The sequence below is a fragment of the Aquarana catesbeiana genome, linkage group LG05, assembly GCF_042186555.1.
Source record: "Aquarana catesbeiana isolate 2022-GZ linkage group LG05, ASM4218655v1, whole genome shotgun sequence".
NCBI lineage: Eukaryota > Metazoa > Chordata > Amphibia > Anura > Ranidae > Aquarana > Aquarana catesbeiana.
Window position 1 is genome coordinate 640746449 of NC_133328.1, and position 130686 is coordinate 640877134.

General features: G+C 47.0%; 3 protein-coding genes and 1 long non-coding RNA gene across 5 annotated transcripts; all 4 read left to right on the plus strand.

The window, feature by feature from the left end:
- Nucleotides 1-5786: 5786 nt before the first annotated feature.
- LOC141145610 (E3 ubiquitin-protein ligase TRIM39-like) lies at nucleotides 5787-34237 on the plus strand. 2 transcript variants are annotated; one of them, XM_073632436.1, is made up of 2 exons: nucleotides 5787-5946; nucleotides 32329-34237. In XM_073632436.1, exon 2 carries the CDS (start codon nucleotides 32435-32437, stop codon nucleotides 34019-34021), a length of 1587 nt encoding a protein of 528 aa, XP_073488537.1. In that variant the 5' UTR covers nucleotides 5787-5946; nucleotides 32329-32434; the 3' UTR covers nucleotides 34022-34237. The 2 variants fall into 2 exon arrangements, with proteins under 2 accessions (XP_073488537.1, XP_073488538.1); XM_073632437.1 differs by lacking the exon at nucleotides 32329-34237 and adding an exon at nucleotides 18956-26176 and having other exon boundaries at nucleotides 5813-5946.
- Nucleotides 34238-55968: 21731 nt separating this feature from the next.
- LOC141145609 (E3 ubiquitin-protein ligase TRIM39-like) lies at nucleotides 55969-58852 on the plus strand. Its single transcript, XM_073632435.1, has one exon. It carries the CDS (start codon nucleotides 56051-56053, stop codon nucleotides 57650-57652), a length of 1602 nt encoding a protein of 533 aa, XP_073488536.1. The 5' UTR covers nucleotides 55969-56050; the 3' UTR covers nucleotides 57653-58852.
- Nucleotides 58853-81302: 22450 nt separating this feature from the next.
- On the plus strand, nucleotides 81303-86609 carry LOC141145611 (E3 ubiquitin/ISG15 ligase TRIM25-like). The gene has a single exon (XM_073632439.1). The coding sequence runs from the start codon at nucleotides 81383-81385 to the stop codon at nucleotides 82967-82969; it is 1587 nt and encodes a 528-aa protein (XP_073488540.1). The 5' UTR covers nucleotides 81303-81382; the 3' UTR covers nucleotides 82970-86609.
- A 12235-nt stretch (nucleotides 86610-98844) lies between these two features.
- On the plus strand, nucleotides 98845-121457 carry LOC141145614 (uncharacterized). Its single transcript, XR_012244579.1, has 4 exons — nucleotides 98845-98889; nucleotides 101797-101924; nucleotides 120804-120990; nucleotides 121078-121457. It is a non-coding gene; the product is annotated as an uncharacterized lncRNA (long non-coding RNA).
- The last annotated feature ends 9229 nt before the right edge of the window (nucleotides 121458-130686 follow it).

The window sequence follows — 130686 nt, forward strand, 5'->3', positions numbered from 1 at the left end:
CTATACAAGATGGAGGCTGGTGACCCTCATACTGGGTGCTGGGCCCTATACAAGATGGAGGCTGGTGACCCTTATACTGGGTGCTGGGTCCTATATAAGATGGAGGCTGGTGACCCTCATACAGGGTGCTGGGCCCTATACAAGATGGAGGCTGGTGACCCTCATACTGGGTGCTGGGCCCTATACAAGATGGAGGCTGGTGACCCTCATACTGGGTGCTGGGCCCTATACAAGATGGAGGATGGTGACTTCCATACAGGGTGCTGGGTCCTATACAAGATGGAGGCTGGTGACCCTTATACTGGGTGCTGGGCCCTATACAAGATGGAGGCTGGTGACCCTCATACTGGGTGCTGGGCCCTATACAAGATGGAGGCTGGTGACCCTCATACTGGGTGCTGGGCCCTATACAAGATGGAGGCTGGTGACCCTTATACTGGGTGCTGGGTCCTATATAAGATGGAGGCTGGTGACCCTCATACAGGGTGCTGGGCCCTATACAAGATGGAGGCTGGTGACCCTCATACTGGGTGCTGGGCCCTATACAAGATGGAGGCTGGTGACCCTCATACTGGGTGCTGGGCCCTATACAAGATGGAGGATGGTGACTTCCATACAGGGTGCTGGGTCCTATACAAGATGGAGGCTGGTGACCCTTATACTGGGTGCTGGGCCCTATACAAGATGGAGGCTGGTGACCCTTATACTGGGTGCTGGGTGCTATATAAGATGGAGGCTGGTGACCCTCATACAGGGTGCAGGGCCCTATACAAGCTGGAGGCTGGTGACCCTCATACAGGGTGCTGGGCCCTATACAAGATGGAGGATGGTGACCCCGTTGATCTTGTAAAGCTCTACACAGACCATTGGTGCTATTTAAATCCAGAATAATATTAATGGTGCTCAGCCCCATAGAAGATGGAGCCTGGTGACCTCATAGACGGTGCCGGTCCTCATACGCTCTGCAAGCTTCAATGCAAAACTGTAGTAATTGCATGTTGATCATGAGATCGATGTGGCTGCATTTTTTTGTAAAAGGTGGACTGTCCCTTTAAAGCTGTTTTATACCCAACGGCAAACATTTAATATATTGCAGCTTACCGATTCTTAGGTGTGATGGCTGCATTTGTTTTATTTTTAGGCTTTCTTTCTTCTATTTACATCTGGTGATCCGGGCCAGTAAGTCTGTTGTTCTTCAAAAGCTCTTCAGCAGAATGTATCAGTTTACATGGATGAGACAAACCATTTACCACTGACTGGTGTACTTACAATCTTCAGCTTTTATTTATTTATGTAAAACCTTTATCCCAAAAGAAGAAAAAAATGGTTTGCTGTAACGGATTATAAAGAGTCACTGGCTTAAATTTGTTAGTGTATTTAAATCTGATAGTCCATCTAACACTACCCCCCCCCCAGACTGACAATGCTGCTGTCCAAAGGTGCCTCCTGTGCTCCTTCATCCAGAGTTGGGGCGCTCTTATACAGGAGGTGTGTTACTGGCCAGATCACCAGGCGAAAACAGAGGGGGAAAAAATCCTAAAAGAAAGAAAACGAATGCAGACGCCACATCTAAGGATTGGTAAGCGATATTCCAATAGCTCAAAACTCAGTGCTCAGGCTGAACGTACAGACTTCAAGGGAAAGCTGGTAAATATCAGCAAGTCATTGTCCTTTATTATACAAAGTAGAATACAGCCATGACATTCCAACGCGTTTCGGCTCTTCAGGCCTTAGTCACGTCTTAGTCCTTTTGCCGCCTGAGCCATACATTACATGGACCTGGGGGGGGGGGGCTGCGGCCCCCGGGAGTGTGTGTATAGAAGACAACATGACTTCTGACTGTCAGATGAAAGCAGTCCAGGGGGGCATCCAGAGTCTTTTTAGACCCCGGATATCTCTTTAAAGAGAACCTGTCATTAAAATATCATCACGTAGGAGACTTTTTGTCCCCTATGTGATGAAAAAAAAATGATGTAAAAATTGTGTTTTGTAAAAAAAAAAATAAAGTTACACCCAAGCATATAAAATCCCCCTCCCCCCCCCAAGAATGTTTTTAAGCCCCCCCCCCCACTCCCACCACATATACGCACATACAAACGTAAACACACGTGTTGGGGGCGCCTGCTGGATGAAAACGTTGACTGCGATACTCATGTTACACATTTCCGCGCACGCCAGAGTGAGAGCGATACTTCTAAGACCAGACCTCCACTGTATGTCTAAACTGATGACCTATAGGGGGCTTTTAAAGTTGAGCCAATAATATTTTAGATTCCACTTTCCCAGTCATTGGGTGCTGCTCTTAGAAATTTTTTATATATTCCAAGCGCTCGTTAGGCCCCCCCCCCCATTGTTTACAGAGCTCAGTAGAGAAAGATGAAATTTACACATATACTATAAAGAAGACTTACTGTAATCCAACCTGTGTGAGGCCTAGTCGGCTATGCAATACATTGCCCTGTGTTTTTTAACAGTTGATACACATCCTTTTCAGTTTTGCATATATTTGCTTTTATGATAAGGGTCAGGATGAAAAAAAAATGTATTAAAAAAGTTTTCCTTATTTAGTCAGTTACATGAAATATTGTATATTAATATTTTTGATTCACCTTTCCCAGTCAGCAGGTGGTGCTCTTAGCTGCTTTTAATATATTCCAGGATCTCTCTACGGCCTCCATTGTTTACAGACCTCCGTAGTGCAAGATGAAATTTACACACATACCACAAAGAATCAATCCAGGAATGGTTCCTCAGACTGTTACTGTAATCCAGGGGTCTCCAAACTATCTAAACAATGGCCTGCTTTTTTATTGTCCTTCAGACTTTAGAGGGGGCAGACTGTGGCCAGCAGGAGTGGAAATTTTCCCGGGCATCAGTGGGAATAAACATCACCACGTTCGGTATTAGGGGGAGGAATAGTGCCCCACCGTTGGTATCAGTGGGTGGAATAGTTTCCCATTGTTGGTGTTAGTGGGAGAATTGGTGCCCCATTGTTAGTTGGTAGAATAGTGTCTCGTATCAGTGAGAGGAATAGTGCCCTGGGAATAGTGCCCTGAGAACCAGATAAAGGCACGTAAAGGGCCGTATCTGGTCCCTGGGCTGCAGTTTGGAGACCACTGTGTAATCCAACCAAGTGCTCTCTAGGGCCTCCATTGTTTACAGACCTCAGTAGTGCAAGATGAAATTTACCGACATACCTTAACACCTTCCCACCGCCGCCTCCCAGCCCTTTTAACAAGTTATAAATGCCCGGATGAGAAGGCAGGCATTCAAATCATGTGACCGGTGTGATCGCCTGTCACATGATGGGAAAACTCATGATCGCAAATACGCATCAGGAGCTTTTTTTGGTACCCGCTGGTTACTGTGCTGGGAGCGCGCTCTCAGCACAGTGATGTGTTTATACAGTGTGCCGACTAACAAATACAATGACCAGTATTCTACTTAATGCTCGAAGTTCACAAAAAATGCTGTAGTGCCACCAGGGAGACCATTTGTTTCCACAATCAGGGGAATCTGAACATTTTTAGATGGCACTCTGTGGCCTCTGCTGTGCCGACTTCCCTCATTCATTTTGGACAGAGGTGAAGTCTTTAGGAAATTAGATGGATTTGTGGTAGAGAAACATTACAGGCCAATATTTCAGGACCTCTCCATACTCTAGGTGCGGCTGGACCAGAGTCTTGTAAAATATATTTCTGTCCATGTTGTGTGATCTAGTTGTTTCCCTGGAGGATTTGGGCTAATTCTAGTGCCCATATTTATTGTGTTGTAACTGAACCATACCAGGCCACATGTCTTCAACCCCCCCCCCCTTGGCAAAACACTTAGCCCCCGGGTTGAAGAAGACAAGTGCCTCTTCCCCACAACTCTGACTGGTGGTTGTGCGTATCTGAGGGCAGAGGGGCTTATTGGAATTACAAGCACCTATTAAAAATAGGGGGTTCCCATGTACCGCCACCCCTTATGTGAATGAGTAAGGGGGGGGCTGAGGACAGTAATGGGGCACTGTGAGGCGTGGGAGCTGAGGACAACAATGGGGAGCTGGGGGGGCTGAGGACAGCAATGGGGAGCTAAGGACAGTAATGGGGTGCTGGGGAGCGGGGGGGGGGCTGAGGACAGTAATGGGACGCTGTGAGAGGGGAGCTGAGGACAGCAATGGGTAGCTGGGGGGGGGGGGGGCTGAGGGGTGCTGTGAGGGGGGAGCTGAGGACAGTAATGGGGCACTGTGAGGCGTGGGAGCTGAGGACAACAATGGGGAGCTGGGGGGGCTGAGGACAGCAATGGGGAGCTAAGGACAGTAATGGGGTGCTGGGGAGCGGGGGGGGGGGGCTGAGGACAGTAATGGGACGCTGTGAGGACTGTGAGGAGCTGAGGACAGCAATGGGTAGCTGGGGGGGGGGAGCTGAGGACAGTAATGGGGTGCTGTGGGGGGACGGGGGGATCTGAGGGCACGACCGCCTGCATTACATTAAATACTTTTTATTAAATCCACATAGACCAGTGAATACTCACATTTCGAACAAAAGATAACAAGCTGAACAGCTCTCCCCCAGCTGGAACACAATAACGGTATGTCCTTGAAACAAATAGTTGGCCACTGACACGTTTCGGGGGTTATACCCCTTTCCTCAGAGCTCGGGCATGACCCCTGAAACGCGTCAGTGGTCCAACCATTTGATTTCAGGACATACCGTTATTGTGTTCCAGCTGGGGGAGAGCTGTTCGGCTTGTTATCTTTTGTTCGCAATGTGAGTCTTCATTGGTCTATGTGGATTCAATAAAATGTATTTAAGGTGATGTACGAGGCGGTCGTGCCCTCCTGTGTGTTCCCGGTTGGAGGAGGGCTGAACACTTGAGGGGCATTTCAAAAAGAAGTTTGATGGAAGATTTCCCCTGGGTCTAGCGCTATAAGTGTTTTTGGACTTGTGGGGAGCTGAGGACCGTAATGGGGCACTGTGGGGCTGAGGACAGTTATGGGATGCTCTGAGGGGGAGCTGAGGACAGTAATGGGGCACTGTGAGGGGGGCTGAGGACAGTAATGGGGCACTGTGAGGGGGGCTGAGGACAGTAATGGGGCACTGTGAGGGGGGCTGAGGACAGTAATGGGGCACTGTGAGGGGGGCTGAGGACAGTAATGGGGCACTGTGAGGGGGGAGCTGAGGACAGTAATGGGGCACTGTGAGGGGGGCTGAGGACAGTAATGGGGCACTGTGAGGGGGGAGCTGAGGACAGTAATGGGGCACTGTGAAGGGGGGCTGAGGACAGTTATGGAGCACTGTGGTGGGGAGGGCTAAGGACATTAATAGTACAGGAAGTGGGTGTCACTGAGGACAATAATGGGGGGAGATCCTCGATGATGCGGTAGCCTGCTCAGTGCTCTACTGGGAAGGGGTGACACCATGTTTTACTGCACCGGGTGACACCAACCCTTCTACTAATGGGATGATTTCCATTCCATGGCTCTGATGACTTGAAGTGAGAACTTTTCTATTTTTGGGATATGGGATGGAATGAGACATGTGAATATCTTCTGATGTAGGAAGATTTTACTGAACTGATCAGAAGGAAAAGGATCTTGTTTCTCTGTCAGATATCTGTGTGGGGTTGAAGAGAGGATTCATGTATACAGACTGAGGGGAGTGAAGATCACTAAGGTCTAGGGAACATTGTGTTTTCTATTGTGATTAGGTTACAGCAGAGGCTCCTGGGAGGAATTGGAGGCCAGGAAGCAGCAAGAGGTGAGAACGAGGCCTGGAACTCAGAAATAGACTGGAGGACACTGAGAGGTGAGAACGAGGCCTGGAGCGCAGAAATAGACTGGAGGACGCTGAGAGGTGAGAACGAGGCCTGGAACGCGGAAGTCTGGGGCTCCAACATGCTGGGACTGTACTGAAGTGCCTGCAGACAAGACTGACATTCTAATCCAGCCAGTCTACAGAACTGGTAAGAGATCTGGAGATATGTACACAATATTGTATATTATTGAGCCAGTGGCTATGGAGGAAAAGATTTCTGTGCATGAAATAGCAAATGTAACCTGAAATGGTGAGAAATCTAAAGATAAGAAGCTGAAATGGTTCATTTCTAGAGTTTTCTAATGTTGTTCTACATTCAATAGGATTGATTGACTAGAAGGGAGTTATTAGAATATTCCGTGTAGCTCTGTCAGGAGACTAATACAGCTAATGCTCATTCCCGTGCAGGTAATGCACTGTGCACATGTACCAACACACAAACAAGCTAACATCCAGTGTGCGCTGACACCGAGGGGACACACATCCACCGCCAGCGCACACACATCCACGTGCATTGGCACCAAGCTGCCTATTTAAATCGGTAGTAAACCGCTGAAAAAAGAAAACCAAAAAAAAAAAAAAACCCTGCAAGACAATAACATAATGTGCTAGTATGCATTGCATACCAGCACATTATGAAATGCTTACCTTAGAACGAGGCCCCCGCAGCGCGCCCCGGTCACCGCTGAGGGAGCTGACATGTTCCCTCTGCATTTCTTCCGGGGGTTCGCTGGCTCCGGCGCTGTGAGTGGCCGGAGCCGCAATGACGTTGTGCGTTCCGGCAAGGAGCTCTGAATTTCCGGCATCATCCGCCGGACATCAACAGCTGCATGCAGGGGGAATATCTCCAGGTTTAGGAGATATCAATTTTTACCTACAGGTAAGCCTTATTATAGGCCTTATTTATATGACCGAGCGGGCAATACAACCGATTTAAACCATTTCTAGAACAAGCCTATTTTTGACACTTGTTTACAAGTTAAAATCGGTATTTTCTTGGCAGAAAATTACTTAGAACCCCCAAACATATATTTATTTATATATATATATATATATATATATATATATATATATATATTATATTATAGCAAAGACTCTGGAGAATAAAATGACAGTCATTGCAATATTTTATGTCACACGGTATTTGCGCAGCGGTCTTTCAAACGCAATTTTTTTGGGGAAAAAATACACTTCACTGAACTAAAAAAAAAAAAAAAATTAAACAGTAAAATTAGCCCCAATTTTTTTGATTATTGTAAAAAATAATGTTACGTTGCGTAAATGGATACCTAACATGATACAGTGTAAAACTGCGCACACCTGTGGAACTGCGATAAACTACGGTACTGAAAAATCTCCATAGGCGAAGCTTTAAAAAATGTTACTGGTTACCTGTTTAGCATTACAGAGGAGGTCTTTTGCTAGAATTATTGCTCTCGCTCTGACGATCGCGGCGATACCTCACATGTGTGATTTGAACACCGTTTACATTTGCGGGCGCGACTTATGAATGCTTTTTCTTTGGTGCACAAGGACACTGGGCCTGGGGTGCTTTAAAAAAAAAAAAAAAAAAAAAAAAATTCTTCATTTTTTTCTTTTTTTTTTTTTTTTTACACTGTCACTTAAAAAAAAAAAAAAATTATCGTTTTATCTCTGGAGTAAATACCCTTTTTAATACATGAAAATATTCTTCTAACTTTGCTTGCTACAGCTTGACATTGCATGCTATTGTTCAGTCTGTCTTCTACTAGGACCTGCAGGTCTTTTTCTATCCAGAGGTTCTCCCTCAGAGGTTCTCCCTCCAGAGGTTCTCCCTCAGAAGTTCTCCCTCAGTTCTCCCCCCCGAGGTTCTCCCTCAGAGGTTCCCCCTCAGTTCTCCCCCCCTCAGTTCTCCCTCAGAGGTTCCCCCTCAGATGTTCTGCCCCCCCGAGGTTCTCCCTCAGAAGTTCTCCCTCAGAGGTTCCCCCTCAGTTCTCCCCCCCGAGGTTCTCCCTCAGAGGTTCCCCCTCAGTTCTCCCCCCCCGAGGTTCTCCCTCAGAGGTTCCCCCTCAGATGTTCTCCCCCCCCGGAGGTTCTCCCTCAGAAGTTCTCCCCCCCGAGGTTCTCCCTCAGAGGTTCCCCCTCAGATGTTCTGCCCCCCCGAGGTTCTCCCTCAGAAGTTCTCCCTCAGAGGTTCCCCCTCAGTTCTCCCCCCCCGAGGTTCTCCCTCAGAGGTTCCCCCTCAGTTCTCCCCCCCGAGGTTCTCCCTCAGAGGTTCCCCCTCAGATGTTCTCCCCCCCCGAGGTTCTCCCTCAGAAGTTCTCCCTCAGAGGTTCCCCCTCAGTTCTCCCCCCCGAGGTTCTCCCTCAGAGGTTCCCCCTCAGTTCTCCCCCCCCGAGGTTCTCCCTCAGAGGTTCCCCCTCAGATGTTCTCCCCCCCCCGAGGTTCTCCCTCAGAAGTTCTCCCTCAGTTCTCCCCCCCGAGGTTCTCCCTCAGAGGTTCCCCCTCAGAAGTTCTCCCTCAGAAGTTCTCCCCCCGAGGTTCTCCCCCTAGTGAGTAAATTGCATTTACATTTTTAACCCCCAAGTGGATTACTTTACATTTTTCAATATTAAACCTTATTTGCCATGCAGTTAGTTGCCCACCCCAATAATTTATTGAGGTCTTCCTGTGAAGTTTCTATATTCTGCTGTGATGTTATTGTCCTACTTATTTTTGTGTCATCAGCGAACAACACTGAGCTTGAGCTATTTATACCAACCTCTATATCATTTCTAAATAAATTAAACAGAATTGGTCCCAAGACAGAGCCTTGGGGTCCCCCATTTACTACTCCAGACTATTCTGAGCACACCTTATCTATCACCACCCTTTGGACTGGCCCCTGTAGCCAGTTTTCTATCCAAGAACAAACCCCATGGGCTACAGGTCTACAGACCTCAGTTTGTAGATTAAGCATTTGTGGGGGACAGTATCGAATGCTTTTGCAAAATCCAAATACGCCACATCCACCGGCTTTCCTTTATCTAGATGACAGCTCACTTCCTCGTGGAATGTTAACAGATTGGTTTGGCAAGAACGACCCTTCAGAAACCCATGCTGATTACTGTTTGATGATACTGTTTTCATCAGAAAATTCTTGGATGTGTATCTTTACTTGTTCAGGCTGCTGAACATTGCTTAACCGCTTGCCGACCAGCCGCCGCAGTTGCACTGCGGCAACGTGGCTCAGCTGCGCGAATCGCCGTTATGTTACGTCGCTTCCTTTTTTGGCCACTAGGGGCGTGCGCTCGCCCACGGAGCCAATGCGAGTGCCCATCGGTCGCTCAGGGCACACCGAAAACCGGGATCTGTGTGTGTAAACACACAGTTCCCGGTTCTCTGAGGGGAGAAGAGACAGCTCATCTCCCCTTCACAGTCCCCTCCCCCTTTCAGTTAGAACGCACAGTCAGGGAACACATTTAACCCCTTGATCGCCCCCTAGTGGTTAAGCCCTTCCCTGCCAGTAACATTTTTACAGTAATCAATGCATTTTTATAGCACTGATCGCTGTATAAATGCCAATGGTCCCAAAAATGTATCAAAATTGTCCGATGTATCCGCCATAATGTCGCAGTCCTGATAAAAATCGCAGATCGCCACCACTGCTAGTAAAAAAATAATAATAATAAAAATTCCATAAAACTATCCCCTATTTTGAAGACGCTATAACTTTTGTGCAAACCAATCAATATACACTTATTGTGATTTCTTTTTTTGCCAAAAATATGTGGAAGAATACATATCAGCCTAAACTGAGGAAAAAAATAGTTTTTTATATATATTTTTGGGGGATATTTATTTTAGCAAAAAGTAAAAAATATTGCTTTTTTTTTTTTTTCAAAATTGTCGCTCTTTTTTTTTGTTTAACGCAAAAAATAAAAACCACAGAGGTGATCAAATACCACCAAAAGAAAGCTCTATTTGTGGGAAAAAAAAGGACGTCAATTTTGTTTGGGTGCAACGTCGCACGACCGTGCAATTGTCAGTTGAAGCGACGCAGTGCCGAATCGCAAAAAGTGCTCTGGTCAGGAAGGGAGTAAAACCTTCCGAGGCTGAAGTGGTTAAGAAACGCAACTGTTAAAAAAAAAAAAAAAATCTTGGATATGGTCCCTTATCATCCCCTCAAATTGTTTACATACTATTGATGTTAGACTGACAGGCCAGTAGTTTCCATGAATATATTTCTACCCTTTTTTTTTTTTTAATATTAGTGCCAGGTGTTTTTTTTCGCCTGCTACCATTCCTGTCAGTATGCTGTCAATAAAGATTAGGAATAGTGGTCTGGCTATAACCTGACTGAGTTCTTTGAGGACTCTCGGGTGTAAGCCATCTGGTCCCGGTGGTTTCTTTGCGTTAAGCTTTTCTAGTCTTTTTTTTGGACACTGGCTTCTGTAAGCCACAAGAGTACATTCTGTGATGTGTTACTAACAATACACTCTTGATGGTTATACCCCGCCTTTTCCTGTGTAAAAACTAGGAGAAGTAAACATTTAATACAGTTGCCTTCTCCTTGTCATCTGTAACCAGCTTCCCTTCATCAACCATTATGGGGCCAACGTGCTCTGACCTTGCTTTCGTACTGTTAATATATTTTAAAAATTTCTTGTTTTTTTTTTTTTTTTTTTTTTTATTAACTCTCCTCTGCTATGTGTCTCTCATAGTCTTTTTTTAGCCACCCTGATTGCGTTCTTACACTTCTTGTTGCATTCCTTGTAGTGTTGACATGCTGACATTGACCCCTTCACTTTATACTTTTTAAAGGCCGTTGTTCTTTTTTTAAGATGTCTTTTAAGTAACGGTTTTGCTACCCAGGTTTGAACTTCTGTTCTTCTATATTTATTGTACTCGGTGATACCTTTTTATTTAATATGTTCCTAAAGCATTCCCATTTTTTTTCCTACGTGTTCATTGTTTCTAGGATTTGGCCGCACTTAATATCTTGTAGTATTGAGCGCAGTTTAGAAAAGTTGGCTCTTTTTCTTCTTGTACTACCCTCGCGCCTCCTTTTTCCTATGATTTAATGCTGAATGTACTTATCCTGTGATCGCTGGTTCCCAAGTTGTCCCGTATTTCCACATCTGCCACCAGATCTGAGTTATTTGTAATTAATAGATCTAGCAATGCTTTCTTTCTAGTTGGGGAATCCACCAATTGGGACATGAAGTTATCCTGTATGACATTTTTTTGGGACATGACGGGCTTTTAATGAGTGAGCAGTTTCTTCTGTCTAGTCAATATCTGGATAGTTGAAGCCCCCCCCATCATGATGACATTGCCTTGCCTCGCCCCCGTTTCTTACTGTGATAAGAGATCTCACTCCTCTTCTTCCTTCGGGTTGGGGGGGTCTGTAACATACCCCCCTTATTTATTTCCCACTTGTTTCTTGCCCCTTTTTAAAAGAGGTCTCAAGTCTATTATAGGAGAAAACTGCTATGTCCGTTTTTTGAAGGAGTAGCTCCCTGTGAGCCTGGCAAAGCTTAATAAAATTTTGTGTGGTGAGAGCCACAGTTTGCCACCTTTCCACAAGCTGTCTTGAGCACTTATGGGCATGTAGGGTTATTGTCCACTCTTATTCTCTTTATCGCTGAGATATATTCCCCCTGACTGACATGTTAAAGGCATCCCGTTCTGTCTTGGGTCAACAGTATGTGGTCATGTGTTTTTTATTTATCTGTTCCTCTAAAGCAGGGGTCTCCAAACTATAGCCCTCCAGTTGTTGAGGAACTACAATTCCCATCATGCCTAGTCATGTCTGTGAATGTCAGAGTTTTACAATGCCTCATGGGACGTGTAGTTTGGAGATCCCTGCTCTAAAGTGTCATTTTGGATTCGCCAAGACTGTAGTTACCTGCATGAAGGTAAAAAACCTAATGTGTGCAGCAGCCCCCCTAATACTTACCCGAACCCCAGCTTGATCCAGAGAAGTGCATGAGAGCAGCGTCTCTCCCGGGTCTCTTCCTTCTCATTCGCTGAGACAGCAGCCAGTGAGCTAATGAGGAGAGAGCGGGGGGGGGGTGGGGCCCGAGCCAAGCTCTGTCTGTGAATGGACACACAGAGCAGCTGCTCAGAAGCGAGCCTGCATGGGTGACCCCATAGCAAGCTGCTTGTAGCACTGGGCAGGAGGGAGGGTCCAGGAGCGCCAGCGGGGACCTGGAAAGAGGAGGATCAGGGCTGCCTTTAATATCACTTTAAATCAGGGGTCTCCAAATTTTTTAAACAATAGTAGCAAGAATAATACCCCATCATTGGTGTCAGTAGGAAGAATAGTGCCCCATCACTGGTGTCAGTAGGAAGAATAGTACCCCATCATTGGTAGTGAGTGGTATAGAAGCCCATCGTTGGTATCAGTGGAAGGAATAGTACCCCGTCATGGGTGTCAGTAGGAAAATAGTACCCCATCGTAGGTACCAGTAGGAAGAATAGTACCCCATCATAGGTACCAGTAGGAAGAATAGTACCCCTTCATGGCTACCAGTAGGAAGAATAGTACCCCATCATTGGTGTTAGTAGGAAGAATAGTACCCCATCATTGGTGTTAGTAGGAAGAATAGTACCCCATCATGGGTACCAGTAGGAAGAATAGTACCCCATCATGGGTACCAGTAGGAAGAATAGTACCCCATCATGGGTACCAGTAGGAAGAATAGTACCCCTTCATGGCTACCAGTAGGAAGAATAGTACCCCATCATGGGTACCAGTAGGAAGAATAGTACCCCATCATGGGTACCAGTAGGAAGAATAGTACCCCATCATGGCTACCAGTAGGAAGAATAGTACCCCATTATGGCTGTCAGTAGGAAGAATAGTACCCCATCATGGGTACCAGTAGGAAGAATAGTACCCCTTCATGGCTACCAGTAGGAAGAATAGTACCCCATCATGGCTACCAGTAGGAAGAATAGTACCCCTTCATGGCTACCAGTAGGAAGAATAGTACCCCTTCATGGCTACCAGGAGGAAGAATAGTACCCCATCGTGGCTGTCAGTAGGATGAATAGTACCCCATCATGAGTGTCAGTAGGAAGAATAGTACCCCATCATGGGTACCAGTAGGAAGAATAGTACCCCATCATGGGTACCAGTAGGAAGAATAGTACCCCATCATGGGTACCAGTAGGAAGAATAGTACCCCATCATGGGTACCAGTAGGAAGAATAGTACCCCATCATGGGTACCAGTAGGAAGAATAGTACCCCATCATGGGTACAAGTAGGAAGAATAGTACCCCATCATTGGTATCATTAGGAAGAATAGTACTCCATAGTTGGTATCATTAGGAAGAATAGTACCCCATCGTGGGTAGCAGTAGGAAGAATAGTACTCCATAGTTGGTGTCAGTGGGAGGAATATTGTCTTATATCAGTGGGAGGACCAGTGCCCCAAGGGCCAGATAAAAGCAAGCAAAGGGCCATATCTGGCCCTGGGCCGCAGTTTGGAGACCACTGAGGTAGACGGTAGAATCTTGTGGTCATATGAAGATCTTCAAATTACAAAAGTAGTGAAGACGACTAAATTTTGTTCTGGCTATTATTTATTTTTTCAGAATTACTTTCTTAAAAAAACCAAACAGCGATATATCTTTCGCACACACCGTACGGCGGCACAGTGCAGACATTTTGGCCACAGCTGTCACCTTGTTGAGATGCCGATCGAGCGAATGCTGTAGATTAAGGAATATATTTAGAGAGCTGCATTGTAAAACTGTTATGGCTGCTTACAAATCATCTTCTATCGCCATATACATCAGTTTAATACATTTCAGAGGCCGTTTCTCCAGACGCTTCTTCTCAATGGACTCTCGTGGCTCTTCTAGATGACGTGGCAATAACATCGACTGGATGGATGAGATGGAGATTATAAAGCCTCACGTTTTGATTACTAGACGAGAGTCATATGATATTATAGATTTAGGACCTTTTTTTTTTTTTTTTTTTTTTTTTTTTTCGCTTTATCCAAATAAAAAAATAAATTTGACTGGAGTCCAGTTTTCAACTTGATGCCCAGCCAGGGATTCCATTCTCCACTATATAATTCAGGGGTCTCCAAACTTTCAAAACAAAGGGCCTATTTACGGCCCTTCAGACTTTAGGGGGGCCGGATATTGGTCAGTGGGAGCAGAACGTGCCCTGGCATCGGTGGGAGTAAACAATGCCATAGGCTTGATGGCCAGAGAGAGTAAAATCATTACATCATTGGTGTTAGTAGAAGGAATAGTGTCCCATCATTGGTGTCAGTGGGAGGAATAGTGTCCCATCATTAGTGTCAGTGGGAGGAATAGTGTCCCATCATTAGTGTCAGTGGGAGGAATAGTGTCCCATCATTGGTGTCAGTGGGAGGAATAGTGTCCCATCATTGGTGTCAGTGGGAAGAATAGTGTCCCATCATTGGTGTCAGTGGGAGGAATAGTGTCCCATCATTGGTGTCAGTGGGAGGAATAGTGTCCCATCATTGGTGTCAGTGGGAAGAATAGAGCCCCATCATTGGTGTCAGTGGGAAGAATAGTGTCCCATCATTGGTGTCAGTGGAAGAACTAGTGCTCCGTCATTGGTGTCAGTGGGAGGAATAGTGCCCCATCATTGGTGTCAGTGGAAAGCATAGTGCCCCATGATTGGTTTTAGTGGGAGGAATAGTGTCCCATCGTTGGGGTCAGTGGGAGGAATAGTGCCCCATCATTGGTGTCAGTGGGAGGAATAGTGCCCCATCAGGGGGTGTGCCCCTAACGACTATGTGCAATGCCGATTTCCCCCTACCTTTGTTGCCCCCCCACCCCACCTTCCTGCTGGCTTCCCTCCTCTCCTCTCCCCCCTGGCTGTTGTGGGGGATGTTTCAGGATGGAGAGCAGGGGAAGGGGCTAGTAAATATGTCATTTCTTGGCCCCTTCCTTTTCTAAATGAACACACTTGCTCACTGTTCCCTCATAGTTTCATGAAAAGACCCTACCCCCGCTTTACGGGATTTTATTTTTTTATCATTGGTATATGCTCCCCCCAGGGTATTACCCAGCTTCTCATGTCTTTTCTGACAGTTTGCCTATTAGCCCTAAAATGGCAAGAAATTGAACAGAGTTTGTCCCCATAGACTGCAATGGGATGCGCATCCAAGTTTGGGTTTAGCCAGATTGTTCACTGAACACTTGGTGAATCGAACCCACTCCTAGAATAACAAGAAAAACACAGAGGGTGCACAGGTCTACATTATCCTCAATAAATCTTTAATATTTAAAAACAGTAAACATCATACTCACAATTGGACGCAAGTATCCCAACTTTTCATTAATCAACGGCAGCTTTAAGATCCACGATACATCGTGTCACACAGCAGATAAAATTCATCACTCAGTACAGTTGGCTGACGTGTTTCGAGGACTTTCCTCTTCCTCAGAGCCCTTCCTCAGGTTGACTCTGAGAAAGAGGCAAGTCCTCAAAACACGTCAATCTGCTCTACTGCCAAATTTTACAGTGCCTTGAAAAAGTATTCACACCCCCTTGAAATTTTCCACATTTTGTCATGTTACAACCAAAAACGTAAATATATTTTATTGGGATTTTATGTGATAGACCAACACAAAGTGGCACATAATTGTGAAGTAGAAGGAAAATGATAAATGGTTTTCAATTTTTTTTTTACAAATAAATATCTGAAAAGTATGGCGTGCATTTGTATTCAGCCCCCTTTATTCTGATACCCCTAACTAAAATCTAGAGGAACCAATTGCCTTCAGAAGTCACCTAATTAGTAAATATAGTCCACCTGTGTGTAATTTAATCTCAGTATAAATACAGCTGTTCTGTGAAGCCCTCAAAGGTTTGTTAGAAAACTTTGGTAAACAAACATCATCATGAAGGCCAAGGAACACACCAGACAGGTCAGGGATAAAGTTGTGGAGAAGTATAAAGCAGGGTTAGGTTATAAAAAAAAAAATCTCCCAAGCTTTGAACATCTCACGGAGCTCTGTTCAATCCATCATCGGAAAATGGAAAGAGCATGGGACAACTACAAACCTACCAAGACATGGCCATCCACCTAAACTGACCGGCCGGGCAAGGAGAACATTCATCAGAGAAGAGCCAAGAGGTCCATGGTAACTCTGGAGGAGCTGCAGAGATCCACAGCTCAGGTGGGAGAATCTGTCCACAGGACAACTATTAGTCGTGTTCTCCACAAATCTGCCCTTTATGGAAGAGTGACAAGAAGAAAGACATTGGTGAAAGAAAGTCATAAGAAGTCCTGTTTGCAGTTTGTGAGAAGCCATGTGGAGGACACAGCAAACATGTGGAAGAAGGTGATCTGGTCAGATGAGACCAAAATTCAACTTTTTGGCCTGAAAACAAAACGCTATGTGTGGTGGAAAACTAACACGGAACATCACCCTGAACACACCATCCCCACCGTGAAACATGGTGGTGGCAGCATCATGTGGTGGGGATGCTTTTCTTCAGCAGGGACAGGGAAGCTGGTCAGAGTTGATGGGAAGATGGATGGAGCCAAATAGAGGGCAATCTTAGAAGAAAACCTGTTAGAGTCTGCAAAAGACTTGAGACTGGGGCGGAGGTTCACCTTCCAGCAGGACAACAACCCGAAACATCCAGCCAGAGCTACAATGGAATGGTTTAGATCAAAGCATATTCATGTGTTAGAATGGCCCAGTCACGGTCCAGACCTAAATCCAAAAAATTGCTGTTAACAGACGATCTCTATTTAATCTGACAGAGCTTGAGCTATTCTGCAAAGAAGACGAATGGGCAGAAATGTCCTCTCTAGATGTGCAAAGCTGGTAGAGACATCCCCAAAAAGACTGTAATTGCTGTGAAAGGGGCTTCTACAAAGTATTGACTCCGGGGGGCGACATACAAATGCCCCCCCCCCCCACACTTTTCATATATTTATTTGTATCATTTATCATTTTCCTTCCACTTCACAATTATGAGCCACTTTGTGTTGGTCTATCACATAAAATCCCAATAAAATACATTTATTTTTGGTTGTAACCTGACAAAATGTGGAAAATTTCAAGAGGTCTGAATACTTTTTCGGAGTAGTGTATATGCTGTGTGACACGATGTATTGTGGATCTTAAAGCTGCGATCTATTTATGAAGAACTGTGATACTTGCGTACAATTGTGAGTATGATACTTAGGCTGCTTTCACACTGAGGCGCTTTACAGGCGCTATAGCGCTTAAAATAGCACCTGCATAGCGCCTGTAAAGAGCCTCTCCTCTCATTCCAGTGTGAAAGGCCGAGTGCCTTCACACTGGAGCGGTGCGCTGGCAGGATGCCAAAAAAGTCCTGCAAGCCGCATCTTTGAGGCGCTGTAGGAGCCGCATATACACCGCTTCTACAGCGCCCCTGCTCATTGAAATCAATAGGCAACGCCGCCTAAGTGCCGGCAAATCGCCGCCGCAGCACCACTTTGCAGGCGCTTTTAACCCTTTTTCAGCCGTTAGCGGGGGTTAAAAGCGCCCAGCTAGCGGCTGAAAAGGGCCGATGCCCCCAACGCGCCAGTGTGAAAGTAGGCTTACTGTTTTTACCTATTAAAGACTTATTGAGAACAATGCACTAGGCCTGTGCAGCCTCTGTGTTATTTTTATTTTTTTTTGTTATTTCAGTGTGTTCTGACTTCCCGTGTCTTTTTGAGGGCAGCAAGGCAAGGCATATCCAGACAAGCCAATATGAGAATATACACCATATTGCCAAAAGTATTGGGACACCTGCCTTTACACACACACATGAACTTTAATGGCATCCCAGTCTTAGTCCGTAGGGTTCAATATTGAGTTGGCCCACCCTTTACAGCTATAACAGCTTCATCTCTTCTGGGAAGGCCGTCCACAAGGTTTAGGAGTGTGTCTATGGGAATGTTTGACCATTCTTCCAGAAGAGCATTTGTGAGGTCAGGCACTGATGTTGGATAAGAAGGCCTGGCTCGCAGTCTCCGCTCTAATTCAGCACTTTCGCCTAGCAGTAAGAAGGGTCGCTGGTTCGAATCCCAACCACAGCACTACCTGCCTGGAGTTTGCATGTTCTACCTGTGCCTGGGTGGGTTTCCTCCGGGTACTCCGGTTTCCTCCCACACTCCAAAGACATGCTGGTAGGTTAATTGGATCCTGTCTAAATTGTCCCTAGTATGTATGAATGCGGGTTAGGGACCTTAGATTGTAAGCTCCTTGAGGGTAGGGATTGATGTGAATGTACAATGTATATGTAAAGCGCTGCGTAAATTGACAGTGCTATATAAGTAACTGAAATAAATAAATAAATCCCAAAGGTGTTCTATCGGTTTGAGGGCAGCACTCTCAGGAAAGTCAAGTTCCTCCACCCCAAACTCACTCATCCATGTCTTTATGGACCTTGCTTTGTGCACTGGTGCGCAGTCATGTTGGAACAGGAAGGGGCCATCCCCAAACTGTTCCCACAACGTTGGGAGCATAAAATTGTCCAAAATGTCTTGGTATGCTGACACCTTAAGAGTTCCCTTCACTGGAACTAAGGGGCCAATCCCAACCCCTGAAAAACAACCCCCCACCATAATCCCCCCTCCACCAAATGATTTGGAGCAGTGCACAAGGTCCATAAAGACATGAATGAGCCCGTTTGGGGTGGAGGAACTTGAATGGCCTGCACAAAGTCCTGACCTCAACCCAAAAGAACACCTTTGGGATGAATTTGACTACAAGCCAGGCCTTCTTGTCCAACATCAGTGCCTGATCTCACAAATGCTCTTCTGGAAGAATGGTCAAACATTCCCATAGACACACTCCTAAACCTTGTGGACAGCCTACCCAGAAGACTTAAAGCTGTATTAAGTTCAAAGGGTGGGCCAACTCAGTATTGAAACCTACGGACTAAGACTGGGATGCCATTAAAGTTCATGTGCGTGTAAAGGCGGGCGTCCCAATACTTTCGGCAATATAGTGTAGGTGGCTACCTCTCTTTGGGCCCACTTCCAAGCGTAGGAGATGTATTTTTTGCTATTTACTGTCACTATATGATATGTCAAAGCTTATCCTGTACTTGGCCCTGTCTGTTAATATTTGAAACAACATCTCATGTTTTGTAATCTGTTCTGATGAGTTTATGCTGTCAAGCTGTCCTTCAATTTATAGACATTTGCTTTATCCATGTACTTCCTACAGATTAAAGCTGCAAGACCAGCTTGAGCAGAGAAAACGTGAGACACCCTTTGGATTCTCCGTGCCTGAAACTTTCAGTTTTTTATTTTCACTGCTGTCGTCAGCCATGGCATCTGATAGTCTGAGAAAGGAGTTAGACTGTTCCATCTGTCTGAACATTTATACAGATCCCGTAAACCTGAGGTGTGGACACAACTTCTGCCAGATTTGCATTGCTCACGTGTTGGATACACAGGAGGGGTCTGGACGTTTTTTCTGTCCTGACTGCAGAGAAGAGTTTAGGGATCGGCCTGCACTACAGAGGAACATAACACTGCGAAACATAGTGGAGACTTTCCGGTCTACTCATCTAGATCAGGAGGAGACTGGAATCTTCTGTACTTACTGTATTCACTCTCCTGTACCTGCTATTAAATCCTGTCTACATTGTGAAGCTTCTCTGTGTGATAATCACCTAAGAGTCCACAGCAAGTCACCAGAACATGTCCTAACTGATCCCACCACTTCCATGGAGAACAGAAAATGTTCCATCCATAAGAAGATCTTGGAGTATTATTGTACTGAGGACTCTGCCTGTATCTGTGTGTCCTGCAGGCTGGATGGAGAACACCGGGGACACAAGGTGGAGACTCTGGATGAGGCCTCTGAGAAGAAGAAACAGAAACTGAGCAATGTTCTTCAGAAACTGATCACAGAGAAAGAGGAGACAGAGAAGAGACTCCAAAATCTGCAGGAACGCCGACAAAAATCAAAAGAAAACGTTGACTGTGAAAGAAAGAGACTCTCTACCCTCTTCAGAGACCTCAGGAGAGAGCTGGAAGACCTGGAGAAGAGTGTCCTGAGGGAAATCTACAAGCAAGAAAAACAACTCTCACTTTCATTGTCTGATTTGATCCATCAGCTGGAAATAAAGAAGGAGGAACTGTCCAGAAAGATGGGTGACATTAGGGAGCTGTGTAACATGACTGACCCACTGACTGTCCTACAGGAATCGGACACAGGGGACTTGTGTGATACTGAGGTGGGATCTACGGAGGAAAGAGAGAGACATGGTAGACTCCTCCATGATGGAGGGGATCTGGATGTGGCTATGATCTCACACACATTACACACAGGATTATCTGATATGGTAAAATCGGTAAATGTATGCTTCAATATACAAGAAACTTCAGACATATTACTGGATGTGAACACAGCTCATAATTATCTAAAGATATCAGATGACATGAAAACTGTATCCAGATCAGATATAAAGCAGAATCTTCCAGAAACATCAGAAAGATTTCAGACGTACAATCAAGTATTAAGCAGCAGGAGATTTTCCTCCGGGAGACACTATTGGGAAGTGGATGTCGGTCAATCAGAGCGATGGGTAGTTGGAATGTGTTATCCTAGTATAGAGCGGACAGGAGAGCAATCGGCAATTGAATTTAATAGCAAGACTTGGAGTTTTCGCAATTTAAATAATCGGTGTTCAGCGATTCATAATAGGGCAGTAACCTTGTTACCCGACAATATCTCCAGTAATAGAGTCAGGATCTATCTGGATTATGAGGCCGGACGGCTGTCCTTTTATGAGATGTGTCACCCGATCAGACACCTCCACACCTTCACCACCACCTTCACTGAGCCCCTCCATGCTGTGTTGGGTCTAGGAATAGGTTGTCTAACACTTTTGTAAACAGAGGTCATTGATGCCTAGATGCTCAGGCCAATTTGAACAGCATCAGTATGAGTCAAGTAACAGATAATCTGTCCATAGATGGATCGAAATTTGGCCAGTTCAGCAGAGACCAAACAAATTATGATCCATATGTGTCTATGCCCATTCAACTTTGATGAACCATCTTGTTGGAAAATTAATTCTTGATCAGTCAACTGCAGCCAATCGGCTACAGTTGCTGATCATTATATTCTGATAGTGGGGAGGATCCCTCCATCCACCTCGCTTGTGTGGATGGAGAAATCTTCTTCTTTTTTTTTTTTTTTTTTTTTTTTTTCATGCAGTCTGTGGGCTGATCAAAAACAGACAGACATCCATAGGTAGCTTAACTCTGACTTGTATGCATACCTAAATAATGTTTATATATTTTTAAGAATATATAAGGCATTAATTTACTAGTAAACTGTTCTTAAAAATATCCCTGTAGGCTCACAAACATAAAGAAAATATTGTTAACATTTGCATCTATTTTTTTAGTTGATATACTTTTTTTCTTAATAATGCAAATGTATCTAACAGTTACACTCTTAAAAAAAAATAGCGGTGAAGACACCACTGCAGTCTAAAGGTGGCGCTGTTGTTCATTTGCTGGCTGATGTCTGTCATTTCTGTCAATGAAACCTCCCACCTGCCTTTGATCTGATGGTTAGTGAGGACCCCAGCTGTGACAGCTGGGATTCAAATTAGGCATCCGAGCACAGTGTTGGTTGTTGGCTTTTAAAAGGGGAACATTGGTAAAGTGGGTGTAAAGGCAGAAGGTTTCTTTTACCTTACTGCATTCTTACATAATTTTTTCCCATTTTGTATAGTGATGTTAACAATCTATTCAAGTAACTTTTTGTTTTATGTTCTTGTTTTTTAACTGGCAGTTGTACATATTATTTTGTAATTAGGCCGCAATAGTTCACAGACTGTCCATACCGAAGTGTATGTCAATGAAGGTATGGTATAAAATAGGACTGAGGTTCATATAATAAAGATGGACCCAAGAGCCTCATGTATAAATTTGTTCCAAGAATGACCCATCTGCTTTTAACATACCAACTGTAGTAGGCATGGGCCTAGCAATAGGGGTCGCAGGGGTCGCAGCTGTGACCTCCACCCATGTTCCAGGGGGCCCATGTGGCCTCCCAATGGCATATTATCCATGGGTGCAAAGTGTGCAGTGCACCCATTGATGAGACAAGCCTGAGGCTTGCAGCAGTGCCTATCACTGCCCGGTCTCTGCCTCCTGTCACAGACAATCCTGGGTGACTTGCTTCTCAGTCACACAGAGATCTCTTGCTAGAACTTCAGGCGGGTGTCTGGGGGCAGGAACTGCATCTCTGGAGGGGGCGGGGTGCTGATGTCATGCCACCAGAGCCCCGGGAAGGAAAGGAAAATCTGCCATCCCTGCGACAGACTGAATTGATGGACTTGTGCAGACTGGGGGGGGTCGGTGGGAGTATCTTGGCGCTCGGTGGAAAATCTCATTTAAAGTTGATCCCTTGACCACTACCAAGAAAAAATGCCTGAGAGCTCCAACATATAAAGCAATCGTATGAGTGCAAATATGCAGGGAGAAGCTTGTAGATGTCAGTAAATGGACCAACTGTCAGTTTAATAGAAGCAGGAAGACGTCCGTCAGTAAAATACATGATGACATCTTACAGTAGGAGACCTAACAGGCCCCGTGATGTTCTCTCTGAGACGGTTTATGATCTCATTGATGTTGAATTTCAGATATCCTCTTTTCATTATTGATGCCCTTTCATAAAAAAGAGCATGTTAATGCATCTCGGTGATGGTCTATATATCTGTATAAATTCACCAATAAAAATATTGGAAGAGATTGTTGTGATGTGATGGTTGATACTCTGTGACAGTTGATGGCTGTACAGGTTGAGGGATGGTAAGAAGGGTCCAAGGGAAATATGCCCCTTATGTAGGGATGCGTTCCCTAACCCCTTTTTTTAATGATCTCTTGGTGAATACTAGTTCCAGCGACTTCCTATATTGCATTACCTGCCAGTCACTCTGTTGAGAGAGCTCCAGAGTCCTTTGATGAAGGTGGATTCAGGGGGTTCTCTGTCTTGTCAGATGAACAAACCATAGTGATCTTGCCATCAATGCTCTGAACCAGGTTCAGACAAGATACCTGAGCTCTGTATTGGAAAGGTTCTTAAGAAGTCCTCCCCTCTAGAGGGGGAAGCTAGGGTGTGTGTGTTTGCAGGCTGTGTGCCTGGATTGAGGTTCCAAGGTAAATGCCATGGCCATGGGTCAGGCTCGGAGACCAGTAGCTATAGCAGTAGAGGGGTTCTCACCGACCAGCAGGATAGGTACACGAGCAGGTCACCCTGGTGGATGATGCAAGCTCACCCAAGGCTTGGGGTCTAAGCACTAACTGGTCTTCACCAGAGCTCCTGGTGGTAGAGATGGGTGTTGCTGTGTGCCAGGTCATGATTCTTAGGATTACCACCCCAGGAGGTGAGCAAGTCGGAGGCTGGTAGCAGATGTAGCAGGTAGGGATCAAGCAGAAGAGTAGTCAGTAAGCATGCCAAAGCTCGATAACAAATGGTTACAGGTTGGGATCAAATGGAAGTGTAGTCAAGGAACAAGCCAACGATCAGTATTAAGTGGTAGTAAAGATATGGACAGCAGCAGGAGTGAAAAGGAGCAAGATATTGGCTGGAGTGAGCACAACAATCTGGCAAACCGAAGTGCAGAGATCAGGAAGTTCATAGGGAGGAGAAAAGAGTTCAAGGTTCATCAGAGACAAGGAAAGATTGTCCAAGGAATCAGACAGGTAGCTGCCCAGCATCTTAGGTGGCACAGCAAAGTGCTACAGCCCGACACTACAGAGGTCACAGGTTCAGATCTGGACCCTGATAGTGAAGGCCAAGGCTCAGCCTTAGAAGGCGTGAATCTCTGCCTGAAGGCCATGTGGGCCTTAACCATCCTATGATAGTGACAATGAACTTGAGCTACATGTTTTGTGGCTGTTGTTCTCCAGTGGAGGCAGAGGCTCCTGAATGCCAAGACCCACCCAGTGTCTAATAACCTAACAATCTTTTGGAAGCATTAAGGCCCCTTTAGGTTGCAACCCAAAAGATTCACAAACTGTGTGATAAGGAATACCTACAAACCTCTGCTCCTAATGAAACGTTTTGAAAGTTTACTTAGAAGAAAAAAGTATCAAAGTAAGATTAGGTGCTGTGAACATTCCGATAAGTCAAGTGTTAAACTAGAAGCTGATGTCTTCAGCAAGGGGAGATTTTTAGACCCCAGTCTTGGATATTTGTCATGTAGGATGTTCTAAAACATCTTCCATATTAACTCATTAAGATTTTGCACAAAACACACATTACAAATTACAAGAAATGTCTCTCTGTTTTTATGGAACACCTTATTATCATCCATAACCTGAAATGCCTTGGAGTACAATACCAGGAGACTGAGGTCTGTGCACAACATGACCTTCCAAAGACATTCTAACACACATTCTAGCAGGAAAGACTGTTCTATAAAGAATCCTAACATATGCATATAAGCACTTAATATTGTCATTTAGCCTTTAATAAAACATATATAAAAAATATTTTTATCCATATCATCTGAAAAGGGTGCCCCCTTTCTCCCACTTAGCTGAGACACAGCATCCAATGTTGCATGGGTGCTATGGCATGAATGGATGTAATGGCTACAAAGTGAGGGTTCCCCACAAACAGTGATACATATATATAAATGAGAACCTGAGAGGTGGAGAGTATGTGTGTAAGCAGGTGCAGTTAGCTAGTCTGCCACTATGTGACTCTGTTCCAGAATAGTGTATGGTTACAGAAGATAGTGTCATCAGGTGATGGGCCCCTTTTAGTTAGATTCCTCCTGTAGTGGTGTAATGGATGAAGCAAGGCCCAGTTATAAGCTAGGTTGGGAGGAGCCCTAGTGCAGTTGGGGCATAGGAACCAGAGACCCCACCATCAGTTGGTTGTAGCTGATGGAGGCCCTGGACAGGGCTGGGGGCCAGGGAGAGATAGACCTGCACCCAGGAGAGCCAGCTGTAGACTTCCTTAACCCTTATGAAGGTGGGGCTAGGGTGGGTTGCAGAAGGCCTTTTAGCCCAGACAAAAAGTTCCCTACAGTAAGGCTATCCCCTGGAGGCTCCCAGGAGAGGTGTAGCATACACTTGGTTTTATCATTAGTGTCTGTGCCGTGCACTATATTGAAGAGCTAATCTGCCCTGTGAATGTGGGATTGGGTGCGGGGGTTCACTTTCTGCGGAGTGGGCACTTGGCTGTCACCTGGCCTCTTTCCCCTATGCGGCGAATGTGGGGCTTGTTTCTGCTTCAATGCTGGCGGTTTTGGCATTGGCCCAATGCTTTCCCGACAGAAGTAGGGTATCAGCCCTGGTTGGGCTGCATGGTGTTGGCCGCTCCGCCAGATGCTGTGATCAGCACCTGCGGCGATGAACGGCACCAGCTGTGCTGGATGGAGCCTTTGTTGTGCTCACCGGCGTGGTCTACATGGATCACATGGTCAGGCGGTAGGGGGTATTTAAGGGGTGGTCTACCTCTCATTTTCAGAAGCACTTTGAGGAGCGTATGCTGTATTTTTGAAGGTAAGAGCAAGCCTAGGTCGCTATTTGGAATATGGGGTATAGTTGCTATGTATGTTGTATTATAGTAGTGGGTCTTATTGTGTGCTTTGTTGCAGGTGGATAGTATGGAGGGAAAGATGTATCACTTAGACCCCTTCTTTTGTTTGACCTCCTTGACATAGACCTTCTTCTATATTTCTTTTCCCCATATTGTTACTTTGGACATAGTGCTCATTGATGCTTGAGTATCTATTTTCTGGGGTTCGATACCCAGTCTCTTGCATTTGTCATATATTTCCTCTTAACTCCCCCTTTTTTTTATCTTTGAGGAGTTATTCGGTACCATTTGAGAGCTTTACCCTTCCCTGTCTTGTCCCATGTATGGAATCCCTTTTTTGGGCTCCTGTGCATACATGTAAGTATGTTTTATGCATTGCTACGGTGGCTATGTTTGTTTAGGGACTTTCAATTTAGATAAAGTGGGGTTCATTTTTTTATTTAGGCTACAATATGTGATTTGGGAGAGGATTGTTCACCTCATGGGTGCCTCAGTGCCCATCCCCGAGACTGTTCCTGTAAACGTGTCTACTTTCCTGGGCAAGGTGAACGCTCCATTAGTTGCATGACATATGAACGCGTGATGTTTACTTCCTATCCTATATGATTGTAATTGATATTTTTGTATTCATATAGTGAACCCTGTGTTATTTTGCTGTGTGTGCTGAGGAAGCGAAAGCGAAACACGTCGATATACAGAATACAAGGGACTTGCTCAAATGTTCACGATTTGAAAGTATCATGCTCCAACCCTATGTATTAATATCTTTGCTGTATGATTTATGTATACGTGTTTTTAATTTTGGCACAAACTTCATGTGCTTTGTTGTAAACCATTTGTATCAATAAAATGTTATGATTTTATGAACTTGGTGTCTCATCTGCTAAAGTCTGATACACTTTTTCCTTTGTACCCACCTTTTACATGTCACAGCTAATCAGGCCCATTTAAAATATAATTAATATCAGGAACTCTCTTTTCGAATACCAAGTTCCCACAAAAAAATAAAAAAACAAAAAAAAGGAGAGTTGAGTAAAAAAGTGTATAATTTCCTCCTAGAACTGTAGAAGCTCTTCCAAGCAAATCTTTAATATACAAGAATAGAATCTGCTAGTGATGACCTCTACTATTAAACATTCTAGTAGCCTGGTTATCATACTGACTGTACTGCTTTAATACTTTCTAAGTCAAGTACTTTGTAGAACCAGTATGATAATTAGAAGTTCTGGCTTATTTCGCTACAGGGATGAGTGAATCTGCCCAGGTTCAATTCCCAAGGCAGTCGTCAGAATCCTGCTTGAAATCTGCAAAACCTGAACTTTGCGTCAAACCCCATCGAAAGGTTACTTTTTGACACTAAATTCTGTCCATTTTCCAGACTAATAGGCAAGCTATTCTCATAAAAGGGCATGGGACTGGACACTGCAATGGAACTTAACAAAGCAAAAAAAGTTTTAAAAAAAACTGCACAGCAAGGAGATGGCCCTTTTTAATGTGACATTGAAGTAACTTTGAAAAAACATGGATTCTTTACATTACATTAAATGAATTCACCTGTGCTCTGTTATTAACGACTTGATGCCCGCGATATAGCCGAAAGACGGCTACAGTGTGGGCTTAGATTGCTGGGAGGGCGTTCGTGGGCGTCGTCCTGTGCTCGCGCTGACCGTGTGCCCCCTACGGTGCGCGGACAGCACGCTTTATGATCACCGAGTCCCAAGATCAGGGTAAAGGGCTGATCCCGGCCCTTTACCATGTGATCAGCTGTCAGCCAGTGCAAAATTTTGTCAGTAGTTTTATTTTATTTTTTTACAATTTTATATTTTTTATAATTATTTTTCAATTATATTTTTTAATAGTGGGTAGCACTCTCGCCTAGCAGTAAAGAAGGGTCGCTGGTTCGAATCCCAGACACGGCACTACCTGCCTGGAGTTTGCATGCTCTCCCTGTGCCTGCGTGGGTTTCCTCTGGGTACTCCAGTTTCCTCCCACACTCCAAAGACATGCTGGGAGGTTAATTGGATCCTGTCTAAATTGGCCCTTGTATATGAATGTGAGTTAGGGACCTTAGATTGTAAGCTCCTTAAGGGTAGGGACTGATGTGAATGTACAATGTATATGTAAAGCGCTGCGTAAATTGATGGCGCTATATAAGTACCTGAAATAAATAATAAAAAAAAAAATAGATCGATATATATATATATATATATATATATATATATATATTTTAATCAGCCTTGTCGATGGTTTTTGGTGAGATATCAGGGGTCTAAACAGACCCCTGACATCTCCCCTTTGCGACAGAGAAAGGGACTGAGGACACAGATTCCCCACTCCCTTTCTCTGCAGCCTCAGCATTGAAGATGAATGGACAGGAGAAAGTGGCTCCCATCCATTCATAAACTGAAGCAGAGTAACACACAGAGTTACTCTGCTCAGTTATTACAGGACATAGAGAGCATTCGGTAGCGATCGCTCTTAATGTCCAATTCAGACAAGGAAGGGGACGGTAAATGACATATTTACCGGGCCCCTTCCTCCGCTCTCCATCCTGACATTCCCCCAGCAGCCGGCAGGAGAGGAGGGAGGCGGCTGCGGGGGGATGAGGGGGGCGGAGGAGGAGGACACAGCGGGCCAAGGAGAATGGGGGAGCGGAGGAGGAGGAGAATGGGGGAGCGGAGAAGGAGGAGAATGAGGTAGCGAAGGAGAATGGGGTAGCGGAGAAGTGGGAGAATGGGGTAGCGGAGAAGTGGGAGAATGGGGTAGCGGAGAAGGGGGAGAATGGGGTAGTGGGGAAGGAGGAGAATGGGGTAGTGGGGAAGGAGGAGAATGGGGTAACGGAGAAGGGGGAGAATGGGGTAGTGGGGAAGGAGGAGAATGGGGTAACGGAGAAGGGGGAGAATGGGGTAGTGGGGAAGGAGGAGAATGGGGTAGTGGGGAAGGAGGAGAATGGGGTAGCGGAGAAGGAGGAGAATGGGGTAGCAGAGAAGGAGGAGAATGGGGTAACGGAGAAGGAGGAGAATGGGGGAGCGGAGGAGGACGACACAGTGGGCTGGGAGAGAACAAGGGGAGCTGAGGAGGAGGAGGACATAGAGAACAGCCCGGGAGGTTTGGTGCGGCGGGAGGAACAGCTGTAAGCACTGATAGCCGCATGAGGGAGAGGAGGAGAAGCGGCTGTCATGCAGGGAAATCTGTGCTTACAGCTGTCCCTCCCACTGCACCGATCATCCCCAGCTGTGAACAATCATCCATGTGTGCAGGGTGGGTCACAGTGCCCCCCCCCTCAGGGGCCCGTGTGCAGTGAACACCCTGCACCCATGGAGGATGTCCACTGGCACCATCAAATACTATAGCAGCGCTCCTGTCAGTCCATAATCTGACCGGCATTCATATAGTTGGATCATATGAGAAACAGATGAATGACAGTTGGTGATTAAAGACGAGATAGCAGATGGTGGTCCTAGTGATTAATGAAAAAGCATGCACCATACACCAAGATCCACAACACGTGCATCACACTCCCCTAGGGGTTCACACTCGCCAGATATCGGTATATCTCAAGCCTTGAAATACTCCATATGGCTGTCATCCAAATAGCAGGTATGGCCAGAGCTGCGTGTCACTTCCACAGGTGGTCAGACATAGAAGAAAAACTCCACATAGTGTGATCCTATTTACCTTTTATTGCAGTCTTAAACCTCCTTTTAAACAGCACTTCCAAACAATAAGCATCAACAAGCAAATGTAGTAGGTAAGCGTTATCACCAGCCCGTTGGAATGAGGTTCAACCAAACATTATAGGGGTAACAAGCGCTGATCAGTCCCGGTTGTCTCTCTCTGGCGGTGATACGCCAGCGTCACTTCTGATCGCTTCAAGGTCACGCTCTGACGTGTTTCGTCATTACGACTTCGTCTGAGGGCGTGGATGGGTAATTAAATTAATTAATTAAATACTACCAAAAGAAAGCTCTATTAGTGTGAAAAAAAAATAAATAAAAATGTAATATGGGTACAGTGTAGCATTACCGCGCAATTGTCATTCAAAGTGTGACAGTGCTGAAAGCTGAAAATTGGCCTGGGCAGGAAAGGGGTATAAGCGCCCAGTAAGCAAGTGGTTAAAAAAATGTGCAATACTACTCTATAACAAAATGCAATAAAATATAGCAAAAATAAATCCTATCATCTATACATCAATATCAAATAAACATGAATAAATATAAAAATAAATCGAAAGTGTTAGCAGAATCAAATATGTGACATAAAAAACGTAAACATTAAATAACATACAGTATGATCACTAACACATGATGGTTAGGCCAAAATATAAGAGGAGAGAGAAAAGGCAGATTTCATTTTGAAATCGCAATAGAGTGTATTATTTGAGAGACAATAGCCACAAATATTGTTCAGTGGCTGGACAGAAAGTAATTAGCTTGGTTAGGCTGCAATATAAAAGGGAGAATCTATTCCAAAATTGTGCTGAAATAAACATCACAGGGTAGTACAGGGACAGGCTAATCATGGAGCGCATAACGCACCACGCTGGCTGATGGGTGTGGCCAAAATTGAAACAACAGTGGGAGAGGCTGAAAGGTGTAGGGTTAATAAGACCTGAACTTACTCTGCTTTGAGTCAAAAGTGTACACAGAGTGCAAGGGTCTGGAGTGCATAACACAAAAAATTCAGGGGTCTGGAAGCAAAGTGCACAGACTGCAGGTGACAGGAATAAGTAAGGCACAAAAGATAGAGGTCAGGCGTAAGTGATGTACAGAGAGCCGAGGTCAGCAGTGAGTAGTTCACATAAATCTCCACAGAAAAACATCCCAGCCCCTCCCCTCCCCCCTTTCCACCATCACCACCATAAGCATCACCCCAGCAAAAAAGATCTCCCCCTTCCAAACAAAAATTTTCCAGCAGCACAAACTTTCCACCCAGCACAAGCTTTCCTTCTACAAGCAAAACAACCCCCCCGATACATCCCCTCAGCATAAACGCCTCCTCCCAAATGAGAATCCAGCAACATCAAAACCCTACAGCCATCAACTCACTCATTTGCCTTTTTTGAGCTGAAGTGCTCAAGTGTGCAACTGGTGTAGACGCAGAGACGGCCTGTTCATACGTGGCGCAGGGGGGTCCACCCCCCTAATCTACATATAGGGCACCAGACGCATGGATTTCATCAGTTTTTTTTTTTTTTTTTTTTGAAGCACATGATTAAAGCCTGAGGCTCACATTGGCTGAAAGGGTGGGCTCGGGGCGCAGAGCACTGCTCCATGAGCCCACCCAGTTGTGTGACAATAGCAAATTAATATTTGCTATTGTCTTCCTGATTCTCCTCCCTGCCAATCAGGAAGCGGGTCCTATTCTGAGACCCGATTGGCCAGGGAGTCTTAGTTTGCTGCCCCCACTAAATATTTAGCAACATCCGATACTGTGTAGATGGACAGGCTGGCTGGAACCAGGTGAGTGGGTATGGTCGCAGGTCTATCAGGCAGAAATGTATGGCACCCTGGTCCCCTGGTCATGGGATTGCAGTGGCCTGTCTTTGTGGGCAAGTCCCATCAAATGGATCAGGATGACTGCAGCCCTCTGCGGCTTCTGCCAATAGACAAAATTTACCCTTGCTGCTGTTCTGCCTCTCCCTCAGAACTTGTCTCCTCTCCAATTAGTGGCACTCATAGACAGTCTGCCACCTTCTCATCCCTTCCCTCATTGCTAGAGCCCAAATGAAAGTAAGCTCCAGACCTGCCTATTGCTGCTCCCTGCCTGATGTCCCCTTCCTCTATAGTCCTGGCAACATCTTCCTCATTCTCAATATCTGAAATGAGGAATACTTGCATATGACCAAGAGTATCCTCCTACAGCAACTAAGTTATTGTGTAATTAATAAAATCTCACTTTTTCCTCATTGCCAGTTTGTGGAGCTATGGTGGAATCAGCAGAAGAGAAGGAAGAAGAGGGCACATTAACAGCAGTGGAAAACAACTGGCTGCTCTGCACCTAGGAGGAGGAGGAAGAAGAGGAAGGCTTTACTACCTCCTCGTGCAGAACCTCTGCCTCTTCCTTTCAGCCTTCCTAACATCTGTAATTAAGGAGATTGACTAAACATAATGGCAGCTGAACTTTGAATACGGGAAGAGAGGTTAGGGTAACCAAAAATATGTAGCCCACCACACTGCAATCCACAGTGATTTAGCACAATACAACACAAAGGGTTTGCCTCAAACTCACGGTAACTGCAAATCTGAAACTCATCCCTACATACCTGTTTCAGATTGATGAAGTCTGAGGCCAGGCGGTGAGTTTTGCAAAAACTTTTTCTCCCAAAAATACAACACAGAAAGAAAAGGCATAAAAAGAGCAAAATTCTGGTAAAAAAAATGTATTCAAGTATGTATTATCTGAACTATCTATTGCTCTCAGCCTCCTCCAAATCTCCACGTTTCTTTTTTCTTTTTTTCTTTTTTTATTTGCTGCAGTGATCTTACCTGTTAAATGGTGGCTTTGTTCGTTCTGCATGGTTCCACTGTATGTAGGGACATCATCATTGGGCATCGTCTCGTGCTCGCTCCTGAGGTGGACTATGGACTTTGGTATTCATAGTGTGCATAGAGCAGTGCACATTACAGCAACCAATGTGTACTGCTCGTTTCACACAAACAGAAATGAGGGGGGGGGGGAGAAGGTTCAGGGGTCATGTCGGACATTACATTGAGGCAGAAAAACACAGTAAGTAATGATTTAATGTAAAATGAATTACAGGGCCAATAAGTAGTGAATGTGTATGCATTATTTTTGGAGAATAAGGATATGGTTTAGGATCAACAAAGACAAATTTCTAGCCACAATGCATTTTGTATCTCAACATTGTAGTTTCTCTGGAGTTCTCTGTTAGAAAATGTGAAATGAAGCTCACAAATCACTACAATCTATAATAAATAGAATAATAACAACAGTCTAATGTATTGATAGAATCCTTCAATTTATACACATTTTATTTATCCATGTACTTCCTACAGATAAAAGCTGCGGGACCAGCTCAGCCCCATCTTGTGCCGGGAAATCTGAGACAACCCCTGGATTCTCCGTGACTTTCACTTTCGTTTCTCTCTTCAGCTTTCAGCGATGGCGTCTGCTGATCTGAGACAGGAGCTGGACTGTTCCATCTGTCTGAACATTTACACAGATCCTGTAAACCTGAGATGTGGGCACAACTTCTGCCGGGTCTGTATTGATTGTGTGTTGGATACACAGGAGAGATCTGGAGGTTATTCCTGTCCTGAGTGCAGAGAAGAGTTCCAGGATCGGCCTTTACTGCACAGGAACATAACACTGCGTAACATCGTGGAGACTTTCCGGTCTACTCAGCCAGATCAGAAGGAGACTGGAATCTTCTGTACCTACTGTATTCACTCTCCTGTACCTGCTGTTAAATCCTGTCTGATGTGTGAAGCTTCTTTATGTAATGATCACCTGAGAGTCCACAGCAAGTCACCAGAACATGTTCTGATGGAGCCCACCACTGTCATGGAGAACAGAAAATGCTCCATCCATAAGAAGATCCTGGAATATTACTGCACTGAGGACTCTGCCTGTATCTGTGTGTCCTGCAGGCTGGATGGAGATCACCAGGGACACAAGGTGGAGACTCTGGATGAGGCCTTCCAAAAGCTGAAACAGAAAATGAGAAATGTTCTGCAAAAGCTGATCACAAATAAAGAGGAAACTGAGAAAAGAGTCCAGAGTCTGCAGGAACACAAGAGGAAAGTAGTAGAAAAGGCAGCTGGCATTACAGAGGAGGTCTTGGCCCTGTTTGGAGACTTTAGAAGACAGCTGGAAGACCTGGAGAACAAGGTTCTGAGTGAGATCTACAGGCAGGAAGAGCGGCTCTCCCTCTCATTGTCTGATCTGATCCATCAGCTGGAAATAAAGAAGAAGGATCTGTCCAGGAAGATGGAGGACATTGAGGAGCTGTGTAACATGACTGACCCACTGACTGTCCTACAGGAATCAGACACAGGGGACTTGTGTGATACTGAGGAGGTAGATAATGAGGACATAGAGAGGCATGATAGACTCCTCCATGATGGAGAGGATCTGGATGTGGCTGGGATCTCAAACACATTACACACAGGGTTATCTGATATGATAAAAGGGGTAAATGTATCCTTCTATATACAGGAAGACATATTACTGGATGTGAACACAGCTCATAATAATCTACATATATCAGATGATATGAAAACTGTATCCAGGTCAGATATAAAGCAGAATCGTCCAGAAACACCGGAGAGATTTCGGGATTATTTTCAGGTATTAAGCAGTCAGAGGTTCTCCTCAGGACAACATTTATGGGAAGTGGATATCAGTCTATCAAAGCGCTGGGCAGTTGGCATGTGTTATCCCAGTATAGAGAGGAAAGGAGACCAGTCTGTTATTGAATTCAATAACAAGACTTGGAGTTTCCGCAACATAAATGATCAATGTTCAGCAATGCATAACAAAAAAGAGACCCGATTAGATGATAAAATCTCCAGTAACAGAGTCAGGATCTATGTGGATTATGAGGCCGGCCAGCTGTCCTTTTATGATCTGTGTGACCCGATCCGACACCTCCACACCTTCACCACCACCTTCACTGAGCCCCTCCATGCTGCATTAGCTGTAGGGGAAGGTTGTATAAAAATATATGGGGGGAATAAGGAGATGTAGGAAACACTCCTATTGCAGGACATCTGATCAGAGTCTATGACTTTAGAAACCTAGATCATTGTTAAAGTGGTTGTTAACCCACAGGCAGGGGCGGACTGACCATTTGGGCGCTCGGGCAGTGCCCGAGGGCCCCATGCCACTAAGGGGCCCCATCAGGGTTGCCAGCCTCAATAAAACCAGGGACAGTATGTAAAAATCTGTGTTTTTTTTTAAAAATTCCAAGATTATAGCTGCCCCGCCTCTCCAGTACCTTTTCAGTGTGTGTATGTGTATTCTGGGTGTGTATACTGTGTGTGTATATTGTGTGTGTGTGTGTGTATATTGTGTGTCTGTGTGTGTATACTGTATGTGTGTGTATACTGTGTGTGTGTATATTGTGTGTCTGTGTGTGTATACTGTATGTGTGTGTATACTGTGTGTGTGTATATTGTGTGTCTGTGTGTGTATACTGTATGTGTGTGTGTGTATACTGTGTGGCCCCATAATCTATTGCCTGGTGGCCCCATATGCAGGGGGCGGACAAGGAGGAGAGCACAGAGGAGAGACAGGGGACACAGCAGATGACGGAAGCGCGTAAACTGACCACGGTGTCAGGGATCAGCAGCCATGAGATACCTTGGTCAGTTTACAAAGGGGAGGGCAGAAACTGACAGGATCAGCCAAGTATTTCAGGTGATAGAAGGGGCCAAATGACACAGTGTAAGCACTGTGCTGCATAACATGCTTTAAAGGAACAGGATCTTTATTTTGTATTTTTAGGTTAACAAACATTTTAACCTACTACTATGATACAGTAAGCGGTATCAGGTTATTTAGCCAAATCAGCCAGTTATTTCAGTTATCCAGTAAATGTGATGGATTGGGTCAAATGAGACAATTTTTTTTTTTTTAAATAGAACAGTTGTCAATAAATTTGTATAACGTGATAAACTAAATATAATTACAAATGAGGGCTATATAGTGGATATTGTTATATTCAGATACAAATGTGACTTCCTGCAGAAGAGTGGTGCCAAATGTAACTTGGAAGGCTCCTTTAACCTAAAATGACAAAGACCAATAACTTTACAGCAAACTTGTATAAACTTTTAACTTGCAGTGTGGTATTAATAACAGCATGCTCAAGGAGCTTCTTCTTTTTGGCCCGATTCCAGACATCGCATTTGTTACACAGCGCACTACTGTTCACATCACATGCGATGTCTGTGCGATGCGATTTCAGCCATACAGACAGTATGGCTGATATCGCACCGCATTCGGTCCAACACGCACAGGACCCTTTTTTTTTTTTTTGTTCGGACCAGAATCAGATTGCATGAATGTTCACACCTGTGCAATCCGATTCATGTCCGAACTGTCAGTTCGCAGTGCGATATGCAAGCTGAACTGGGGGTGTCGTTACCAAGGTATTGACACTCCCCAGCAGTTTGCATATGGCAGTGTGAACTGCCATGCGAGTCGGTGCGATGCGGGAACCCGCAGTGGATTCGCAGGGTTCTCGCATCGCACCAGTGTGAACCGGGCCTTAAAATGAATTTTAGTGGTAGCATATGAAATGGGTAACATTTGTTCTGGTCTTCAATGCATAGGAGGCTTGTATGATACACAATATGGATGGAAACTGTACACAAAATGTATGGATTGTAAACTGTACAGGTGTAAAAAAAAATGCTTACCAAAAAGCAATACACTCTTTAATACAAAGAAAAAATAAGCGTCTGGACTCTGTGCTGTTTATTATTGGATTCGTCTGTAGATTACTAAATCATATATTGCAAGCAGTGGCGGAACTACCAGGTTCACAAAGGTCACACTTACGACCCTGGAGTTCCGCCACTGTGTGGGACCCCAAGAGCCTGGACTGCAACTCCAGGGCTCTGAGCTGCAGGTGTCTCTCACAGCTCAGAGCTAGTGCTGAGAGTTCCCCCCTCCCCCTGCACGGACAGGAGAGGAGAGAGATGATCAGCTTCTCCTCCTCCCGTCCTCTCCTACGTTGTCTGCACCACCCAAACTCACCGGCAGTGCTATGCCTCAGAGAAGGGGAAGTGTGGGTGGGAAGTTTGAAGCCCAGCATTCCAAAGAGAAAAGGTGCTGACAGATGCTCACCATTCCATCCACTGTGAAGTGTCCCCCCTTCCTCCCTCCCCTCTCTCTCCTGCCTCCCAGTGAGTACTAATGTAAGAGTTATTTCAGGTGTAAGGGGTGCTCTGTGGACTCTGATGTAAGAGGGGCTCTGGTGAGCAGAGACCCCCTTACATCGGAGTCCCCCTTTACACCAGAGTCCACAGCGTTCTCTCTCACATCAGAGCTCCCCTTAAAATGAGGGTTCCCCTTTACATTCCAGAGTCCACAGAGATCCCCCTTACAATGTAATTGGAAGTTCTGAGGACTCTTATGTAAGGGGGTCTCTTCAGACTCTGATGTAAGAGGGGGGGGGTTTCAAACTCTGATGTAAGGGGTGCTCTGCTGACTCTGATTTAAGAGGCCTCTGTGGACTCTGATGTAAGGGGTTCTCTGCAGACTCTAAAAACCCTAGTTTTTTTTTAATAGTTTAGGACGCCGGATGTGTTACACACCCAACAAAAACTTCATCTAATTAATCAAAGCTGGGACTTATGCCGCGTACACATGAGCGGACTTTTCGACCGGACTGGTCCAACGGACAATTCGACCGCGTGTGGGCTTCATCGGACCTGCAGCTGACTCTTTCGGTCGAAAATCTGACGGACTTTAGATTTGGAACCAGTTTCAAATCTTTCCGACGGACTCGAGTCCGGTCGAAAAGTCAGCTCGTCTGTATGCTAGTCCGACGGACTAAAACCAACGCTAGGGCAGCTATTGGCTACTGGCTATCAACTTCCTTATTTTAGTCCGGTCGTACGTCATCACGTACAAATCCGTCGGACTTTGGTGTGATCGTGTGTAGGCAAGTCCGTTCGTTGGGAAAATCTGTTGGAAGTCCGTCGGACCAGTCCGGTCAAAAAGTCCGCTCGCGTGTACGCGGCATTAGACTCCTTTCACACAGGCGTTCCATCTGTCCATTTTTCATCCATCCATTGACGGATGAAAAGCGGACATCGATACATCCCTATGGAAAAACCGATGTAAACAGATAATCATCTATTTACATCTGCTTCCATCATCATCAGTTTTTTTGGAACAGATCAAAGCCCTATTTTTCTTCCATTAAAAAACAGAATGGACAAAAAATGGATGTAAATGGACAAACGATCCGTTTCGCATCTGTTTTTTGCATTGGTAGTGGATGTAAAAAACAACTGATGTACAGCTGATATACAACTGAAAAGAACCTGATGAGAAACTGATCATTTATTTCTTTGAAAAACGTGACTGAACTGATGAAACAAACGGAACACTCATGTGAAAGGACCCTGTGTACAGAAAGCTGTTTGATGTGTTCAGACATTAAATAGAGAGATACAAAGTAACATTGTTTATACAGGAGATACAGAACATAGTTCATTCCTTTGATCTGCAGATGAAAGAACAGAATAATACAAAAGTAACTTTGTATCTTTCTATTTAGCATCTGAATGCTGTTTTTAAAAGAGAAGTATAGCCAAGGCTATTTTGGCCATACTTCTCCTATGCATCACAGAAGTGCAGTTCGTTTTGCAGTCCTGTGACCTGTTGCCAACAGTGGGCTAAAGCCTGCTGTCCGCTGACATCACTCAGCAGGCCCAGGCTTGGGGAAAGAACCTGACTTTACAGTCGGGACCCACCCAGATGCCTGGACCGGCAGCTGGCGCAGCCTCTCAGCATGCCGCTGGGAGACTGAACCAGCCCCTCTCGCCACTCCACAGCCCAGCGCTCCAGTGAGCGCTGGAGGGGCAGAACAGAGAGCTGGTGACTAACAGTCACTGCTCTCTGCTCAGAGCTGAGCGATCAGAGTTGTTTGATTGCTCAGTTCTCAGGGTAGAGCAAGCAGGGGACAGCTGAGATTGATGCTGCAGCCACCTAGGTGAGTATGATTTATTTATTTTTCTGAATTCCCACACTTCTCCTTTAATAAACATTGTCAGAATGCTTTTTGACAGCAAAGTATTGGCTTCAGAAGATTGCTGTGGTTGAAATTATCAATTTATATGTTCTAAGATGCAGTTGCAGCAGGTGCTCAATTTTTTGACCTGGCCCCCTCACTCCCCCCGACCCCTGTCGCTCAAACGATCCCCAGCTCGCTCGCCCACCCACCTGCCAGCCCCGCACTTACCCCATCCAGCCGTGGCTTCGGTGGCTCCCCCCTGCATCTTCTCCTGAGTCCCAGTGGTCTCAGGATCCTCTTCCTGATTGGCCGGGAGGAGAAGCAGGAAGACATTAGCAAATATTAATTTGCTAATGTCACACAAGTGGGTGGGCTTGGGGAGCAGTGCTCTATTTCCCGAGCCCACCCTTTTTGGGCAGAAAGTCCAACAACAAATGTTCAATGAAGCATACAAACGGTCGGACTTTCCGCCAACAAGCTCACATCCATTTGTTGTCGGAAAATCCGATCGTGTGTACGGGGCATTAGATAGCTAGGTGTCATCCATCCATCTGGCGGCCGCTCATAAGGGGCACAGGGGCGAGGCCCCCCTAATCCTTTATGACCGGCCACTAACCTCCATGCAAGGCACCAGACGCATGGATTTTAATGGGGTATTTTTTTTAAAGGGTAAGTTCACTTTTACAAACTCTTTAAGGTGACCTTACACAGGTCCCCCTCCTCACCCCCCGGTCCCGCTGACCTGGACCACCGCAATCTCAAGTTCCAAGCCCCGGTATATCGGCGTCAGGAGCCCGGGGCTTAGAAATCCTCTCTCCATCCTCGCGTCTTCTGCATAGCTGACAGGACGGGCTATGGGGCTGCTGATTGGTTGACGCCGCCCATGTGACGGCACTGACCAATAAGAGTGCTTGATGGGTGATGTTGTGAACATTCAGCTCAGGAGGATTTCTAAGCCCTGGACACCTGGCGTGGATATACGCGCGGGATTAGAATCGGAGATATCCGCGGTCCAGGTTAGCGGGACCGGGGGGGGGGTGAGGAGGGGGACCTGTGTAAGTTCACCTTAAAGAGTTTTCTGTAAAGGTGAACTTACCCTTTAAAAAAAAACCCCATTGAAATCCATGCACCTGGTGCCTTGCATGGAGGTTCCGACAACAAATGTTGGATGTGAGCTTGTTGGCGGAAAGTCCAACCGTGTGTACGCTCCATCGAACACTTTTTGTTGGACTTTCCACCAACAAATGTTGGCTAGCAGGTTCTCAAATTTTCCACCAACAAATGTTTGCTGTCGGACTTTCCGATCGTGTGTACACAAGTCCGTCGGACAAAAGTCCATGCATGCTCGGAATCAAGTACGAGCCGGAGATATCACGTACGTCTTGTACGTCACTACGTTCGTAAGTGTTGGCCAACATTTGTGTGACCATGTGTATGCAAGACAACTTGGAGCCAACAACCTTCGAAAAAAAAATCCACAGGTTTTGTTGTCGGAAAGTCCGATCGTGTGTACGGGGCTTTTAAGTTTCATCCCTGTTTCTGGTAGACTTTATTGGGATGATAATAGTCATTAAAACAGACTTGTTACTTCCAGCAGTTCCTCCAGAGAACAATTCTTCAATACCAGAAAATGTCCCAGCTGGAGGTGTAAATAGCTTTCTAACACAAGGAATATAGAAACGGGGTGCGTGGAAAAGGGAACAGTCTTCACAAAAACCTATAGGAAACAATGTGCCGGCAACTCGCTCCTTACTGGCTTCGAGCTCTCATCCTACACATACAGTTCAGGCTTTGCCAGTGGGAAAATTCGTGAGGGCGAGGAGGAATTGTTCCTCACAAGAAGATTTCAAACGGAAGTGTAACGTTGTTTGGGATGGGTTACGTAAGCGGGGCTACAGAAGAGATCTGATAAATAGAGGCAGGAGTTTGGCGGAAGAGTAAAATCGTGATATTTTGATCGGTAATTTTTCTGCCTCTAAAGAAGGAAAACAGTCTCGTTATAGAGCGCGAGTAGTCCATTTTGTGACCACCTATTCTACGCAGTATAATCAAGTTGTAAAAATTATTAAACATTAGCTCTTATAGGTTGGACTTGATAGACTTGTGTCTTTTTTCAACCTCACCTACTATGTAACTATGTAACTATGTAACCTCCCCGTTCTTTATGAAGATAAGATGCTTTATGACATCTTGCAACAGGGGTGCAATTTTTCTAGTAGAAAAGCCCCCACTTTAGGTGCCATGTTGTCTCCTTCCCATTTTTGTCCTCACAACCCTCACTCCTCTACAGTGGTGGCTGGTGGTATATTTATTTTTTGAGGGGGGGGCGGCACACAATCCACCTGCCGCCACCCCCCACCTGTCAGTCGGGTCACAGGCACCCCCCGCGGACGGGCGGTCACCAGCCCCACACTTACCCCATATAGGTAGCAGGCAGCACTTCCTCCGAACATCTCCTGGTGCTTCACGGCAGCTTCCCCTGGGTCTCCTCCCCGGCGGCCAATAGGATCGCTTCTCCTCTTGGACAATCGGATGACAGGTCTCAGAACCCGCTTCCTGATTGGCCGGGAGGAGAATCAGGAAGACAATAACGAAAATTCATTTGCTTCTGTCACACAACTGGGTAGGCTCTGCCTCGAGCCCACCCTTTTTTTGAAGCCTATTAAAACCTCTTCCCCTGCGTCTCCTCCCTCCTTCTGGCCGGCCAATAGGATCGCTTCTCCTCTTGGACAATCAGATGACAGGTCTCAGAACCCGCTTCCTGATTGGCTGGGAGGAGAATCAGGAAGACAATAACGAATATTTATTTGCTATTGTCACACAACTGGGTAGGCTCTGCCCCGTGCCCACCCTTTTTTTGAAGCCTATTAAAACCTCTGGCTCTAATCACGTGCTTCTAAAAAAAAAATTGACCCCATTATAATTAATGCGTCCATGTAGATTAGGGGGCCGGACACATGGATTAGGGGGTGGCGCCCCTGTGCCCTGCATTACGGGCTGCCACTGCTCATCTAGCTCATGGCTGGGGGCAGTGGGATCTTACCCGTGTGGTTTCATTACGTGTAAGCAATGTAAAAAGAAAGTAAAAGTGTTACCTCCTCCTCCACAGGATAATCCTATTCATTTAAAAGTTACACAAACTGCAGTACTAAGATGGTTGTTTACATAATTGAGTGTAGCAGTTGTCAAATGCAGTATGTTGGGTGTTGGGTGTACCATCCATAATGTACGAATAATGCCCCGTACACACGATCGGACTTTCCGACAACAAAACTGTGGAATTTTGTTCGAAGGTTGTTGGCTCCAACTTGTCTTGCATACACACGGTCACACAAATGTTGGCCAACAATTAGGAACGTGGTGACGTACAAGACGTACAACGAACCGAGAAAAAGGAAGTTCAGTAGCCAGTGTGGCTCCTTCTGCTTGGTTCCGAGCATGCGTGAACTTTTGTGCTTCGGACTTGTGTACACACGATCGGAAATTCCGGCAACAAAGTTTTGTTGGCGGAAAATTTGAAAACCTGCTAGCCAACATTTGTTGGCGGAAAGTCCGCTAACAAATGTTCGATGGAGCGTACACACGGTCGGACTTTCAGCCAACAAGGTCACATCCAACATTTGTTGTCTGAAAATCCGATCGTGTGTACGGGGCATTAGAATATCAGAACATTACAATAATACACTCAATATTAATGCAAAAAACATTTCTAATGTGTCTAAGCATTTTAGAACAGTGCAAGGCGGTAACCTTGATTCCTTTTCTTTCTTCGGTTTAGAACAGGTTAAAAGATCTATCAGAGGGGGTGACACACACCACATTTTGCTCCAACGTGAAGTATGGTGGAATGAATAGTTCCAAGTGGAATGAATAGCAGAATGGACAAACCTTTTTTTTAAATCATTTATTTATGTTTACATTTACAGTGCTTTGAAAAAGTATTCACACCCCTTGGAATTTTCCACATTTTGTCATGTTACAACGAAAAACATAAATGTATTTTATTGGGATTTTATGTGATAGACCAACACAAAGTGGTACATAATTGTGAAGTGGAAGAAAAATTATAAATGATTTTCAACTTTTTTTTTAGAAATAAATATTTGAAAAGTGTGGGGTACATTTGTATTCACCCCCCCTTAACTCTGATACCTCTAACTAAAATCTAGTGCAACCAATTGCCTTCAGAAATCCTAATTAATAAATAGAGTCCACCTGTGTGTAATTTAATCTCAGTATAAATACAGCTGTTCTGTGAAGCCCTCAGAGGTTTGTTAAAGAACCTTAGTGAACAATCCGCATAATGAAGGCCAAGGAACACACCAGACAGGTCAGGGATAAGGTTGTGGAGAAGTATAAAGCAGGGTTAGATTATAAACAATCTCCCAAGCTTTGAACATCTCACAGAGCTCTGTTTAATCCATCATCGGAAAATGGAAAGAGTATGGCACAACTGCAAACCTACCAAGACATGGCCGTCCACCTAAACTTACCAACCGGGCAAGGAGAGCATTCATCAGAGAAGAGCCAAGAGGTCCATGGTAACTCTGGAGGAGCTGCAGAGATCCACAGCTCAGGTGGGAGAATCTGTCCACAGGACAACTATTAGTCGTGTTCTCCACAAATCTGCCCTTTATGGAAGAGTGACAAGAAGAAAGACATTGGTGAAAGAAAGTCATAAGAAGTCCTGTTTGTAGTTTGTGAGAAGCCATGTGGAGGACACAGCAAACATGTGGAAGAAGGTGCTCTGGTCAGATGAGACCAAAATTTAACTTTTTGGCCTAAAAGCAAAACTCTATGTGTGGGGGAAAACTAACACTGCACATCACCCTGAACACACCATCCCCACCGTGAAACATGGTGGTGGCAGCATCGTGTTGTGGGGATGCTTTTCTTCAGCAGGGACAGGGAAGCTGGTCAGAGTTGATGGGAAGATGGATGGAGACAAATACAGGGCAATCTTAGAAGAAAACCTGTTAGAGTCTGCAAAAGACTTGAGACTGGGGCGGAGGTTCACCTTCCAGCAGGACAACGACCTGAAACATCCAGCCAGAGCTACAATGGAATGGTTTAGATCAAAGCATATTCATGTGTTAGAATGGTCCAGTCACAGTCCAGACCTAAATCCAATTGAGAATCTGTGGCAAAAATGCTGTTCACAGACACTCTCCATCCAATCTGACAGAGCTTGAGATATTTTGCAAAGAAGAATGGGCAGAAATGTCCCTCTCTAGATGTGCAAAGCTGGTAGAGACATCCCCAAAAAGACTTGCAGCTGTAATTGCAGTGAAAGGGGGTTCTACAAAGTATTGACTCCGGGGGGCGCCATACAAATGCCCCCCCCACACTTTTCACATATTTATTTGTAAAAAATTTTGAAAACCATTGATCATTTTCCTTCCACTTCACAATTATGTGCCACTTTGTGTTGGTCTATCACAATAAAATACATTTACGTTTTTGGTTGTAACATGACAAAATGTGAAAAATTTTAAGGGGTATGAATACTTTTTCAAGGCACTGTGTATATGGTTAAGCCCCCGTTCACACCTATGCGAATTAGATGCGGCTTACACCGCGTCCAATTCGCAGGACATTTTAAAATACATTCATTTGAATGTATTTGGTTCACATATGTGCGTTGCATTCGCACTGCGCATTGCACAAAAAACGTGTGCGTTTTCTGGGCATTGCGGCGCGAATTACAAGCCTATTATCTTTTATGGGAACGCATCTGATTCGCAGATGCATTCCGTTCTGAACATGAATTCTCTACTTCTCCTCACTACACCTCCCCCCCTCCCTCTCCCTGCTCATTGATCCGCAGCTAGAACGCAGATGAACCTCTGAACAACAGATTTTTATCTTCACAGTGAAACCTGAGCTTCAATTCGCACCGCACATGTGTGAACCCAGGCTCAATGTTCGTAAGCTTTCACAGTGTATATACTCCTCTCCACTCTGGCCTTATCACCCCCAGATGTTTTTAATTGACTTGAAATAAGATTGTACTGCCCCTAATTGCTAGGAGATGAATGTTTCTCTATAGGTCTAATTTTATTTAAATGTTGTATGCTATGAGGAAAGCTATGGCCAAAACGCGTTAGCATTTCAAAATGTTGTTATTGCTGTAAAGTGCTGGAATAAAGTTTTGCAAAGGAGAAGCATTCGTGTTGCTGGCTTTTTGATCTTATAGATTACAAGGTAAGGCAAGGAGCAATTCTTACATTCATCTTCTAAGTGGCCATTTAGTGTAACTAAGAATATGGAATGGGGAAAGAGTCACTGGCAAACTACTGTATATGGGACATAAACTAATAGTTATTATTATCAGTGGCGTTGCTATGGGGGTGCGGGGGGTTTGGACTGCACACGGGTGACACCTGCCAGAGGGGTGACACCAAGTCCGCATGTCCTAACAAGCAGGGTGTACTGGCAGGCAATGCTCCGCTCAGGGCCAGCCCCAGCCCCAGCATTAGGCACCTGCTATTTAGTCTCACATTCCCCACCAACGTCCACGGCTGGCCCCCTCTCTCCTGCCCAAAAAATGCCGCTCAGTCTATTGTCCTCAGTCTATTGTCCTCCCCAGCCCTGGGACCCCTTTGAGTCACCTCCATTCTCCCCTTTGCACAGAGCCCTCCGGTGCAAACTTCTGCTGGTCAAACAAACTTCCAGCACACTGGTGCAGCCTATGAGAGCCGGCTCCACTGAGGACACCACAGGCTTGTCTCCCAACCTTGCCCCATTTATGGACGCAGAGATCTCCCTCAGAAGAGCTCGTGGAGTGGAGATGCGGCCTCCCATGCTGATCATCCTCTCTGTACTGCTGCTGGAGGGAGCCAAAGTGACCATAAACAACAAGTGCTTGGAGGGCAGCTCCTCACCAACTACAACAGCCAGACCATGCTGGCCACAATCTGGTACCACATTTCATCAACCTGACCCTGCACCACGGTCACGCTGAGTGAGACCACCCCATCTCCCCTGGGGACAGGGACCACCCCATCTCCTCTGGGGACAGGGACCACCCCATCTCCCCTAGGGACAGGGACAACCCCATCTCCCCTGGGGACAGGGACCATCCCATCTCCTCTGGGGACAGGGACCACCCCATCTCCCCTAGGGACAGGGACAACCCCATCTCCTCTGGGGACGAGGACCACCCCATCTCCTCTGGGGACAGGGACCACCCCATCTCCTCTGGGGACAGGGACCACCCCATCTCCCCTGGGGACAGGGACCACCCCATCTCTTCTGGGGACAGGGACCACCCCATCTCCTCTCGGGACAAGGACCACCCCATTTCCCCTAGGGACAGGGAGTACCCCATCTCCCCTGAGGACAGGTACCACCCCATCTCCTCTGGGGACAGGGACCACCCCATCTCCCCTAGGGACAGGGAGTACCCCATCTCCCCTGGGGACAGGGACCACCCCATCTCCCCTGAGGACAGGTACCACCCCATCTCCTCTGGGGACAGGGACCACCCCATCTCCCCTAGGGACAGGGAGTACCCCATCTCCCCTAGGGACAGGGAGTACCCCATCTCCCCTGGGGACAGGGACCACCCCATCTCCCCTGGGGACAGGGACCACCTCATCTCCCCTGGGGACAGGGACCACCCCATTTCCCCTAGGGACAGGGAGTACCCCATCTCCCCTGGGGACAGGGACCACCTCATCTCCCCTGGGGACAGGGACCACCCCATTTCCCCTAGGGACAGGGAGTACCCCATCTCCCCTGGGGACAGGGACCACCCCATCTCCTCTGGGGACAGGGACCACCCCATCTCCCCTAGGGACAGGGAGTACCCCATCTCCCCTGGGGACAGAGACCACCCCATCTCCTCTGGGGACAGGGACCACCCCATCTCCCCTAGGGACAGGGAGTACCCCATCTTCCCTGGGGACAGGGACCACCCCATCTCCTCTGGGGACAGGAACCACCCCATTTCCCCTGGGGACAGGGACCACCCCATCTCCTCTGGGGACAGGGACCACCCCATCTCCTCTGGGGACAGGGACCACCCCATCTCCTCTGGGGACAGGGACCACCCCATCTCCTCTGGGGACAGGGACCACCCCATCTCCCCTGGGGACAGGGACAACCCCATCTCCCCTGGGGACAGGGACCATCCCATCTCCTCTGGGGACAGGGACCACCCCATCTCCCCTAGGGACAGGGACAACCCCATCTCCTCTGGGGACGAGGACCACCCCATCTCCTCTGGGGACAGGGACCACCCCATCTCCTCTGGGGACAGGGACCACCCCATCTCCCCTGGGGACAGGGACCACCCCATCTCTTCTGGGGACAGGGACCACCCCATCTCCTCTCGGGACAAGGACCACCCCATTTCCCCTAGGGACAGGGAGTACCCCATCTCCCCTGAGGACAGGTACCACCCCATCTCCTCTGGGGACAGGGACCACCCCATCTCCCCTAGGGACAGGGAGTACCCCATCTCCCCTAGGGACAGGGAGTACCCCATCTCCCCTGGGGACAGGGACCACCCCATCTCCCCTGGGGACAGGGACCACCTCATCTCCCCTGGGGACAGGGACCACCCCATTTCCCCTAGGGACAGGGAGTACCCCATCTCCCCTGGGGACAGGGACCACCCCATCTCCTCTGGGGACAGGGACCACCCCATCTCCCCTAGGGACAGGGAGTACCCCATCTCCCCTGGGGACAGAGACCACCCCATCTCCTCTGGGGACAGGGACCACCCCATCTCCCCTAGGGACAGGGAGTACCCCATCTTCCCTGGGGACAGGGACCACCCCATCTCCTCTGGGGACAGGAACCACCCCATTTCCCCTGGGGACAGGGACCACCCCATCTCCTCTGGGGACAGGGACCACCCCATCTCCTCTGGGGACAGGGACCACCCCATCTCCTCTGGGGACAGGGACCACCCCATCTCCTCTGGGGACAAGGACCACCCCATCTCCTCTGGGGACTGGGACCACCCCATCTCCTCTGGAGACAAGGACCACCCCATCTCCTCTGGGGACAGGGACCACCCCATCTCCCCTAGGGACAGGGATAACCCCATCTCCTCTGGGGACGAGGACCACCCCATCTCCTCTGGGGACAGGGACCACCCCATCTCCTCTGGGGACAGGGACCACCCCATCTCCCCTGGGTACAGGGACCACCCCATCTCTTCTGGGGACAGGGACCACCCCATCTCCTCTCGGGACAAGGACCACCCCATCTCCCCTGGGGACAGGGACACCCCATCTCCTCTGGGGACAGGGACCACCCCATCTCCTCTGGGGACAGGGACCACCCCATCTCCTCTGGGGACAAGGACCACCCCATCTCCTCTGGGGACAGGGACCACCCCATCTCCTCTGGAGACAAGGACCACCCCATCTCCTCTGGGGACAGGGACCACCCCACCTCCTCTGGGAACAAGGACCACCCCACATCCTCTGGGGTCAAGGACCACCCCACCTCCTCTGGGGACAGGGACCACCCCACATCCTCTGGGGTCAAGGACCACCCCACCTTCTCTGGGGACGGGGACCACCCCATTTCCCCTAGGGACAGGGAGTACCCCATCTCCCCTGGGGACAGGGACCACCCCATCTCCTCTGAGGACAGGGACCACCCCATCTCCTCTGGGGACAGGGACCACCCCATCTCCTCTGGGGACAAGGACCACCCATCTTCCCTGGGGACAAGGACCATCCAACCTCCTCTGGGGACAGGGACCACCCCATCTTCCCCATTCACCATCCCATACCCCACCTCATTTCCCCTGGGGACAAGGACCACCCATCTCCCCTGGGGACAGGTACCACCTCATGTCTCCTGGGAACATGGACCACCCCATCTCCCCTGGTGACAGGGACCACCCTTTCTCCGCTGGGACAGGGACCAACCCATTTCCCCTGGGGACAGGGACCATATGTACACTGATATCCGACCGCAATGGTGTCACCCCCATCCATGACAGTGCACGGATCAGTGCGCCAGCACCAACTGCATCATTTACAGGTGCCGGTTTGAGGTGCACACCATGACCATGCGCTGCTGGCCCAAAACTAGCCTGCCCAGTGCCCTGCAGGACAGGGACCACCCCATCTACCCTATCCCATACCCCACCTCCTCTCCCCTGGGGACAGGGACCACCCCATCTCCCCTGGGGACACGGACCACCCCATCTGTCCTCGGGACATTGACTACCCCATCTCCTCTGGGGACATGGACTACCCCATCTCTTCTGGGGACAGGGACTACCCCATCTCCTCTGGGGACAGGGACCACCCCATATTCCCCATTCACTATCCCATACCCCACCTCATGTCCCCTGGGGACACAGGGACCAACTCATTACCCCTGGGGACAGGGACCCCATATACACTGATATCCGACTACAATGGTGTCACCCCCATCCATGACAGTGCACGGATCAGTGAGCCAGCACCGACTGCATCTTTACAGGGGCCTGTTTGGGGTGCACACCATGATCATGCGCTGCTGGCCCAAAACTAGCCTGCCCAGCGCTGTGCAATGCACTGTGGCAGGATAGACAAGAGAAAGCTTGATGCTCTATCCTGCCCAGTGTCTACTGTCTGTCCTGCTGTCACTCCGCATTGGCAGGAAAGAGCACTGTGGCAGGTTAGGAGGGGAAGCTTATTTAATAAGGGGGGTGACACCATGTTTTACCACACTAGGTGACGCCAACCCTAGTGACATCACTGATTATTATACAGGATTTATATGGTTGAGGCAAATACTTGTGGTTACCTTGGAAAGAAATACAATCTCTCACTTGTTAGGGGACCAGTGGCAGAGGATAGCCAATGTAGCTGAGGACAGAGACCCCCCCACAGACTCCACACAGGTACAGCTTCAGAACCAACAGTAAGGCAGTTCAGGTGCTTGTAAACAATGTTATCCCAATTGAATAGTTGTACTGTTGTGTCCGTCCAGACAATATTGACCACTGGGACTTAGGCTAATAACACTACACAACACTAGCATCCATGAACAGGGCCAGGGAGCCCCATTGGGCATATTTTGTGTCAGGGAAGGAGACACTTCTTTGGAGACAGGAGCTGGAGAATGAAAAGAGTGAGAGAGAGACCTTGGGTCTTTCAACATGTGCTCTGCAACATGACATTGGAGAAGAAACCTCCTCAGCCCAATATAATAGGATTTTTAAAACAGTTTACCTGTAAAATCCTTTTCATTGAAGTACATCACGGGACACAGAGCCATAGTAGTTCCTATGTGGGTTATAGGCCACCTTCAGGTGATGGACACTGGCACACCCTAAGACAAAAAGTCCTCTCCCTATATAACCCCTCCCACTACTGGGAGCACCTCAGTTTTGTAGCAAAGCAATACACGTGTATACCAAAGAAGGGAGGGACCTCTGTGTCCCGTGATGTAAAGGATTTTACAGGTAAGCTGTTTTAAAAACCCTATTTTCTTATCGTACATCACGGGACACAGAGCCATAGTAGTTACTATGTTGGATGTCCCATAGCAATGCCAACTGAAGGGAGGCAGACACAACAAAAGTAGGGCACTAAGAGACTACACAGGACTTATACTGCTGCCTGCAGTACACTGCGCCCAAAGGCGATATCCTCGTGACCTTTAACATCTACTTGATAGAATCTGGAAAATGTATGGACTGAAGACCAAGTTGTGGCCTTGCAGATCTGAGCCATGGAGGCACTGCCCAAGAAGCACTAACAGCCCTGGTGGAGTGCGCTTTAATATGAAAAGGAGGAATTTTCATTTTTAAACCATAAGCTTGAACAATCACAAGAATCACCTCCTTCCCTTCCTGCTTGATCCTGCGAAGAAGGCGCGGAAACAGCAGAACAGGAGGGAACGCATAGATCAGTGAAAACTGATCCCACGGAAAAACCAAGGCATCTGTTCTGCATGCCATCGGATCCCTTGTCCCTGACACAAAGTTGTCGATCTTGTTGTTGAACCTGGACACAAACAGATCCACGTCCGGAATTCCCATCTTTGACATATTAACAGAAAGATGTCGGGGTAAAGAGACCATTCCCCCGGGAACAACTATTGGCGACTCAAATATCACTGCTGACAGACAAGGAACGTTGTCTTCTGCCTGAGATAGGATATGATTCACCTCTCTTTGGGCAGCACGACTTCTCGTGCCCCCTTGGTAATTGATATAGGCCACTGCTGTGGCATTGTCGGATTGGATCCTGACAGGACAATTCCGCAGTCTGAGAGTCCAGGCCTTCAGGGCCAGGTTTACTGCCCGAATCTCTAGAATATTGATGGCCAAGGTCATTTCTGATTTCCCTTGGACAGACGCTTCTTCTAGGACTGCTCCCCAGCCCAGAAGGCTGGCATCTGTTGTTACCACCTTCCAGGTAACTGGTAGAAAGGATTTTCCTTTTTGAAGATTGTTGGATATCAACCACCAATTGAGGCTCTGACGCACTTTGGAGGATAAATGCATTGGGAAGTCCAGAGCTTGGACCTTCTTATTCCAAGTTGACAGGATACTGTTTTGCAGCAGTCTTGAATGAAAATGCACATAAGGAACGGCCTCGAAAGAAGCCACCATCTTTCCCAACAATTTCATGCAAAGTCAAATAGGATTCTTCTTTGTTTTGACCAACTGAATCAGTTCCCTTATGGAACTGATCCTTTCCTGGGGCAAAAACACCTTCTTCTGAGCTGTATCTATGATCAGCCCCAAGTACTGCAATCTCCTTGATGGTTTTAAAGAGAATCCAACCTAGGTATTCCAGGTGGCTGACTGCGGTGACCAAACTTTGGTTTAAGCGGGCTACCGACTGATCTATCAAGAGTAGATCGTCCAAGTAGGCTAGTATTGTTATACCTTGAGCCCTTAATGTGGCTAAAGGAGGAGCCAGGACCTTTGTAAACACTCAAGGTGCAATATCTAGACTGAAGGACAGAGCTACGAACTGAAAATGAATATTTTCTACCTCAAAGCATAAATATTTCTACTGAGCGGGGGAAAATCGGCACATGGAGATAAGCATCCTTGATGTCGATTGACGTCAGAAGTTCTCCACCTTGTAGGATGGAGACTACTGATCAGATTGAGTCCATGTGAAAAGAGCGGATATTCAAAAACCGGTTTAGATCTTTGAGATCTAAAATGGGTCTGACATCCCCGTTTGCTTTTGGTACCGTGAAAAGGTTTGAATAAAACCCTAATCTTCACTCTTCCAAGGGGACCACCAATATCACTCTTTGAGACAAGAGATGATCCAAAGCTAGAAAGAGAGACTTCTTTTTTACTGGATCTCTGGGAACGTTTGATCTGAGAAATCGAGGAGACAGGAATTCTCGGAACTCTATTGAGGAAGCCACCCATCTGTCTCGACATTGTTCCTGCCAGACCCTTGAAAACTGCTGAAGTCTTCACCCCACTCGAGCGAGCGGGGGCGCCCCTTCATAAGGAGGTTTTTGTATTTTGTTTTGTGGGTTTCCTCCCCCAGGGCCTCTTTTGACCCTGGGACCGACCCTGAGTTTTACCTCTTGAACCTGACGGTGGTGGCCGTCCTGAATGCCTGGAGGCTGATGCACCTGGCACTGGAAAAGAAGCTTGTCTAAAAGAACTTCTTAACCGGTAAAAGGGAACTTTTCCCATTAGAAATTCTTTGAATGTATTTAACTAGACAGATTGTCTCCAAATAACTGTGAAATGGGAAACTGGCCAAGAGCTTTTTGCATGGCGCTTCGGCTGACCAATTTTTCAACGATAAGATTCTACGCACATGTACCAGCCCTAGCATAAGCCGTGAGGATCTTTCATAGCGTCTACTTTAAAGCACAATGCCTCTGATACCCCGGCCAAATCTTGGGCCTGCTGATCAGGAATAACCTTGAGTACCTCTATAAACTGGTCCTTTAAGGACTGAGATACCCGATCGCTGCCAGCGCAGGCTGAACCACTGAACCTGCGAGCGAAATATAGTTTTTAAAAAGGAATTCCATCTTCCTATCTGTTGGATCCTTCAGCATTTGAGCATTGTCTACCGGACAAGTCAGGTTTTTGTTCACAGAGGATATAGCAGTGTCAATTGCTGGAATCCCCCATTTCCTATTAAACTTTTCCTCCATAGGATAAAGTGTTGAAAACTTTTTTGGAGGAAAAAACTGTTTATCTGGGTGCTCCCACTCAGAATACATAAGCTTTTTTAGCCAAGAATGGATAGTAAAAGCATGAACAGTTTGGGGAGGCTTTAGTGCACCCAAACCAGAAGTGGGCTCATCGACTGACTCCACTACTGGCAACAAAAATGTGGAGTGGACCAATTCAGTGAGAGACTGTACCAACAATCTTTCTTGCAAACCTGATATGTATGTGTATACTGTGTGTGTGTGTGTATGTGTATGTGTATACTGTGTGTGTGTGTGTTTGTATGTATGGGGGGGGGAGTCAGTTGCTCGGCCTGTGTATTAGAATAATTTAATTTGTTATGGTCGGGTGTCACCCGGCGGAAAAAGGGGGGGTATTCATCATTTGGTCCCCCACCTCTCCAGCTCCTCACCCACACGCGTCCACCCATGCAGCCCACACCCTGTCAAATTTAGCCGGACATTGCCTGCTCTCGTAGGTGAGTTTGTACACAGGCGATTACCAAATCAACTGCCTTTTGCCAGGATTTCAGTGTGGGGGGTTCGGTTGACGCCCAGTGGATCATTATCTCCCTCCTGGCATAGAATAGTGAGAAAGTAACGCAGAGTTTAGCAAATCTGTCTCCCTCAACCTCTCCCAAGTAGCTCAGCAGGAGCACCATTGGTTCCCTTGGTACCGGAGTCCCCAGCAGTTCACTCAGTTTCCCTGCTACGTGTTCCCAGTAGGTTTGGATTTTAGGGCAGGCCCACACCATATGCCAGAATGTGCCTACATCTGTTTTGCATCTGGGGCATGAAGGGTCTAAGTTCGGGTATATGTTGGCCATCCTATGTGGGGTGTAGTACGCCCTGTGGATAGACTTCAACTGTATAAATCTGTCCTTGGCCGCTATCATAGAAAAAAAGGTTGATATACAGTCCTCCCATTCGTCTTCACCCAGGTCCGGGATGTCCTCCCTCCATTTGTCGAATGTGTGTGTGTGTGTGGGTCTGATGTCATAGGCCACTGTCAGGTACAGATAAAGGGTAGAAAGGGGTTTTCCCATTACACTGGAAATGAGCAGGCGCTCGATGGAATCAGACTCGAGTGTCAGCACCTCCGGGAACTGGGCCTTCATGGCGTGTCTCAGTTACCAGAACCTAAATTCAGAGGTGTTGGGAAGAGAATATGTGCGCCTCAGTTCCGTGAAAGGCATAAGTTTCCCGTCTTTTATAACGTGCTTCAAGGTGGTTGCCTCAGCAAGTTTAGTGTGACTTGTGAACCTGACAGATGGAACTGCCTGTCAAATGTGCCCAATTCAGGTCAATGGAATCACACCGCAACTGCCAGCCAAATGCTTGGCTCATGGTTCCAGCATGTGAACCTAGCCTAACTCCTGAAAAAGAACGATCATTCCAGTTGACTGCAGCTCCCCAAAATAATCTGATTCCTAAAGAGTGACTCCTGTCTACATTTCAATGCCAACACAGCAAAAATATATCAGCAACATTGTTGCCATTTCAAAATGTGCTTTGCTACACTGGTATCTTTTTTTTTTTTACTACAACTACAGACGAGATCCTTGTATTTGGTTGTTATAATTCATTTATTTTTATTTTTTTCATTTTTGATTCTTCAGAGACATTCATACAAATGTGTCACTTTACAGATAAGTACAACTTTGCAAACTTTGTTCCAACAAGTCCCTATACTGGTCACAATACAGTAAAACCTTGGATTGAGAGTAACTTGGTCTAATAGTGTTTTGCAAGACAAGCACATTTTTTTTTATAAATGTCTTGATAAACGAGCAATGTCTTTATATACAAGTAGCATCATGTCACAACTGGGTATAAAAGAGAACAGAGGCACCTCTAAGTGTAGCAATATGGTTACATTTAATGAAGGTACAGCATTTAGCAACTCACAATATAGATGTGCCTGTTTTAATCATCAAAGTATGCAGGCATTCGGGGTAAAGCTTTCCACATAGACTGTCCTCCTCACCACCATCAACATCATCCCTTCTACGCTGCGCTCAAGCCTCACTTTCAGATCGCTCTACTGCAGGGTAGTCTTCCCGGTCATGATTGCAGACTGACAGCGGTGAGAGCCGGCGGTGCAGAGGATGATCTATGTGGACAGCTTTACCCCAGATGCACACAGCATATGCATACTACAAATTACACCCTAAAATACATTCCACTACTTCCCCTGGCTATGGCGATACCACATGCGTGAGACTTTTACACAGCCTGGCCACATACAGAGGCCCAACATGCAGAGAGCACCATCAGGCGTTCTAGGGACTCAAATTACACATATCATTTCTAGACTACCTCTTACACTTTTGAAGGCCCTGGAGCACCAGGACAATGAAAACGCCCCAAAAATGATCCCATTTTGTAAAGCAAACACCCCAATGTATAATCTATGAGGCATAATGAGTCTTTCGAACATGTCATTTTTTTCCACAAGTTTTTGGAAAATGTGGAAAGTAAATGAAAAGCATTTTTTTTTACACAAAGTTGTCCATGTATAAGATATTTCTAACACATAGTATGTACATAGCAAAACTTACACCCAAAAATACATTCTGCTACTCCTCCTGAGTATGGGGATACCACATGTGTGAGACTTTTACACAGCCTGACCACATACAGAGGCCCAACATGTAGGGAGCACCATCAGGTGTTCTAGGAGCATAAATTACACATCTAATTTGATTACCTCTTACACTTTTGTGAGACACTGATGGGCATTGTAGTGGCACTGATGGGCACTATAGTGGCACGGATGAGAACTGATGTGGCATGTATGAGTACTGATGTGGCATGAATGTGGCACGGATAAGTACTGATGTGGCATGAATGTTGCACTGATGAGCATTTATGTGGCTTGAACGTGGCACAGATGAGCACTGATGTGGCACGGATGAGCACTGATGTGGCATGGATGAGTACTGATGTGGCATGAATGTGGCACGGATAAGTACTGATGTGGCATGAATGTGGCACGGATGAGCACTCATCTGGCTTGAACGTGGCACAGATGAGCACTGATGTGGCACGGATGAGCACTGACGTGGCATGGATGAGCACTGATTTGGCATGGATGAGCATGAATGAGCCATGGATGAACATGGATGAGCCATCAATGGGCACGGATGAGCCATGGATGGGCACAGATGAGCCATGGATGGGCACAGATAAGCCATTTATAAGCTTGGATGGGCACAGATGTGCATGGATGGGGATGGATGAGCATGGCTGGGTATGGATGATCATGGATGGGCATGGCTGGTCATGGATGGGCATGGATGAACATGGCTGAGCATGGATGAGCATAGATGGAGCATGTTTGAGTCATGGATGGGCAGAAATATCCAGCCTACAGCGCTGCTGCACCTGGCTCCTTCCTCTCCTCGCGCACTGTACCGATCGGTGCGAGGAGAGGGGAGGAGCTGAACCGGACATGCTCCGATCTGTTGACAACTGATCGCTCTGTCATTGGACGGAGCAATCACGTGGTAAAGGGCTGCTGTCATCTGGAGGACCCGATAGTCACGGACATTCCCGGGGCGCGATTCTGGGAGGACGTCCTGGGATATGAGCGCCTCCCAGAGTAATACGATGTCGCTCTAGCCGTCATTCGGTTATGGTCCGGTCGGCAAATGGTTAATGGACACAGGTCATGTGACTGCTATGATAAATGTTTCCCTTTGTATACAAATGGTAGTTTTAAAGAGCTAAGACTCCTTGCAAATTTCTGCATGTTTAGTAATTGTAGTCTGCCCCTTTAATGTGAGTAATGATGACAGCTGCAAGACTCGCACAGCCCCTCCCTGCACATAACGATATGAAATGCCCTTCAGTTCTTGAAGACTTTTCACTTTCATTCCTCTCGTCTGCTGTCAGCGATGGCGTCTGCTGATCTGAGACAGGAGCTGGACTGTTCCATCTGTCTGAGCATTTATACAGATCCTGTAAACCTGAGATGTGGTCACAGCTACTGCCGGGTCTGTATTGATCGTGTGTTGGATACACAGGAAGGGTCTGGAGATTATTCCTGTCCTCAGTGCAGAGAAGAGTTCCAGGACCGGCCTGTACTGCAGAGGAACATAACACTGCGTAAAATAGTAGAGGCTTTCCGGTCTACCCAGCCAGACCAGAGGAAGACTGGGATATTCTGTACTTACTGTATTCACTTTCCTGTATCTGCTGTTAAATCCTGTCTGCTGTGTGAAGCTTCTCTATGTATTGATCACCTGAGCGTCCACAGCGAGTCACCAGAACATGTCCTAACTGATCCCACCACTTCCATGGAGAACAGAAAAGGCACCTTTCATAGGGATCTTCCTAAATATTACTGCACTGCAGAGCCCGCCTGTATCTGTGAGTCCTGCCAACTGGATAGAGAACATCAGGGACACAAGGGAAAGACTTTGGACGAAGCTTCTGAGAACAAAAAACAAAAACTCAAAAACATTCTGCAGAAACTGATTGCTAAAAGAAAGAAGATTGAGCAAAGAGCCCAGAGTCTTCAGGAATGTAGGAAAAAGCTGGAGGAAAAATCGGCTGGTGAAAGAGAGAGAGTCACTGCCCTGTTCATAAAACTCAGGAGACATCTGGAAGACCTGGAGAAGAGAGTCCTGAGGGAGATCTCAAGTCAGGAAGACTGGCTCTTATATCCATTGTCTGATCTGATCCATCAGCTGGAAATGAAGAAGGAGGATCTGTCCAGGAAGATGGAGGACATTGAGGAGCTGTGTAACATGACTGACCCACTGACTGTCCTACAGGAATCAGACACAGGGGACTTGTGTGATACTGAGGAGGGAGATGATGAGGACAGAGAGAGACATGATAGACTCCTCCATGATGGAGGGGATCTGGATGTGGCTAGACTCTCACACACATTACACACAGGCTTATCTGATATGATAAAAGGGGTAAATGTATTCTTCAATATACGGGAAGCTTCAGACATATTACTGGATGTGAACACAGCTAGTAATTGTCTTCAGATATCAGATGACCTGAAAACGGCATCAAGGTCAAATATGAAGAAAAAACACCCAGAAACACCGGAGAGATTTCAGGATTATTCTCAGGTTTTAAGCAGCAGGAGGTTTTCCTCGGGGAGACATTACTGGGAGGTGGATGTAGGAGAATCTGAGTGTTGGATGGTTGGGATGTGTTATCCCAGTATAGAGAGGAGAGGAGAGCAGTCACATATCGGAAATAATAAGAAGTCCTGGTGTGTGGACAGGTTTAACAATCAGAGTTTCGGGACACACAACAGAAAAGAGATTCAGTTAGCTGGCAATCTCCTCAGTAACAGAGTCAGGATCTATGTGGATTATGAGGCCGGGCAGCTCTCCTTTTATGATCTATGTGACCCGATCCGACACCTCCACACCTTCACCACCACCTTCACTGAGCCCCTCCATGCTATATTAGGTGTCGGAAAAGGTTGTATAACTATATGTGGAGGGGGCCGGAGGAATGAAAGATTATAACATTGCAGACATTCCGCCCAGATTACGTTGACATCACAGATATTAAAATCTGGTTCATTTTTTAGCCAATGGGATGATAATACAGTTACCATATTTTTAAATCAGAGGGTCCCTAGATCCCTACACTAAATCGTGAAATTGCAAAATCCAAGAATACAAGACGTCCCATCATTCAGCGCGTCGGGACCCTTCGGGGTAAGACCGCGCAATATCAAGATACCTCTCAACTCAACTCAACTTAATGGAATATCTCAGCACAGGAGAGTATACTTTATGATCTTCCCCTGCCCTATAATAGGAGCAAGATTTTTCAAGGGTTCAATTAGCATTAGGGGTTAGGTTAGTTAGCAGACATGCGCAATTCGTTTGGTTCCTAATTTGTTTTTCGTCAGAATTGGGCATATTCGTTAATTCGGATGTATCCAAATCAACGGAAAACCGTTTAACAAATTTTTATGAAAACAAATTTTCGAAAATTCACAAGAACGAAAACTCAAAATTTGAAAATTCGAAAATTCAAAAGAACAAAAGTCGGATGATAAAAACGAAAAACTGAAAATTTGTAAAGAACAAAAAATCCAAAAATAAGAACAAAAATCAGAAAATTCGAAAGAACGAAAATCCGAAAATTCAAAAATCCAAAAGAACAAAAAACATCTGGATAATTTCTATTATAAATAAATTATTACGTTTATTAACCATTATTATAGTCTTTTTATTATTATTATTATTATTATTTAATACTATTACTACTACTACTAATAATAATAATAATAATGATAATAAAAACTATAATAATAGTTATAAACTATTAAATTATAGGTATTGGAATTTCCTTTCAAATTTGGCTGCCTGTTAGTGAACGAAACATATACAACTTCATCCGAATTTAAAGATTTTTCTAAAATATCGAATACCGCATCTACAGTGGGGAAAATAATTATTTGATCCCCTGCAGATTTTGTAAGTTTGCCCACTTACAAAGAAATGAAGGGTCTATAATTTTTAATATGGGTGTATTGTAACTGATAGAGATAGAATATCAACCAAAAATTCAGAAAGAACACGACACAAATGCTATGAATTAATTTGCAGTTCAGTGAGATAGAAAAAGTATTTGATCCCCAAGCAAAACATGACTTAGTACTTGGTAGTGGAGAAATCCTTGTTGGCAAGCACAGAGGTCAGACGTTTCTTGTAGTTGGTGATCAGGTTTGCACACATCTCAGGAGGGATTTTGGTCCACTCTTCTTTACAGATCTTCTCTAAATCCTTAAGGTTTCTTAGCTGTCGCTTGGCAATTCAAACTTTCAGATCCCTCTCTATATTTTCTATAGGGTTAAGGTCTGGAGACTGGCTAGACCACTCCATGACCTTAATATGCTTTTTCTTGAGCCACTCCTTTGTTGCCTTGGCGATATGTTTTGGGTCATTGTCATGCTGGAAGACCCATCCATGACCCATCTTCAGTGTTCTGGCTGAGGGAAGAAGGTTCTCATCCAAGATTTTGCAATACACGGCCCCGTCCATTGGCCCCTCAATGCGGCAAATTTGGTGTGTACCTTCAGCAGTGAAACAACCCCAAAGCATCATGTTTCCACCTCCGTGCTTGACTGTAGGGGGATGGTGTTCTTAGGATCATAGTCAGCATTTTTCTTCCTCCAAACACAGCGAGTCCCTCTCCTCAAGAAGGCACATGTACAGTTATGCCAATGAACATCTAAATGATTCAGAGAAGGATTGGGAGAAAGTGCTGTGGTCAGATGAGACCAAAATTGAGCTCTTCGGCATTAACTTGACTCACTGTGTTTGGAGGAAGAAAAATGCTGACTATGATCCTAAGAACACCATCCCTACAGTCAAGCACAGAGGTGGAAACATGATGCTTTGGGGCTGTTTTTCTGTTAAAGATACAGGCCGACTTTGCCGCATTGAGGGGCAATGGATGGGGCCATGTATTGTAAAATCTTGCATGAGAACCTTTTTCGCTCAGCCAGAACATGGAAGATGGGTCATGGATGGGTCTTCCAGCATGACAATGACCCAAAACATACCGCCAAGGGAACAAAGGAGAAGCTCAAGAAGAAGCACATTAAGGTCATGGAGTGGCCTAGTCAGTCTCCAGACCATAATCTTTTAGAAAATTTATGGAGGGAGCTGAAACTTCGAGTTTCTAAGAGACAGTCAAGAAACCTTAAGGATTTAGAGAAGATCTGTAAAGAAGAGTGGACCAAAATCCCTCCTGAGATGTGTGCAAACCTGGTCACCAACTACAAGAAACGTCTGACCTCTGTGCTGCCAACAAGGGTTTCTCCACCAAGTTTGTGTCATGTGTTTTTTCTGGATTTTTGGTTGACATAATGTCTTTACCATTTAAAATACACCTATGATAAAAATGATGGACCCTTCATTTCTTTGTAAAGGGCAAACTTACAAAATCTGCAGGGGACCAAATTATTATTTTCCCCCCACTGTATATGAATGGAACGTACCGAATTCAAATTTTTTTCCGAATTTATGAATTACCAAAATAACGAATACCGCATCTATACGAATGGAACGTACCGAATTAGACTTTTTCCATATTTACGAATTACCGAAATAACGAATACTGCATCTATATAAATGGAATGTACCGAATTAGAATTTTTCCGAATTTACAAATTTATTCGAAATAACGAATTTCGATCATAATGAATGATCCAAAGAACTAACAAAAAAACCCAAATAAATTGGAAACAAAAAAAAAAAAAACGTTTTTTTCGGCAGTGCACGTCTATTACTTAGGACTAGGGTTAATATTTTATATAATTAGGGGAGTCAATAGCACCAGGTACCCAAGGCACCATGCCCATTTCTTCCGCAGGGTGGCCAGACCTGATGCTGCCATTTATTTTTTCTATTCCCTGCAGCTCACTCCACTGACCTCAGATACAGCAGCCGCAGTTCAAAGCCAAGGGAGGCTTTTAATTGGCTCTGACGAGTTATGCGGCACAGCCCAGAATAAACCTGAGAGGAAGGATATCCCCTGGCTTTTTGCTGAGCAGTATCTGAGGTCTGTTAGTTGGACTGGGGAAATGGAGGGGAACTTTTGGGGAGGAGCACCTTGTTAGGGGAGCTGTGATTCATCTGTGGGGATCTTTTAGGGAGAAGGATATGTTGGGGGCATATTATTGCTGGGGGGATGATTCTGCTGAGAAGGGATCTGGTGAGGAGGAGATCTCTGCTAAGGTGGTGATTCTGCTGTAGGTGGAGTCTTATAAGGAGCAGCTCTTTGCTGTGGGTGGGGGCATTTTGTACTCTAGGTGGGTTCTTGTGGGGGCGGAGCTATTTGCTAGACAATGATCCAGCTGTTGGAGGGGTCCTGTAGGGAGGAACTATTTGCTGGGGATGATTCTGCTGTAGCGCGGTTCTTGTGGGTAAGAGCTCTTTGCTCAGGGGGACGGGTGATTCAACTGTGGGGAGCTCTTTTGGAAAGAAGCTTTTCTGCGGTAGTGGGGTCTTATGGGGTGGAGCTCTTTGTTGGAGGTGATTCTACTGTGGGGGGACAGGGGGGTTCTTGTGGGGAGGAGCTCTTTGTTGGGAGGTGATTCTACTGGGGGGGGGGCAGGGGGGTTATTGTGGGGAGGAGCTCTTTGTTAGGAGTTGATTTTACTGTGGGGGGGTTCTTGTGGGGAGGAGCTCATTGTTGGGAGGTGATTCTACTGTGGGGGGACAGGGGGGTTTTGTGGGGAGGAGCTCTTTGTTGGGAGGCGATTCTACTGTGGGGGGACAGGGGGGTTCTTGTGGGGAGGAGCTCTTTGTTGGGAGGTGATTATACTGTGGGGGGACAGGGGGGTTCTTGTGGGGAGGAGCTCTTTGTTGGGAGGTGATTATACAGTGGGGGGACAGGGGGGTTCTTGTGGGGAGGAGCTCTTTGTTGGGAGGTGATTCTACTGTGGGGGGGGGTCTTGTGGGGAGGAGATCTTTGTTGGGAGGTGATTCTACTGTGGGGGGGGGGAGCTTGTGGCTGGGGGTGATTCTGCAGTGGTGTAATTTCTGCTGGGGGATATTTTCCTTTGGGGGGTGCTTTTCCAGGTGGGAGCTTAAAGGAAGGGGAGCCTGCATTACAGAGGGTAGGATTTATGTTAGGGGTTTTCTTTCAAAGGGGATATATGCTGGAGATTATTTCATGTGGGGACTTTGCTGGGGAGGTTTGGTCGGAGGTAAGAGGGGTTCTGGAGGGGAGATTTTTGCAAGTAATATGGAACAAACGCTTTCAATACAGCCAACCTCTGCATTCTGTAGGCTGGGAGTGCACATGTTAGGAGTGTACAATATACAGCATATCATACAGAGTTCAGAGGTCAGAAATAAGTAATGACTCCTGATTACCATACACTGAACACTATACTGTATGGTATACAACCCTTATTGTATTTTTACATATTTATAGTGTAGCACCCTCCTAGATAGGTGCTTAGTTAGATTTAGTGCTGGCTCACTATGTTCAGTGGAGCAGGGTGGGTTTTTGATTATTAAATTTAGCTGCCTCACTGCAACCAGTGTGCCTGTGATTGTTGTGTCAGCTAAATTTAGTTTTGCTCACTGTAGTCGGTGCAGCTGATTAATTAAGTCAGTGCAGTGTTCTCAGCTGCTGTTAGTCTGTTTACTGCCTCTGCTTTTTCAGAGAGCTGGAGAGGTCTCTGGAACATAGGTGTGGAGCTATGCAGATGGCAGCATGAATATTTATACAGCCCTGGACAATTCCAGGGAGCAGAGCTCTGATGGCATGTTGGGTAACCGTATATATTTTCTGAGCACACCGAGCTCCGGGTCCTTTCCTGGAGAGAATCAGTCCAGCCTGGAGGGCTTGTTGCCCTCCAGGGCAATGCTGCCATGTGCTTGCTGTTTGTGGGGTCTCAGGCGGGCGACCTGAGGGCCTGGAAGCTGAGCTGCTGAGATCTGACTGAGGGGCTGTCTGCTGAAGATCTAGTTTGGTATCACTGTTGAAAAGTGTCACATGGAAGGAGGCAACCAGATTCCCTGGACATTGTGTCAGTACAGACTGCTGAGAGATCTTAGGGGCATTTAGACTGCTGCTACCCCTCTTGTGCTAGAGAGTCACACTCTGTACAATAGAGTGACTTCTGCACTCTGTATACTAGGCTATACATTTATACTCCTGGCCACCACACTCTGTATACTAGGCTATACATTTATACTCCTGGCCACCGCACTCTGTATACTAGGCTATACATTTATACTCCTGGCCACTGCACTCTGTATACTAGGCTATACATTTATACTCCTGGCCACCGCACTCTGTATACTAGGCTATACATTTATACTCCTGGCCCCCGCACTCTGTATACTAGGCTATACATTTATACTCCTGGCCACCGCACTCTGTATACTAGGCTATACATTTATACTCCTGGCCACCGCACTCTGTATACTAGGCTATACATTTATACTCCTGGCCACCGCACTCTGTATACTAGGCTATACATTTATACTCCTGGCCACCGCACTCTGTATACTAGGCTATACATTTATACTCCTGGCCACCGCACTCTGTATACTAGGCTATACATTTATACTCCTGGCCACCGCACTCTGTATACTAGGCCGTACGTTATTACTCCTGACCACCGCACTCTGTAAACTGAGCTGTACATTACATACTCTTGACCCCCGCACTATATACACTATGTTGTACATTACATTATGTGTTTGTGAGCCCTGAGCTGTTGTGTTATATTGTAATTACATTCTCGGCTAAAGTGGTCATTGTGTTAACAGTTGGTGGTTGCTATGCAGTCCCCGACTATTTTGAGGAAGTTCTTCTTAACCACTTGCCTACCGGGCACTTTCACCCCCTTCCTGCCCAGGCCAAATTTCAGCTTTGAGCGCTCTCACACTTTTGAATGACAATTGCGCGGTCATGCGACACTGTACCCATATAAACCCATTTTATCATTTTTTTTCACACAAATAGAGCTTTCTTTTAGTGATATTTATTCACCACTGGGTTTTTTTTTTTTTTTTGCTAAACAAATGAAAAAAACCCTGAAAATTAACTACTTTTCATCAAAGAAGCTTAATTACCTGTTCTTATTCTCATTGTATTAATGCACATGTTATTAAAGTACGGATTTTATTGTACCTTGTAAAACACAATAAAATTTTTGAAAAAGAAAAAAAGACTGAAAATAAAAAAAAAAAAAAAAAAAAAAAACATTTTTCATAGTTTGTTATAAAATTTTGCAAACAGGTAATTTTTGTGTCACTGGTGTGAGCTGATGAGGCTGCATTGATGGACACTGATGAGGCGGCACTGATGGGCACAGATAGGTAACAGAAATGGGCACTGATGAAGTGGCGATGGTGGGCACTGATGAGGAGGCACTGATGAGTCTACACTGATAGTCGGCACTGATAGGTGGCACTGATGGGCACTGATAGGTGGCACTGATGGGCACTGATAGGCACAAGTAGGTGGCACTGATGGGCACTGATAGGCAGCACTGACATGTGACACTGATGAGGAGGCACTGATGGGCACTGATAGGCGGCACTGATGGGAACTGATTGGTAGCACTGGTGGGCACTGTTGGGACTGTGCAGATAATCAGTGTAGATGTCCCTTTAACACAAGCCATTTATTGGCTCTCCTCTCCTCACCCTGTCAGAATATCCTGTTGAGAATATATTCTTTTACTCCACGCCCACCGTTCGCTGCAACATGCTATGCCTGCCACCTCATTCTTCTGTCCACAGTGCCTTCCACAATCCTGGCAACATCTCTGCAAACAATGCAGTTTACCAGCCCTTAACTGTGACGGTTGTATTACTTTTCTTTCTTAAGGAGTTTTCCCCTTCCTTTTTGGCTGTTGATCCTTCCAGTAATGTATTTCCCGTCCTAGGGTGACATCTCTAACTTACTTTACTGTATTTGTGGAGAAATAGTGTTACGACTCTAAACCAGGAAGTGTTGAGACCACAGAACACCTCCCCCTTTCCTCTTCTCCATAACATATGGGGGGGGGGGTTCTATAGTTTACAGAGGTAACCTGGGCAAAGATGATAACATAGCAGGCTATACAGGACAGCACTGGATTTGCGGCAGATGTAATAAAACATGTCCAATGGCATAGTTAACAGACCAAAGTGAGAAAATAAAAGAAGTCAATTGTTAGGGTTTATATGCAGCGGGTAAAATAAGTATTGAACACATCACCATTTTTCTAGGTAATATATTTCTAAAGGTGCTATTGATATGAAATTGTCACCACATGTCAGTAACAACCCGTGCAATCCAAGACACCAGCTGAAATCTATCAGTAATTAGAAAGCAATCCCGCACCTTGTCAGTGCAAATGAATATCAGCTGGTTCAGTCTCAACTGATGCCCTATAAAACGGTGTCTCATTACCAAGGTGTCATCTCATGATGGGCAAAAGCAAAGAGCTCTCTCAAGACCTTCACAACCTTATTGTTGCAAAACATACTGATGGCATTGGTTGCAGAAGGATTTCCACACCTCTGAATAATCCAGTGAGCACTGTTGGGGCCATAATCCGGAAGTGGAAAGAACTTAATTTCACCATAAACCGGCCACAACCAGATGCTCCTCGCAAGATTTCTGACTGAGGAATGAAAAGAATTATCAGAAGAGTTGTCCAAGAGCCAAGGGCCACTTGTGGAGAGCTTCAGAAAGACCTGGAATTAGCAGGTACAATGGTTTTAAAGAAAACCATAAGTAATGCACTCACCCGCCATGGCCTGTATGCACGCTCACCACGCAAGACTTCATTGCTGAAGAAAAAGCATGCTGAAACTCGTTTAAAGTTTGCGTCACAACATTTAGGCCCCTTTCACAGTTGTACGACTTGTCCTGCGACTTGGGACTGCAAAGTCGCAGGACAAGTCGTTCCCCATGATTTCCAATGACAACCATTCATATTAGTACGACTTCAAGTCGTGCTGACTTCAAAGTAGTCCCTGCACTACTTTGGTCTGACTTTGATCCTACTTCAGCCCATTGAATATCATTGATATCAAAGTCAGATCACCGTCATAACTGATCTGAATTTGCCATGCGACTTGTTCTCTGATGATCTTGAAGGGGAACTCCACGCCAAATTTAAAAAAAAAAAACGGCATGGGTTCCCCCTCCAAGAGCATACCAGGCCCTTCACTCTGGTATGGATTTGAAGGGGAACCCCCACGCCGAAAATACGATATGGGGGTCGCCCCCAAAACCCATACCAGACCCTTATCTGAGCACACAGCCCGGCAGGTCAGGAAAGGGGGTGGGGACGAGCGAGCGGCCCCCTCCCTCCTGAACCATACCAGGCCGCATGCCCTCAAAATGGGGGCGGTGGGTGCTTTGGGGCGGGGCATCATGCCCCTGGATGACGTCACTCGGTGACCCTGCCCCATTCCAATATAAGTAGTGGCACACCGCGCACCCAGCATTAGAGCGGGAGAGAGCGTTGAGTCAACATCGGAAGAAGAACAGAGGGAGAAGACAGCGGAGAAGACCCAGCAAATGAGGGAGAAGACAGCGGAGAAGACCCGGCAAATGAGGGAGAAGACAGCGGAGAAGACCTGGCAAAAGAGCGAGAAGATAGCGGAGAAGACCCGGCAAAAGAGCGAGAAGATAGCGGAGAAGACCCGTCAAAAGAGCGAGAAGACAGTGGAGAAGACCCGGCAAAAGAGCGAGAAGACAGTGGAAAAGACCCGGCAAAAGAGCGAGAAGATAGCGGAGAAGACTCGGCAAAAGAGCGAGAAGATAGCGGAGAAGACCCGGCAAAAGAGCGAGAAGATAGTGGAGAAGACCTGGCAAAAGAGCGAGAAGATAGCGGAGAAGACCCGGCAAAAGAGCGAGAAGACAGTGGAGAAGACCCGGCAGAGGCAGAAGACGTCGCCAGAAGAGGAGAAGAGCCGGAGAGGGGAGAAGAAGTCGGAAGAGTCGCGTTTTGAGTCGTGTTTTATTTTTGACACTTTTTTTTAGGTGAATGGGTAGGGGTACAATGTACAAAGATGAGATGCTGAGATCTGGGGGCCCCATTGGAAATTCTCGATTGGTTTCAAAGAAAGATAATAAAGCTGCTAGAATGGCCCAGCCAATCACCTGACTTTAATCCAATAGAAGATTAATGGAAAGAACTAAAGATCCGAGTTCATGGAAGAGGCACACAGAACTTTCAAGATTTGAAGACTGTGTGGAAGAATGGGGCCAAAATTATACCTGAGCAACGCATGCGACTCGTTTCTCCATTCTGCGTCTTGGAGCCGTCATTACCAACAAATACATTTCAGTTGGTGTGTTCAATACTTTTTCCCTGTGTCATTCCATTTTATTACACAGAACTTCATTTCTTAACTTATTTGTTTTGGTGTCTTTGTATGTATGGATTGTACGGGTTGTTACCGACATGTGGAGAAAATTTCATGTCAATATCACCTTTAGAAATAGAATTACCTAGAAAATGTAATTCTTATTTTACCCGCTGTATATACTTTACCTCTTGCTATTCACATAACGCACGTAACACGTATGCGTCCGAGGGCGGCAGAGCTTTCTGTGATGAAAGAGTGCATACTGCATCAGTGGTGCCCTGTCCATTAGGGGAGCACCGTTTTTTTTTTTTAGCACCTAATTAGAGTCAGAGGCTCTAATAGGCTTCAAAAAAAGGGTAGGCTCAGGGCGCAAGCACTGCACCCTGAGCCCACCTAGTTGTGTGAGAATAGCGAATGAATATTCGCTATTCTCACACTGATTCTCCTCCCAGCAAATCAGACCCGTTTCCCGATTGACCGTAAGGAGAAGCGATCTTATTGGCCAAGGGGGAGGAGGGAGGAGACACACAGCCGGGGGAAAAACAGGGGAAGGCCGACCGACCCACCAGCCACCACAGTCAGACTCCGGGGATGGCTCACCATCCAGCATCCAGCTCGGACAGGGAAGGGGGGAGGAGGGGAGATCGGAGTCACCCGGGCAGGACATCTGCCTTCTAAGATGACGGGGGGAGTGTTCCCGGTGTTACCCGCATTCTTGTCTTTCTCCCGCCAAGGGGGGGTGACGTTGGTTTGTCACCGCCCCCCCCCCGAATTATCGAGCACCAGCCGCCACTGTACTGCATGCTCCCAGCAGTGACCGAGCTCTCAGTCTCTCCTAATGATAAAGAGTTGGCGGGACTGGCTCCTGATCATGTGACCACTGACAGCCAATCACAGTGGTCACATGATTGGCCAGTTCTTACCACCCGAAGGCTTAAAGACCCTGATAAATGGATGCCAGGAAGGGTCTTAAATATATTGTTTGAGAGCATTGTATAAAGCGATAGATCCTCTCGGCCAATCAGGAAGTGAGTCTGAGACCTGTTTCCCAGCACCCATAGCCACCCCCCCAGTCCGTTGGTCAGTTCCCAACCTGGCACTTACCCCATCTATGGTGCGGGCGACGGGTGGCAGCTTCCCCTTGCTTCTCCTCCCCGGCATTGCGGCGTCTCCTCCTAGGCCAATTGGAATGCTTCTCCTGCATTAAGGGGAAAAACCTTAAGGGCCCTTTCACACTGGGGTGGTTTGCAGGCACTAATGCGCTAATAATAGCAACTGCAAACCGACCCAAAAGTGCTGGGGGCTTTCACACTGGAGTGGTGCGCTAGCAGGACGGGAAAAACAGTCCTGCTAGCAGCATCTTCGGAGCGGTGAAGGAGCGGAGTATATACCGCTCCTTCACCGCTTCTGCCCATTGAAATCAATGGGACACCGCGGCTATACCGCCGGCAAAGCGCCTCTGCAGAGGCGCTTTGCGGTGGTTTTTAACCCTTTCTCGGCCGCTAGCGGGGGTAAAACCGCCCCGCTAGCGGGCGAATACCGACGGTAAAGCGCCACTTACAATAGCGGCACTTTGCCGCCGACGCCGCCCCCGCCCCAGTGTGAAAGGGCCCTAAGAGTTTACAACCACTTTAAGAAAGGTATGGACTTTAGAGAGAGAGATATCATTTTGCCCCTGTACAAATCATGAGAAGAAATTTAATCTCCAAATATAGAAAGGTTTCTTCACAGTAAGAGCTGTGAAAATGTGAAATAGACTCCCTCCAGAGGTGGTTCTGGCCAGCTTATTAGCTTGCTTTAAGAAAGGCCTGGATTCTTTCCTAAACGTACATAACATAACTGGGTGCTAACTAGGGTTGTCCCGATACCGATACTAGTATCGGTATCAGGACTGATACCGAGCATTTGTGCGAGTAAGTATACTCCCAAAAATGCTCCCGATGCCTAATCCGATACCTAGGAATGTGGCGGCGTTGGTCGCAACCGGAAGTCAGCAGGCGGAGAGGGCAGAGCGGAGAGCAAGGCAACAGGCTGGCAGCAGTGGAACTAGGAGTAAGCTGCCCGGGGCAGGGGTGCAGGGCGCAGCCGCATATTCTGTCAAAATCGGTGACCGGAGCCGTCACATTCAGTAGAGGAAGTGACGTCCTGTGTCTCCGTCGGCGCCTGAGGTTAAACATCACGACGCCCATCTTGGTACACCCTGCACTCGGCCGCAGAAAGCCAGCAGCGGACATCTTATTACACCCAGACCATATAGTTCGGGCTGGATGTAACAAGGTATCCGCTGCTGCGCGCTGCGACCGAGTGCAGGGTGTACCAAGATGGGCGTCGCAGCATATAGTATATACTATACGATAAATTACATGAATGATAAGAAGGAAGGATTTTGCAATGCAATATAGCTTGCAAAATCCTTCCTTTCCTCTTATCATTCATGTCATTTATTGTGCCAGGCCAGCAATTGCCAATCAGTGCTCCATTTCAGTGCCCATCAGTGCCCCTAAGTTCCACCTATCAGTGCCCATAAGTGCCGCCTATCGGTGCCAGCCATCAGTCGGTGCCACCTATCAGTGCTCATCAATCAGTGCCACCTATCAGTGCTATTTCACATGACATTAAAAAAAAGTATCGGTACTTGTACTCGGTCTTAAAAAATATAGAATTGTGTGATCCCCCCCCCCCCCCCCCTTTTTCCTCCTTCCCACTTCAGTTAAACCAGATGGACTTATGTCTTTTTTCAACCTGACTAACTATGTCACTTTATATTAAAGTCACTATGTCCGACATCAGGCACCGCAGAAGGAAAAATTTGCTGTTGGAAGGTAGGTCCTTCCAACTTCCCAACAAATCTATGCACATTGTTAAACTTTACATGTCTTGAAAAACCAGAAGGACTGTGACGGACTACTGTCCTCAACAGGTCACAGGGACTATCTACAGTACGTCACAAAAGTGAATACACCCCTCACATTTTTGTAAATATTTTCTTCTATCTTTTCATGTGACAACACTGAAGAAATGACACTTTGCTACAATGTAAAGTAGTGAGTGTACAGCTTGTATAACAGTGTAAATTTACTGTCCCCTCAAAATAACTCAACACACAGCCATTAATGTCTAAACCGCTGGCAACAAAAGTGAGTACACCCCTAAGTGAAAATGTCCAGATGGGGCCCAATTAGCCACTTTCCCTCCCCGGTGACATGTGACTCGTTAGTGTTACAAGGTCTCAGGTGTGAATGGGGAGCAGGTGAGTTAAATTTGGTGTTATCGCTCTCACTCTCTCATACTGGTCACTGGAAGTTCAACATGGTACTTCATGGAAGAGAACTTTCTGAGGATCTGAAAAAAAGAATTGTTGCTCTACATAAAGATGGCCTAGGCTATAAGAAGATTGCCAAGACCCTGAAACTGAGCTGCAGCACGGTTGGCTAAGACCATACAGCGATATAACAGGACAGGTTCCACTCAGAACAGACCTCGCCATGGTCCACCAAAGAAGTTGAGGTCACGTGCTCAGCGTCATATCCAGAGGTTGTCTTTGGGAAATAGACATATGAGTGCTGCCAGCATTGCTGCAGAGGTTGTAGGGGTGGGGGGTCAGCCTGTCAGTGCTCAGACCATATGCCGCACACTGCATCAAATTGTTCTGCATGGCTGTCGTCCCAGAAGGAAGCCTCTTCTAAAGATGATGCACAAGAAAGCCTGAAAACAGTTTGCTGAAGACAAGCAGACTAAGGACATGGATTACTGGAACCATGTCCTGTGACCTGATGAGACCAAGATTTGGTTCAGATGGACTTGTGTCTTTTTTCAACCTTGGCAACTATGTAACTATGTGTCAAGCATGTGAGGCGACAACCAGGTGAGGAGTACAAAGACAAGTGTGTCTTGCCTACAATCAAGCATGGTGGTGGGAGTGTCATGGTCTGGGGCTGCATGAATGCTGCCGACACTGGGGAGCTACAGATCATTGAGGGAACCATGAATGCCAACATGTACTGTGACATACTGAAGTAGAGCATGATCCCCTCCCTTCAGAGACTGGACCGCAGGGCAGTATTCCAACATGATAACGACCCCAAACACACCTCCAAGATGACCACTGCCTTGCTAAAGAAGCTGAGGGTAAAGGTGATGGACTGGCCAAGCATTTCTCCAGACCTAAACCCTATTGATCATCTGTGGGACATCCTCAAACAGAAGGTGGAGGAGCGCAAGGTCTCTAACATCCACCAGCTCTGTGATGTCCTCATGGAGGAGAGGAAGAGGACTCCAGTGGCAACCTGTGAAGCTCTGGTGAACTCCATGCCCAAGAGGGTTAAGGCAGTGCTGGAAAATAGTGGTGGCCCCACAAAATATTAAAATTATTAATTAAATATTAATAAATACTCCCACTGGTTGTCATGTAGCATTTAAACACAACTATGAGTCATCTGTCATAAGATTTGCTGCCTTCGATCGGGTATATGAAGACCTGCGGGGGGGGGCAACTTTGATAAAAGGGTCCTCTGTCAAGAGGCTAACTGGATATAAAATGTAAAAGTTACTGCATTTCCAGGGCTTAATGATGTTCTTCATTTTAAATCCTTTTTATAATTTGACGTTTCACAACTGTATTTGAACTTCCTTCTCATATGCCTGTAAATATTTCGCTATACAAATGTTTATGTTATGTAATTTAGATGCAGTCTCCTGCATCTAACCGTAACATTGGAACGCGTCACTTCGCCAGCTGTAATAACAGATAGAGACTCACACAGAATATCAATTAACCACTCAGAAAGTTTACGGAAATGGACAATAAACATAAAGAACAATGTGGTCAGATATAAACAGTAAGTGACAGTGGATAACAATCAATACGGATATGAGAACTGCAGATTCAATAATCAGCGCATGGAGTATAGGGGTACAGTGGGACAAATGTCTGATATCTTCAAAGACCTATATCAAACACCTTCCCACTGAAGCCTCAACACAAACATTATTAGTCTGCAATTTTACAAACTATTAAAACCATTGATAGGATGTCCAGAATTGAGAAGGACGAGGTTGGACAAATCCGTGACTGTCTGAAAAAGCAGGGGACACACCTGGAACTGATCGTAAAATGCTTACAGGAGGAAGCCATCCAAAAGCTATCTTCAGGGATGGCTGAACTTCAGATGGAATTATTCACACTAGAGCACAAGCAACTAAACCGTGAGGGGTGAAAAGAAAACATCCATCTGTAGTGGAGATGCACACCCCCTCACACAACCAAGGTCATCATTCCCAGGAAGGGAAATCACCTGAGAGACTTTCCCCAGTCACATGCATGAGAAGCTGTTAAACTACAAATGACAGTTACTTATTTTCCAAGGGTCAAGCAATGGGGTGATCAAGTGAGATGACTTGTCCTCCATACACAGAAACCCTGGTGTTTGTGTGTCCAATAGTGCATGGAAACTGGGTCTCAAGTCATCATCCTGTGATACTTTCCCGACAAGAAAATGAGCACCAGTGGATCTCATTAATAGCTGCCAATCAACTCTTATAGGACGTACACACGGTCGGACTTTGTTCGGACACTCCGACAACAAAATCCTAGGATTTTTTCCGACGGATGTTGGCTCAAACTTGTCTTGCATACACACGGTCACACAAAGTTGTCGGAAAATCCGATCGTTCTGAACGCGGTGACGTAAAACACGTACGTCGGGACTATAAACGGGGCAGTGGCCAATAGCTTTCATCTCTTTATTTATTCTGAGCATGCGTGGCACTTTGTCCGTCGGATTTGTGTACACACCATCGTAATTTCCAACAACGGATTTTGTTGTCGGAAAATTTTATCTCCTGCTCTCCAACTTTGTGTGTCGGAAAATCCGATGGAAAATGTCCGATGGAGCCCCCACACGGTCGGAATTTCCGACAACACGCTCCGATCGGACATTTTCCATCGGAAAATCCGACCGTGTGTACGGGGCATTAGAGTCACCTAGATGAGAGTCGAGCTAAAGGGACAGGACCTTGGACAATGGGGCATGGTCACTACACACATACCTGCAAATTGGCAATCACAGGCAATTCTGGGCATGAACATTATCCAAGGACAGAGACCCACGTTTTGGGACAGGAGCCTTACCTCCTTGAAACCACCTAAAGAGGTTAGACAACTGCTTCAAGCCTTAGAAACCTTGGAGGGTTCAGGCACTGGCTCAGCTTACTTTTGGGAGAGAGTTGGAATTATCTGGTTTCCCCTTCAAGATAGAAATGTAGTTCACCAAGAACTCATACTCGCCATGAATATCAATTCCCAAAATGCAAGGCATTCCGGCCCTTGTGGAGCACCTCCCCTTGAACATAGCCTCCTTTGATGCTACCAGGACTCTCACAGTGGTCAGGTGGGGTACAATGTTAATCAGGATCTGCAACACCAAGAACATGGCACTATAATTACTCCCAGAGAAACCAGATTTTGGACTTGGTTGCCCGCCGAAGTTCAACACATAGGGGAATATTTATTAAATCTGGTGCAGCTGCTCATGGTAGTCAATCATCTTCTAACTTCAGCTCGTTCAATTAAGCTTTGGCTTAATTTGGCATTCTCCAGTTTTAGTAAATAACCCTATAGAACCTAGAGAGTTTCATGGTTGTTGCTATGTGGCAAAGGTGAACATGGCGAAGTGACTGTTTGGGAATGACAACTGCTTTTAGCCTCAAAGGCTCTGGAGGCCCAGGTGCTGACTTACCTAACCTTTAGAAGAGAGTTGGAATCATCTGGGTCCCCAATGAGTATTTTAGTCAGCTACTACAAATGGTTTATCAATGCTCACCATGCTGCCCCAATCCCAAAGTTCAAGCATGAGACAGACCAAAAAGGAGGCAACTGGGAGATTGAGTGAGGACCGGTACAACAGAGGGCATTTGACTTCCTAAAAAGAAAGCTCAGAACGGCCTTGACATTGGCCTTCGTAGACTTCTTCTTCCCCTTGTAGCTTAAGTCAGATGCCAGTACCCAGGCCTAGGGGCCGTGTCCTTGCAAGTTCAGGATGGCAGGAAAGTGTTTTCACTTACGCTAGTCACAGCTTGCACACCACTGAGGGAAACTCTGAATTACAGCTCATTCTAGCCCTGGTGTGGATAATCTTTAAACACTATGCAGTATACCCGACAGAGTACAATTTGAGGTCTGTACTGATAATAACCCCTTGGTGCACCTACAGATCACCAAACTGGTAGCCTAAGAGCAGTGGGTAGCCTGGCTGGTTAAGTTTAAGTTCTTCCTATACTACTTTCCGTTAAAGGGTAACCAGGTAGCAGATGCCTTGCCATGATACTCTCTGACCCAACCACAGCAAGATAGAGACAAGGAAGCTGACCAGGAAGAGGTTCCAGATTTAACCAGAGTCGGTGTCAAGTACCTGTTTGGAGGCCGACTTGACAGGAGGGCATCCCTTGTGGCTGAGCACCGAGGAACCCTGAAGGTGAGAAGAGGGAGTACAAGGCCCAAAGAAGCACATGTGCCTTTTGGGTAGCTCTGCTGGTGGTTGCTGGCAGCTGAGTTCACAGATAGTTGTCAGCTAGTCTGTCAGGACTGATGGCAGGACTTCTGTTGCCCTTGGAGATGCAGCAGGACCAAATCAGTGGCCACAAACAAGATGGCACCTGGGTGGTCAGGAACAATAGCCAAGGTCACACACAGGAATCAGAGGGAGCAGGCAGAAGAGTAGTCAGGTGACAGGCCAGAGTCATGCATGGTTGGGCAGGAGAGGCACAGTCCTTAGAGCAAGCTGGGATCAAACCAGCAATCAGGCAGCAGGAAGGTGCAGAGACAAGCCAGGTCAGTAACAAGCGGTCCAGGGAATACAGGATACACAGGATCAAGGAGTACTGATAGCTGTAAATCATCCAGCAAACTCTAAGAGGTGTGCGTGAACATGCACCAGAGCGCACACCCGCGCTAACGTCTTTTCCTCAGCACATGCTCATTTTTATTCTGCTGTCTTCTTTTAAGCACGTGTCCACCTCTGCTCTGTATCGCACCCTGACAGGTGGACCTAGATGCCAACGAAGAGTGAGCCTCTTTCATGTGAAGAAGCACGCTTGGGCAGAAATGCAGCAGAATAATCTGGTAATTGCCTCAGTAGTAGAGGCCATACAAAGAAGAAAATGTACCAAATGATTCTGCGCTGCCCAGAAAGGCAAATAAGCAGCTAACACGGCTAGTAGGATATAAGCATGTACAGTAAAACAAAAATATGTGTAGCATTAAAAATTGAGATAAAATTCCAACACAAGGACCATATAGTTCAACTGATATTAAAAAACATCTAAGCAAAACTCAAAAGAAAGTCCTCCATGTTAGTAAGACTCATATAAGCTACTGGTACATATAGAAGCAGTGACTTCATGTGAAGAACCAAACAATCGCGTGACATCTGAAGTGCACCACCACCGACAATGAGAAGGCTTACCAGATTTCGTGGACCCAAGAGGACATACGTCCTATTGGGTCAAATAAGGCTTGGGTGGTGGATTGTGGTAGATGTTCCGGAGGAATGGTAGGGATGGACATCCAAGAGTAAACCACAAATTGGTGTGTCCCTCAGAGTGATGTTGAGCAATGGGTGGCAATGCTGTTTCTGCACTGAAGGAAAGCAGCTCCAATTCGTGGTTTACTCTTGGATGTCCATCCCTACCATTCCTCCGGAACATCTACCACAATCCACCACCCAAGCCTTATTTGACCCAATGGGACGTATGTCCTCTTGGGTCCACGAAATCTGGTAAGCCTTCTCATTGTCGGTGGTGGTGCACTTCAGATGTCACGCGATTGTTTTGTTCTTCACATGAAGTCACTGCTTCTATATGGACCAGTAGCTTATATGAGTCTTACTAACATGGAGGACTTTCTTTTGAGTTTTGCTTAGATGTTTTTTAATATCAGTTGAACTATATTGTCCTTACATTGGAATTTTATCTCAATTTAGTAGAGGCCATACAACTCTGGTGAAAGTCCAGTAGTCGAGAAAGGAAGGAACTGCTACTTGAGACACAGAGGGTATTCAAAGAATGGAACAGATTTGTCCTGAAAGACAGCATACTGTAATGCAGGATGGTGTGCCCCACAACTCAGTGGTAACCTGGAAGGTTGTACTGCCAAGGCCCTAGGCTCTCCCTGTGACTGAGAGAATCCATGTGGATACTGGGGCATACACAAGACGCATGAATGGTTCAAGAGGCAGGCCATGTGCATGGGACTGTTCCAGTTGATCGAGCAAGTCTGCCAACACTGTGTGATCTGCTCAATGTCAAAAGAAGCGGACCCAGCCAGGACCTGGAACACACCGACTCTACTTGAAGTACCAGCTGTTGATTTCCTGACTCTTGACCCATCTGAAGATGAATATCCCCACATATTGGGTGGACTGTCACAGACCTAGCCGGGACAGATGCTGTTGGAGAGGACTGTATGCAAGCCTGTTGCCTTTTGATTATGGGCCCTGGATTTTCAATGGAACGGTGCTCTTTGTGGGGTGCATTGGAGGTCCAGTTTGAACTGTATTAATCGGACTCAGTCGTGTATATATGTATATATTGTTTGTTGTTTGATTCTGTTGGGGACTCCTTGCTGTGGATCTGTGTCCCTGAAGAGGGAGGGGGGGTTCCTCCAGCAGCCCCCTGCTGATAAGACTGATTCATTCTGTTGGGACACATCCTATGAGGAGATGCTGGTGTCATCAACCTGTGTTTATGTTAATTGAATGAGCTAATGACATTGTCCTCTATACAATGTAGGAGACGGGACGACTGCTATTGTGTTGATAACTGTGTGAAGCTCGGTGACCACAAGTCTGGGCGAAAGGTCATGTCTCAGTCACCTAGGCTGTATAAAGGATTAGATAATTAGCTCATGTTAATTAGGTTACGTTTGTATTGTTAGAGTAATCTTCTCCTGTGTATATAAGACTGTAGTCTGGTTCTGAATAAAGTGAGTTCATGGTAGCAACAAGCAAGTGTCGCCTTGTTTTCTGCTCAGAGAGGTTGGAATATCTGATATCTGTATACAGACTGGGAGGAAGTGGTATATGACGGAAGCACTCAAGCGGAGTGTGGGACGTTCCGTGACATTGGTGGCAAGCAGCGGGAAAGCTTCCTGCAGTCTGGGACATCCAAACTTCCATCTGGATCCAAGGTCCAGATAGCAGGAGAGGAGAGGTACAGATACCAGCCGCCATGGATGAGGAATTCAGAAGGAGGTTGCGAGAGATGCAGATACAGCACAGAGGACCAGTATCGGAGCAGGTCCTGCTGGGATGGTGTGATTCTATTCGCTGCAAACTCTGGAAGGAAGCGCTAGCCCGTGAGCAGCGACACCAGGGAAAAGTTCTCCCCTCCATCGAGGAAAGGTACTGGTCGCAGTACGGACTGCGGGTGCGGTTTTTGGGAGAAAAACCACACAAGAAGCAGACAGCTGAATTAAGCAGGCTGGTCTGGGCAGAGATAAAGCTGGATGAGAGCTACAGAGCCCTCCGGTGGCATGTATCCCAAGCATGTCCCTGGATAGCGGATGACAGCCCAACGGAAGGCTTAAGCTACGGCGGCTTGGGACTGTTGTTTGTGAAGCTGACAGGGGACCCTAACTTTGGGAGTGATTTGGAGCGGCAGGTGGACGAAATCATGGATTTCAGAGAAGGGCTACTGAACATTTCGGAAGTGCACTGGGCACAGGAAGATTTGGAGTTTCTGGCCGTTCAGGAATGGGAGCTAGAGATCGCCTACAGACGTCTGCTAGACATTGCTCAGTGCCAGGGCTGGGCTCCCTTTGCCTGGGACTATCAGGAAATACCAGCTGTCAACCCTGAAATCCTGGCCGAAGAGTCGGCAATGTGGCAGAGCAATAGTGTGCTTTGCCAACCTGCCCCCACAGCTATGGAGGCGGAGGTCTTATGGCGGATGCAGCAAGTGCTGACTGACCTTGATGATCCTGTTTCTGCATGGGATGATCATGGATGGAGGAATGTGCCTGTCCAGCAGCATGCCAGAGAATCTGCAGCGGAAAATCTGGAGATTGCCATCCCCACACCTGAAGTGCTGACAACCGGGCAGAGCTCTGCTAACCTCTGCCCAGCACTGATAGCATCTTCTGGATTCCATGGACAGGAGATGGTGAACCTCCATCCCCAGATACCAGTTGCAGAGACGGGGGATTTGATAGACTTTTCTGCTGAGGAGGAACCATTGAGTGAGCCCCCAGCAGAAGAGTTGGGATTAGGGCCAAACTTCATTGCACTCTGCTCAGCACTGATGGCATCTTCTGAGTTCCACGGACAGGAGATGGTGAACCTCTATCCACAGACACCAGTTATAGAGGTAGGGGATTTAATAGACTTTTCTGCTGAGGAAGAACAACCTGATGAGCCTCCAGCAGAAGAGCTGCTATTGGGGCCAAACTTCACTGTGCTCTGCCCCGCACCAACAGCAGTATCTGTGGAGTTACAGGGAACTTCCCCAGTTGAAGCACCGGCAACCGGGCAGAGTGCTACCAACCTCTGGCCATCACCTGCAACAACTACAGAGTTCCAGGGAGGTGGGGCAGTCGGCCTCCCTCTCCAACAGGTAGCCAGAGCAGATGGTGTGGGGTTTCCAGCAGAAGGGCTGGCAACAGGGCCGAGGACTGCTGGACTCTGCCCTCAACTAACAGAGGATGGATTTCCTGTGAAGGTGGATGGGACTTCAGTCTCCACCTGTATACCCCAGGGATGCTGGGCAGTCGGCCCAGATCCCCAACAGCATGACAGAGTGAGCCCAGACACCCTGTCTTCTCTCCAGCGGCAGAAAGGATTCCAGGGAGAAGAGCCAGTCCAGGCCTCTCCCCAGCGGCAGATATGTTCTCTGAGAGAGGCAGAGGTTGGCTGGGTGAGTAATACTCTGTTTGGAACAATTTGTTTAGGGTACTGTGTGGGTACAGGCAGTAGAGGACTGGAACTATGGACTAACTTCGGAGTCAACCCGTCTGGGGTCTCCTCCTGTGTTAGTCTCCTGCCGAAAGGGGAGAAATGTCACAGACCTAGCCGGGACAGAGGCTGTTGGAGAGGACTGTATGCAAGCCTGTTGCCTTTTGATTATGGGCCCTGGATTTTCAATGGAACGGTGCTCTTTGTGGGGTGCATTGGAGGTCCAGTTTGAACTGTATTAATCGGACTCAGTCGTGTATATATGTATATATTGTTTGTTGTTTGATTCTGTTGGGGACTCCTTGCTGTGGATCTGTGTCCCTGAAGAGGGAGGGGGGGTTCCTCCAGCAGCCCCCTGCTGATAAGACTGATTCATTCTGTTGGGACATATCCTATGAGGAGATGCTGGTGTCATCAACCTGTGTTTATGTTAATTGAATGAGCTAATGACATTGTCCTCTATACAATGTAGGAGACGGGACGACTGCTATTGTGTTGATAACTGTGTGAAGCTCGGTGACCACAAGTCTGGGCGAAAGGTCATGTCTCAGTCACCTAGGCTGTATAAAGGATTAGATAATTAGCTCATGTTAATTAGGTTACGTTTGTATTGTTGAGTAATCTTCTCCTGTGTATATAAGACTGTATTCTGGTTCTGAATAAAGTGAGTTCATGGTAGCAACAAGCAAGTGTCGCCTTGTTTTCTGCTCAGAGAGGTTGGAATATCTGATATCTGTATACAGACTGGGAGGAAGTGGTATATGACGGAAGCACTCAAGCGGAGTGTGGGACGTTCCGTGACATTTGGTGGCAGTGGTGGGAATGTCACAGACCTAGCCGGGACATGGACCATTTGATCAAGTTTGCAGAAATCATGCCAGCACATGACCGCATCCCAGATAATGTGGAATTACTTTTGCTTCCGAAATGCCTGCGCACAAGATACATTGGGGTCCCTGCTTTGAAAGGTTTTCCATGAGTGGTGCCGCTCACTGGGCATCAGGAAGACACCATGTACTCAAAAGCTATAGGGACATGTCAGAGGTTTTACCACACCATAAATCAGATGCTGAGGGGCCGCCTAGCCCATGAGGAGTGGAAGAAATGGGTTCATTACTGTGGTGTGGAAGTACAATCATAAATAACACTTGGCGACAGGTCACTCCCCATGCCACATAATATTTGGCTGTACCTCAAGGAACCCACCAATCTTTGGGTCGTTGTTCATGCTGAAGAGCTGGGACATCATGGATTCAAATGCGTAAGTGTCTTCAGATGGAGGTGCAGTAGTTCCTGAAAGATCAATCTTGAGTTAAACAAGAGTCAGATCCTCCAGATGCTGACCCGAAACCTGGGCACATGGTTCTCACACAATGCAAGCAAGGGGACACACCAAAAAGCTGCAGGCACCAAAATATTACAAAATAATTTCACCAAAACAGAGCATCAGAAAAGAAAAGAAAAACATACGTGTCAATGGTTATTCACTCAATGTGAGGAAGAAATATAAGAAAATGGCATATAAAAGTGTCAGGGCTGGGCTCAGCCCTTCCTTTTCAGAGCTGGCCACTCAGCTGTCGGCTAATTGCCAGCTTCTATCTCTCCACTGTGACTCAGCTGTTGATGATATCCTGCTCGTCAGTCCTGCCTACTTAAGTCGTTCAGCCCAGTGGATCTCTGCCTTCGCCATGGTCAACATCACAGAGACATCTCCGGTGTTCCTGTTTAAAGACTTTCTTTGCTGACATCCCTTCTGTCTCCAGATCCTGCTTGTTATTCCACTACATTGATCCCTGACTTCTGGCTTGGCTGACTATCTTTTCCGGTTACTGAACTTTGGCTATGTTTTGACTACGTTTGTTCTTTTTTACTTTTATTATTAAACAAGTGTGATTTAACTGTACTTCAGTCTCGGTCTGATTTCATGGTTTCTGACAAAAAGTCACTATAGTTTAAAAAGCAGGGAATTGATTAAAATGTATGTCAAGCTAAAAAATCTTTTAAAGTTTTGTGTAGAGTCGGGAAGGATAAGAAGGTAAGTAAGGTTTTTTGCTGCTATCTGGGACACCGTTAGAGAGATTTCTCCATTTCCTGTCCTGCTGACAATGGTTCTATTCTATTTATTCTCCCCTTGGGACTTTAATGCGGCAGGATAGAAGATATGTAACAGGAACAAAAATAAAAAAAAGTTTACAGGGGTTAGGAGTTCTAGCTCTATTTCTTTAATGGAGCCCTAGATAGCAGTAAAGACTTGCTTGGAGTTCTGATCCTTCCCCATTGTATTCAGAACTAAGGAAAAAAGTTTGGCTGGGCGTATTCATTAAGAATGACCTTTGTACCTACTTTTTAACAGCTGCAAGACTAGCACAACTCCATCCTGTACATAGAACTATGACACACCCTTCAGACTTTCAGCTGAGACTCTCAGTTTCATTTCTCTCTTCTGCTGTCAGCGATGGCGTCTTCTGATCTGAGACGGGAGCTGGACTGTTCCATCTGTCTGAGCATTTATACAGATCCTGTAAACCTGAGTTGTGGACACAACTTCTGCCGGGTCTGTATTGATCGTGTGTTGGATACACAGAAGAGATCTGGAGGTTATTCCTGTCCTGAGTGCAGAGAAGAGTTCCAGGATTGGCCTTTACTGCACAGGAACATAACATTACGTAACATCGTGGAGACTTTCCGGTCTACTCAGCTGGATACGAAGGAGACTGGAATCTTCTGTACACAATGTATTCACTCTCCTGTACCTGCTGTTAAATCCTGCCTGCTATGTGAAGCTTCTCTGTGTGATAATCACCTGAGAGTCCACAGCAAGTCTCCAGAACATGTCCTAACTGATCCCACCACTTCCATGGAGAACAGAAAATGCTCCATCCATAGAGAACTACTCAAATATTACTGCACTGAGGACTCTGCCTGTATCTGTGTGTCCTGCAGGCTGGATGGAGAACACCGGGGACACAAGGTGGAGACTCTGGATGAGGCTTCCGAGAAGAAGAAACAGAAACTCAGAAATGTTCTGCAGGAAATGATTTCTAATAGAAAGGAGATTGAGGAAAGAGTCCAGAGTCTGCAGGAACGTAAGCAAAGAGTAAAAGAAAAATCAGCTGGTGAACGAGAGAAAGTCACTACCCTGTTCATAGAGCTCAGGAGACAGCTGGAGGACCTGGAGAAGAGAGTCCTGAGGAACATCTCCAGCCAGGAAGAGCGGATCTCACACTCATTGTGTGACTTGATTGATCAGCTGGAAATAAAGAAGGAGGATCTGTCCAGGAAGATGGAGGACATTGAGGAGCTGTGTAACATGACTGACTCACTGACTGTCCTACAGGAATCAGACACAGGGGACTTGTGTGATACTGAGGAGGGAGATGATGAGGACAGAGAGAGACATGATAGACTCCTCCATAACGGAGAGGATCTGGATGTGTTTGGAATCTCACACACATTACATACGGGGTTATCTGATATAATAAAAGAGGTAAATGTATTCTTCAATATACCGAAAGCTTCAGACATATTACTGGATGTGAACACAGCTCATAATAATCTACAGATATCAGATGACATGAAAACTGTATCCTGGTCAGATATAAAGCAGAATCGTCCAGAAACACCGGCGAGATTTCAGGATTATAGAAATGTATTAGGAAGCAGGAAATTTTCCTCGGGGCGACATTACTGGGAAGTAGATGTCAGTAAGTCAGAGTGTTGGGTGGTCGGGATGTGTTATCCCAGTATAGAGAGGAGAGGAGGCCAGTCAGGGATTGGAAATAATAAGAAGTCCTGGTGTTTGTACAGATATTATCAGTATTCCATAAAACATGACAATAAAATGATCCATGTATCTGACAATCTCCTCAGTAACAGAGTCAGGATCTATGTGGATTATGAGGCCGGGCAGCTGTCCTTTTATGATCTGTGTGACCCGATCAGACACCTCCACACCTTCACCACCACCTTCACTGAGCCCCTCCATGTCGGGATAGCTGTAGGGGAAGGTCATGTAACTATATCTGGGGAAGGGGGACTGTGAAGAATTATAATGCAGCAGGGAATCTGCTGACAAAACAGAAATCTGAATCTCGTTCCCTACACCAAATTCTTGGCACTAACAAATCTCAGCATTGAAGAGCGTACGGTGATCACTTCCAGTGCTCAATAATACGAATGAGAGTTTTCAGGGGCTTATTTAGTTTTCGGGGACTAGAACAAGGAAATAAAGTTAAAGGGTTAAGTGTTAACTATATGATTGAAGTGTTAAAATGTATCTAAATCCTAACACAAAAATCTCATACAGTGTAGTTTACCAGTCCGCACATGTGGAGGCTGCCTTCGTTTTCCTTTTCGTTACTTTTTCCCTTCATTTTCACCTGGTAATCCTTCCAGTAACACCCTCCCTGTCCTACGGTGACAACTCTCACTCTCTGCACTGTATCTATAGAGAAGAAACGTTGTCACTCTAGGAAGTGTTAGGACTACTTAACCGCTTCACCCCCCCGGAAGAATTTACCCCCCTCTTCCTGACTGGAGCACTTTTTGCGATTCGGCACCCCCGTCGCTTTAACTGACAATTGCGGCGGTCGTGCGACGTGGCTCCCAAACAAAATTGACGTCCTTTTTTTCCCCCCACAAATAGAGCTTTCTTTTGGTGGTATTTGATCACCTCTGCGGTTTTTATTTTTTGCGCTATAAACAAAAAAATAGCATCAATTTTGAAAAAAAAAAAACGCATTATTTTGTACTTTTTGCTATAATAAATATCCCCCCAAAAATATTTTTTTTCCTCAGTTTAGGCCGATACGTATTCTTCTACGTATTTTTGGTAAAAATGAAAATTTGCAATAAGCGTATATTGATTGGTTTGCGTTTACAAAATAGGGGATAGTTTTTATGGCAATTTTATCATTAATTTTTTTTTTTTTTTACTAGTAATGGCGGCGATCAGCGATTTTTATCGTTACTGCGACATTATGGCGGACGCATCGGACATTCTTGGCACATTTTTGGGACCATTGTCATTTATACAGCGATCAGTGCTATAAAAATGCATTGATTACTGTAAAAATGTCACTGGCAGGGAAGGGGTTAGTAGGTTAGTATTATGGCAATTTTATCATTCATTTTTTTTTTTTACTAGTAATGGCGGCGATCATCGATTTTTATCGTGACTGCGACATTATGGCGGACAGATCGGACATTTTTGACACATTTTTGGGACCATTGTCATTTATACAGCGATCAGAGCTATACAAATGCACTGATTCCTGTGTAAATGACACTGTCAGTGAAGGGGTTAACCACTAGGGGGGCAGTGTAAGGGTTAAGTATGTCCTGGGGAGTGATTTTAACTGTAGGGGGCGTGGCTACGTATGACACGTCACTGATCTCTGCTCCCGATCACAGGGAGCAGAGATCAGTGACACTTGTCACTAGGCAGAACGGGGAGATGCTTGTTTACATTAGCATCTCCCCGTTCGGCGATCACGGGTATCCCAGCGGCGATCGAGTCCGTGGGACCCCCGACCCGGCTCACGCAGCTCCCGGCCGGCGCGCACGCGATGGCACGGCGGCAAATTTAAAGGGACGTACGGGTACGCCCATTTGCAAAGCCATGCCATTCTGCCGTCATACATCGGCGTGCGCCGGTCGGGAACCGGTTAACGCCTCCCTGTCCTAAAACATGGGGGAGTAGTTCTATAGTTCACAGGTGAACAGAGGCACTCCGGGTATTGATTACAGCATGTGAGACAAAGAGAAATGAGCGTGTCCCCCCCCATGGAGCGCTGACCACCAGCAGATACAAATGTAACGACCACTGACCACACTTCCCAATGATGTGCGTTATGGATTGTTTTAGCTCTGTCATATCTCCTGTATCCTTTTATACCGGTTCTATAAAATTTGTATCATTTCGGTCAGAGAGGATGAACATAGGAAGCAAGCCGATAGTAGACATGTGCAATTCGTTTCCTTCCAAATTCGTTTTTTTAACGAATTTCGACAAATTACAAAATATCCGAATTAACGAAAAACCCGTTGAACAAATTTTTCAGAATATTCGTAAATTCAAATCGAAAATAAAAATGAAATTTCAAAAGAACGAAAACCCGAAAATTCTAATATCTGAAATAATAACCAACTAATAATAACTTAACTCTTACCAACTATTAAATTATAGGTATTGGAATTTCCTTTCAAATTTGGCTGTTAGCGAACGTAACGAACACGAATTTATCCGAAGTTACGAATTATCCGAAATAAAGAATTGCCGTATCTAAACGTATGGAACGTAATGAACTACTAATAAAAAATAACAATAATAATAAAAACTTTAATATTATTATTATTAATTAATTCTGTTCCATTTGTTTAGATAACTTTGGAAAAATTCGGATCCGTTACGTTGTCTAATGCCCCGTACACATGATCTGATTTTCCAACAACTTTGTGTGACCGTGTGTATGCAAGACAAGTTTGAGCCAACATCCGTCGGAAAAAATCCAGGGATTTTGTTGTCGGAATGTCCGAGCAAAGTCCGACCGTGTGTACGCCCTATAACAGTCAAATTTGACAGGAAATTCCAATACCTATAATTTAATAGTTAGCTATTATTAGTTAGTTATTTTGTTATTAAAGTAAAAGAAGGGAGCACTTCAATTGCCACATCCGTAAATTCAGGGAAAAATGGGAAGGGTACTAGCCAGAGTAACCAAATGTCGGACTTTGAAGGCAAGGAAACAATGGAGAGATGACCAAGATTATTGTTCATCACATTTATTGAACAAAGTACAAAATATAAACATAGTATTCAAAATGGATAAGAAGCGCAAAATACATGCATATGATACAGTTTGTACAGCGAGCCCTTGTGCGTCTACGCGTTTCGCCATTAGGCTTCTTCAGGACACGACCAAGGTTCAGAGACGTTATTATTTGGAATTTTCGGATTTTCTTGCTTATTTTCAGATTTTCTTTCTTATTTTCAGATTTTCTTTCTTATTTTCGAATTTTGCGGATTTTCACATTTCTGAGTTTTCAAATTTACAAATTTTCGAATTTACGGATTTTCTAATTTACAAATTTCGATCATAACAAATGACCCGAAAAACGAAAAGAAAAACGAATGAAACGAAAACTAACATAATTTTCGGCAGTGCACACGTCTAGCTGATAGAGGTGTGAGTGTGTGCAGGGAGGAGCTTCCACATGTCAGTAAATGTACCAGCTGTCAGTAAGAAGAAGCAGGAAAAATATCTGATGAGGACAACATGACACCTTACAGGACGACACCTTACAGGACGACACCTTTACAGGAGCCATGATGATGGGTTATCTGATTTATTTAGATTTTAGAACCTTTTTTTATATTTCTTCTCTTTAAAGTGTATTTATAAATCCCATATCATATAAAGAATATGGCAGTAAATCTCGGTGATGGTCCATCTATCTGTATACATTTATTAATAAATAATTCATAAGAGATTTTTTTTTTGTAATTTGATGTTTGATTCTCTGTGACAATTGATAGCTGTCAAGGTCAGGAGGTGGTGGTAAGGGAGATAAAAAGGTCCATGCTTCTGTAGGGCAGGGGTATTGAACCACTTGAAGACCAAGCCTTTTTGTTGCTTACAAGTTAAAATCAGTATTTTTTGCAAGAAAATGATTTAGAACCCCTAAACATTATATATATATATATATATATATATATATATATATATACGGTATATATATATATATATATATATATATATATATATATATATATATATATATAAAAATAATTTTAGCAGAGACCCTAGAGAATACAATGGCGGCCGTTGCAATATTTTATGTCACACTGTATTTGCGCAGCGGTCTTTCAAATGCAATTTTTTGGGAAAAAATACACTTCAGTGAATTTACCGTATATACTCGAGTATAAGTCGTTCCGAGTATAAGTCGAGGCCCTAATTTACCACATAAAAATGGGAAAATCTTATTGACTCGAGTATAAGACGAGGGTGAGAAATGCGCAGCTACTGAAAGTGGAAAAGAGGGTCAACATTGCCCATTTGCAGCCTCACTGTGCCCATTTGCAGCCATAGGTCCCCCGAACTTCAAACTCGGTAGTTAAGGGTTCCTAGATGCTCCCTTAGCTGCAGCCAAAATTTGGGGTCTCTGAACTCAAAGTGTCCCGAAATGACATTGCTGCAGATGGACACAGTTGACTGATACAGTTGACTGACTTTGGGGCCCCGTATCCACCAAATTTGGGGTTCCTAGCACCAAGTTGCCCTGAGATACGGGGCCCCAAATTCGGTTCAGAAAATGTCAAGCACTTTTCTGCAGCAGAGAATGGCATTTTCCGAACTGATTTTGGGGCCCCGTATCTCCGGGCCACTTGGTGCTAGGAACTCCAGCTTTGCATATGTTGTGGTACCATATGTGGTGCGTATGTATTCACCCCTCCTTTGTTATGAAGCCCATAAAAAGCTCTGGTGCAACCAATTACCTTCAGAAGTCACATAATTAGTGAAATGATGTCCACCTGTGTGCAATCTAAGTGTCACATGATCTGTCATTACATAGACACACCTTTGTGAAAGGCCCCAGAGGCTGCAACACCTAAGCAAGAGGCACCACTAACCAAACACTGCCATGAAGACCAAGGAACTCTCCAAACAAGTAAGGGACAATGTTGTTGAGAAGTACAAGTCAGGGTTAGGTTATAAAAAAAATATCCAAATCTTTGATGATCCCTAGGAGCACCATCACATCTATCATAACCAAATGGAAAGAACATGGCACAACAGCAAACCTGCCAAGAGACGGACGCACACCAAAACTCACGGACCGGGCAAGGAGGGCATTAATCAGAGAGGCAGCACAGAGACCTAAGGTAACCCTGGAGGAGCTGCAGAGTTCCACAGCAGAGACTGGAGTATCTGTACATAGGACGACAATAAGCCGTACGCTCCATAGAGTTGGGCTTTATGGCAGAGTGGCCAGAAGAAAGACATTACTTTTAGCAAAAAACAAAATGGCACGTTTTGAGTTTGCGAAAAGGCATGTGGGAGACTCCCAAAATGTATGGAGGAAGGTGCTCTGGTCTGATGAGACTAAAATTGAACTTTTTGGCCATCAAAGAAAACGCTATGTCTGGCGCAAACCCAACACATCACATCACCCAAAGAACACCATCCCCACTGTGAAACATGGTGGTGGCAGCATCATGCTGTGGGGATGTTTTTCAGCAGTCAGGACTGGGAAACTGGTCAGAGTTGAGGGAAAGATGGATGGTGCTAAATATAGGGATATTCTTGTGCAAAACCTGTAGCACTCTGTGTGTGATTTGAGGCTAGGACGGAGGTTCACCTTCCAGCAGGACAATGACCCCAAACACACTGCTAAAGCAACACTTGAGTGGTTTAAGGGGAAACATGTAAATGTGTTGGAATGGCCTAGTCAAATCCCAGACCTCAATCCAATAGAAAATCTGTGGTCAGACTTAAAGATTGCTGTTCACAAGTGCAAACCATTCCAACTTGAAGGAGCTGGAGCAGTTTTTGCAAGGAGGAACGGGCAAAAATCCCAGTGATAAGATGTGGCAAGCTCATAGAGACTTATCCAAAGCGACTTGGAGCTGTCATGGTGGCTCTACAAAGTATTGACTTTAGGGGGGTGAATAGTTATGCACGTTGACTTTTTCTGTTATTTTGTCCTATTTGTTGTTTGCTTCACAATAAAAAAAAAATCTTCAAAGTTGTGGGCGTGTTCTGTAAATTAAATGATGCAAATCCTCAAACAATCCATGTTAATTCCAGGTTGTGAGGCAACAAAACACAAAAAAGGTCAAGGGGGGTGAATACTTTTGCAAGGCACTGTGTGTGTGTGTGTATATGATATATATATATATATATATATATATATATATATATATATATATATATATAAATAATATATATATAAATATATATATATATATATATATATATATATAAATTATATATATATATATATATATATATATATATATATATATATATATATATATATATATATATATATATATATACATACACACACACACACAGTGCCTTGCAAAAGTATTCACCCCCCTTGACCTTTTTTGTGTTTTGTTGCCTTGCATTTTATAGTTGGCCCCCCTACTTTTGTCCCTGTCCCCCATAAATATGAAAGCTGGAGACGCCACTGTATGCTGGTGACATCTCTTCTTTTTTGACACCCTGGGGGGCCCCAATACAGTAGGAAGGGGGCTCACTACAGAACATGTGAAAGGGCCCCATTGCAGGATTGTAATAAAGGGCCCCAGGAGATATATAATTGCATTTTATAGTTGGCCCCCTTACTTTTGTAAACATGCTTTTTAACAGCGGCAGAATAGCGGCTCGTGTGAAAAGGGGCCTAATTGTAAGAATTGCAATGAATTTGATTGAACACGAAGTATAAATGCCTCGTTTCCACTGAGTGGATCGGTTCGGGTCGGTACAGTTTGGAAGGCCTGGAATGGTCCGGTCTATTCTGGTGAGCGTTTCCACTGCGAGTCGGACCACAAGGGGCCATACAGGGTTTAGAAAAAATGCCTAGTGTGATGTCATATTAGTGCGACAAGAAACGTGAGAAACAACAACAACAATGGAGGTCATCCAGCAGCTCATCTTTTCTCTGGTTGCCTTTTGGTTCTTCATATTTAAAAAACATGCCGCACTGTATGAGAGAAGGTTGTGAGCGGCAATGAGAAACACAGCAGAAAAGAAAATATAACTTCTAGCTTGGATATGTAGCCGAGAGGAGACGTACACCTTTATGCGGCAAAGACAAAGACGGCAGCGCTATAGGGTAAGCAAATGACCCACCTACCTGACACACACTGACCCACCTACCTGACACACACACTGACCCACCTACCTGACACACACACTGACCCACCTACCTGACACACACTGACCCACCTACCTGACACACACTGACCCACCTACCTGACACACACTGACCCACCTACCTGACACACACACAGACTGACCCACCTACCTGACACACACACACTGACCCACCTACCTGACACACACACACTGACCCACCTACCTGACACACACTGACCTACCTACTTGACACACACACACACACTGACCTACCTACTTGACACACACACTGACCTACCTACTTGACACACACACACACTGACCCACCTACCTGACACACACACACTGACCTACCTACCTGACACACACTGACCCACCTACCTGACACACACACACTGACCTACCTACCTGACACACACTGACCCACCTACCTGACACACACCCTGACCCACCTACCTGACACACACACTGACCTACCTACTTGACACACACACACGACCCGCTCCGAGGACAGTGGCAGGTGGGGAGTTTGACTGGGGCGGTACACTACCTGACACACACACTGACCCTCCTACTTGACACACACACACTGACCTACCTACCTGACACACACACACACACACTGACCCTCCTACCTGACACACACACTGACCCACCTACCTGACACACACACTGACCCACCTACCTGACACACACACTGACCCACCTACCTATGAGACACACACACTGACCCACCTACCTGACACACACACTGACCCACCTACCTGACACACACACTGACCCACCTACCTGACACACTTACCAAGAATAATGAAAAATGTATATGTTGTATAAATATGTTGTATTTTTTGTGGTCTGTTACCATCTGTGTTTTTTTTTTTTTTTTTTTTTTTAGATGCTTCTCCTCTTGTCAAAGCAGTGCTGCTGACCAGTCATTGAGGCTCTTTCCCAGCCCCAATGAGTGGTGGGATGTGACCATCCCGGGATATTCACACACACAGTGGGTGCACAATTTCAGAATGTCTGAGGAAACCTTCTCATACCTTTGTGCAAAGCTACGTCCAGCGATGGAGAAGCAAAACGCCAACTTCAGAGCCAGTTTGCCTGTGAGGAAAAGAGTTGACATTGCACTGTGGAAGCTACCAACAGTGAATACCGAAGTATAGGTCATCTTTTTGGTGTCAGAAAATCATCAGTGTGCCGGTGTGTGCAGGACTTCTGTAAGCCTGTCTGCACATTGCTAGCTCCTGAAATTGTACATTTTCCGGACAGGGAAAAGCTTAAAGACATGGCTGACTACTTTGAGAACAGGTGGGGCCTTCCACAGTGTGTTGGTGCTATTGATGGGTCACACATACCAATAATAGCACCACAAGAATACCACACCGACTACTTCAACAGAAAAGGCTGGCATTCCATCATCCTCCAGGGAGTAGTGGATGGAAAGGGACTGTTCTGGAATGTGAATGTAGGAAAGCCTGGGAGTTTGCATGATGCTTGGGTTCTACAATTGTCCACATTTTGGGATTGGGTTGGCCAGGGAGGCCTGTACCCTGTTTTCACTGAGAACATTTGTGGGGTGAATGTTGGCTATTATGTGCTCGGGGACTCTGCCTACCCTTTACAAAATTGGCTCCTGAAACCATTTCCTGACAATGGCCGCCTGACACCAGAACAACAAACCTACAACAAGAAAACATCCAGGGCACGGGCCATAGTGGAAAATGCTTTCGGAAGACTTAAAGCGGGGGTCCACCTATCTATGGTTTTTTTTTTTTTTTTTGAGTTCATTCACAAACTTTTCTTCTCAGCATTACATACTCACATGTTGTGTGTAATATGTCCGCCTGTGTCAGATTTCGTCGGAAAGAATAACTTATATTATTCACTGCAGGCGGTTTCCATCTTCATTGTGGGCATTTGAAGCCCACAAGCATTTATTTCCTGGATGTGGTGAATGCTGTGCTCCCAGCATTCACCGCTTGTTCCCGCACATGCTCAGTGGCATCCTGGGAAGCCTGAGACTAGCTCCCAGGAAACACCCCTACTCCCATGGGAGGAGAACCAGGAAGTGTAAAGAAGAATAGAAAAATAAAAGGTAATTACGGCGATTTAAATTTTTTTAAACGGCATGTCAGCATCTAGGCAAGGAAGAGAATACATACAGATATTGTTCAAAATTTGGGTGGAACTCCGCTTTAAGGGTAGATGGCGGCAGGCCTGTACTGGCCATTGGGACTACAGGGAGTTTCCCGGTGGGCCGATGGCTCAGTGGGCTGGTTTCAGTGACAGCCTGTCAAAGTAATGGCTTTCTTGGTTCACCCTCAACTTCACACAGTGATGTGAGAAAGATGAGAAAAATACAGAGGAGAATAAGTGAAATAGTAAAAGAGGTTAGTGAGGACTCCTTATGTTATGCTACTTATGTTTTTTTGCACAATTGCGTATAGTTTATATACTGTTTTTGTGCTTGTTTGCACAAATAAAGTGGGCCGGTCTGGATGAAGTCCAGGGCCAAATTTTTATCCCAGTCCAGCCCTGGATGGCGGTGTCTTATGAAGAGGAATGACAGTGACATTAAACTTGCCAAATCCATGGTGCTTACTTGCTGTGCTCTTCACAATCTTTGTGAAAGTCATGGAGAAGACTTCCACCAGCATTGGAATTCATCTTCAGAAGAGCCAGTACTAGTAATAGCAGCACAGGATATGGAAGAAGAGTGCAGTGAAATACGTCAGGCTCTGATGCGGCACCTCAACGTTTAATTTCTTACCATTCATTTTTAAAAGTTTTAATAAAGTATTACTGTATTGTTAATAAAGTTTTACATTAAATCAGACATACTCTAAAAAGTCTCTCGTGTTTTTTATTTCGCAAAAAAAAAAAAATATTTCTATATATTCTTAAAGTCAAAATGTGAAAAATATATTTAAAAATAAGCTTTTTTTTTAATAAAATCTTAACTAAAATTTTTTTTTTAACGAAATGTGTACAAGTGTACAATTCCTGTGCTGCATGAAAGGCACTACTGTCTGGGTGGTGACCTGGGATCACGACTGGCTCCAAGCTGACCCAGGACACCAAGGAAGGCCTGGTTGAAGGTAACCAACTGCTCCATCTGGTGGCGGGCGATTTCTGCCTCCTGGCGCATAGCTTCCTGTGCATCCTGACGCAGTGCCTGAAACCGCAGCTAATCACAGCTTTGGATCGCCAAACTCGTCAGCCCAGGATCGTTCCCAGATCTGCTGATCCTGCCAGAAATCAATTGAGATTCTGATTTTCTGTAATCTCTTCCTGTGCTGCACTGACATATCAAGCAGTATTCTTAGTTCTGTCCAGTTCTACTCCGTTTATGGTTTTCAGACAGCCGATGGAGCTTTAGACTCTTTCCTATGCGTTTACTAGGCTAATCACAGCTGCTTTGCCTGTGAAAGGGCTATCCCTTCTATCAGTGAGCAGTCTCCCAGCCTTCCAGGCAAACCATCTTATCAGAGCCCAAATAAGATGGTTTGCTTGGAAGGCTGGGGGACTGCTCACTGATAGAAGGGATAGCCCTTTCACAGGCAAAGCAGCTGTGATTAGCCTAGTAAACGCATAGGAAAGAGTCTAAAGCTCCATCGGCTGTCTGAAAACCATAAACGGAGTAGAACTGGACAGAACTAAGAATACTGCTTGATATGTCAGTGCAGCACAGGAAGAGATTATCAGAAAATCAGAATCTCAATTGATTTCTGGCAGGATCAGCAGATCTGGGAACGATCCTGGGCTGACGAGTTTGGCGATCCCCTGCTGACCTCCTAGACGGGTTCTCCTTCAGACTTTCTGTGTCCTGATCTTGGAGAAAGGCCCTGGTCGGGTTTAGACCGCAAGCACTTATTGCTTGCCATCTGGTAAGCGAGCATTCTTCTTATCACTGGAGGTGTGGTGGAGGTCGAATTCACTTACCGTGGACCTTTATTATTATTTTTTGTCAATCCTGTATGCACAGTTACATTGCTCTTTTATCATCAGTTGATGCTTGGCACCTTTTCCTTTTTTCACTGTGGAATTGAGAAGATGGACTTTAGTTCTGCTCTTGATCACAATTGATTTATTTAACGTTTATTTTAATTTGTTATTACTGTTTGATCTTCACGGCATCATTTTCACAATTTTGGGGGATAGCGCTGCTTTGTATTGAAATATAAAATGATCTATCATAGAACTGTGTGGAGGTGCAGTACCTCATTGTAGCCGCCAGGTGGCAGTGATAAAAAATATCTTTGTACTTTGTAGAGGGAGTGCAGTACAGAGTGTGGCCAACAGATGGTACAAAGTACTCTTCACAGGACCATATAGGGTGCAATACCCCCATGTAGTCGGTGGTAGGCAGTGATATATTGTATTCTGTCATTTTATTTATTATTGTTTGTGTATTATTATTATTATAATAATTTAATATTATTTATAAAATTGTATTTATTATTAAATTGTAATTATTATATTTTAATTCTATATACAGTGGGGATGGAAAGTATTCAGACCCCCTTAAATTTTTCACTCTTTGTTATATTGCAGCCATTTGCTAAAATCATTTAAGTTCATTTTTTTCCTCATTAATGTACACACAGCACCCCATATTGTACACACAGCACCCCATATTGTACACACAGCACCCCATATTGTACACACAGCACCCCCATATTGTACACACAGCACCTCATATTGTACACACAGCCCCCCATATTGTACACACAGCACCCCATATTGTACACACAGCACCCCATATTGTACACACAGCACCCCATATTGTACACACAGCCCCCCATATTATACACACAGCACCCCATATTGTACACACAGCACCCCATATTGTACACACAGCACCCCATATTGTACACACAGCCCCCCATATTATACACACAGCACCCCATATTGTACACACAGCACCCCCATATTGTACACACAGCACCTCATATTGTACACACAGCCCCCCATATTATACACACAGCACCCCATATTGTACACACAGCACCCCATATTATACACACAGCACCCCATATTGTACACACAGCCCCCCATATTATACACACAGCACCCCATATTGTACACACAGCACCCCATATTGTACACACAGCCCCCCATATTATACACACAGCACCCCATATTGTACACACAGCACCTCATATTGTACACACAGCCCCCCATATTATACACACAGCACCCCATATTGTACACACAGCACCCCATATTATACACACAGCACCCCATATTGTACACACAGCCCCCCATATTATACACACAGCACCCCATATTGTACACACAGCCCCCCATATTGTACACACAGCACCCCATATTGTACACACAGCCCCCCATATTATACACACAGCACCCCATATTGTACACACAGCCCCCATATTGTACACACAGCACCCCATATTGTACACACAGCCCCCCATATTGTACACACAGCCCCCCATATTGACAGAAAAACACAGAATTGTTGACATTTTTGCAGATTTATTAAAAAAGAAAAACTGAAATATCACATGGTCCTAAGTATTCAGACCCTTTGCTCAGTATTTAGTAGAAGCTCCTTTTGATCTAATACAGCCATGAGTCTTTTTGGGAAAGAGGCAACAAGTTCTTCACACCTGGATTTGGGGATCCTCTGCCATTCCTCCTTGCAGATCCTCTCCAGTTCTGTCAGGTTGGATGGTAAACGTTGGTGGACGGCCATTTTTAGGTCTCTCCAGAGATGCTCAATTGGGTTTAAGTCAGGGCTCTGGCTGGGCCATTCAAGAACAGTCACGGAGTTGTTGTGAAGCCACTCCTTCGTTATTTTAGCTGTGTGCTTAGGGTCATTGTCTTGTTGGAAGGTAAACCTTCGGCCCAGTCTGAGGTCCTGAGCACTCTGGAGAAGGTTTTCGTCCAGGATTTCCCTGTACTTGGCCGCATTCATCTTTCCCTCGATTGCAACCAGTCGTCCTGTCCCTGCAGCTGAAAAACACCCCCACAGCATGATGCTGCCACCACCATGCTTCACTGTTGGGACTGTATTGGACAGATGATGAGCAGTGCCTGGTTTTCTCCACACATAGGCCAAAAAGTTCTATCTTGGTCTCATCAGACCAGAGTATCTTATTTCTCACCATCTTGGAGTCCTTCAGGTGTTTTTTAGCAAACTCCATGCAGACTTTCATGTGTCTTGCACTGAGGAGAGGCTTCCGTCGGGCCACTCTGCCATAAAGCCCCGACTGGTGGAGGGCTGCAGTGATGGTTGACTTTCTACAACTTTCTCCCATCTCCCGACTGCATCTCTGGAGCTCAGCCACAGTGATCTTTGGGTTTTTCTTTACCTCTCTCACCAAGGCTCTTCTCCCCCGATAGCTCAGTTTGGCCGGACGGCCAGCTCTAGGAAAGGTTCTGGTCATCCCAAATGTCTTCCATTTAAGGATTATGGAGGCCACTGTGCTCTTAGGAACCTTAAGTGCAGCAGAAATGTTTTTTGTAACCTTGGCCAGATCTGTGCCTTGCCACAATTCTGTCTCTGAGCTCTTCAGGCAGTTCCTTTGACCTCATGATTCTCATTTGCTCTGACATGCACTGTGAGCTGTAAGGTCTTATATAGACAGGTGTGTGGCTTTCCTAATCAAGTCCAATCAGTATAATCAAACACAGCTGGACTCAAATGAAGGTGAAGAACCATCTCAAGGATGATCAGAAGAAATGGACAGCACCTGAGTTAAATATATGAGTGTCACAGCAAAGGGTCTGAATACTTAGGACCATGTGATATTTTAGTTTTTCTTTTTTAATAAATCTGCAAAAATGTCAACAATTCTGTGTTTTTCTGTCAATATGGGGTGCTGTGTGTACAATATGGGGGGCTGTGTGTACAATATGAGGTGCTGTGTGTACAATATGGGGTGCTGTGTGTACAATATGGGGTGCTGTGTGTACAATATGGGGGGCTGTGTGTACAATATGGGGTGCTGTGTGTACAATATGGGGTGCTGTGTGTACAATATGGGGTGCTGTGTGTACAATATGGGGGGCTGTGTGTACAATATGGGGGGCTGTGTGTACAATATGGAGTGCTGTGTGTGCAATATGGGGTGTTGTGTGTACAATATGGGGTGCTGTGTGTACAATATGGGGGGCTGTGTGTACAATATGGGGTGCTGTGTGTACAATATGGGGGGCTGTGTGTACAATATGGGGGGCTGTGTGTACAATATGGGGTGCTGTGTGTACAATATGGAGTGCTGTGTGTACAATATGGAGTGCTGTGTGTGCAATATGAGGTGCTGTGTGTGCAATATGAGGTGCTGTGTGTACAATATGGGGGGCTGTGTGTACAATATGGGGTGCTGTGTGTACAATATGGGGTGCTGTGTGTACAATATGGGGGGCTGTGTGTGCAATATGGGGGGCTGTGTGTACAATATGGGGTGCTGTGTGTACATTAATGAGGAAAAAAATGAACTTAAATGATTTTAGCAAATGGCTGCAATATAACAAAGAGTGAAAAATTTAAGGGGGTCTGAATACTTTCCATCCCCACTGTGTGTGTATATATATATATATATATATATATATATATATATATATATATATATATATATATATATATATATATATATATTAATTTTTTAATGTATTCATTTTATTTTTTATTATGATTGGTCATTTGGTTATTACGTTTTATTATTATTTTTATTTGTTTATTTTTTACGTTTTTGTATTTGTTATTGTTGGTTATTTATTATTAACTGTTTTTATTATTTATTAGTTATGTATTGTTTAAATTTTAGTTCCTGTTTTATTTTTTATTATGTATTCTTTAATATTTTTTTTGTTTAAATAAAAAACCAACAATCATACAAATTATTATTTATTTATTACATTTTACTTATTAATTGTTTTATTAACTTATTTTTAATTTGTATTGTTGGTTATTTATATTTTATTTCAGTTCCTGTTTATTTTTTTTATTTAATATGTATTACTTATTTATAAACAATATGTACTACATAAAATATAAAATGTTTTATTTTTAAAAATATAAAATTTTAAAATATAAAATTTATTTATTGTGATTGGTTGTCACATTTAATTATTTGTTTGTTACATTTTAGTTGTTATGCATTTATTTAACATTTTGTATTTATTCTTAATTTTTATTTTATTATGATATTCTGCTTAGGCACAGAAAGAGGTGCAGTACCGGATATGATTATTAGGTGGCGCTCTCTCACTCTCAGGTAGTGATACAAGCAGTGTCTGCTTTGCGCTGTATAGGGGGGTGCAGTACCGCATTGTGGCCGGCAGGAGGCGCGCGCATACCTCTATGATGTCTGTCTAATTGCAGTGCCGAGTATGGCCGGCAGGTGGCGCTCCTCCTCTCACGGGCGGTAATTTATAGTCTCTGTCACTGTATTGAGGTAAACTGTAAGAAAATGTAACGAAAGTGAAAGTAAGCAAAAAATTCTTACTGCGCATGCTTTTCAAATCCAATAGGTTTCCTGACCTGACAGAACACCGGTGTAACGACATATTCGGCGACCCATCGCAGTTTGCTACGGAAGTGACGTTCCGTCGCCGCCATCTTGCTACACCCTACACTCGTCCACAGTAAGAATACACTAAGAAGGAGGGAAGCGGACATGTTGTTACACCCACCGGAGTTTTGTATTTTACACGTATTTATAACAATAAACTGCGTTTATAGAGTGTAATGCAGTACTTAGAACTCCGTCTGACTGGTTAGATGTTGAATTTTAAAAGCAGCGAATTTCTGTCAGATCACTAAACCTGTGAGATGAGCAGGGAATGGATGCCGCTGCTTTTAAAAATCAACATCTAACCAGTGAGACGGGGTTCTAAGTCCTGTATTTCACTATATAAACGCACTGTACTGTTCTAAATACGTGTAAAAGGCAAAACTCCGGTGGGTGTAACAACATGTCCGCTTTCCCCCTTCTTGGTGTATTTTTACAGTGGACGAGTGTGGGGTGTAGCAAGATGGCGGCGACGGAACGTCACTTCCGTAGCAAACTGCGACGGGTCGCAGAATATGTCGTTACACCGGCCCGCGGGCCACAACACGGTGAGTGGATGGGGGGGGCGTGTCCTGGGGCCCCTGTGTCCCGGAGGGGGGCGTGTCCTTTGGGGCCCCTGTGTCCCGGAGGGGGGCGTGTCCTTTGGGGCCCTGTGTCCCGGAGGGGGGGCGTGTCCTTTGGGGCCCCTGTGTCCCGGAGGGGGGCGTGTCCTTTGGGGCCCCTGTGTCCCGGAGGGGGGCGTGTCCTTTGGGGCCCTGTGTCCCGGAGGGGGGCGTGTCCTTTGGGGCCCTGTGTCCCGGAGGGGGGCGTGTCCTTTGGGGCCCTGTGTCCCGGAGGGGGGCGTGTCCTGGGCCCCTGTGTCCCGGAGGGGGGCGTGTCCTGGGCCCCTGTGTCCCGGAGGGGGGCGTGTCCTGGGCCCCTGTGTCCCGGAGGGGGGCGTGTCCTGGGCCCCTGTGTCCCGGAGGGGGGGCGTGTCCTGGGGCCCCTGTGTCCCGGAGGGGGGGCGTGTCCTGGGGCCCCTGTGTCCCGGAGGGGGGGCGTGTCCTGGGGCCCCTGTGTCCCGGAGGGGGGGCGTGTCGTGGGGGCCCCCTGTGTCCTGGATGGGGGCGTGTCCTTTGGGGCCCTTTGTCCCCGAGGGAGGGGCTTGTCCTGGGGCCCCTGTGTCCTAGAGAGGGGGGATGTCTTGGGGGCCCCCTGTGTCCCGGAGGGGGGGCGTGTTGTGGGGGCCCCTGTGTCTTAGAGAGGGGGGCGTGTCTTGGGGGCCCCCTGTGTCCCGGAGGGGGGGCGTGTTGTGGGGGCTCCTGTGTCCTAGAGAGGGGGTGTGTCTTGGGGGCCCCTGTGTCCCGGAGGGGGGGTGTGTCCTGGGGCCCCTGTGTCCCGGAGGGGGGCGTGTCCTTTGAGGCCCTGTGTCCCGGAGGGGGGGTGTGTCCTGGGGCCCCTGTGTCCCGGAGGGGGGCGTGTCCTTTGAGGCCCTGTGTCCCGGAGGGGGGGCGTGTCCTGGGGCTCCTGTGTCCTAGAGAGGGGGTGTGTCTTGGGGGCCCCTGTGTCCCGGAGGGGGGGCGTGTCTTTTCTTTTCTAAATTGCTGTATTTTGTAAATACTAAAAGCCAATATAAAGGAATAGTAATGGTAAATGGCTCTTGTGGCTTTAACCAATCATTGTACAATTCTCCTTTAAGGGGGCGTGTCCTATACCTACATACTTTTGCTAACAGGTGTCCTTCATTCCCATTTCAGTAAGTTGAGAGGTATGCGGGTGTGGAGGGGCGGGGTTATCTGGCGTCTGCCGGGTGTGGAGGGGCGGGGTTATCTGGCGTCTGCCGGGTGTGGAGGGGCGGGGTTATCTGGCGTTCGCCGGGTGTGGAGGGGCGGGGTTATCTGGCGTTCGCCGGGTGTGGAGGGGCGGGGTTATCTGGCGTTCGCCGGGTGTGGATGGGCGGGGTTATCTGGCGTCCGCAAGGTGTGGGGGGTGGGGTTATCTGGCGGGTGTAGGGGGCGGGGTTATCTGGCGGGTGTAGGGGGGGCGGGGTTATCTGGTGCTTCCCAAAGCCTCAGAGGTTCATACTGCCCCAGGAGATCAGTAATCGGTTGTTTGGCCCTATGATTTGCCTTGATATTGGCTTTATTAGCTGCTACTATGTTGCTGTGTGATATTGGAGTGGTAATCTGCCAGCAGCGGCAGAGAGAAGGAAGCAGCAGCCTCTCTGCAGTGAACCTGATAGAAAAGTACCCTTCACCCACTGCTGCTGGGCTGGAATGGTGGGGATCAGATCATAAAACTCTGTCCAGCCCCAGATGTCCGGTGTGTGAACCAGGAAATGCAGGAGGAAAATTACCCACAATCCTCCCTTGGAAAATTCGCTGCTCATTTGCATTGTATGACAGAGAAAGATTTTCGGACACTTTGACCCAGGGCAGGCAACTTTGGCACTCCAGCTGTGGGGAAACTCCAAGTCCCATCATTCCTCTGCCTTTGGGAGTCATGCTTGTACCTGTCATTCTTGCAATGCCTCATGGGACTTGTAGTTACGCAACAGCTGGAGTGCCGCAGGCTGAGCGTGCATGTCTCCCAGTGTAACTAAAGGCAGAACCTTTTTTTTTTTTTTTTTTTTTTTTTTGCCATCTGTGTCCCATTGGAGAGATCTCCCTTCACTTCCTGTCCTATAACCAAAGCAGGAAGTGAGAGGAAATCCCTCCAAAGTGGGAGAATCCCGGAGTGTCCCCAGAACTAGTGTCCCCATTGGATGATTAAAGTGGAACTCCAGCCCTCCAGTCCTCTCCTGTGTTAGAATGAATTGCTTTCCATTTCTTGCAAATCTGAATCTCCATCATATAGACCTATAAGACACAGCAGAGGTGACTTCAACTCCCATCAATCCCCTCTCCTGATCTATACTGCCATTGGCCCACCTCTCACAGCTATTAGCTTTATGATTGTTGTGTTTTTATGTGTGTTTGTAAGATGGCATTAGTCACTGCTCTGCTCCTTCCAAGCTGTGTATGAAAGAACACGATTTTTGCATCCCTTTAGATGTGCATCTCTGTTGGCTGCTAAGTGCTACAGACTTTGGCTGTGCTGTCTGCTGATTAGTTGATTGCTTGTAATAAAGCAAATGATCATCAGATTGCACAGCTAAAGTCTGCTGCACCCAATGGTCAGCTGGGAAGAGCATGCATGTCTAAAGGGATGCCAGGATGTGCTCTTTCATATAATGCGTGAGGCAAGGTGCTGTTTACAGAAGTTGGCCTGTCCCTCCCACCAAACTTACAGCAAAGACCAGCAGAGAGACCTGTGATGATTTATGCAAAAAAAAGACATTTACTGACCCTTCCTCACTCCGTCCAAAATGGGGGAAAAAAAACACATTTTACTTCTTAGACACCTTACATTTCCATTGTAGAATAATCCCCAAGATGGCAGAGAGCGTCTTCTCACTTCTCTATTCTTTCTTTCAGAGGAGCTGACGGCGCGGCTGAGCCGATGCATAGAGAGCGGAGACCAGCAGGTGGCGGCACACTATGCGGCTGAGTTGGCCAAGTACAGAGTTCCCACTCAGATTCACCTAAAACCGACCCGAGATCTGGTGAGTGCGTCACTCCATTGTCCTCTGTTTACCTGAACGGGGCTTAGACCCCTTTCACACTGGAGTGGTTTGCAGATGCTATTGCGCTAAAAATAGCGCCTGCAAACCGACCTAAAACAGCCGCTCCAATCTCTCCAATGTGAAAACCCCGAGGGATTTCACACTGGAGCGGTGCGCTGGCAGGACGGGAAAAAAAGTCCTGCTAAGCAGCATCTTTGGAGCGGTGAAGGAGCGGTGTGTGTATACTGCTCCTGCCCATTGAAATGAATAGGGCACCGCGGCTATACCGCCGGCAAAGCGCCTCTGCAGAAGTGCTTTGCGGTGGTTTTTAACCCTTTCTCGGGGTAAAACTGCCCCGCTAGCGGCCGAATACCGCCAATATAACGGCGGTAAAGCGCCGCTAAAAATAGCAGCGCTTTACCGCCGACGCACCTCCCGCCCCAGTGTGAAAGGAGCCTTAGACTCTCCTGTTGTCCCCCTCCTCCAGCGTCCCCTTCTCTTTTCTCTCTCTCTTTCTTTCTCTTTTCTTTCTCTTCTCTCTCTCTCTTTCTCTTTCTCTTTCTCTCTTTTTTCTCCTTTCTCTCTTTCTCTCTTTCTTTCTTTCTTTCTTTCTTTCTTTCTTTCTTTCTTTCTTTCTTTCTTTCTTTCTTTCTTTCTTTCTTTCTTTCTTTCTTTCTTTTTTTCTTTCTTTCTTTCTTTCTCCTTTCTCTCTTTCTTTCTCTCTTTCTTTCTCCTTTCTCTCTTTCTTTCTTTCTTTCTTTCTTTCTTTCTTTCTTTCTTTCTTTCTTTCTTTCTTTCTTTCTTTCTTTCTTTCTTTCTTTCTTTCTTTCTCCTTTCTCTCTTTCTCTCTTTCTTTCTCTCTTTCTTTCTTTCTTTCTTTCTTTCTTTCTTTCTTTCTTTCTTTCTTTCTTTCTTTCTTTCTTTCTTTCTTTCTTTCTTTCTTTCTTTCTTTCTTTCTTTCTTTCTCCCCAAAAGAAAACATTACCCTACAGAATTACCTTTATAACATATAAACGATAAAATTAAGCAAATGTGAAAAGTCCATCAAATACATCATCCAGGAAGATCTGCCGGCCAGTAAACTGGGGTGGGATGAGGATCCAAAGAAAGCTGACACATATTCCCTCTTCTTCAGGGGAGGCCAAGAATGATGATGGGGGAAGGGAAGAGCGAGTCCTTTAGGGAGGCCAAGCATGATGATGGTGAAGGGTGAGTATTCCATGGGAGGTCAAGGATGATGATGGGAGAGGGAAGGGTGAGTCCTCCAGGAAGGCCAGGGATGGTAATACGCGTCGGCTTTCTTTGGAACAGCTCTAGAGCAGCCGACAGGGATGGACCAGCATCATTCAGGTAAAGCAGGGCGTCATCCGCATACAGGGATATTTTTTTCCTCCAAATTACCAATCTGCATCCCCTGGACCTCCAGAGACTCGCTGACCAAAATCGCCAGGGGCTCCAGTGCCAGGGCAAACAGACTGGGGATAAGGGACATCCCTGGCGAGTACCCCTGTGTAGTGGGAAGGAGTCAGATATCCATTGGTACGTACCCTAGCCCTCTGTAAAGCAGTTGTATACAGCGTAGAAAATTAGGGCCGAAGTACTGTAGCACCCCCCCCAGAGATGCTCCCATTCTACTGAATCAAATTCCTTTTCGGCATCAAGGGAGGCAATCACCCGGGATCCAGCATTGTTGTGGGTTGGGGACAAATTCAAGAAGAGGCGCCTAATATTTATGTCTGTGCCTTTGCCCGGCATGAACTGGTCGACATGGATATTACCGAAGATAAGCGGGTGGCCAATATCTTCGCCAATATTTTTGCATCCACATTGAGCAGTGAAATGGGTCTGTATGACCCACATTCCTGGGGGATCTTTACCGGGTTTGGGGATCAGGACAATGATGGCCTCCTCCATGGACTCGGGTAAAACATCTGTCTCCGCAAGGCAATAGAGGGTTTTAAGTCTAGGGGCAAGGAGGTCTACGTGCTGTGAGTAAAACTCCGTAGGTAGGCCATCCGCACCCGGGGTCTTACCACTCTGTAGATCCCCAATTGCAGTCTGGACCTCCTCCAGGGAGATATCCTCATCTAGTTGTGTTCTATGCTCCTCTGACAGAGTAGGGAAAGGGATATCATCTAAATAGTCCCGCAGCCCAGATGGGGAGAGGTGGGTCCTAGATGTATACACCTCCCGAAAGAACTCCAAGAATCTAGCACTGATGTCCTCAGGAGAAGATACCATCTGCCCATGGACATCCCGAATGCTAGCTATGTGAGTGGAGGCTGTCTGGCTCTTTGCCAGCCAAGCCAACAGTCTTCCATTTTTATTTCCATGTTCACATATCCTCTGCTTAGAATACAGCATGGATTTTTTGGTCTGTTCAACATTATGTAGGGAGAGATCCCGAAGGGCCCTCTGCCATGTCTTATGGTTAGTGTCATTGGGGGGATTGAATGTAAGTTGCCTCACACCTTGCTGTCACACACTGCTGGAGGCCGCATCCATCTTCACCCGTCTTCCTTCAGGCTCCGCGGACTCCGGCTGTGTGATTGGCGGGAGCCGCATGACGTCACTCCCGCGCATGCGTGCTTGAGCCGCCGTTCATGACACAGGGCTCTGAAGAAACCGCACGGGTGGTTGTTCCTTTTAGAGCGCATGCGGCGATGACTTCATCGGCTGCGTATACAGTAAATATCTCCTGAACGGCGCACATTTAGGAGATATTTACACTACCCATAGGTAAGCCTTATCATAGGATTAGCTGTAGGTAAAAGCAAGAGATGGAAGTTTACAACCACTTCCAAGACCAGGCCTATTTCTGACATTTGTTGTTTACAAGTTAAAATCTGTATTTTTTTGCTAGAAAATGACTTAGAACCCCCAAACATTATATATATTTTTGTTTTAGCAGAGACTCTGGAGAATAAAATGGTGGTTGTTTGCAATATTTTATGTCACACAGTATTTGGGCAGCGGTCTTTCAAATGCAATTTTTTGTGAAAAAATACACTTCACTGAATTAAAAAAAAACAAAAAACTACACAGTAAAGTTAGCCCAATATTTATTTCTTTTTTTGTATAATGTGAAAGATGATGTTCCGCCGAGTGAATAGATCCTTAACATGTCATGCTTTAAAATTGCGCACACTTGTGGAATGGCGACAAACTACGGTACTTAAAAATCTCCATAGGTGAGGCTTTAAATTTTTTTAAAGGTTACCAGTTTAGAGTTACAGAGGAGGTCTTGTGCTAGAATTATTGCTCTCGCTCTATTCGTGGCGATATCTCACTGTTTACATATGTGGGTGCGACTTATGTATGCGTGGACAGGGGCGCTTTAAAAATTTCTTTTTTTTTTTTTTTTTATCTTCTTTATTTTATTAAATTTTTTTTTCTAGTTTTACAGTGTCCCTTTAAACCACCTGAACGTCCACTCAGAAGGAGGAAGCTCCCACCCGGCCACTGCACATATACGGCCGGGTGGGTGCTTCCTCCTTCTGAGTGGACGTTCAGAAATGTCCCTCAGAAGGAGGGGGATTGCGCGCGCGTGCGTGCCCTCGCATCGGCGCGATCCCGATGCGCTCGTGTCGCCCTGACACGGCACATCTCAGATCGGCAGGAGGGCTTTATGATTGGCCCTCCTAATCACATGACGGCTGTGTCCAATCAGGGCGGTCATGTGATGTAAACAGAGAGCTGGTTGCTAGGCGATCGGCTCTCCTCTCCTCACACGGAAGTTGTCAGTGAGGAGAGGAGCGCAGTTTTTACAGCTTTTTACACACTATTCACCCCCACACATGTCCCCAAAATAGTGTCCCCAAAACACTGTCCCCACGTATGTAACACTAAAATCATATGTCCCAATGATCATTGCGTACATCTGTCTGTGATCACACAAACCAATTATTATACACAGGATTTTTTTTTTTTTTTACCAAAGACATGTAGCAGAATACATTTTGGCTTAAATTTATGAAATAATTAGATTTTATTGGATTTATTTTAAAACAGAAAGTAGAAAATATTTTTTTTTTCCATAATTCCTGCTCTTTTTTTTCTGCTTATATCGCAAAAAATAAAAAAATTGATTTGTGAATAAATGCCACCAAAAAAAAGCTCTATTTGTGTGAACAAAATGATAAAAATTTCAGTACAGTGTTGCATGACCGCGCAATTCTTATTGAAAGTGCGAGAGCGCTGAAAGCTGAAAATTGGCCTGGGAAGGAAGGGGATGAAAGTGCCCGGTGTTGTAGTGGTTAAAGAAAAAAAAAAAAAATCTGATCACTTTTTTAATGTAAACATCCGTTGTGACAGTAATAGGCAGTGACGGGTACTTTTTATGAAGGGATCTGGGGTCCGAAAGACCCCCAAACCCCTCCTCTGCACTTCAAAGTATTCAAAACGCCAAAATCAGCGTTTTTGAATACTTAAGATTTTTAAAATCGCCGTCGTTGGCTGCCGAGTAAAACCGGATGTGACGTCGCTTCCGTGTTACTACATCAGAGACCCGATCGAAGCCGATTCAGGCTTGGTTCGGGTCTCCGGCCAGCCGGCTGGACGCTCGGGTCTCTTGGTAGGTGCTCAAAATGTCTCCCAAACCTCCGCAGTTTAGGAGATATTTACAAAAAAGGCTCCCGCGCGCATGCGGCCAAACACAGCGCCAGAGCCCGCAGTACCCAGAAGGAAGATGGACGCTTCGTAGAAGAGGGGACAGCGGGGACATCGCATGCTTCGGTTTCAGGTAAGTGACACATAATGGGCTACTATGCGTTGCACAGTAGCCCATTATGCTTTACCTTTGCAGGGAAACAAAAAGGAAGTAAAACCCATCAGGGTTTACTTCCTCTTTAAGATAAAAAGCCTCCTGTGTGCAGTAGCCTCCCCTGATACTTACCTGAGCCCCATCTCTATCCAGCGATGTCCACGATTCCCTCGGCTGGCCGGGTCTCTCCTCCGGATTGGCTGGGGCACAGCTGCGGCGCCATTGGCTCCCGCAGCTGCTAATCAATGTCAGTTAGCCAATCAGGGGAGAGAGGGGGCGGGGCCGCACGGCAGCTGCGTGTGTGAATGGACACACAGAGCTGCAGCTTGGCCTCGGGTGCCCCCATAGCAAGCTGCTGGGCTGTGGGGGGCCCTCAACGGGAGGGAGGGGCCGGGAGCAATGAAGAGGGACTCGAGAAGAGGAGGATCGGGGCTGCTCTGTGCAAATCCACTACACAGGGCAGGTAAGTATAACATGTATGTTATTTAAAAAAAAAAGGAGACTTTACAATCACTTTAAGGCTGGGTTCACACCTCAGCATGGAGCGGCTCACAGAGGTGTGGTGCGTCTCCATTCACCGTTTCAGGTCTGATTTCAGCCCAAATTTTTGTCTGAATTTGGACCTGGAAGGGACCAGAAGACGCACAGGGCTCCTGTGCAATTCGCACCGGAGCCGCTGCGGAGATGTGTGAACCGGCTCCATTGAGAGCGGGTCACAATCTTCTGGCATGCCAATTGGGAGTGGAGAAACCCACATCCAATTCGCAATAGTGTGAACCCAGTCTAAGTGTTTTTATCTTTCTCATATGTGTTTGTTGCTTATTAAAGTGAATGTAAAGTCAATTTTTAATTTTTTTTATCTTAATGCAATTTATGCATTAACCACATGCCGACCGCTGCACGCCGATTTATGTCGGCAAAAGGGCGTCCCTTTGAAATCACTGTCTAACGGGTGCGCGCGCCGCGGGAGCGTGACTGCAGGTCCCTGAATTTAATGTTCGCCAGCGGCCTGCGATTGCGGTGAGGAGAGGCAGAACGGGGAGATGTAAACAAGGTATTTCCCTGTTCTGCCTAGCAACATGACAGGGATCTACTGCTCACTATCATCGGGAACAGTGATCTCTGTCCTGTTGTAGTGAGCCCACCCCCCCCTCCCCACAGTTAGGCTGGGTTCACACTGGTGCGACACGACAGCCGTCCTACTTTGGATCTGACTTTGCCCTGCGACATGAAGCCGGCATGTGTCCGACTTTCAATAAACGGGGATCCGACTTGGATCCCCACCAATACCAGGCACTATGTTTGGTAGGAATCTTGAGGGGGAACTCCACGCCAAATTTTAAATAAAAAAACGGCATGGGTTCCCCCCTCCAAGGGCTTACCAGGCCCTTGGGTCTGGTATAGACCTTAAGGGGAACCCCCTACGCCGAAAAAACGGTGCGAGGGTTCCCCCCAAAATCCATACCAGACCCTTATCCGAGCACGCGGCAGAAGTCTGGGCCACCGCTACAAAAGAGCTGCAGTAGATAGCGGAGGAGCCGGCAGAAGATCAGGACAACGTGAGGAGATGCCGGAGAGACCCCCAGAGTCGAAAGAAGACCCCCAGAGTCGGAAGAAGACCCCCAGAGTCGGAAGAAGACCCCCGAAGCCGGAAGAAGACCCCGGAGCTGCCTAATAAATTACTTTAAAAACCTGTGTACTGTGTTTTTTTTTTATTGACACTTTTTTCCCTAGGTGAATGGGTAGGGGTACGATGTACCCCATACTCATTCACAAAGGGTGGGGGGGCCGGGATCTGGGGGCCCCCTTATTAAAGGGGGCTCCCAGATTCCGATAAGCCCCCCGCCCGCAGACCCTGACAACCAACGGCCAGGGTTGTCGGGAAGAGGCCCTTGTCCTCATCAACATGGGGACAAGGTGCTTTGGGGTGGGGGGGGGGGCCTGGGCCCCCCCTCCCCCAAAGCACCCACCCCCCCATGTTGAGGGCATGCGGCCTGGTACGGTTCAGGAGGGGGGCGCTCGCTCGTCCCCACCCCCATTCCTGACCGGCCGGGCTGCGTGCTCGGATAAGGGTCTGGTATGGTTGGCTGTATTATTATTAATTTACATCCTTTAGTATGAATTAGTATTATAATAAATAATATAAAAATTTAAGCCATGATGAAAACTATGAACTATATATGCGGAAAAAACAAAACAGAAGATTCAGTGTATTCAAAAAGTATATTAAAATTTTAATTTCTTTTTTTTTTTTTTTTTTTCTTTATATACTTTTTGGATACACTGAATCTTCTGTTTGTTGTGTTTTTTTTTTTTTTTTTTTAATATAATATATATATATATATATATATATATATATATATATATATATATATATATATATATATATATATATATATATATAATTTCACAGTTTTTATCGTGGCTTAAATTTTCATTTTATATTTATTACTGAATTCATACTACAGGATGAAAATTTAATATTCACTGTTATAGGTATTTTTTGGGTGGCATCTGGTTAAAGGTTGGCGCAGTCATTCACTAAAATTAACGTATTGCACATCCCACACCATCAGTAGAGAATTTGATTGCAGCAGACCCAGCACACAGATTTAAAGAAACACACTCATTTATTAGTTAATTTAATTTTGCGCTGGTGGCAGAAACTCACATATGACTGGACAGAGTCCGTGATCACTGAGGGTCTATTCAGAAAATGAAGGAGCTGGTAAATGACAGATTTACCGGCTCCTTCCTCCGCTCTCCATCCTGACAGATCTGGGGCAGGGGGGGACTGGAGGAGGACATGGATGGGGCAGAGAAGGACACAGGGGGAGTGAAGGGGAAGCGGAGGAGGAGCAGAGAAGTACACAGAGGGGGAGCGGCGGAGGACACAGGCGGGGAGCGAAGGGGAAGCAGAGGAGGACATGGAGGGGGAGCGGAGAAAGACACAGAGGGGTAGCGGAGAAGGACATGGAGGGGAAGCGGAGAAGGACATGGAGGGGAAGAGGGGAAGGACATGGAGGGGAAGCGGGGAAGGACATGGAGGGGGAGTGGAGAAGGACATGGAGGGGAAGCTGGGAAGGACATGGAGGGGAAGCGGGGAAGGACATGGAGGGGAAGCGGAGAAGGACATGGAGGGGGGAGCGGAGAAGGACATGGAGGGGGAGCGAAGAAGGACATGGAGGGGAAGCGGGGAAGGACATGGAGGGGGAGTGGAGAAGGACATGGAGGGGAAGCGGGGAAGGACATGGAGGGGGAGTGGAGGAGGACATGGAGGGGGAGCGGAGAAAGACACTGAGGGGAAGCGGAGAAAGACATGGAGGGGAAGCGGGGAAGGACATGGAGGGGAAGCGGAGAAGGACATGGAGGGGAAGCGGAGAAGGACATGGAGGGGAAGCGGAGAAGGACATGGAGGGGAAGCAGAGAAGGACATGGAGGGGAAGCGGGGAAGGACATGGAGGGGAAGCGGAGAAGTACACAGAGGGGGAGTGGCAGAGGACACAGGCGGGGAGCGAAGGGGAAGCGGAGGAGGACATGAAGGGGGAGCGGAGAAAGACACAGAGGGGTAGCAGAGAAGGACATGGAGGGGAAGCGGAGAAGGACATGGAGGGGAAGCGGGGAAGGACATGGAGGGGGAGCGGAGAAGGACATGGAGGGGAAGCGGGGAAGGACATGGAGGGGGAGCGGAGAAGGACATGGAGGGGGAGCGGAGAAGGACATGGAGGGGAAGTGGGGAAGGACATGGAGGGGAAGCGGGGAAAGACATGGAGGGAGAGTGGAGAAGGACATGGAGGGGAAGTGGGGAAGGACATGGAGGGGGAGCGGGGAAGGACATGGAGGGGGAGCGGGGAAGGACATGGAGGGGAAGCGGGGAAGGACATGGAGGGGGAGTGGAGAAGGACATGGAGGGGAAGTGGGGAAGGACATGGAGGGGGAGCGGGGAAGGACATGGAGGGGGAGCGGAGAAGGACATTGAGGGGAAGCGGAGAAGGACATGGAGGGTAAGGATATGGAGGGGAAGCGGGGAAGGACATGGAGGGGGAGTGGAGGAGGACATGGAGGGGAAGCTGAGGAGGATATGGAGGGGGAGCGGAGGAGGACATGGAGGGGGAGCGGAGGAGGACATGGAGGGGGAGCGGAGGAGGACATGGAGGGCGAGCGGATGAGGACATGGAGGGGGAGCGGAGGAGAACATGGAGGGGGAGCGGAGGAGAACATGGAGGGGGAGCGGGGAAGGACATGAAGGGGGAGCGGAGAAGGACATGGAGGGGGAGCGGGGAAGGACATGGAGGGGGAGCGGAGAAGGACATGGAGGGGGAGCGGAGAAGGACATGGAGGGGAAGTGGGGAAGGACATGGAGGGGAAGCGGGGAAGGACATGGAGGGGAAGCAGGGAAGGACATGGAGAGGAAGCGGTGAAGGACATGGAGGGGGAGCGGAGAAGGACATGGAGGGGGAGCGGAGAAGGATATGGAGGGGAAGCGGAGAAGGACATGGAGGGGGAGCGGAGGAGGACATGGAGGGGGAGCGGAGGAGGACATGGAGGGGGAGCGGAGGAGGACATGGAGGGGGAGCGGAGGAGGACATGGAGGGGGAGCGGAGAAGGACATGGAGGGGGAGCGGAGGAGGACATGGAGGGGGAGCGGAGGAGGACATGGAGGGGGAGCGGAGGAGGACATGGAGGGGGAGCGGAGGAGAACATAGAGGGGGAGAGGAGGAGAACATGGAGGGGGAGAGGAGGAGGAGGACATGGTGTGGGACCTTAGGAGCACAGAGGAGGTAACGGAGGAGGATATGGGGGACAGTCAGGGGGTGATCGGTGCAGTGGTGGGGGCCGTTACAATCACCGATCTCCCTGTATAGATTTCAATAAAACAGCCTAAAGCCGCGGGAGGGAGAGGAGAAGTGGCTGTCAAATATTTAGCGATGCACCAATGTAGAAACCTTTAAATACTCTTAAATAGAAGAAAAAAAATAAACCCAACAAACAAAACATTTTTTTTTTAAAAATAATTTATCAAAAAATAAAAGGGGAAAATGATAAAGAGGAAAGGGAAGGGGGGGGGATAGGAGTTCTCCCTTCGTTATTCGCAGGTTCTATGTTGGTGATACTTGAACTTCCTCAATGAGGACCAGGCCATTTTTTGCGATACGGCACTGTGTTGCTTTAACTGACAATTGCGCGGTCGTGCGACGCTGTAGCCAAACAAAATTTATGTCCTTTTTTTTATCCCCACAAATGGAGCTTTCTTTTGGTGGTATTTGATCATCTCTGCGTTTTTTGTTTTTTTTTGTTTTGTTTTTTGCGCTATAAAAAAAAAAAAAACAATATTTATTGCTTTCTGCTAAAAAACATACTCAATAAAAAATTTTAAAAAATCAAATTTCTTCATCAGTTTAGGCCAATATGTATTCTGCTACATATGTTTTGCTAAGAACAATCCCAAAAATCCAAATAATAAGCGTATAATTGGTTTGCGCAAAAGTTATATCGTGTAAAAAATGGGGGATAGATTTATGGCATTTTTATTCCTTTTCTTTTTTTTTTTTTTTTCACTAGTAATGGAGGTGATCAGATTTTTAGCAGGACAGACACATCGGACACTTTTGACACTTTTTTGGGGGATCAGTGACATTATTACAGTGATCATTGCTAAAAATATGCACTGATCACTGCGTCCGCCGGACGCGCTGATTGGCTCCCCCCCCGCTGGCCAATCGGCGCGCGTGCCCACACAGCCTAGTGCACGAAAACTACATACCAGTACGTCGTTTGGCACAGCCGAGGCACCGGCTGTATAACTGCGGCGGGTGGCCGGCAAGTGGTTAAACCAGATCATCACTCCGACCCCCAGAGAAAGAACATCATATAGATCATATAGATATCTGCAACATTTTTTTTTTTAGGGGGGGGGGATTCTTTTTATTATTTTTAAAGTGCATAAAACAATAACAGTGGCACAACCAACGCCACGTAACAAGACCACGTAGGGCCGACACAATGGGGGTTTATTTACTAAAGGTAGAGAGGGCAAAATTTGTCACAATTCTGCAGAGAAACCAATCGGCTTCCAACCTCAGCTTGTTTAGTTAAGCTTTAGCAATTAAAACCTGGAAGCTGATTGGTTTCAATGCAGAATCCTGAGACCCATCACCTGATTGGCCGAAAGGAGAGGCAGGCGGTTTGGCCGCCTAGTAGGAGGAGGGTAGGAGACGCACGACGTGACGCAGGGGAGGAGAAGACGCAGGGTAAGCCGCCGCCGCCCGGAGGAGCGCTGCCCGTGACCTAGATGGGGTAGGTGCGGGTGACCCGACCGACGAGGGGGGAGGGGATGGCTGTGGGTGCATTGTTTGCCCCCCCCCCCCCCCCATAACGTGATCTGACACTCCTGCTGTGATCACACACAGCGCCAACTGCCCAACTCAATGTCCACCGGCGACCCACTGATTATACAGACGTGATGTTCCCCACGCACACATTGAAGAAAACCGGCTGTTCGGTGATGCCGGGTGCTGTAATGACCGCAGGCTGAAAACCGTGGAAACTTAAAGTGAAGAAAATGTCGTCCGCACACCAAGGATTCCTCAAAAGGGTCCAAAGCGTTATCTCGTGGTCACATGATAGTATATCTATCATGTGACCACGAAATATAAAGCTTTGGACCCCTTTCGAGGAATCCTTGGTGTGCGGATGACGTTTTCTTCACTGATTATACAGGACACAAGCAGAACGACAATCTGTCTATGTAAACAAGGCAGATCACCATTCTGTCAGAAGGGAAGGCACTGATCCTGTGTTCCTGCTTAGCAGAAACTCAAGATCTCCATCTTCCCCTCTGACAGAAAGGTGATTTGCCTTGTTTACATAGGAAGACCGGCCCTCCGCTTCTCTCAGGAGAGATCGCCAGGTGCCGGTGAACATTGGGTCCGCCAGACCCAATCACAGCGGGAGCGGGTCACCGGCTGCACGCGCGCCCCAGACCCAGAAGAAGCCGTGACGTACAGGTATGTGGTTTCGCGCTAACGGACCTCCCTGCCGCACGAAAAGCACTCGGGGTGGTCCAGAAGAGGTTAAACGGTAAGTTCACCTTTTACCAAAGGTTCAGAGGTAAGAGGTGTAGATAAAAACGCACCGTGCGGCTCTGACCAGTGTTGAATAATGCCCTTGCTATAGGTGTAGGCTATTTATGTACCTCATGAGGCCTGACTGGAATAATCGCAGGACGTTGCTAAGACGTTGTTAGGTGAGGCCTAGTCATTGCTGCTCACCTCCTCCACCACAGGAGGTCGCTCTGGAGCTCGGGGCTACCGCATCAGGGGAGAGAGAGAGCATGGGAGGATGTTTAAATCAGAGATGGAGAAGGTGAGCAGCAATGACTAGGCCTCACCTAACAACGTCTTAGCAACGTCCTGCGATTATTCCAGTCAGGCCTCATGAGGTATGTAAATTTCCTGCAGATGTAACAAGGGCATTATTGAAGATTGGTCAGAGCTGCACGGTGCGTTTTTATCTATAGACACCTCTTACCTCTTATAGACACCTGTGTGTCAGGAAGAAGCCTTGGACTGGGGGGGGCCTGACTGGAAAATGGTGGACAGACACTGAGCTCCAGTATATGAGGGGAGGAGATGGATACACACGGGGGAGGGGGTCCCTCATACACAGTCTGGATGTCTGGTGGGATCCCCTCAGATCACTTATCGCCACTTTTGGCGGGAACCTTCTTTCTACGGATAATCTTTCTCGGGGGGTCTCTGTTCTCTCCGTGTGAGGAAAATAGGACAGGGGCGGGGTTTAAAGAGACAGGTGGATAACGGGCGGCAGGCTCAGCCAATAAGCAGGCAGAATGAAGGCACACCTGAGCGTTTTGAGCTCATAAAACGCTCGTAAAACACCCAAAAAAAGCCTGAAAAACGCCCAACAAGCAAAATCCCATTCATTTCAATGGCACCTGTTCACATCTGAGCGTTTTTGTCACCTGAAGCAAAACGCCTGAAAAACGCCTTAAGCTCAAAAAGAACATGAGCTTCTTTGGGGCACATTACAGGCGTTTTCCTGCTTTTTTACATTGGTGACCTAAACAAAATCGTGGCAAAAAACACGATAAAATAAGGGCTGCAAAATCACAGTAAAAACGAGCGACTTTGAAGCGCTCAGGTGTGAATGCAGCCTGAATAGGGACAGGCGGGAGTGGCGGGAGAATGTGAAGGGGTTGTGGGGAGGACTGGAGCCGGTGTATCCGGGGAGATCCGGTATGAGCGGCTCTGTTATCGCAGTTCCAACTTTTACCTCAAAGAAAATGCTCTTGTGCCGCATACACATGATCGGAATTTCCGACGGGAAATGTTCGATGGGAGCTGGTTGTCGGATATTCCGACCGTGTGTGGGCTCCATCGGACATTTTCCATCGGAATTTCCAACCAACAAAATTTGAAATCTGGATCTCAAATTTTCCGACAACAAAATCCGTTGTCGTAAATTCTGATCGTGTGTACACAATTCCGACGCACAAAGTTCCACGCATGCTCGGAATCGAGCAGAAGAGCCGCACTGGCTATTGAACTTCATTTTTCTTGGCTCATCGTCCATCACCGCGTTCTTCACGTTCAGAATTTCCGGCAACATTTGTGTGACCGTTGTGTACGCAAGACAAGTTTGAGCCAAAAAAGACCCCATGGATTTTGTTGTCGGAATGTGCGATCGTGTGTACGCCGCATTATAGTGAGGTCCTCTTAAGGACCAGTTCACACCAGATGCAGTTCCGTGCGCTTTTTTTCTGCACTAAAAGTGCATGCACAGTGTTTTCTATGTATTCCAATGGCTCTAGTTCACACCAGGCACCGTGCAGAAACTGACTGCATGGTGTGAACTAGAGCCATTGGAATACATAGAAAACACTGTGCATGCATTCTGTGCAGGATAAAAGCGCACGGAACTGTGTCTGGTGTGAACTAGTACTAAATGGAAATGGGGGGGGGGGGCTGATTGCCACTTTAACCACTTAATGACCAGGCCATTTTTTTGCGATTCGGCGCTGCGCCGCTTTACCTGACAATTGCACGGTCGTGCAACGCTGTCCCCATATAAATATGATTTCCTTTTTTTTCCCACAAATAGAGTTTTCTTTTGGTGGTGTTTGATCACCTCTGCGGTTTTTATTTTTTGCGCTATAAGACTGCTTTTACACTGGGGCGCTTTTCAGGCGCTAAAGGGCTAAAAATAGCACCTGTAAAGTGCCTGAAAAACGCCTCCCCTGCAGCCCCATTGTGAGAGGCGAGTGCTTCCACACCGGGGCGGTGCGGCTGCAGGATGTTAGAGAAAGTCCTGCAAGCAGCATTTTTCGGGCGGTGCGGGAGCGCTGTATACTGCGCTCCTCCACCGCCCCGCCATTGAAATCAATGGCCACTGCTCCCGAAGCGCCTGCAAAGCGATTCGGCAGCGGTCCTTTGCAGGTGCTATTAACCCTTTATTCGGCCGCTAGCTGGGGTTAAAAGTGCCCCGCTAGCAGGCCGAAAAGCGCTGCTATTACATCGGTGGCGATCAGCGTTTTTTAGCAGGACTGCGACATAGCGGTGGCCAAATTTGACACTGAGTGACACATTTTAGGGTCCAGTGACACCAATACATTGATCAGTGCTAAAAAAAATGCACTGTCACTGTACTAATGACACTGGCTGGGAAGGGGTTAACATCAGGTGCGATCCAAGGGTTAAATGTGTCCCTAGGGAGTGTTTGCTAACTGTGGGGGAGGGGGCTTTGACTGGGGGAAAACCGTGTCCCTGCTTAGCAGAAACACAAGATCTCCATCTTCCCCTCTGACAGAACGGTGATTTGCCTTGTTTACATAGGAAGACCGCCGCTCTGCTTCTCTTGGGAGAGATCCCCAGGTGCCGGCGAATATTGGGTCTGCCAGACCCAATCACAGCGGGAGCGGGTCACGGGCTGCACGCGCGCCCCAGACCCAGAAGAAGCCGTGACGTACAGGTACGTGGTTTCCCGCTAACGGACCTCCCTGCAGCAGTAAAAGTACGCGGGTCCAGAAGCGGTTGAAGGGCAAGTTCACCTTTACCAAAGGTAAAGAGGTAAGAGGTGTCTGTAGATAAAAACGCACCGTGCAGCTCTGACAGCATCTTTCGGGCAGTGCGGGAGTGGTGTATACAGCGCTCCTACACCGCCCCGCCATTGAAATCCATGGCCACCGCTCCCTCCCGAAGCGCCGGCAAAGCGCTTCAGCAGCGGCACTTTGCAGGCGCTATTAACCCTTTATTCGGCCGCTAGCCCCACTATCGGCCAAAAAGCATCGCTATTACAGCGGTAAAGCGCTGCTAAAATTAGCGGCACTTTACCGCTAACGCCCCCGCCCCAGAGTGAAAGTAGCCTAAACAAAAAAGCGACTATAGATATATATATATTAATATAATATAATTTTTTTTTTTTTTTTTTTTTTTATTTTTTTTTTTGCTTTTTCCTATAAAAAATATCCCAAAAAAAAAAAAGTAAAAAAATAAATTTCTTCATCGGTTTAGGCTAGGCATGTCCAAAGTCCAGGCCAATTGCGGCCCACGTTCTGGTTTTGAACGGCCCGCCTGGTCATCTGGACATATATATCTTTTGTGGCCCCCAACGATCTCCCAGCGCCGGGGCCACAAAAGATATATGTGCTGGCTGCCTTGGAGGGGACAGGGAGGAGGCGGGACGAGTGCCATACACACAGGAGTATTTCCTGTTTACACGGCGGCCTGTAATAGGAAGTCCCGTCTCCGGCGCTGCCATTGGACGACTTGTTCTGTGCATCATAGGAGGCGGGACTTTCTATTAAAGAGGCTGCCGAGAAAACCGGAGTTTTTCCTGTATGTAATCTTTTGGCGCTCGTCCCGCCCCAGAAGAAGCCGCGAAGTACAGGTACGTGGTTTCGTGCTAACGGACCTCCCTGCCGCAGTAAAAGTACAGGGGGCGGTCCAGAAGAGGTTAAAGGGTAAGTTCAGCTTTACCAAAGGTAAAGAGGTAAGAGGTGTCTGTAGATAAAAACACACCGTGCGGCTCTGACCAGTGTTGAATAATGCCCTTGCTATAGGTGTAGGTTATTTATGTACTTCATGAGGCCTGACTGGAATAATCGCAGGACGTTGCTAAGACGTTGTTAGGTGAGGCCTAGTCATTACTGCTCACCTCCTCCACCACAGGAGGTCGCTTTGGAGCTCAGGGCTACCGCATCAGAGGAGAGAGAGAGCATGGGAGGATGTTTAAATCAGAGAAAGAGCGCCACCCTGTGGTGGAGGAGGTGAGCAGCAATGACTAGGCCTCACCTAGCAACGTCTTAGCAACGTCCTGGGAGTATTCCAGTCAGGCCTCATGAGGTATGTAAATTTCCTACAGATATAACAAGGGCATTATTGAAGACTGGTCAGAGCCGCACGGTGCGTTTTTATCTATAGACACCTCTTACCCGCACTGGCAGTTTTTCGGTAAAGGTGAACTCTCACTTTTAACCACTTGCCGGCCGGGCTTTTTCTGGCACTTTTTGTTTACAAATTGAAATCCGTATTCTTTGCTAGAAAATGACTTCTAACCTCCAAACATTATACATTTTTTTTTCTTTTTTAGCAGAGAACCCTGGGAATAAAATGACAATCGTTTCAGTTTTTTATGTCACACGGTATTTGCGCAGCAGTTTTGCAAACGCAGTTTTTTGGGAAAAAATACACTTTAACCATTTGGGGACCGGAAGGATTTACTCCCTTAAAGGGCTTGTAAACCCTCATTCTATGCATTAAGGTGAAAAACCTTCTGTTGTGCTGCAGCCCCCCCCGAGTGCCCCCGTTCACTTACCCGTCTTTCTCACGCCGGGGACGAGCACACCAGCTAAAGCCGGCGTCTCGCGTCCTGATTGGATAGATTGATAGCAGCGCAGCCATTGGCTCCCGCTGCTGTCAATCAAATCCAATGGCGCGGGCGGCCGGGGGGGCGTGGCCGAGTCCGGCTTTCTGTGTCTATAGACGCATACACACAGAAGGTGTCCCCCAAGGAGAGCGCTTCTCCTAGGTGGTTTCCCGATGCGGGGAGGAGCTACTAGCGCCGTTGAGGGACCCCAGAAGAGGAGGATTGGGGGCCACTCTGTGCAAAGCGAACTGCACAGTGGAGGGAAGTATGACATGTTTGTTATTTATAAAAAAAAAAAAACAACACAAGGGTTTAGTAACCCTTTCATAACCCTTTGCGATAAGGCGTTACTTTAACCGACAATTGCGCGGTCGTGCGACGTTGTAACCAAATAAAACTGATGTCCTTTTTTCCCCCCACAAATAGAGCTTTGGTATTTGATCACCTCTGCGGTTTTTATTTTTTGACAAACAAAAAAAGAGCGACAATTTTGAAGAAAAAAACCAATATTTTTTACTTTTTGCTATAATACATATCCAAAAAAAAAAAAAAATTTCTTCATCAATCGATATGTATTTTGCTAATAAGCGTATATTGATTGGTTTGCGCAAAAGTTATAGCATCTACAAAGTAGAGGATAGCTTTAGGGACTGTATTGTTTTTACTGGTAATGGCGGCAATCGATTTTTTTCTTTTTTTTTTTTTTTTTGGGACTGCGACATTGCGTCAGACAAATCTGGCCCTAAGTGACACGTTTTGGGGACCAGTGATTGGTGCTAAAAAAAAATGCACTAACACTATAAATGACACTGGCAGGGAAGGGGTTAACACTAGTGGGCGATCAAAGGGTTAACTTTGTTCTAACTGTGGGGGGGGGGGGGGATGGACTGACAGTAAGAACACAGAGATCGCTGTTCCTGATTTTTAGGAACAGGCGATCTCCGTGTCAGAACGGGGATCTGCCTTGTTTACATAGGCAGATCCCCCATTCTGCCTCTCTGCGGAGCGATCGGGGGTGGCCAGCGGACGTAGTGGCCACGCGCATTGGCTCCTCCTCCGTGTATCTATTACAGGTATGTCGTTTCGCGCAGTAGAGCCGCACTGCCGCAGTATATCTGGGCCGGTTCTTAACCACTTCCTGCCCGGTCCATAGCAGATGACGGCCGGGCGGTGGTTCCGTTATCCTGACTGGGCATCATATGACATCCAGCAGGATAACATGCCGCCGCGCCCCTGCGGGGGCACGCATCGCAGCGATCGGTAAAGCGGTGCGTCAGCCTGACACCGCTCCACCGATCTTGGTAAAGAGCCTCCGGTGGAGGCTCTTTACCACGTGACCAGCCGTGTCCAATCACGGCTGATCACGATGTCAATAGGAAGAGCCGTTGATCGGCTTTTCCTCACTCGCGTCTGACAGACGCGAGTAGAGGAGAGCCGATCGGCATCTCTCCTGACAGGAGGGGTCTGTGCTGATTGTTTATCAGTGCAGCCCCCCCCTTTAGATCACCACACTGCACCACCAGGGATCGCCACTAGGACCACCAGGGAAGGGGCAACATGTGGATGGCCAGGTATGTACCATCAAATACCACCAAAAGAAAACTCTGTGGGAACAAAATGGGAAAATTTGTTTGGGTACAGTGTTGTATGACCGCGCAATTGTCATTCAAATTGCAACAGCGCTAAAAGTTGAAAATTGGCGCCTGGGTGGGAAGGTGTCTAAGTGCCCCCCGGTATTGAAGTGGTTAAAGTGGTTGTAAACCTATTTACACCTCTTGTACCTACAGGTAAGCCTATAATAGGGCCTATAATAAGACTTACCTGTAGTTACTGGAAATATCTCCTAAATCTGTTTCGGTTTGAGAGATATTTACCATATACGCTTGTGCCGACATCATCGGCGCCTGCGCTGTGAAGAAGGGGCGCTCCGTGCCGTTTCTTCACTAGCAAGTGCCAAGGCTGACGGCTCCCGCGCCTCCGGCCAGTCACAGAGCCAGAGTCGGCGGCCCTCGGAAGGAAGAGGGAAGTGGGACTTTAAATGAGGCACCTGAGGTGCCTCCATCCCTGTATGCGAAAATTAATGAGAGTTCGGACTTTAAATGAGGTCATGGAAGAAATGCAGGTACCAGGGGTAACAATGCAATTTTATTGGTCAAATAACATGCATGAAAACAATTCAAAACAAGACCACATCATGTAAATCTTACACACTGCTTCTATTAATTTCTCCCCAGGCAGACTATACTGGCACTCCTCTTTGATATCTTATCCATGTCGGTTCTGGGGGTCTCGCGCTGCTTCTCTGGGGGGGACTCTGTGTATCTGGCTTGCCAGCGCGCATTCCGCTGCACCTCAGCTCCCGGGAGAGATGCCTGTTGGTTTTGGCTCTGTACCTGTCATGTCCTACCGCATTACTCACATGTAAGTGTTTTAGGGTGAATCAACCCCTTTTTCGCTGTGAGTATGCGCTACCAGCTAAACTCACTTTTTGTTGCATTACTTTTGTAGAAATCCCTGACCATCTGGCCCCTGATGAGTGTATTCCACACGAAACGCGTCGGTCTTTTGGGACACCAACATATGTTTACATTGCAACATCTCAGGAACAATCAACATGGTTTTTATATATTTGTTTTTCTTGTTGTGCTGTGGTATTGTTATTTGTATATTTTATGCATTCTTTGTACATGTATTAAATCGCTCAATGAGATCACCATGTGGCACCAAGTTGATTGTATCCTTGATGCCGATCGCTTATGCACAAATACATGTGCTGTGATTTTGGAATGATATTTATCACAATGTCTTTCTTTACATGATGTGGTCTTGTTTTGAATTGTTTTCATGCATGTTATTTGACCAATAAAATTGCATTGTTACCCCTGGTACCTGCATTTCTTCCATGACCTCATTTAAAGTCCCAACTCTCATTAATTCTCGGAAGGAAGAGGGGCGAAGATGGATGCGGCTACCAGCGGGGACAGCGCGGGCTTTGCAGGTAAGTGGCACATAATGGGCTAGTATGCGATTGTATGTACCATGTGACCACAAAATATCTCCTCTATGCTGGGTCTGATTCTCAGTATCTTATTCTGTATGTATGGACTCTGCACAGTACTACTTCTCTTGTCCTGTATGTCGGGTGTAATTCTCGGTATCTGTTCTTCTCTTCCAGAGGTGCACTGTACACGTCTCCCATGCAGTATAAGCACACAGGTGCTGCGCTTCATCAGCCCTATGAGAGCCGGAGGACCCCTTAGGCTTGTCAGCCCCCCTCCCCCGTCACACACGGGTCTCCCTCGGAGATATGCTGGTCGCCCGTGTCCGTGCTGCTGGAAGGAGCCCAGGCAACCATGGATGAGCGCCCTGCAGCTTGGTCATGGTGAGTGAGACGACCCCATCCCCCACACACCATCCCATACTCCACCCCATCTCCCCTGGGGACAGGGACTCCCATCTCCCCTGGGGACAGGGACACCCCCACCCCTTGGGACAGGGACTCCCATCTCCCCTGGGGACAGGGACTCCCATCTCCCCTGGGGACAGGGACTCCCATCTCCCCTGGGGACAGGGACTCCCATCTCCCCTGGGGACAGGGACCCCCCCACCCCTGGGGACAGGGACTCCCATCTCCCCTGGGGACAGGGACTCCCATCTCCCCTGGGGACAGGGACCCCCCCACCCCTGGGGACAGGGACTCCCATCTCCCCTGGGGACTGGGACTCCCATCTCCCCTGGGGACAGGGACCCCCCCCCCCCACCCCTGGGGACAGGGACTCCCATCTCCCCTGGGGACAGGGACTCCCATCTCCCCTGGGGACAGGGACCCCCCCACCCCTGGGGACAGGGACCCCCCCACCCCTGGGGACAGGAACTCCCATCTCCCCTGGGGACAGGGACTCCCATCTCCCCTGGGGACAGGGACCCCCCCACCCCTGGGTACAGGGACCCCCCCACCCCTGGGGACAGGGACTCCCATCTCCCCTGGGGACAGGCATTGTTTCTCCCCTCCTCTTCTCTCCTCTGTCTACCTGGTTCTATCCTCCCCTCCACCTGGCTGCATCCCCTCCTCTCCTAAGTCCACCTGGCTAACAGGTAATTTTTTCTCATTCACTGATGTGCAATGATGAGGCGGCGCTGATAGGCTTTGATAGGCGGCACTAATATGCAGCACTGATGGGCCAAACTGATGGGCGGAACTGCAAAGATTGGTGTCACTGATGGGCACAGACTGGCATCACTGCTGTGCAGAGATCACACCCCCAGCCCCCCCCCTCCCCCCCCAAGCTACATGATCTGTGTACACTTTTCTTAACGAGGGGGATTAATGACGGCAATTGGTACATTCTCCCTCTTCATATACATGTGTGTGTTCTACACCATGCCCTTTATCCTCAGGGTCGGTTCACACATGGGCAACACGACTTTAACGCGACTTTGTACCGCGACTTCAACGCGGCTTCAGCGCGACTTTGGCACGACTTCGGCAAATTACGAGGCGACTTCAAGTCGCCTCCATGACGGGCGACTTCGCTGGCGGCCCCCCCCCCACCGTACCAGGCCGCATGCCCTCAACATGGGGGGTGCTTTGGGGCATGGGGGGCGCAGTGTGCGCCCCCCCCCCCCCCAAAGCACCTTGTCCCCATGTTGATGAGGACAAGGGCCTCTTCCCGACAACCCTGGCCGTTGGTTGTCGGGGTCTGCGGGCGGGGGGCTTATCGGAATCTGGGAGCCCCCTTTAATAAGGGGGCCCCCAGATCCCGGCCCCCCACCCTATGTGAATGAGTATAGGGTACATGGTACCCCTACCCATTCACCTAGGGGAAAAAAGCGTCAATAAAACAAACAGTACACAGGTTTTTTAAAATAATTTATTAGGCAGCTCCGGGATCTTCTTCCGACTTCGGGGGTCCTCTTCCGACTTCGGGGGTCTCTCCGCCGTCTCCTCCCGGTGTCCTCATCTTCTGCCGGCTCCTCCGCTATCTTCTGCAGCTCAATTGCTAGCGGTGGTCCGGACTTCTGCCTTCTCTTTTCTTCCAGAGATGTTGACACGACGCTCTCTCCAGCTGGAATGGTCTCTGAACGCTCCGCAACGGACTTATATAGGCGGTGACCCCGCCCCCTTATGAGGTCACTGTCCCAGGGCATGCTGGGGCTGTGCCGTCATAAGGGGGCGTGGTCATCACCCGGTGACCACGCCTCCTAAAACGTCACAGACCCAGCATGCCCAGGGACTGTGACGGCATAAGGGGGCGGGGTCACCGCCTATATTAAGTTCCCTTGCAGAGCGCACAGAAACCATTCTGGCTGGGGAGAGCGTCGTGTCAACATCTGGAAGAGAAGAGGGAAGAAGATGATCCAGAGGTCCCGGACCACCGCTGGCAAAAGAGCGCCAGAAGATAGCTGTGGAGCCGGCAGAAGATGCGGACACCGGGAGAAGACGCCGGAGAGACCCCCGAAGTCGGAAGAAGATCCCGGAGCTGCCTAATAAATTATTTTAAATACCTGTGTACTGTGTTTTTTATTGACGCTTTTTTCCCTAGGTGAATGGGTAGGGGTACCATGTACCCCATACCTATTCACATAGGGTGGGGGGCCGGGATCTGGGGGCCCCCTTATTAAAGGGGGCTCCCAGATTCCGATAAGCCCCCCGCCCGCAGACCCCGACAACCAACGGCCAGGGTTGTCAGGAAGAGGCCCTTGTCCTCATCAACATGGGGACAAGGTGCTTTGGGGTGGGGGGAGGGCCGCAGCGCGCCCCCCTCCCCCAAGGCACCAAACCCCCCATGTTGAGGGCATGCGGCCTGGTACGGTTCAGGAGGGGGGGGGGGGCGCTCGCTCGTCCCCACCCCCATTCCTGTCCGGCCGGGCTGCGTGCTCGGATAAGGGTCTGGTATGGATTGGGGGGGACCCCCCACGCCGTTTTTTCGGCGTAGGGGGTTCTCCTCAAGGTCTATACCAGACCCAAGGGCCTGGTATGCCCCTGGAGGGGGAACCCATGCCGGATTTTTATTTAAAATTTGGCGCGGAGTTCCCCCTCAAGATCATCTGAGCACAAGTCGCATGCCGAAGTCGGATCATGCGAGACGGCGATCCGACTTTGATCCGACTTCAATGATAGTCAATAGGCTGAAGTCGGATCAAAGTCGGATCAAAGTAGTACAGGGAGTACGCTCTGAAGTCGGAGCGACTTCAGTAGTGTCTATTAAGACGCTAGCGTTAACTCCCATTGAAACTATTTCTGGAGCGACTTGGGGCGACTTGAGGGCGTACAAGTCGGATCCCAAGTCCGCCCCAGTGTGAACCGAGCCTCACTGCACCAGGAGGGGGAAGGAGCTAGAGCAAAGCAAGGACCAAAGGGAAATCCCTGCGCCAAGCGCCCTGCCCTCTCATTGGTCCATGAAATGTCCTTCATGGCCACCTTGTTTTTTTTATGGCTATTCCAGACTAAGACGCAGACTTTATAAAAGTTGGGACTCGGAGAGCCTCCCCCTTCATTCCAGATCTTTTGCTCAGTGTTCGTGTGTCCGGCACCGCGGGGAGAGAGCGGGAGAGACATGTTTCCAGCTATAAGGAGTGAGTGATCTGAGGGGATGCCCCCCCCCCCCCCCCCCCCCCATACCAGATATATTAATATATTATAACAGTTAGCGCAGCCCTTTTACACAAGGTAAAGGGAGACACTACACCAACAGTATAATTCAAAAACAAGAGGGTTAGAGGAGCTTTTCATGTGACAACACTGAAGAAATGACACTTGTCTACAATGTAAAGTAGTGAGTGTACAGCTTGTATAACAGTGTAAATTTGCTGTCCCCTCAAAATAACTCAACACACAGCCATTAATGTCTAAAACCGCTGGCAACAAAAAGTCAGTACACCCCTAAGTGAAAATGCCCAAATTGGGGCCCAATTAGCCATTTTCCCTGCCTGGTGTCATGTGACTCATTAGTGTTACAAAGGTCTCAGGTGTGACTGGGGAGCAGGTGTGTTAAATTTGGTGTTATCGCTCTCACTCTCTCATACTGGTCACTGGAAGTACAACATGGCACCTCATGGCAAAGAACTCTCTGATGATCTGAAAAAAAGAATTGTTGCTCTACATAAAGATGGTCTAGGCTATAAGAAGATTGCCAAGACCCTGAAACTGAGCTGCAGCACGGTGCCAAGACCATACAGCGGTATAACAGGACAGGTTCCACTCAGAGACAGGCCTCGCCATGGTCCACCAAAGAAGTTGAGGTCACGTGCTCAGCGTCATATCCAGAGGTTGTCTTTGGGAAATAGACGTATGAGTGCTGCCAGCATTGCTGCAGAGGTTGAAGGGGTGGGGGGATCAGCCTGTCAGTGATCAGACCATACGCTGCACACTGCATCAAATTGGTCTGCATGGCTGTCTTCCCAGGAGGAAGCCTCTTCTAAAGATGATGCACAAGAAAGCCAGCCAAACAGTTTGCTGAAGACAAGCAGACTAAGGACATGGATTACTGGAACCACGTCCTGTGGTCTGATGAGACCAAGATAAACTTATTTGGTTCAGATGGTGACAAGCGTGTGTGGGGGCAACCAGGTGAGGAGGACAAAGACAAGTGTGTCTTGTCTACAATCAAGCATGGTGGTGGGAGTGTCATGGTCTGGGGCTGAGTGCTGCCGGCACTGGGGAGCTACAGTACATTGAGGGAACCATGAATGCCAACATGTACTGTGACATACTGAAGCAGAGCATGATCCCCTCCCTTCAGAGACTGGGCCACAGGGCAGTATTCCAACATGATAACGACCCCAAACACACCTCCAAGACGACCACTGTCTTGCTAAAGAAGCTGAGGGTAAAGGTGATGGACTGGCCAAGCATGTCTCCAGACCTAAACCCTATTGATCATCTGTGGGACATCCTCAAACGGAAGGGTGGAGGAGCGCAAGATCTCTAAAATCCACCAGCTCTGTGATGTCATCATGGAGGAGGGGAAGAGGACTCCAGTGACAACCTGTGAAGCTCTGGTGGACCCTCCATGCCCAAGAGGGGTTAAGGCAGTGCTGGAAAATAATGGTGGCCACACAAAATATTGACACTTTGGGCCCAATTTGGACATTTTCACTTAGGGGTTGTACTGACTTTTGTTGCCAGCGGTTTAGACATTAATGGCTGTGTGTTGAGTTATTTTGAGGGGACAGCAAATTTACACTGTTATACAAGCTGTACACTCATTACTTTACATTGTAGACAAGTGTCATTTCTTCAGTGTTGTCACATGAAAAGATAGAAGAAAAGATTTACAAAAATGTGAGGGGTGTACTCACTTTTTGTGAGATACTGTGTGTGTATTTATATATATATATATATATATATATATAATATATATATATATATATATATATATACATGTACATTTTTTTATATATATCAGGAAGGAAAAGTATTTGACCCCCTGCTGATTTTGTATGTTTGCCCCACTGACAGAAATGATCAGTCTATAATTTTAATGGTCGGTTTATTATAACAGTGAGAGAGAATAACAACAAAAATATCCAGAAAAACTCATTTCAAACAGTTATAATTGATTTGCATTTTAATGAGTGAATAAGTATTTGACCTCTTCACAAAACATGATCTTAGTAGTTGGTGGAGAAACCCTTGTTGGCGATCACAGAGGTCAGACGTTTCTTGTAGTTGCCCCACCAGGTTTGCACACATCTCAGGAGGGTTTTGTCCTCTTTGCAGATCTTCTCCAAGTCATTTAAGGTTTGCAGGCTGAGAGTTTAACTCCAAACCTTCAGCTCTCTCCACATATTTTCTATGGGATTAAGGTCTGGAGACTGGCTAGGCCACTCCTGGACCTTAAAGGGTAAGTTCACTTTTAGGCTCGGTTCACACCTAAACCGTCTGCGGATCACACAGGAACGCTGTGCGTCCCTGTTCTCCGCTTCAGGGACAAATCTTTGCCTGAATTGGCACTGAAACGGAGCCAAAGACGCGCAGTGTGCATTGCGCTCCGCAGCCTCCCCGGAAATATGTGAACCGGCTCCATAGAGAGCCGGTCACATTCTCCTGCTATGCGAATTGGCTGCGGAGATACCCACATCCCCATTTTGTTGTTCTGTCTCTCACTGGTAAAATAAACCGACCATAAAAATTATAGACTGATCATTTCTATGTCAGTGGGCAAACGTAGAAAATCAGCAGGGGTTCAAATACCTTTTTCCCCTCACTGTGTGTGTGTATAATATATATATATATATATATACATACATACTAACTGTCCCCGAATTTCCCGGGGACATTCCCAGGATTTAGACCCTTTTCCCGATTTAATCGTTTCCCAGGAGATGTCCCGGGAAATTTGGTTTTTCATGATTTTCGCCACCGAGGTTCGCGCCAGCCGTAGAAGTAGGCTGGCCAGATGACTACAATAGAGATTGAGCTGCGGCGCCTGCCCACCCCCCACCCCCCGGCCCACTCCGCCCCGCTGCCAGTCTCTTTGACCTTTTTATGGAAACTGGGGGTATGGGCGGCGCCGCAGCTCTCAATCTCTATTGTAACCATGTGGCGCCGTTCGACCAACTTTGGGGCTGTATAGCCTGGATGTCACAGAGGGGGGCTGTATAGTCTGGATGTCACGGGGGGGGCTGTATAGTCTGGATGTCACGGGGGGGGGGGGGCTGTATAGTCTGGATGTCACAGGAAGGGGCTGTATAGTCTGGATGTCACAGGGGGGGCTGTATAGCCTGGATGTCACAGGGGGGCTGTATAGTCCTGGATGTCACGGGGGGGGCTGTATAGTCTGGATGTCACAGAGGGGGGGCTGTATAGCCTGGATGTCACAGGGGGGCTGTATAGTCTGGATGTCACAGGGGGGCTGTATAGTCTGGATGTCACGGGGGGGCTGTATAGTCTGGATGTCACGGGGGGGGCTGTATAGTCTGGATGTCACGGGGGGGGGCTGTATAGTCTGGATGTCAGGGGGGGGGGGGGCTGTATAGTCTGGATGTCACAGAGGGGGCTGTATAGTCTGGATTGTCACGGGGGGGGCTGTATAGTCTGGATGTCACGGGGGGGCTGTATAGCCTGGATAGTCACGGGGGGGCTGTATAGCCTGGATGTCACCGGGGGGGCTGTATAGTCTGGATGTCACAGAGGGGGGCTGTATAGTCTGGATGTCACGGGGGGGGGGGGCTGTATAGTCTGGATGTCACAGAGGGGGGCTGTATAGTCTGGATGTCACGGGGGGGGGGCTGTATAGTCTGGATGTCACAGAGGGGGGCTGTATAGTCTGGATTGTCACAGAGGGGGGCTGTATAGTCTGGATGTCACGGGGGGGGCTGTATAGTCTGGATGTCAGGGGGGGGGGGGGCTGTATAGTCCTGGATGTCACAGAGGGGGGCTGTATAGTCTGGTTGTCACAGGGGGGGGGGCTGTATAGTCTGGATGTCACAGAGGGGGGCTGTATAGTCTGGATGTCACGGGGGGGGGCTGTATAGTCTGGATGTCACGGGGGGGCTGTATAGCCTGGATGTCACCGGGGGGGCTGTATAGTCTGGATGTCACAGAGGGGGGGCTGTATAGTTTGGATATCACGGGGGGGGCTGTATAGTCTGGATGTCACCGGGGGGGGCTGTATAGTCTGGATGTCACGGGGGGGGCTGTATAGTCTGGATGTCACAGGGGGGGCTGTATAGTCTGGATGTCACAGGGGGGGCTGTATAGTCTGGATGTCACAGGGGGGCTGTATAGTCTGGATGTCATAGGGGGGGTCAGTCTGGATGGTCACGGGGGGGGCGGTCTGGATGTCGGGGGGGGCGTATAGCCTGGATGTCACGGGGGGGAACTGTATAGTCTGGATGTCACCGGGGGGGCTGTATAGTCTGGATGTCACAGGGGGGGCTGTATAGCCTGGATGTCCCTGGGGGGGGGGGGCTGTATAGTCTGGATGTCACCGGGGGGGGCTGTATAGTCTGGATGTCACCGGGGGGGCTGTATAGTCTGGATGTCACGCGGGGGGGCGGTCTGGATGTCACAGGGTGGGGCAGGTCTGGATGTCGGGGGGGGCGTATAGTCTGGATGTCACGGGGGGGAACTGTATAGTCTGGATGTCACGGGGGGGGCTGTATAGTCTGGATGTCACGGGGGGGGGGCTGTATAGTCTGGATGTCACCGGGGGGGCTGTATAGTCTGGATGTCACAGGGGGGGCTGTATAGCCTGGATGTCACCGGGGGGGCTGTATAGTCTGGATGTCACGGGGGGGAAACTGTATAGTCTGGATGTCACGGGGGGGGGGGCTGTATAGTCTGGATGTCACCGGGGGGGCTGTATAGTCTGGATGTCACAGGGGGGGCTGTATAGCCTGGATGTCACCGGGGGGGCTGTATAGTCTGGATGTCACAGGGGGGGCTGTATAGCCTGGATGTCACCGGGGGGGCTGTATAGTCTGGATGTCACGGGGGGGGGCTGTATAGTTTGGATGTCACGGGGGGGCTGTATAGTCTGGATGTCACGGGGGGGCTATATAGTCTGGATGAGACAGGGGGGGGGGGCAGTCTGGATGTCATGGGGGGGGCCCAGTCTGGATGTCGCAGTGTCACAGGGGGGGGGCTTTATAGTCTGAATGTCACGGGGGGGTAGTCTAGATGTCACGGGGGGGGGGCGTATAGTCTGGATGTCACGGGGGGGGGGCCTGTATAGTCTGAATGTTACAGGGGGGGGCCATATAGTCTGGATGTCACGGGGGGGTGGAGCTAGTCTGGATGCCACAAGGGGGGGGCTGTATAGTCTGGATGTCACGGGGGGGCTGTATAGTCTGGATGTCACGGGGGGGCTGTATAGTCCTGGATGTCACGGGGGGGGCCAGTCTGGATGTCACAGGGGGGGGCCGTATAGTCTGAATGTCACGGGGAGGGGCCAGTCTGGATGTCACAGGGGGGGGGCCGTATAGTCTGGATGTCACGGGGGGGCAGGTCTGGATGTCACGGGGGGGGCCGTATAGTCTAGATGTCACAGGGGGGGCTGTATAGTCTGGATGTCACAGGGGGGGCTGTATAGTCTGAATGTCACGGGGGGGCTGTATAGTCTGGATGTCACAGGGGGGGCTGTATAGTCTGAATGTCACGGGGGGGCTGTA

Excerpts from the sequence above, each read along its gene's own strand:
- LOC141145611 (XM_073632439.1), top strand. The coding sequence starts at position 81,383 with ATGGCGTCTTCTGATCTGAGACGGGAGCTGGACTGTTCCATCTGTCTG.
- LOC141145610 (XM_073632436.1), top strand. The coding sequence starts at position 32,435 with ATGGCGTCTGCTGATCTGAGACAGGAGCTGGACTGTTCCATCTGTCTG.
- LOC141145609 (XM_073632435.1), top strand. The coding sequence starts at position 56,051 with ATGGCGTCTGCTGATCTGAGACAGGAGCTGGACTGTTCCATCTGTCTG.